Here is a 144,179-nt window from a genome sequence, read left to right as displayed (position 1 = left end):
GGATTGAACTCCGCAAAAGCAAGGAACTATGAATGTAAAGACAAATCAATAATACAGAGAAAAACAGTAAAAATAAACAATGAATCAATGAACTATAAGACTATTAAGCTGTGTTAACACAAGTGCCATTGGAGTCCCAGAGGGAGAAAAAGGCAGAATAGTATCTGAAGAAATAATAACCAAGTTTTTCCAAGTTTAAAAGAAAGAACCCACAAACTCAATAAGCTCATAAATCCCAGGCAAAATAGTTTTTTTTTTTAAATCTACTTCTTATGTGATAACAGAAAGAACAAGTACTTAAATGATCATCAAACTACTGAAAAATAAAGGTAAAAAAGAGTAATCTTAAAAGGCAAAAGAAAAAAATACATTATATAAACAGAAACATTGATAAGAATAGCAAGTAACTTCTAGTAAAATAATAATAATAACTGAAGCCAGAAGATAATGGAACAACATTTTTAAAGGTCTGAAATGGAGAAGAAAAACATAGCTGTCAATATAGGATTCTGTATCTGGTGAAATGTCTTTCAAAAAATAAACACAAAATAAAGTCTTTTTATATACATAAAATTTGACAAAGTTTGTTGCCAGCAGATCTAAGAAATGCTAAAAGAAGTTCCTCAGGCTAAACAGAAATGATGCCTAGTGGAAATTCAAGCAGTGAGTAAAAATGGTAAATATGTGGGTAAACATAAAAGGCAATTTTTTCTCTTCTTAATTTCTTAAAAGACAATATACTATTTAAATATTAAATATTCTGGGGAGCCTGGGTGGCTCAGTCAGTTAAGCATCTGCCTTTGGCTCAGGTCATGATCCCAGGGTCCAGGGATGGAGCCCCACATTGGGCTCCCGCTGCTTCTCCCTCTGCCTCTGCTGTTCCCCCTGCTTGTGCTCTCTCTCTGTCAAATAAATAAATAAAATCTTAAATGAATGAATAAATAATAAATAAATAATACTCTGCTTACAGTATAGAAAGCTGTGAGACAACATTACTCCCATACTAATAGAAGAAAAAAAAAAAACAGATAATCTACAAAAATTTTCTTGAACCCATCAGAGACCTCAGTAACAAGGCAACCAACTGAACTGAATTTCAAAGTGTGACAAGTCTCTTCAAAAGAGATGAACTATTTCATCTTTGGCAGAGCACAAAAGGAAGAGGCAGGTGCCAAAAAAGTAGGCAAGAATAAATCAGCTAACACTTTAACAAATTCCTACAGGCCAAATGTGGGCATGTAACAGTTTAGAATAATTTAGAGCCTTAGACAGAGGGTTGTTCATACTCACAAACTCTTTTTCATGGGCCTCTACTAGGTAGTCATAAGAGAGATTCTAGGCAGGGCAGGAGACCAGGGAGCATCACACCCATCAAAGGAGACATTCTGTGGGTGGTGGTCAGTCACCACTGAGGCACCAGCACAAAACACTGCTGCTTCCATCCTCCTGCATGAGCCAAAACCTGAAGACACTGGGTAAGAGGTAGCAAAAACTCTTGTCACCACAGCCCAGGCACAGATCATTGCTTCTAAGCAGTTGAGGAATTCTTATCTCCCACCCCAAAGAATGAAGCAAAAATTGAATTCTTCTAGAAGCATAGAAGCAAAAGCTATTTCTGTGGAAGGGGCAGAATATCTCCTGAGTCTAGTATCCTGTGCTGATACAAGGGTTTGCTTCCACTGGGAAAGAGGAGGAAAACTCTATCCTGCCCAAGACCCCTCCCCACAAAGATATAATACATAGTTTGGCTGCCAATGTAAGGAGGCAAAGCAATGCTCAGAAGTCCCCATTCTTAAGATCCAGAGACTTTCTGTCTAAGACTGCCTAAGACTGAAGCTGGACAAGAAGACCAAGTACAAGGACTGTTCAAATCCCAGGGTTGAGGAAGAACACTGAGATAAACTATGTGCTACCTCAGCTTCCATAATAAGCACAAGATAATGACAGGCCACCACTGAAGAATCTTAAGCCTAAGATGTAATAAGGATAATGATAACAACAACAACAAAACTTAAAACCAGGGCAACTACTAATTATATTGACTAAACTCCCACAATAATAAACTGGCAGAAAAAATATGCACATTCTAAAGCATCAATATTACTTCTCTCAGCCTCTACTGTTCTTCACACAATGGCTGCTATTCAGTGGAAAATTATAAGAGTTCATCAGTGTTCTCCAGAGAAATAGAAACAATAGGACATGTGTGTGTATTTATAGAAAGAGATTTGTTCTAAAGAATTAGTTCACATGATTATGGAGGTTGGTGTGTACAAAATCTGCAGGGCAGCCCAGCAGCCTGGAGACCATGAAGGAGCTGATGTTACAGTTCAAATCGGAAGGCCATCAGGCTGAAGACTCAAAGATGAGTCGATGTCACAGTTCAAGTCTGAAGGCTGTCTACTGGCAGAACTCCCTCTTGCTCAAGAAAGGTCAGTCTTTATTCTATTGAAGGCTTCAACTAATTGGACAAAGCCCACCACATTGTGGAGAGCAATCTGCTTACCCAAAGCCCACAGATTTATTTTTTTAAATTTAATTTCAAGTTAGTTAACCTACAGTGCAGCACTGGTTTCAGGAGCAGAATCCTGAATTCATCACCCACATACAATACCCTGTGCTCATCCCAACAAGTGCCTTCCTTAATGCTCATCACCCATTTGGCCCATTCCCTCATCCACCTCCCCTCCAGCAACCCTCAGTTTGTTCTCTATATTTAAGAGTTTCTTATGGTTTGTCTCCCTCTCAGTTTTTATCTTATTTTATTTTTCCTTCCCTTCCCCTATGTTCATCTATTTTGATTCTTAAATTCCACATGAGTGAAATCATATGATATTTGTCTTTCTCTGACTGACTTAGTTTAGCATAATATATTCTAGTTCCATCCACATTGCTGCAAATGGCAAGATTTCATTCTTTTTGATTGTCAAGTAATATTCCACATATATATGAGTACTATGATGTTAAGAATCAGAATTTGCTTTTTAGTAAAAGAAAAAAATAATAATAAGCACTAACAAGAGATAAAACAATCAACAGAACCAGAGGACAAAAAGCAAATTATTAACATCATAAATTTAAAAAATGACATCACTACAGATTCTGAAGACATCAAGATGATAAGGAAATATTATGAACTTTATGTCTATAATTTTGATAATAACATAGGGAGGTACTAAGTCACATAGCAATCACAAAGATGTATACTTCCCTTATGGTGATGGGGAGGAGGATGTTGTGTAATTGTTAACAATAGAATCTGGATATCCAGGAATCCCACTTCTGTTAAAAACACCATGACAAATGAATATGTATATATGAAGGTTACAACATTATTTTTAATTGTAAAAACATTAGAAACCACCTGAATATTCATAATAGAGGAATGGGTGAATATATTTTAGCACAACCTTACAATGCAATATTTTGCATATTAAAAAAAAATAGTTCTACAGCTATTTACCTGATATATTAAGTTAGAAAAATGTAAAAAAGAATAAACTGTTTTGTGTATGTACATGTTTTTATGAGCATGAAGAAAGATGTTAAAAAATACACTCTATTAATACCAATTACCTCAAGGGGTAATAATGATAGGAGTGCTTTGGTAGAAGATGATAATGAGTATGTTCCTTTTATGTGTTTAGATGTTTTATTTTTTAAAAGCACACATTACTTTTGTAATTAATTTCAAGATGAATTTTTAAAATAACACTGTATAAGTCTTCCAAGAAAAAGAAGTAAAATATATGAGCTTTTCAGAAAAATTAATTCTAAAAAAAAAGCTTGGGAAATAAAGATCTAAATATTCCACTATTGGAAAAGGGGTTAAATCATCAAATTGCAGCATGACTGGAAAAGAATGTTATATTTACACTGTATAAATGCAGTCCAAAGCTACAGTGAAAAACATACAAGGCCACCAAAAGTGGAGAAAAGGTAGAGAGGTGCTTGCATTTTTGAGACATTGAGTACAGACAAGGCTGAAGAGAAGATGGGCTTCAAGATATAACTGGAAAAAGTCATACCTTAACTGTCAAATCTCTGGCCAAGAGGAATCTAAAAAAGTCAAACTCACAGAAACATAGAGTAGAATGGTGGTTGCCAGAGGCTAGGGAGTGGGAGAAATGAGATGTTGGTCAAAGGTTACAAACTTCCAGTTATAAAATGAATAGTTCTGGGGATTGAATGTACAATATGGCAACTATAGTTAACAATACTGTATTAGATTCTCGAAAGTTGCTAAGAGAGATCATAAATGTTCTTACTCGCCCCCCAAAAAAGATAATTATGTAACATGATAGAGATGTTAACTAATCTTATTGTGGTAATCATTTCATAATAGACCCATGTATCAAATTATCATGTTGTACACCTTAAACTTATATGATGTTACATGTCAATTATATCTCAATAAAACTGGGGACAGGGAAGCAAAGAACAAATGAAGGCATTCTGAAGGGCCAGAGTTACTTTCAGTATGATCCAGCAAAAGTTAACACTGAAATTACTGAAGAGTAACGCTGCCAGAGACTTGTATAGACACCTAGAAAAGCAGAGATGAAAGAGAAATTCTCTGAATTCTTGATCTCCAATCCCACATTCTAGTTCATTCTTGAGTCCCAGCTTTCTGTTTTTGGGTAACAGAGGATACTATGTATCCTTTTAATAAATTCTCCTTTTTGCTTAAGCTATTTCCAGTGGTTTCCTATTTCTTGCAAACTGTATTATTTTGCATACTTTTTTCTCCTGAGAGTTGTGATTTTGCCTATCCATATTATAATCATCTTCTTAACCTACTGATACCTCAAGTTTGCACAAGAAACCTCTTAAGACATTTCCATCATCCTAGTCATGAATTCGTCACATACTCAAACCTAGCATTGAAAAAAGGTCCTTTAAATATGAAATAACAATAATAAGGAACAGAACAGTTGATATCATGACAATGTCAACTTTTAAACTTTATTTTCATATAAATCTTATCTCAGCTAATTTGAATTAGAAAGGCTTAATCTTCTGAAAACTATAACAATCTTAAATCTTTCAATTCCCAGTCCAACAACTGTTAATTATCAGTGTGACGGTCAAACAGCAAGGTGATTTAAAATAATATTTTCTTCTACAATACTATATACATAGTATGGTTGGCTATGTTTGGGAGCACTGTGACTACACATTTTCCAAAACAATTCAACTCAACAAAAAATACTTGGACACTTATCATGTGCCTAGTTTTGTACTAGATTAGGAATAATAACAAAATTTAGAAGATAGATACTTGCCTTTGAAGAACTTATATAAATTTAGTGAAATACAGAAAAACAGAAATATATACATTAGCTAATTCATTATTCCTTACTTAAAGGCAAATGAGCTTTGAAATGGTATATTAATTTCTCCCACTTTGTTCTCAGTCGGTGGCACTAAGGTCTCCTCTTCTATATATCTGTCAATCCATTATATTTTATAACACTATATTGAAATAATCCATGTGAAACTTTTCCTCATAAACTATAAACACTTCTACACCAATATATCTTCATCTTGCTTACATTATGAGTATGCAATAGACCCTGAATAAATGCTCGCTGAAGTGGAATAAAATTGATGCTGCTTATACTAACCCAAATTACGAAAAGAGGACTCCAGGAAGAGTAGTGAACAGTTGACATGTTTCTCTATTGCCCCTGCATGCTCGGAATACCCTTCCTATGTCTGAGGAATTTCCCACCATTTAAGCCCTGCCTTGCCATGGTAGAAAATCTCCCACATGGCTTTGGGCATTGTTCCTGGACATTTAGCCTTGAATCTGGTTCTTCAGATCTCCCATGGTCCTATGAGCTCCCATTACCCTATCAAACACCTTTTATATTTAATTCACTCAGACTCCCTTTCAGTTGCTTGCAGTTAAGAACATTAATTGATGTGGTTAGTTTAAACAAAAGAAAGCAATTCTAAGTGTCACTGATAGATTAAAAATTGATACTTTTCTGCATATGTGAGAAACGGGTAATCCTAGTTAACAGAAGGACAACACTGAGAAGAAACTCACTTCGTAGGGAATGGACCAGGATAAGTTAGAACCAACACTCAAAGCTCCATTCCCTGAAATTCTGAGTCCTGGGAAGATCAGACAAATCAATGTGAAGAAATCAGCCTTCCAATCACTCCAGGCTCATGCAGGGAAAAACTTTATGGCTTATTTTTCTCATTTCAACCACTATTCCCAAAATGTGCTTATACACAGGAACTCAATAGCAAAATTATGCAAGGACAGAAACAATAACATTTCTGAGGATCTATGAAGCCAAACATATCCTATGTGTGCTGGGTTTTTATTTAAATAATGTGGTGCACGTTTTGTTTTCTCAGCTGCAGTCTATTGTAATGGAGTAATTTGACTTTGTTTATAAGTGATTCTAAAGACCACTGGAGTGAATCCACCAGCCCTTGCCAATGATGAGGGACAATAATCTTCTGACCAGTGGTTTCTCAAGTCTAGTTGCACAGTGGTATATGCTGGGGGAGATTTTAAAAACACTCAAGCCTAAGTCTCAGTACCAAAGATTCCAACTTCACTGTTCAGGGGTGTGACCTGTGTATCAGGATTTTTCTATTTTCCCAGGTGTTTCTAATGTGAGCCAATGTTCAGAACCACAGTTCTAGACCCTGGCTACTCCACGGACCAACAGCTTGTGGCCCTATTTTTTAATTTGCTGCTTATAGTAAAATGTGAGAAGAGAGAGACAAATTGATGGAACAGTTAAACTGTAAGGAACCAGGACTTGCTGATTTGGGGAAGTCTCAGCCTGTCTTGATGATGAAATCTACTAAAATAAAGACCTTGTTTCTGAAAGTGTAGCACAGAAAAAGAGCTAAGTGTATGGCTGAGTATGTGGCCTTTGCTCAAATCTTAGAAAGATCAAAAAGTCAAGATATTAAGTGACATTACTTCATACACCTTCTCAATCAAATCAGAGAGCTTCTAGGAAGCTTAAAGGGTGCTATAACCCTCAGCCATTTCAAAAGAAGCCAAACATAGAGAAGGGATTATCTCAAAATAATTTGTGGACTTGAGATCTGTCTAATGGGATGAATTACTAACACCACAGGAGACCCACAAGATTCTTGAGAAATACTGCCAGCATAGACTGAAAGAGAAAAGAGATTACAAAATGAAAGAAGACTGTTAGAGCCCTGAAATTCTACTGGCAGAAAGTGGGTCAAGGGCCCAGAGAATGGAACTGAGAGCTCAGGGGAAGAGCTGAAAGCCACAGAGAATTATTCCCACACTTTGAAACCTAAAGGAGTCTGCCCAAATGAATTTCAAAACTTCTTTGAACAAGTGACTCCCTTTTGTTTTCTTTTTCTCCCCATTTTGAGCCATAATGTCTGTAACTCTTACCTTCTTGATGCCTCACCATTTTATTTAGATTAAATGTTTATTTAGTATTGCAGATCCACAGATGATAAGAATTATGCCCAGGAGCCTCATGTGTACTAATTTAGATGCTTTAAATGATATGACTTTGAATTTTGAGATGATGTTGTATTGGAATGAGACTTATGAGGAGCTTGAATTTGATTAATGTATTTTACACATGGAACAGTTACAAATCTTCATGGGGCCAGAGGGTGGACTGGGATAGATAGAACTATATGGTCTTCCAGAGACATCCTGCCCTAATCCCCAGAATGTGAGTAATGACGATATATCATTCCCACGATTACACAATCCTGTATAGAACAGTTGACCTTAAGATAGGAGATCACACAAGCCTGAAATGTAATCTAATCTAATCACAAAAGTGATTTCTAGCCAGTGGCAGAAGGGCAAGTCAAGAGAAGGATTCGACATGTCACTGTTGACTTTAAAGATGAAATGTTCATGAGCCAAGAAATGCAAATAACCTCTGGAAGCTGAGAACCACCTCCAGCCAGCAGCCAGCAAGATAACAGGGACCTCAGTCCTACTACCACAAGGAAAAGAATGTTAACACATTCTGTTAACAGCTTGATTGATCCTGGAAGCAGACTGCTTGCCCTTCAGAGCCACCAGATGAAAGCCTCGGCTAATTGCCCCCTTAATTTCAGTCTTGTGAGAGTAGAGTACCCAGCTGAGCTCACATTTTTGCCTTCAATAACTGTGAAATAATAAATGTTTTAAAGCTCTATGTTTGTGGTAAATTGCTACACAGCAACAGAAAATGAGTATGTTGGAAAAAACAAAAACCTTTGCAAAGACTTTGTCCTCTTTTAAAGTACCGTCAAAAATCATCTTGCTATAGGAATGCTATTATTTTAATGAAGTAACAGATGTATTTTCTGTGATTACAGAAATAATTTGTATTGGAATTGGAAATAATTTGTATGTGGTTTTAGAAACGAAGTGAGAAATGAATCTTAATGAATTCCTTTTCACATTGAAACTTTACGTATAAAAACACAAACTGAAAAGGAATGAACAGGGTTAATGAAAAAGATTTTGATTCTTAAAGCTTTCTTAATTAATTTAACAAATGTTTTTTGAGCATCTACCATGGACCTGACTTTTTATGTGCCTTAGCAATGTAAAATAGACCAGACATAACTGCTATCCTCAAGAAGCCCTTGAACGATAACCCTAATAATAATGACCAGCACTTACTGAATACAGTTTAGGTGCCAGGTGTACTAAGATTTCATCTGTATTCCCCTGTCAACAAACAAGTCCACGATAAAGGTCAAGTGAGAAGAACATATTAGGCAACACTTATAATACAAAAGAAATTAACAAACATTGCTCATGAAGAAGACTGAGAAGTTTAAGGTGTTAAAGACTAAAGACTCACAAGACAAATAAGGCAAAGATGAGCATTCAAAGCAGAGAAAATAGTGTATATTAAGTCTTGAGGGATTGAAACAATGAGGTTTATTTGGGAAAGTTATAGGCACACTAGTTGAGCTTGAGAAAAGAAGGCAACATTGGAGAGACAGGCGGAAGTCAGTTAATGGAAGAACCTGTATGTTTAGCTAAGAACAATAGACTTGTGCTAACTGTCCCAAAAATACTGTCACTTTGGTTGTAAGAATAGACTCTTTTCTCTTTGCCACCTACTTCCTCGTTCTTATATTCAAGAAGGCTGACCTTGAAGAAAATACATAACAAAAAAAATAGGTTATTTTTTAAACCCTAGTGAAAAACTACTCTGTGAGTTTCACCTGGTCTCACCCACTTATTTCAACCACTGGTAATAGTGAGAACCAGAGATGTTACACTATCTGCTTAAGTCCCATGACTAGAAAGATGCTTATTAAGAGTCTGTGCTCGACTATTCTGACTCACACTCCAGGAATCTTTCCACTATGCCTTAAGTTATTTTTGTAATTTTCACTTAACAATGTTTGAAAACTGAAGAAGTTTTTGTCTTTCAAAGATCTGGAATATTAGTTTAAAAATAAGTAAATCATGAGAGACTCTGGACTCCAGGAAATAAACTGAGGGTTACAGAGGAGAGGAGGGTGGGGAGGATGCGGTAGCCGGGTGATGGGTATTGAGGAGGGCATGTGTTGTGATGAGCACTGGATGTTATACACAACTAATGAATCATTGAACGCTATATCAAAAACTAATGATGTACTATATGTTGGCTAACTGAACATAATAAAAAAAGTAAATCTTTTGAGGCAAATGCTCAGAATGAGTTGTACAGTTTTATAAGTCTAATATAATGCATATAACTAAAGTAGTTGGCTCTCAATTACTCAAAAGATAGAAGAAATAAAACAGATGAGAAAGGAGAGTATGAAAAACACTAATCTCAGTCTTTGAAATGCAAGCCTTTTGGTTGGCAATAACCTAGCCATCCCAGAGTCCTCTAGACAGCCAGAGTACCTTAAGGTCCTGGACTGTGCAAAGATGACTGGCATTAATCTTCCTCACAAAAATCTTAGAAAATTTTATTCTCCTCATAATAAGAACATTATGCTCAGGAACACCATGGAAGCAGATTGGACTCTTCTTAAGCCTGACATAGCAGAAAACTGGCATTCAGATTTTCATAGATGAGTGACCACAATTATAATCTCTTCTGTAACTCTTTTTCATCTACACACACCCACCCTTTCCCATTATTATATTAATTCACATTCATAGTTATAATCTATATTCTTTGACAAATGGGTCTTCCAGTGCTTCCTTTTCGGTTTTCCTATCTTTTTTAAAAATATATCATTTACTAAAACAAATCAGTCATAGTCTTGAACCATTCCAGATTCCGTAGTACCCTCCCCAATAATAATGTCAACCTTAGAAGATAAAAATCCAATACCCAGTATCCTCACATCAAAATTCTCAGGGGCTCAGGTTTTGTATCAAGAAAAAAAGTATGCATTTTTTTCACTTTCCTGTATCTATCACAATAGTTATAACCAGACAGAAGAAAGAGAAGGCCAACAAGTTATCTTCATAAGAGAAGTTTTTCTCACCCCCAAAGCTATCTAAGTGAAGAAAGATATTGATTATTTAAACAAGACTTTTTTAAGACTAGGGAAGTTGGGGCACCTGGGTGGCTCAGATGGTTAAGCGTCTGCCTTCAGCTCAGGTCATGATCCCAGGGACCTGGGATCGAGCCCCACATCGGGCTCCTGGCTCAGCGGGGAGTCTACTTCTCCCTCTCCCTCTGCCTCTCCCCCTGCTCATGCTCTCTCTCTGTATCTCTGTGTCTCAAATGAATAAATAAAATCTTAAAAAAAAAAAAAAAAAAAGACTAGGGAAGTTTACTTCTTTATTCAGGTAATTCTTGGGTTTAGAAAAAGAGAAAGAGGGTGAAAAAAATAACTCCATGGCAATAAATTCAAAATTGTGAACAAAATGCTTTATAAAACTTAAACAGATGTAGCTATCAAAGAAGTTGAATATATCCAATGTGGGCAATTATATTAGTGTTCAAAATATTTGCAGCCTCTCTTTATGATACTCTATCCCTAAAGGAGGATTGTATATTCCCAGTCTGTTTAAATCAGGTATGGCCATTAGACTTCCTGTGGTCAAAGAAATGGAAGCAGATGTGTCCCCTCCTCCAGAAAGAAACTTTAGGAGCCATGACACTGTTCACCATGAACTCTTTCCTTCAGCCATGTAAATGGTAGTGTCATAGAGGCAGAGCCATGACTGACCCATAAGGGAAAAGAAGTATGAAGGTATGAGCCACATATAAACCTTTCTGTGAAAGCCACTGAAGTGTTAAGGTCATTTATTATTACAGCCTAACCTGGCCTATCTGAAAATAAGAGTAAATTTCCCGTTTGCCCAAAGCAAAAATATCACTAAATAGTCAACATTAGAAGTATGTTCCCTGGGATAAAGCTAAGAATGCCCACTCTCAACAATACGATATAATATTGTATCAGAGGTCCTAGCTAGCTCTGTAAGACAAGAGTAAAAAGATGAGAGAGAGAGAGAGAGATAAGTAGATACAGACAGATATGAAAGAATAAAATAAAAGTGCCATTTTCCCAAGAGAACTGACAGCCAAATAACAAGTAATCAGAGGCTTCAGCAATGTTGCTAGATGAATGGTTAGTGTAACAACCAATGCAGAAAATCAATTGCGTTTCCATATACAAACAGCCAAAAAAGTGAAATTTTTTTAAAGTTTCCATTTATAACAGCAATAAGATACCAGAGATAAATCTAACAAAAGATGTCACAAAGAAATGATAAAATCTTACTGGAAAACATTGAAGAAGACCTAAGTAAATGAAAATCTACACCCCAAATTAATCTATTAAATCATTCAGTTACATTCAAACTCACAGTTCACTTCATTGAAGTTAAGAAAACTTATGTATAAGAGTGAGCAAAGACCCAAGAATACTAAATATAATATTGGAGAAAAATAATAAGAGTCAAGATAAATAAATAGAATACTGACGAAAAATAATAAGGTATGGAGAATCACCCTACTGATATCTTGGCTAACTATAAAGTAAAAGCAATTGAGACAATGTGGTATTGGCAGAGGAATTTAAGAAAAACAGGTCAGAAAGACATCCTAGAAACAGGGCCATGCACATATGTGGACTGGACATGATGAAAATGAGATTATTATGTATAAGAAAATATGTTTAGATATTCACGATTAGAAGAATAAACTGCTGGGGGAAAAACTGATAAATTGACTATATTAAAATTTTAAACTAGTGTACATCAAAAGACACTATGAAAGAAAGTGAGAGGGAAGGAGAGAAGAAGAGAAGGAGGAAGCCATGGAAAGGATATTTGCACTGCAAATAACCAGCAGAAAATTAGTAGACAAAGTACATAATCATGTATAATCAATAAAAAAGTACAACTCAATAAAAATGAGCAAAGAATTTTAAAAAAGTAAGTTCCTAGAAAAGAAAAACAGAATGGCCAATAAACATATTAAATTATGATAAAGCAGGGCGCCTGGATGGCTCAGTTGGTTAAGCGACTGCCTTCGGCTCAGGTCATGATCCTGGAGTCCCAGGATCGAGTCCCGCATCGGGCTCCCTGCTCGGCAGGGAGTCTGCTTCTCCCTCTGACCTTCCCCCCTCTCATGTGCTCTCTCTCTCTCTCTCACTCTCTCAAATAAATGAATAAATAAAATCTTTAAAAAAAAAAAAAAAACTCTTAAAAAAATAAATAAATAAATAAATAAATAAATTATGATAAAGCATTAGTAATTAGAATTAAATAAGATACAATTTCATACCCCACAAATTGGCGGAAGTTTAAAAACCTGACAGTATGAAGTAATGGGAGATCTCAGGTATGGCTCAGAGGGTAAAACGGTACAATCACTCTGGAGAACAATTTGATCTCATCTAGTGAGGTGAAGATGTGCATTCCCTGTGACCTGGAAATTCCACTCCTAAGTATGTACCTCAGAAAAACTTTCCCACAGACAACTGTGAGACATGCATAAGAGAGGTCACTGCACTAATGCTAATGTTGATGAATTATCTATAACATGGGGATAAAATTTAATACTTACCTCATGGGGTGCTTGTAAGAAATAAATGAGTTAGAACTTATAAATTCTTAGACCAGTACCTGCAATAACGTAAGCGCTTAGTAAGTGTTATCTGTTGTTAATCCATTTCTGGGGCTCCCCTTACATTATTTTAATTCTCAGCACCTACTACACTATACTCAAAACTTGAGATATTTTCCTTGCAAGCTTTCTTCTCTCACAAAGCTGACCTCATTTAATGGGTTGTTCCCAAGTCCCAGACAAGTTGGCTTGCCATTTAATAAGTCTGCAGCCAGGCCTGCTGTGATCTGGGTGGGACTTGCTCATCCTCTCAGGTCATGTTTATGCTAAACTTCTTCTCCGGAGGTGAGCTGGGCAACTATCCCATCTTACATTTTCTAGGGTGAGGTCTGCCAAAGTTCTTAAAAACAATTTTGATCTTTCAGATCAACAAATGATAAACTATGCCAGTGGACATTCAATTTTACCACTTAACAGGACTGTTAATTGTAAGGTTCTATTCTAAATAAATGTAAAAGGAAAAAGTAAGGGAAGGAAGGAAGGGAGGGAATAAGGGAGGAAAGGCAGGAGGGAAGGGAAATTGAAAGAGATTCCAAATATTTTTTAAAGAAGGAAAAACTATATATAATTAACAACACTGAGAAATGCTTTTGTCAACCGTACCCAAAATTTCAACCTGAGTAAATTTTGCATTCCACCCTCAACACTTTTATAATCTTTTCCCTCTTTGAGCAATTACTCCTACTCCCTCAGAATCATGTCTTTTGAAACTCTTAATCCTATAAACAAATCAGTATTAAGGATTAATGGGTACTAACATGAAATGTGTCATTCTTTCCAGATAGCATATTCACATTTCTTTTTTTTTTAATATTTTATTTATTTATTTATTTGAGAGAGACCGCGATAGTGAGAGAGAGCACTAGGGGGAAGAAGGGAGAGAAGCAGACTCCCCACTAAGCAGGGAGCCCGACGCGGGACTGGATCCCAGGGCCCTGGGATTATGACCTGAGCCGAAGGCAGACACTTAATCAACTGAGCCATCCAGGCACCCCATGCATATTCACATTTCTAAATACATACAATCCATTCACCAGAATTCTCTAAAAGCCAATTCCTCCAGTGTTACAAGTTTTAGTCATGATGGCCATTGAGTATGGGAGAAATGACTCATTTATAAGTAAGATTAGTTTGGCAAGACCCCTCTATCCCACCCCAGACCTGTTCCATGTTATAATCACCAGGGAAAGGGGGCATGAGCTAAATTTGAACATAACGAACATACATTCTTCTTAATGACCAATTTATTTATTTTAAAATATTTACAAAGCATTACAGTGTTTCACACAAGTATTAACCCACTTAGTTACAAATCATTACTTGATTTTTATTTTACCCCTTATTTAACTATACCTTTTTTCAATTCTCACAGCTAAGACCTATTTCTGTCCCTTAGTCTTTCCCCCATCCTCAAAACAGATGGAAAATAAAGGTCTGAGGGCAGGGTCCGTGTCCTGGGGGGAAGAAGCTGGCAAGAGGTAGGCTAATAGCAGTAAATTAGGAAACAATCTAAGATTCAGTGAGGTTATGACACAGATGTCCAAAATGAACCAAACCTCCCAACACAAAGATGCTTTCTCTGGAGTTCTTTTGCTAAAATATTGAAAGATTATATACCTTCCTTCTCTTGGAAGAAGCTGCTTGCTGAAAGAATCTGTGTGCATATTTTGTGATGGGTCTATACACGTATGGGGACAATCATTTGATACCAGTTCTATGATCTCAAGTGATATACTATCACAGTATGGCCATGAATGAGGAAGACTAAAAATCAACCCTTATTTAAGTTGTCAAACGGATGAAAGACCACATACAGAATTAATCAAATGCTATTTATTCAGAGCTTGGACTCATAAAAAAAAAAAAGTCAGCTACTGTCAGTTTAGTCTGGTAGACTGAAAGACCTTTGAAAGTAGAGTGGATTTTAGAGAGTGAAAGGAGAAAATCTTAAAGTCTTTGATTGGTCATTGTTCTTTTATGCAAGGATTTTTTATTACAGTGTGATCTAGGGAAGTGGGATGAGAAGACATTCTGATTGGCTTTTGGCAGCCTTAGATTGGTGTGCTATCTACTGGTACACAAAGCTTTCCAGGCTGGTTAGGGTCAAAATGAGTTTTCTTGTTTCAATAAAAAATTATCTGGTCCTCCACTTTAGGCTTCAAGTTTTGAATAAGCAATTCATAAATGTAAGCTATTTTTCCAGTAAATTCACTTTTACTGATTTTTCATCTACCTTTATTGTCTCATACACCCCAATTACATAAGCATTTACAAAAATAGTGGTTCTTTCCATTGTTCAGAAACTCCTTATTCAGCACTTTATAGAAAGTTTGTGTGTAAAGTGTCATTAAAAATAAATGCACAATAAAACAACAGGGCAATAGAATAACTTGATTTAATTATATTATGAAGTAATAAGACAACTAAAATGTTACGAAAAGCAGATATAGTTTTTTTTTTTCAGTCCAAATGCATGGAATTTGAAAAATAATAGTAAATTCAGAATCTGGATCTCTAATCTGATGAGCTCTATTCTTTATCAAGTCCTTAATTTTTTGTTTCTTTGCTCTTGGAAACAAAGTTCCCTAGGAGGGTTTTTTTTTTTCTTTTTTATTTATCAACAAAGGACAAGTAAACAGCTTCTTTTTCTCCTGGTGAAATGGTATATTTGTAATTTTTTAAATTAGTGTTTCTTCCAACATGCCAGGATGGCCAGTAATCCTCCCTGCTAGGTATTATGAAGACTGTTGCAATTCCCCTTTCCTTTCTCTAGTTGAATCAAATACTCTAATCACTTCATTCTGCATTTGGGTCTTTATGCCCTTCAGCTGTGTCTCTTCCCAGGACCACTTTAAATCTTTTAAATTTATAGTTGTAAATGCTGACTCATTCCTGCCTTTCATCGTTAAGTCAACTCCTCCTAGACTCCTCAATTATCCACAGACTCTTACTTTCAACATTTCCCAACTGGATTGCACAAAAGTAGTTAAGTTGGTCCAGATTTGCTTGTTAATACTAACAAAGACATCCACTTAGTGAGTTTGTACCCCAGATGAGGCACTTTGCTAAGGACTCTCCATACACCTTTCCATCCAACCTTCCCAGTAATTCTATAAAGTAGAAATTACTACGGAAACTAAGACTTGGTGATTTCAGGAACTAAGAGCTTTCATTTAATCACATAGATAGTAACTGGGGAACCAGTATGTGGTCAATTTGATCCCAAAGTCTGTGTCCTGCCTTAAACATTCATCAAGTCATGCCTGAGAAAATCATTGTCGGCACCACAATTACCTGGAATACATAGTAAAAATACAGGCTCCGGGCCCAGCCCAGCCCTTTTGAATTAGTATCTCTGAGGAAAGAACCAGAAATATACATTTTTAACAAGCCCCCACATGAGTCTTAGGCACACTGAAGTTTGAGAATCATTGAACTGCAAAGCTCACATCTTAGGTTTCGCTTTGTCTCCCTCACCAAGCACAGTATTTGGCTAATAAATGATACATGCTTGATGAACTAAAATCAGCTAAGCCTACCATAATGAAATGGTATTGATATAGTGCCTTTGGCTCTTTAGAAAAAGGTTCTATAAAAACACTAGGTGAGATTAGTATTTTTACATCAAAATGGAGTACTCCCAGCACTGGCATTGTGCCAGCTTAATGAGAGTCACTTTCATTTAGCACACACCATAGTAAGGCCTCATACCATAGGTTCTGTTATGGGGAAAGTTGGTGGAAGGCTGACAGAATACCTCAAGACTATCCATGATTTAAAATGATGTAAGCCTCAAATTTTAAAAATTCTCTTGCTCGAGATATTCTGCTCTAGTTAATGATAATGGTTGCTTAAAACTAACTTCCATCATCCTATGGTAGTACTGACCACCCCTTCTGTAGTCTAATAACGTGATTGTTAAGAACATTTACTACGAATCATTATCTCAAGCAACCATCTGCTAGTGACATAATTAGTTATGTGCATAAATAAAATCACAGCTAGTCAGCAAGAGCCTTTGGCTTAGAGTAATGGGAAAACTGATGGCCATAAAAGGTAAAATTTAAATATACATCTTTCTTATTGTGGGAAGGACATGAGAGTGTTGACTGTGGTATCAGGAGTCCGTGCCTCTGTTTCTCTTTAACCTTCTGCCTTATGGGAAACAGTACTAAGTCAATTGTTAAGATAATGGTAAAATCTTTTCTAGGTAATTAAGAATGCTACAAAAAATCAAACTAAATGAACTCTCAAAATTCCAGCTCTGTTTATTCACTCAGTATCCTGCTGGCTAGGTTTTGTAAGGGATGGGAAATTGGTAGATATACATATAGATAGAGGTAGAGATACACAGATACACACACACACTTCTCCACTGACCCTCTTTAGGATAGACAGGAAATGATAAAGAGAGCTACAGAAACCTTTGTATTCAGGATAGTGACCTCTGCGTAAAAAGCAGCCTGGGTATAAACAGGAATTACTCAATGACAACATGGAGTTCCCTTAGCCCCTCCTTTGGAGAAATCACAGTCTTAGTCCTCAAGTTAAGGCTCCTCCATTAGGCAGCCAAAAATTATCAGTATTACCCCTTCAAAGGAGTTTTTGCCTTTAGATGTTTTTCTGTGCCAATTAAGCTTCCAGTTCTGCTTGCGTGCACATGCAGGGATGGCAACGCATTAAGCCCTCTTTCTCCTTACCTCCTTTTCACAAGCGTAATGTGTGAGAGAATGCCCCGTGATGATCATTTCTCATTCCAAACTATTATCCAAAATGCAATTCTATCTGGAACTGAAACTATCTTACTTTTCATCTCACATCTAATTGAGCACAATAATCTATAACTTAGTAAACTATTCTTGGGTAGTTAATACTGAATTAAAGGTTTAGAGTACCCCAGCGCACCTGAAGCCCTCTTAATAAGTGAAGACAATTATATTTATTTTGTTTAACTTTCACAACAGTTTCATACTCACAGAACTCCCTTAAGATTACTGTGGATGTTTCCCTATTGTCCCTTTCCTTCCTAGTTGAGTCATAGACCAGATGTGGTTCTAAGAGTGCTTTTCCCCCATAACTTCCTCACAGAGGGCTCAGAGGCTGCAGGTAATTCTTGCCTACTCCTCTGGGCCTGTCCATGATTTCCTCTTCTTGTGCTATAATCACTAGCAGCTGCTTTGTGGATTCCTTTCCTTGTTTTAATAGCCAAGAGTCCTCTAGCTCCTAAGGTTTAACCAGAGTATTATTAGTCTATTGTCCTTCGATGAAACACAATGAAGGTGCATCCATGTACTGAGAAAGAAGCAGTGAAGAAGTGTCTTGGGCCCAAACATTCCCAAAAATTGAGAGCAAACCACTGGACAAAGTTTCTTAAAATCCAAGATTTCAGGGCAAGTCCCATCAGACACATGCAACATAGTAGATACATAACAAAAGATGTAATTAAGCAGTATAGTAAGAATAGAGAGATCAAAGGAATAGAAAAACCCCAAAACAAATCTCAGATACAACAGAAGAGACACCATAAATCATAGATAGGAGATAAGGCTGAGACACTTGAGTTTTGGAAAATATTCAATTTAGATATTCAATAAGTATAAATTATACATGGATTAGAGTTATATTTAGTCAAATATACATACATAATCTAGAAGAGTTTTCTAAAATAAAAGCAATAAAAGTAGTAAAAAGAAAAGTTTGAAAATTTTGAATAACCCAAAAAATGCAAAAACTGAACAAAATCTGAACAAAATTTTTTTAAATATTTTGCAAATACAACAAAGGCTCATACTTATAAATAAGAAAAACACTAACACTCATTGATAAGTGAACAAAGATAATGGGTGGACAATGTGTAAAATTGCAAATGTATAGCAAACATTTGAAAAAACTGTTCAATTGCATTAATAAAGAAAAATGCAAAGTAAGTAAAAATGGGATGCTACTTTAACCCACCAAATAAGAAAAAGAAAAGATGATATTTAATATTTATAAGAGCTTAATAATATGAGCATCCTCATACACTCCTGGTAAGACAACTGATAGAACTTATCTGAAGATATCTTGGCAATATATTTACATGTCTAATAATTTATCATAGGGGCGCCTGGGTAGCTCAGTCGTTAAGCATCTGCCTTCAGCTCAGGTCATGGTCTCAGGGTCCTGGGATCGAGCCCCGCATCGGGCTCCCTGCTCAGCGGGAAGCCTGCTTCTCCCTCTCCCACTCCCCTTGCTTTTGTTCCCTCTCTCGCTGTGTCTCTGTCAAATAAATAAATAAATCTTTTAAAAAAATAATAATTTATCATAAAAAAGTAAATAAAATATAAGACCAATATTTATGTACAAAAATGTTCAATACAATATTATTTATAAAAATTTTAAACAATGAAAGTCTAACATTTGAAAATAAGTTATGATACATCTATAAGTGAAATAGTATATAACCAGTAAAATTATGCTTAAAAGACTTAAATGCTTATGTGATAATGAACATGAAGGAAAAAAATCACAAAATTCCTTGTAAAAAAAATTCTTAACTCAAATTTTAAAAAAACATTTTAACTTTTTTTTTTTTTTTTTTAATTTTATTTATTTATTTGACAGATACACAGTGAGAGAGGGAACACAAGCAGGGGGATCGGGAGAGGGAGAAGCAGGCTTCCCGCGGAACAGGAAGCCCGATGCGGGGCTCGATCCCAGGACCCTGGGATCATGACCTGAGCCGAAGGCAGACGCTTAACGACTGAGCCACCCAGGCACCCCAACATTTTAACATTTTTAAAAGTTAAAAAGAAGTAAGCCAAAATGTGAACCAGCCACCCCTAGGCAGTGGGATCATGTGTGATTTATTTTTCCATTCTTTGTCCTGATTAGTACTTTCCACATTTTTCTTTTAAAAAAAAAATTAATACAGCATAAAAAGAAAAAAAAAAAAAAGAACAGCCACACACCAAATAAGGAAAAAGTTTGCTATGATTTTTTTCAGAAGGTCAAGAATAATATAACTGAGAAAAAGTAAGGTACAATTTTTAGTATAGTTCGGTTCTAGAAATCCACCTTAATAGTGAAAGTTGTATAAAATATTTCAAACATATATACTTTCATATATAAAATGTAAAGATACACATCAAAAACCCTAGAGTTATTGACTATGTGGGGATGGGAGAAGATTAAATAGAGATAAAAGGGAATAAATACAAAAATAAACTATTCTCATAAAAGCATAAAACAGCTTCCTTCAATCATTAGCAAATATGTCCCAGGCTCGATTAAGTCAAACTAAATTGTAATTTTAAGAGTCTATGTATGTTTAGGTTTCATTGTTTATTTTTGAAAGGTTAATATCTACTTTTTAAAGTTAAGTTTATAAACATTACATAATGAAACAACAGACAATGCCATACTCCATTTACAGCATGAAAGCCTCCAGACTAGTTTTCTGCCACAAAATGTTCTTCTCCCTTTATTCCTATTGTTAATTATGAACCACAGTGGATCTGCTTATAAAACTCAGGATAGTGGAGAAGCACCTCAAAAAAATAACCAAAAACTCGTCTAAAATACCGTCATTATTTTTATGTATATTTATAAGAGAATTTTAAAGTTCTACCAACTCTAAATGTGTATCTAATTGCCATTCCAGGTAAACCTGAAGGATATATGTACCTGAAGGATATGGCAGTGATTTCAGAATATTGCAGGTTAATTTGGTCTATATAGAGAGAATAGAAACAAAAATGAAGAAAAGTAAGCATCATTTCATTTTAAGAGAAGCAGTCGTTTTTTATTCCTTTCTTCTTAGGTATAAGTACCTCACAAATGGCCTCTACTCACAGAAGAATTAATAATGTCCATCTTGCAAGTTACAAAAGGTTCTTTCTAACAGTTTTGTTTGGCAATCAAATTTAATGTTACTCATTTGATGATAGGATAAATACATAATTACTAAAACATCCTCAAAATGGTTTAAAATTCATCAGACCTAAAAAAAAAATTATGTGTCCTAGAATTTATAATTCTCTATTTTTATTAATAATGCTTTTCACTCCCTAAGCCATCAAAACTCACTAGAAAAGATTTTCATGAGAAAACAGTCTCATAAAAATTATGCTATAAAGGGGCGCCTGGGTGGCTCAGTCGTTAAGCGTCTGCCTTCGGCTCAGTTCATGGTCTCAGGGTCCTGGGATCGAGCCCCGCATTGGGCTCCCTGCTCTGCGGGAAGCCTGCTTCTCCCTCTCCCCCTCCCCCTCCTTGTGTTCCCTCTCTCGCTGTGTCTCTCTCTGTCAAATAAATAAATAAAATCTTTAAAAAAAAAAAAAATTATGCTATGAAGAAGTACTAAGAGAAATTGGACATTCTGAATGCCATTCAGCCCACTGCCTGATTCTCATTCATTCCACACTTCATTTGGACTCTGGGTTTTTGTGCTAAACTTCCTAGTCTTTCCAAAAACATGTTTGACTATGTAAACTAAGAGTCTAAATCAGTGAATATTGAGCTACAGAGTTCGTAGGAATTTGTGTTATACACAAATTAGAAGAGTAGCTAATCATGTTTGACATTAGAACAATACAAAACAAAAGTTTAAAAATAAAGCAACAAACTATTTAGAAAGAGAATACCACTTATGGTAAGCATTAAATTTATCCAGAATAATTTATGCCAGGTAAGAAGTAAAGAATGTTGATTTTTTTCCCACAGGATAATGTGGTCTGGTTAATTTGCCGTACTTATGGAAAATACTAGCTTAGAGACTGTCTTAGATACTGGTTTTTGGTATCACATGATATTTTACTCTTATTTCCTCCATGAAAAAGACATATTCCTGGAACTTACATATATGTCCTTTTTTCCTTTGTACATTTAGCTTCAGCAAATCCCTTCTAAATGTAATCCCTTCTGAGTAAATCAGAAACTGAGAAAATATAATTTTTTAATCCTTTAGCTGCTCCTTGTCTATAGGATAAAATCCAAATTATTTTATTCTACCACCTAAGATCCTATACTCTACTTTCTTCTACTTTCCTACATATCTTTTCACTCATGTAAAAAGCTTCATTCATTAAACTGTCCATTCTACTGAAGAGATTGTAGCAGCAGTCCAAGTGTAAAGCTGGTGGAACGAATGGCCGGAATAAAACAGAACACACACTCGAAGGTTACTTTTAAGGCAGGGAACACTGAAATTTCTTCCTTGAGAAGTCCAAAGTTATAGAGACAAAGAATATGAAGGGAGAGGAGAAAGAAAACTAAAAAAATGATAATGCTATCTTGTACTAGTATTTGAATGCTTCAGTTTTATATATACTGTAGTCCCCTTAGAGTGAGAACACTTCTTATAGCTTTTCTTTATATGCTCACGTTTTTCATAGTGATAGCTACCCAGTAGGCATTCAATTAGTACTTGCTGAATGAATGAACATCAATTGTCCTGATTGCCATTTTATTACTATCTCCTTTTGTTTAAAAAATTATCTATGAATGTTCATATTTATAAGAAAATATTTTATTTGTGAAAACTTGAATGGAAAAAATTGACATTTTTCTGACATTATCAAGTGTTAGAAAGCATAAGGGTCAACTATAACACATAAAATATGAAGAGAGGGTAAATTGGAAAACACCTGGGGAAAGTCTGGTATTACCGTGTAAAGCAGAACATGCAGATATCCCATACCTTAGAATTTCCAATCCTAGAGAAATTCTTATGTATATACTAGAGAAATGCTTGTACATGTGCTCCAAAGGGCTCACAGTAGCAATGTTTGTAATAATAAAATAGGATTAGAAATAAACAAATGGTCATCTAAAAGAAAAGAGATTGTGATGTGTCACACGTGAAATAATAAAACAGTACAGATGAGCAAACTGTGACTGGCAACAACATAGGTGCCTCTTACACATATAATTAAGTGAACAAAGCAAGTATCAGAAGGCTACATACAGTATGACACAAATTTTATAGCTCAAGACAAGCAAAAATAATATTGTATTGTTTAGGCATACATACAATTTTTTTTTTTTTAATTTAAGGCAAGAGAATGATATATCTCTGTGTTGACTCTCAGGATAGAGGGGAGAATCAAGAGGATAGGAGAAAAAGCAAGCACCCAGTTTAAATGTAAAACATGGGTAACATTTTTTAATTCAATGACAGATTCCTTGGTGTGCATTATATCATTATACCTTAGAACTCATATACATATGTTACATATATTCTTGTAACATATCAGGTAACATATTTTTAACTGATAATAAAGAGAAAATGTTCCAAAAATGGCAACCTGAAAAAAACTTTGTTTTTAGAAAAAAAATTGGTATAGTTATAAATGAACATGACATGTAAGTCCTCCATAGAGAAAGGGCAATGGAAGAACTAATAGCAACATATGACAATGGGAGATTCAGAATTATAATGAATTTACTGGATTCATTACTTGTTTTTACTTCATTAACTTTTTTGCCCCATCAAAGTATTCTAAACAATAAACTTAGTTTGTCCAACATATGGGAAGAATTAGACAGAAAATCTTTTATTTCACATTGTCATGCCCAGAACAATCTCTTTGTTTAACCAGAACACTGGCTTTGTCCTCAAATTTACCAGGGACAAGTAGGAGGAGAAAAGTTATGACAAACATAAATTCAACTGTTTTTGTTTAGTTTTTCTAAGTATTTTTGCAGCAATTTTTTCACCAAGAACTCTTCCAAAACTTTATGTTGTCTGATTGTGGTACAAAACTTTTACTCTTTGATTTAATATGAAGGTGATTAGAGATTGCAATGTACCTAGAAAGCCTTGACCCCATTATTTCTCATCTCCTTTCAAGAGATTTTTGCCACTATTGCATACTTAGCATACTACCCTAGCATACTACCATTGTACTTGCCAGTCTCTCTGAATCCACATGTCTCTTTCAGGAAGTCATTCTGTTGCAGAGGTAATGTTTTAATTATCAAGTCACATCAAAAGTAAAGCATGTCCCTGAATAACAACAGAACACTTCTAATGACAGTGATCCTTATATCTATGAATTTAAAATATTTACTTTTCTATTACAAGGTTAAGTTTTCGGTCCCCATGTTTTAGGGGATATCTCTTAAATGTCTTTTATTCCTCAAAGTAAGAGATATGAGTGAATGACTGAACAACATTTTTTCCAATCATACAAATCTATTGTGATTACTAAAAATTAAAAGAAACCCAGAGAAATTCTGCTTAACTAGTGTCTCTAATTTTTTCATTTATTTACTGTAGGAGAGAAATTAATAAGAAGACAGCATAGAAATTTAGCAACTAGGAATTAACTAGAAATTCCTGGATCTCCTTAATGACTTGAAGAGTCCTATTCCTTCCAATTCTTTATGCTCTGATCCCTTTATCTTCTCTTACTTTGGTTCATTCAAATTTACAGAAGCAAACTAAGAGATATTAACTCCTTAAAACTAATAAATGCCAAGTCAATAAATATTTCCTGAATAGGTTAGTAGATTAAAAACAAAAATCTGCAGCCCATGCCCTAAAGAGCTTGAGAATCAGAAATCTTTTTAAGGAATCCTTCCATGCCATGAAAACTCCTTTATCCAGTCTATCTGACCAATGGTCATTTAGCCTCCAGTGATAGGAAATGCCTCACTGTCAAAGGAGGCCCATTCCATCGGTTGACAGCCTAGTTGGTTAGAAAATTCTTATATTAAACTACAATTTACAGCTTTGTAGCTTGCCTACATTTGCTCTTTACCAGCCTATTATAATAACAAGCCTGTCCTCATGTTTACATAGGATTTTAAAATAATGCCTATTTAAAATCTTCCCTTTTTCTTCTTTGTTCCACTAATAACGTTCCCCACAGGACACAGTTCTCATTTTTTCTTCAAGTTTCCAGTTTTTTCTCCTGCATAGTATTTTGTCACTCTGAGTCTAAAAACATGGTACTCAGAAGCATATGTAATATGTTAGGAATGAATCACCTTATACTATAGACTCTATAGACTTCTATTACTGTAACCGGACAAAATGCTAGCTTTTCTATAATTCAATAATTATGCATTCAGCAAACATTTACCAAGTACCTACTAAGTGCTTGGTTTAGGCTAGGCCTTGGGGATTCAAAATCAAGCAGTCCCTGCCCTCATTTGACTGCATTAAACTATTAGCTCATGGGAAGCATATAATCAGTTAAAATCCCAGCTCTCCTGCATTTGTGTTTCTCCAAGCAGATCACTAACTCTTGTCTACTGATGTGTAGAGAAACTGACCTTCAACACTGATGAAGTTCACTGTGACTTTAATCACAGCATTCCCTTTAGGAATGATAGTTTTAATTCTGGTTATCAAAACTGTATACTCTATCTGCTATTCCTTTAAAGGAGAGATTGGGGGAGGGGGAAACTTGGATCTCTCATCTTCCTAGGTGGCTTTTATAAAAATGAGTAACACAGTAAAGGACAGATACCTATGGTGAGCCTTCTACCTCTCTGCTCTCTGTAAATCATCATGCAACACACCTTAGATACAATGTTTTTAACCAGATAAGATTTTATCACTTCTTTTTTTTTAAGATTTCATTTATTTATGAGAGAGAGAAAGCACAGGGGGAGGAGCAGAAGGAGAAGGACAAGCAGACTCTGCGCTGAGCATGGAGCCCAACTCAGGGCTCAATCTCATGACCTTGAGATCATGACCTGAGCTGAAACCAAGAGACAGATGCTTAACCAACTGAGCCACCCGGGCACCCCAGAATTTATCAATTCTATCATTCACCTTACATTTGACCAATTGATTCACAAACAAAAATTAAGATATGTTGTGCACATATTCTCCTGATTTGCCATATTAGCAACTCTACTACAAAAGGACATAAAATTTTTTATGCCATGTTCTTGGTGAACTCATTTTGAAGCCTTGTGATGTCACAATTCTCCAAAATTCTCCAAAGTACTCACAATTTTTTTACTACTCCATTCTATACTTTTGCTAGGGACTGAGATTATCGTTTGACGTCTATTCTTCTCAATACCCTTCTTTTCATCTTCTGAAAATTAAACAATCTACATTTTCTGTCACTTTTCATCTCCCACTCTTCCCCCTCCAAAGAAAATTCTGATTCTTATGGAAGCAGGAAGTCAATAACGGACTTAAGAGTAAGAGCAGCAATGACTGAGAGGAGGATCCTTTGCCTCCCAAACAGCAGTGACTTTCAAACTCTTTTCAGTTCCCTTTCAAATTCTTCAAGTGAAAACTTAGCAGTAGTCCATAACTGAAGCAGATACAACCGAAGCTTTTCAAGTTGAAGGAAGGAAATAGAGTCCCTCTCCTAGAACCTTGCTTCTCACAGATTAATATGCATATGAATCTCACCTGAGGATCTTGCTAAACTCTAAGTCCGGGATCAGTAGGTCTGTGGTAGGGCCCAAGAGTCTGCTCTCTACCAAGCTCCAGGTGATGCCCATGCGCTGCCCCATGGAGCAGACTTTGTAGAGCAGGACCCTGGGCCATCTTCACTGTATTTCTAGGGTTCCCCCAAAGAATTATACTTTGTGGCTCTAGCATTTCCACCTGTTTTCTCATAGCTACATATCATCATCTCCCATTATGGTAAAAACAATTATGTATGCCCCCTCCCCAAAGATGTCTGTGTCCTAATCCCCGGAGCCTGTGAAATGTTACATTATATGGCAAAGGCGAATTAAGTTTGCAGATGGATTAAGTTTGCTCATCAGTTGACCTTAAAATAGGGAGATTATCCAGGTGGATCTAATGTAATCACAAGATTTCTTAAAAATAGAAGCATAACTCAGAGTCAAAGATGTGACTCTTAAAGACTTGTTATGGAGATACCGTGTTGTTGGCTCTGAAGATGGGGAGGATGGAAGCCAGTATCTAAGGAATGTGAACAGTCTCTAGAAACTAAAAAAAGACAAGGAAACAGATTTTGCCCTAGAGCCTCCAGAAAGGAACGTAGCCCAGCTAACAACTTGATTTTAGCCCTGTGACTTGTGCCAGACTTCTACCCTATAGAACTGCAAGATAATAATTTGTGTTGTTTTAAGCCCCCAAATTTGTGGTAATTTGTTACAGCAGCAATAGAAAATATACCCTCCTCACCATGTTTTTCACTGGATAACTGAAGAGCCACTCTAATGGCCTATATAATGACTTTCTCTTAAAAAAAAAAAAAAAAAAAAAAGAAAGAAAGATAATATTTGAGTGAAGCTTTCTCCCTGAGCTGCTACTTCATTTTCACGCTATGAGTTGTACAACTGCTCCAATGGGTCTCTTTATGTAGAAGTCCATGATTTCTGCATATGACAATATAGTATACATTACTAACTCTGCATCTGGATTTAAAAAGAAAACAAATTGTTAAAAAAAATATATAACTAGGGGCGCCTGGGTGGCTCAGTCGTTAAGCGTCTGCCTTCGGCTCAGGTCATGATCCCAGGGTCCTGGGATCGAGCCCCGCATCGGTCTCCCTGCTCGGCGGGAAGCCTGCTTCTCTCTCTCTCACTTACCCTGCTTGTGTTCTCTCTCTGGCTGTCTCTCCCTGTCAAATAAATAAATAAAAATCTTTAAAATATATATATATATATAACTAAATAAATAAAAAGAAAGCAATTGTTTTTGCTGGTGTTAGAACAAGATTTACTACTCAAACTAACTGCCTAGGGTCCAACTTTGAAGGTGACATTCTGTTTTTCAGTGTTCAAAAATGTGTCACCATTACTGCTTTAGAAAAAAATAACTGAAAACCCATAAAATGATTTTTGTTACTACTTTTCTTCCTCATGGTATTTAAAGAGAGCTTTACCACATTTACCACCAAATGAGTTTAAATGTCAGCATAATAACTTTTCCATAATTCCAAATTAGCTAGAATTTTGGTTGGAACAAACCAGTACATGTACTGAAATTGAAAGCATCAGGAGTTAGGCCTCTTACATTAACAATCTTTAATTTCCCAGAAATTTTCGGGCAAGGGTGGGGGGGAAATGTCAATAAAATTAAGGCATTCTAGGACTGCATGTCTCTAAACAATTGAAGCTGAACCATGAAACAGTTCAACAAAGGAAATGACCTAAAAATAGATGCACGACATTTGCATGGCAAAATCTCCCCATAGCAAGTAATGAAATTGTCACAGAATGTAAATGAAACATCATCACAAAACCTGTGGATAAGCTTTATCTATTCAGATATAGTGGCTTCTGCTTCACACATCATTCAATGACCTAGATGCAAGAAACGGTCACATCCAGGTGAGAGCAGGGCTAGTTCTCAAGGTAAAATGTGTGACAGCAAGGCTTATCACACTGTCTGCTCCCATCTCCCACTAGGAGGGGAGATCAGAGAAGAGGACAAAGGAAAGTCAGGATAAGAGGGGCATCAAAGGAGGCCTTAAAGGGAAAGAAAATCAGGGAAGGGCTCCAGCATAAGAACAAAGTAGAATAAACAGAGGGGTATGGAACACTCTTCAATCAGGGTTTATAATTTCAAACAACATAAACTGACGATTATTTTAGAAAAAAGAGAATTTCTTGGAAAGTGGAAAGGTTACTCACAGTTCTGTGAGTTAAAGAACAGGTGCAAATGAGGGCAAAGAACCATGGCCAAGCCATTCCACAAAACCAATCCAGAGAAGTTACTGCTGCTTCCTACTACTTATGCTGAATGTCAAGAGCCGCTCTGCCACTGCTTCTCGCACTGGCTCTAAAAACTTGGTATTACTGCCGCTACTGCTGCCACCAGCCATCACCAAAATGGATTTTCTCCAGTGTCTGCTCTTTGGAATCAATAACTTCTGGGATGCCTGGGTGGCTCAGTCGGTTAAGCATCTGCCCTCAGCTCGGGTCATGATTCCAGGGTCCTGGGATCGAGCCCCGCATCAGACTCCCTGCTCGGTGGGGAGTCTGTTTCTCCCTCCCCCTCTGCCCCTCCACCTGCTTGTGCTCTCTCTCTCTCTCAAATAAATAAAATCTTAAAAAAAAATAACTTTTATTCAAAGCTGGAGGAGGACACATTTGTCTGATTGGTGGAATATAGGTTATGTGCTCAGATCCTAGATGAAAGGAACCCTGGGAAAGCAAACATCAAGCTTTCTCAGCCTCTATCTTATGCAAGATGGGCTCTGCCTCTCTCCCAGATTAATTATAGGGAAATTCCAAGAATATAAGAAGAGACATCAGATGTTGGTCAGCCCTCCAGCCCCTCAAAAAAATGAGGCAAATATCCATTACAAGAAGCCTGAATTGAATGAGAGAGTGGAATTCATGTAGTGTTGATTTCATTCAAATAAGCCTAAAATATTTTAGAAGAGCAGCAGACAGAAAACCTCTTTCTACTTTCCCACTATCTCTGAATCACTGAATTATCCCTCATGCTGCCCGTAGATACTGGCTTCCAATGATTCCAAAGGTTGCTAATCTTCTTCTCAAACTGTAAGTGCACAAGACAACCACAAATACAGTCTTATCCAGAGTATGTGGGAAATGTAAACAACAATTAATATACTGGTCATGTTAAATTTAGTAGTCAGAATGTTATAGTATGAATGTAGAACAACACATCTTAAAATAATGCAATAATGTTGACCACACTCCTACCTTCTGCACACTGCCCTAGGATAGGCATAGGATCCATGGGCAAAGTAAGAATGGTTCCACTTACACAAGGAATGTGCATCCCTTAACTTGCATGGCTCCTTGAGAACGGCCTGACACATGACAAGAAAACTGCAAAGGAGTTAAGGTGGGCACCCTGGGTACCAGCAACAGGGAGGGGGAGGCGCCAGAGGATAGGATGCATGCAATCCCACTCTACACAAGCTTTGGGGTGTACTATATGCAACATGTTTGGTTTTGTAAATGTTTTGGTTTTTGTTGCCTCTTTATTTCATTATCTCTGGCTTAAAATAAATTATCTAAAGAGAATTACAAGTGTAAGAAATTTTTGAAGTCAAAAATTCTCTATAAATAATCTACCCCAATCCTAGTGAATTTGAGGACATCATGTTACCATTTTTCACCAGTTCTCTTGATTCCCAGTTTAAATATCCTGCTCTTTCTGTTACATTATATATAAAATTAGTAATTGGTTAATATATTGCAATGGTTCATATTTTGACAAATGCCTGTATGATGCTGCCTCAAGAGCAAATTATTAAACAAACAAATGGATCAAATACAAAAAAATCAAGAAATACAATCTACTAAATATTTGCTGAGTAATCTTGCCTTTGGCTGAACAAATATATATGCTAGCTGACATCTGTTTGAATCTATCCTCCCTAGATATAAATTCATAGTTTTGATCTTGTATTTTTGTGTTGCTAATAACTGTGATCAAAGCACTCTTTGACAAAGCACCCTATGTACAAGGATCACTGACATCTGCTGGAGACAAGTTAGATCAAATCATGGGGGGATAAGTATAAAGTATACTTAGTATAAAATTAGTATAAAAGTATAAAATTAGCAATGTTGAAAGGTTTTTGTGTTTCTGAGCTTGTATCTATGGTGAAAATAATGTGTTTAGCACAATATACAGAATTTTGTTATTTTCTGTTATTTTATGTTGCCTTTTTTCTACAGAACAATGTAGTTAATGTTTTATCAGAAGTTTATCATTAATCTTTTTCAATGTGTGATTTTATTTTTTTCTTAAACAGAATTCTAACTAGCCAAGTGTCATCTCTAATTCAATAATGAAAATAACAAAAAATACATGTAACAGAATTCTCTTAACAAAGATTTAGATAGCAAAGTTTTCTATTCCATTAAAGGAAGGGTGGGCAACGGGCTATGTGTAGCTCATACTGTGAGATACCTTCTCTAGTTCAAATAAATGCTTATTTTTGACACCATCTACAGAAAACTGAAACATATGAAGAAAGAATCAAAAGCACTCCCAACAGAAATTCCTTTAATTTTTGATACAGGCCAAGCTCTTCATCCTTGAGAAAGAGTTTGTATAGAGAAGTGTCCTAAATTCTTCCAACAGTGCACTCTCAGCTGCTCCAAGTAATACATTTTGTCCTTGTACGTGAGAAAGTGTTTAGTAAAACCAGATGGCCAACTGTTTTCCTGTCCTGAAGCACTTAAAACTGGCAAGAAGATATTTGAGGTCAAAAACCTTACAGATCCTAATGACATGAACAGACACTTGAAAACTCTGGTTCTTCTATAATTAGATTATTTCGATTATTCTCCTCCACCCAATTCTTATTAAGTCACAGTTTCTTATCTGAGAAATATTATTCTAATACACACAGAGCTCAAATCTCCTTCATTCCCACCTTTGTGAAAGTCTGTACAGACTACATTGTCATCTGAAGCCCTAAGAAACCAACAGGAAAATAAATTAGATTTCAAACCAGCACTTACTCTACCCATCTTTATTACTGGATATCCTGAGTGTTACCCCTCAATATTCAACTCAGGGAGATCCACTCATGCACCAGAACACAGCCACATAATAAAATCTGTGTGCAAAGACAAGTGGATGTTGCAGGCCAGTGCTTCTCAAAGGAATCTCCTAGGGAGCTCGTTAATATGAAGTTTCTGACTCAGCCTACTGTCTAGAGTGGGGCCTATGATCTACATTTCTAATAAGCTCCTGGACTGTGGGCCATTTTGAACACCAAATTTCCAAGTCTAGACAATATTCAGAATTCTACTGCTGCCATGCCTCCCAACTTCTCCCATGATGTTCCCAACCTCTCTCTCTCTCTTTTCCATGACCCACCTTTCATGACGCCCCACTCCAACCCCTTCTATTAGCTACTGGTGCATGCGTGAACTTTGTAGTTTTGTCTACCTCTCCAGCCTCCGTATTTCTCATCTCACGTAAAGATTCTTTCTTCAGTCTCTGGCCTTTAGAATCCCTTCCTTCATTTTGACATCACCTCCAGAGCTCCTTGGAGGGTAACCAGTGTCTAGTTAATAACAGTGGGAAGAAAGGGCAAAAGAAGACCGTGAAGTACCAAAAGGAAGTATAAGATAGGAAAGGTGCCTTTGGGCAATCTGAATTCCATTTGAAAGATATCAGATAATTAAACCTAAAAATCTCTTATCAGTGTAAGACTGCATGAATGGGCCAAGTGACCGACCAGTACTTAAGAGTTCAGAGAGAAGAGTAGTTAATCACAATAACTAAAGTAGGGGAGCTTCATGGGAAACTGGAGAGATAAACTGTACTTTAAAAGCTGTGTAGGGATTAAACAGGTGAAGTGGTGAGGGAATGACATTCCAGGAAGAGGGTAACATAAGCAAAGGTGCAAGGGTGAAAAGTTTAAGCAAAGAATGTGACAGGATCAGTGAATTCACCCATCAGAAAGACATAAGGAGTTAATATGAAGTTCCTGAATGCCAAGTTAAAAAAGATTTAGTTCTATTCATAGGTGGTGGAAGACGCTGAGGTTATAGAAGGGAGCAACATGACTAGAATGATCTTACTTCCCATTTTGCCTGGGACGGTCCTAGTTTACACCACTGTCTAAGCTTAATTATAATTACTGATACCCCTGCCTTTCACTGTCCAAAATGCTCCAGTTTGAACAATATATTATGTGGTATCCCTAGACATAATGGAGTTTTAGTATTTCACTCAAAAGGATTAGAACAGGGGTATGCAGCCTGAAGCCCCAAGATGCCTGGTTCACAAATGGAGGACTGTACAGGATGCTAAAAGAGCGTATTTGCTTGGTGTGGTTATGCTGATTATCACATGTGGACCAAACTTTTATTGTAGTTACATATTATGTATCTTAAACTTATAAAATATAAATTAACTAAGTACCATGCCCACTTACAAATGCAGTTTATCATTAGAACTTTTCAAAACATAAAATTCAGAATGAGAAAATAAAGGGACGTATGGAAGTTGCAAGTGAATTAGAATACAGTAAGAATAAGTTAAGAAGGCAGTGGCAGGGGTACCTGAGTGAGTGGCTCATTCAGGTAAGTGTCTGAGGTTAAGTGTCTGTCTTCGGCTCAGATCATGATCTCAGGGTCCTGGGATCAAGCCCCATGTCAGTCTCCCTGCTCAGTGGCGGGGGAGGGGGGTGCCTGCTTTTCCCTCTCCCTCTGCCCCTCCCTCTGCTTATCTCTCTGTCTCTCTCTCTCTGTCTCTCTCTCTCTCTCTCTGTCTCATATAAATAAATAAATAAATCTTAAAAAAAAAAAAAGAAGGCAATGGCAGCTTGGGGAGTGTGGGTAGGGAGCTGATTAGGAAGGCAACAGGAGTGGGAAAAAAGTTAGATGTTAGATACATTTTAGACCGTGAATCAACTGGGCTTAGAACCTGCCTGGTTACAAAAGACCAGAGAGAGAAAAAGAGAAAGGATGATTTTTTTGTTTGTTTGTTTGTTTTGTTTAGTTTTAAGGTCGATGCCTGAAATACATAAGAAATAAAAAAGAGGCTACAGAGTGGGAGAGAGGGGAGTTCAGAAGATGGGATGATGGCATGATCTTTAAGTGGACGTATCTAATAAGTATTTCAATATCTTTTTGCTTAGGAACTGGATCCTTTGCTTTCACTTTTTATTTATAAAATCATATCTATATTTCCTGTTATCTCTTGCATACCTATAGATCCTGAGAAAAGAAAACTCAGTGGGAATGAATCCTTCCATTTTTGTGAAGATGTCAAATTTCTGGTTTATGTTCCTAGTTTCAGAGATGTGGAGGTTCAAAACATTTATGTCATTCAATCAACAGTGCTTTTTAAAACTTAAGTGATCCTCACAGGAAAATTAATGAAGTTAAGTATGGTTCACACTATGTGACCTTAGATATCAAGTCATGCCTAAATTCAATGACATATAAGAAAGTGTCTTATATGTCAGAGAAAACTGATTTGATTTACATATGTAAGGATTATTCTGCCTTCTTCTTTACCTAGATTCAGTTTACATCATCAATATATTCCTGCTGTCCTTTCTCTTTCTTCAGTTTCTAAACCAGACATAATTGGATTTGAATATTGCCCGAACAGGGAGTATAGAAGGGATTGGGAGGCAAACCCTGAAGTTTTCTTGTAGCTACTGCCTTAAATCTAGTCTTCTATTCACTTGCCCTACACTTACGGCTCTTGTGAGTCCCATAGGTTCAAACTTCTCAGACTTTGAAACCTCTGGCTTACCTTGTCCTTGGTCATATGTTCCCTCCTGAGTCCTATCAGGGTATCTGACTTCCACATGCAAGTATACCTTGACTCTTGTTTTCTATCCTAGTTTCTAGTAGCATTTCAAACTAAATCTTTTGTAGCCAGGGATGTTTCTGGGCTTATTTCCACCAGGTAGTTTGATGATACTAGTATCAAACCCAGATCATAATGTTAAAGTGGGGGAAAAAGTCTTGTGGAACACACAGTAATTTTACAGATAAGGAAAACTGAACCCAGAGAGGTAAGTACTCAGAATCATATAGCAAATTGGTGGCAGATTTAAGATGAGAAGCCAAATGTTACATCTTCTAGCTCAAGGTTTCATTTACCACAAGTTTCTTTATTCCTTAGCTGTGGTCCCAGTGCTGAGATCAAATTTAATTTTGTATTTGTATTGTATACAATAATTTGTGTTTTGATCTTTAACATACATATATATATCATCCTATCATCCGTGCCTTCTTCCTACCTTCTTACTAAGCTTCATTTACAAGATACAGATAATTCACTTTCACCTGAAAAATGGAGATACTCCTAGGGTGAAATATAATAGCCACTGAAGCAATTCACTAAAAAAAATTATATTCAAACAACAGAGAAATAACATTACCAGTTTGAAGGACATAAGGAATCTAAATGATGCTGAGTAACTATCAAAATGACAAAATAGATACAGCTCAAATACACTGTCACCTTAGTAATGTTCTTGGGGAACTCATCATCAAGGAGAAGTTTCATGCTGTTCTTGTAAGAAGTTAGAACTTTAAGATTTCCCAGGAGCACAGAACTAATTAGATTGTAAAGCACTGATTTATTACTATTTCAAAAGAATAATTCTATATTCTAGGTCGCCAACATTGATGCTCTAACAAGCTACAAACTCATTTTGTGTACAAATTTCAATTCCTTTTAAAGATAAACAGACAGCACAAGTGCAATATCCCAACTCTGATAGTTGTTACAAAAAAGAAAAAAAAAAGATAAAAATCACTGTGGAATTCCCGAGTCTCAAATGCACATCTTGTTCCAGCAACAACCCACATGAATTTTATCCTTCCCCACTAAAAACCAAAACACTAATTTAAGCACTTCAAAGCTAGCATGGTTTTTGTGCAAAGCACTTATTGGATGCTTGACATGGAAATAAATCAAGAGATGGTGAAAAAAATGTTTTGCAGGAGAGAATGAGGATTCAGAATCCAGGTCAATGTATTCTTGTCCTCTCTCTTTGCTATTTTCTATAGCAATCCCAAAGAAGACGAGGCATAATGAGACAGGAAGAAGAAAAATTTAAATATCTAAACTCCCAAGCCCTTAACAGAAATATATCAATAAAGATAAAGCTGGGGCTTGCTTGGGTTTCTCAGTTACACTGAGTGGGTACTCTTTTTTGTTTAAAATCCTTTTGTGTATGCATCTTTAAATAAAATAAATAGAGATAAAAATAACAAGGTTTTTAATAAAATTAACAAAATGAAAAGTTGTTCCCTTTGCTTTGCTTTGAGGAAAATGGATATAGACTTCTGAGCTAATGAAAGTAAGAAGATATTTCACATTTATATCCAACATTAGAAATTACTGTCTCTGTTAGATGTTTTCTCCATCAGTAAGTTACAGAAGCATAGATGATTTTATTTCTTACAGCTTTAATCTCATAAATATTCATGGTAATAGCAAAAAGCCCAGGCATAGGTCAATCCCCCTTGCTACCCTTCTGAAAATCTCAGGAGGAAAAGTAACCTAACTTATTGAACAACTACTATGTTCCCATTTTGATGCTGAGGGCATTAAATACAATATTTACAGCAATCTTAGGAAGTATATATTATTGACTTTCTATTAGTAAAAGACTATCATGGCTCAGACAGTGGGCAAATGGGGAAATGAGAATTCAAACCCAAATTTTTCTAACTCCAAAACCCATTCTCTCTCCATAGCACTGCGCTACTGCTAGTAACTGCCCATGATCAACCGAATATGTGAATTAGACAGTGATGTACTGCATTACTAAAAAGATTTTATAAGCTCATTTAGTTGCATTTACTGATAGCTAGAGAGAAAATACTTATATAATTATTTTAACGGGCTATCTTGTGAAATCATTGTGATTTTTTTTATTAAAATATTACTGATGCACATACAACAAACAAACTCTTCTAAGCAATGTCGAAAACTCCCCAAACTATTCAGTGCTTCAATGAATAGGTACTTACTTGCACTCTTATTTTCTACCACATTTCCTACTAGAAGGGATAGTTTAGTGATAAGATGATTTCACAGATGAAATTCCAAAGAACTATCATAAGAAGCAAATTCAAGTTGATTTCCATTAATAAATGTATTTACTCCAATCTTCAATTTTTGACAAGTATATAAGGAACAGCTAACCAGAGACCTGAATAAAGCCTGTGGCCAAGGAACAGTATGTGTTTCTGTGTGAAGCTAACTAGCACATGGAGAGAGGTAATATTGACCTTATTGAAATCAATTTGTCATCAGGTGAACTATCTAGCTTGAATAATCTTCGTGGTCCCTCCAAAAACCCAAAAGTTAGCTATATGCATTAGTTCCAAATATATAGTCATATATTTGGTTACCAAAAACCTCAGTCACACATGACAATTTTAGAAAAAGTCTTCTACTTTCAATCTAAAAATCACTTTCTGATTATAGTAAGAATAAAAGTGTTGGTTGCTCCTTTATCATACAGAGACAGCAATAATCCACATAACATTCAATAATCAGAAGCCTCTTAAAGTGAGATGTCTACTCCTTTAAGACTCTGAACTTTGCTTTAGTTTAGAAAAGAGTGTTTGGCACTGGATTAATATCCCTCAAAGCTACATTACTGCTGAGTAAAATAACAAAACTAGATTATTTAAGCATGGCAGCCTGCTAGGCAGCACATTTCTGAGTGGTTATCATAGACCATACCTCAGGTAGCTGTTGTAGGGCTCCAGACCAAAAGCAAAGTGATTCATAAGAACTGCATAAATCAACAGAAATTATTTTGTTTGGCATTCATATTGCTATTATGCAGTGAAATTAATATAGACGAATAAAGAAAAGTCTGCAACATGCTAACCTCTTCCTGTTCCTTCTCCTCATGTTCACAACACCCTTTGGTTTGAATGTACCACAGGATAGAAACCACATATAAAATTCTCTGGCTTAAAACAGAAATTTTGCCGCTTGTACCCAGTGGCTACTCTACCAAGTACATTACCTACAGAAACCAGAAACACTGTCAAAGGTGACAAATGAGGCAAAAAGACCATGCATACATTGAGGTAAAGAGAGGGAAATGTGTTTTTCATACATTCAGAAGAAAAATGTCATCCTCAAAGAACTTTTTAAAAAGGCTAATCAATTTTCAACAGGTGATTTTGAGTCTCCTGCTTGGGAAGCTCAAGAAAGTAACTAATGAGGGACGCCTGGGTGGCTCAGATGGTTAAGCATCTGCCTTCAGCTCAGGTTATGATCTCCAGGTCCTGGGAAAGGCCTGTGTCGGGCTCCCTGCTCAGAGGGGAGTCTGTTTTTCCCTCTCCCTTTGCTTCTCCCCTCCACTTGTACTCTCTTTCTCTCTTTCAAATGAATAATGAATAAATAAAATCTTTATAAAAAAAATAAGCAACTAATGAGCAGCATACAACTATATATGTTACCAAGGAACTTCAGACTGCTGGCCACTCTACCTGGAATTTAGCAAATTTCAAAAAAAAAAAAAAAAAAACGCAAAAGCTTACAGACCAAAAAGAATATAATGATAATAATAATAGGTAACATTTCATGAGTACATATTATGTGCCAGGAACTTAACATTCATTACCTCATTAAGTAACAATACCCTGATTTTAGGAAAGTTCCATTTTAGAAATGAGGAAACCTGAGTTCAGAGATCAAATAATATCTTCATTCACTTGAATATTATCTCAATCAGGGCAGACCATATAATTCACTAATGTACCCTCAGCTCCAAAACAGTGCCAAGCACACAGTAGGTGTTCAATAAATAATTGCTGATGGGAAGTCAGAACAATTCCAAAGTTGAAGGCACTTTTCCCTATGCCCCCCTATGCATAGAGAGATGTGGGAAGACAAGAAAGAAGGAAAGAGCAAAAGAGAGAAAAAAAGGAAAGAAGAAAGGGAAAAGAAAAAGAGTATTATTAGTGGGAAGAGAAATCTTTTATATTTTCATCAGTTTAAAACCAATGTACGTCGCCTGGGGCGCCTGGGTGGCTCAGTCGTTAAACGTCTGCCTTCGGCTCAGGTCATGATCCCAGGGTCCTGGGATCGAACCCCGCATCGGGCTCCCTGTTCGGCAGGAAGCCTGCTTCTCCCTCTCCCACTCCCCCTGCTTGTGTTCCCTCTCTCGCTGTGTCTCTCTCAGTCAAATAAATAAATAAAATCTTTAAAAAAAAAAAAAAAATGTACAATTATTTTTATACACACATCTGTCTGGCTAATGAACAACTTTATGCTCATAAATTCAACAAATTAGATGAAATGGATAAATTCCTTAAAAAATAGAAACTACCAAAGCTCACTTAAGAAGAAATTGATAACCTGAACAGCCTATTAAAGAAATAAAAATTAACTTTTCCACAAAGAAAACTGTTTCCACTGTCACTTTCTCCCCTTGTATATAATCAATAATCCATGCTTATCAATTTTTCTTTAAAATTTCAGTCCCTGTCTTGTACCACCACCTGGCCAAAGCCTTTTTCAACTTTTGCATGAATTAGTATAACAGTTTCCAAGCTGTTACTCTGCTTTAATTCTTTCCTGGTAAAAATTTCTGTATTTTTTAAAGCACTTCCTTTATTTACCTGCTTAAAACAATTTTAGGATTCCCCTTTGTCTACAGAAACAGTCTCAACTCTTTTGGGAGTCAATTTCCCATAGGCCTATCACATTTTGCTCATGGTGTGAAACAAAGCACTGACTCCCTTTGTTTTAGATTATTATTTTCAAGGATGTTTGTATAGAAGATAGATACACAGTGTCTCTCCCTCTGGAGCAAAAGGGAGGCATGCTACTTTCCAGTATAGAATATTCTGGTCCCCTAAATTCATTAATCCTCTCCCATAATGAAACCTACTATGTGTACAGATGTCATTTGTATCACCCTATAGGAATTAGAACTCAAGGAACCAGCAAAAAAAAATGCTGATACTCTGGCTTCTGATATTCTCTGAGTCATAAACTGTCCTCTATCTCTGACAAAGGAATCTCAGGTTTTATACCAGCATCCTTGAAACTAACTTTTTAGCTATCAGAGTAAAATTTCAAACCCTTCACAGTCCTTGAGAATTAGAATTTAAAAACACCCATGTCCAGTCTCCATCATATCAATTAACTCAGAATCTCTGACAGGGTGCCCTAAACGTTGTTGTGTTGTTTTGTTTTGTTCTGTTTTACTGGCTGCTTGGAGTTTATTTTCCACTTGGTATAAGGCACATGGTTACAGGGTGTCAGGAAGGCTTGCGTGTGGCTTGGATAGTAAAGAGTGGAGTTCTCTCAACTTCCTTGTTGGTGTTTTGCTGTTTTGATATAAAAGAACCCAACTGCTTCTGCTTGCTGCAGCCTGCCTGGTCTACAGGGAGGGCGGGGGTGGCGGAGGGGAGGAGCTCAGGCAAGCTAGCACTTACTGAAGCCACGTAGTGGCCACTTAGGATTGGGGCCTGGTGCTGGCTTTGCCAGGCAGGTCACCAGGCTGCTTCCTCATAACTTCCAGAGCCAAGTCACAGGTGACCGACCGTGCCTCTGGTGGCCTGGGAAGATTCCAAGAGTTCTGGGGACTCCCAACACTGTAGCCATGATGGGACAGTAGACTTCCCCAAAAAGAAGCGTGCCCACCCATGACCCCAGGGCCTTGGGGAGACAGGGTGGTGAGGGATTGCTTCCCCAGGGTACTCTGCACTTCCGCAGGAACTGTTACTGGGAGTGGAACCCAGGCAGTGCTAGAGTGAACCTCTGGAGGGGATGGCTGCTGTGCTGTCACTTGTGGCCTGGTGGCAACCTCGCCGGTGACACCCCCCCCCCCCGCAGGCCTCGGGGCATGATCACAGGTGGCAGGAACAGGGACACTAGGCCACAGAGCCCATTGGCAGAGGAGACCGCCAAAGGCTGCTCCATGACTGAGGTGCCCACAGGGTCTGAATATTGGATTTTTTAAAGTTCCCCAGGTAGGGGCGCCTGGGTGGCTCAGTCGTTAAGCGTCTGCCTTTGTTTCAGGTCATGGTCCCGGGGTCCTGGGATCGAGCCCCACGTCGGACTCCCTGCTCAGTGGGAAGCCTGCTTCTCCCTCTCCCACTTCCCCTGCTTGTGTTCCCTTCTCTCGCTGTGTCTCTCTCTGTCAAATAAATAAATAAAATCTTTAAAAAAAATAAAAAAATAAAAATAAAGTTCCCCAGGTAATTCTAATATGCAGCCACATTAATCTATAGAATAGGATTTATATTCAAGGCCTTCTAAAATCTGACTCAAATTTGCCCATTCAAACTCATTTTTCTGGTAGAAAATTGGACACAAATAAAAGAAGAGACAATCTAAGCTAGAGGAAGAGAGACATCTTCACCAGCGAAAACTGAAATACAGAAAAAAAGGATAGACAAATATAATGGAGAAAACAAGATTCTGAAGGCCACAACAGAAACATAAAAAGGGAAAAAAAAAAAAACACACATCCAGTATCCAGGATTGTTTGTTGTTAAAGAACGCATTAAGAAAAAATAAAAGAGGAGAAATAGAGAGAGAGATCTAATGGCTACTAGGGCCTAACAACATCTGAGAGAGGAAGACAGAGGTAAAATCTCAAAAAACAAAAGAAATGATTCCCCTACGGAGACCAGGATCCTGGAAACCATCAACAGGTGGCTTCTCAAACTGCAAATATATAGTCCATTGTCAAAGTAGTTGGGAAACAACCCTAAACAACTTCCTAAGCTTAGGAAAGCAATACTAAGTTGTTAAAATAAAAATCTGCATAGATTTGAGGGGAGAAAGTCAGGATCATCATAAAAGTACAACAAGAATTATTAAGTGAGTTTCAGAGTGATACTTGCTCTGAAAGTAGAGTATCTCCCAGATGGGATTATCCAACTCACAATGTATAAATTGGGGGGCGCCTGGGTGGCTCAGTCATTAAGCGTCTGCCTTCAGCTCAGGTCATGATCCCAGGGTCCTGGGATCGAGCCCTGCATCGGGCTCCCTGCTCTGCGGGAAGCCTGCTTCCCCCTCCCACTCCCCTGCTTTTGTTCCCTCTCTCACTGTGTCTCTATGTGTCAAATAAATAAATAAAATATTTTTTAAAAAAATGTATAAATTGGACAAGATATATTTGACAAGCAACGGTTTTAATAGTCCCAGAATCCCATTATCCCACTATCAGCATCTACACATAATCTGGAGGAATAGGGTAGAAATACAAAGAATAAATTAAAGGGGGAAAAAGCATTTAGAGCAAGCAAACGGTGCTAAAAGAAGGAAAGGAAACAATTTAAAAAGCTGATTAAAAATTCAGTTGAGCTTCTCTAAAGATTTAACAGGACAGTAGAGAAAAGTGAAGGTAGAGACAAATATCCTACAGCTACAGAAAATGATGTGGGAGAAAATAATGCTACTCAAGACCTGGAACATTTAAAAACCAAGAACAGCGCCTTAAAGAGCAGGCCCCTAGGGACACAGTTTTCAGAATTACCAAAGGGAACTTTGGTTCAGAAATCTATTAGAGCGACTCTCAGGTAGGTGCTAAGGAGTAACTTCCTTACAGCAAGTTCCTGGTATTAGGCACTTCATATTAAAAGAAAAGAACAGGTACAGGGTTAAAAATGCCTGCTCACAAGATACTGGATGGCTATGTCTCTAGACAGAGTCCACACTCATTAAGCTCTGGAGTGCCAGAAGCAAAAGATTCAAAGAGAAAAATTGAATTGGAAATTGAAAGGGTATAAATATGCAAAAGGAAAAGGAAAACACCTCAGATGAGACCCATGGGCCACCACCATAATTTCTAAGCTTACAGGAAATAAATACAGAGTACACGGATAGCTTCCCCTCCCCGATTCTGGTCATCGGATAATGCCAAAATTAACTCTTGCTAGGAGAGCTCTCAGGCTCTCAAATTTCCTGATCATAGATCTGAAACTGTAATCATGGATGGAAATCACAGCAAGTCTGAACTGAGAAAAATACCTCCACCTAACTTCTTTCTCTCAAATACTACTGGGACTTTAGCAACACTAAATACAGGGTCCTGAGAACACACTTTCATTGGGATTTCTGCTCTGCGAGATTGGAATTGGCCTATTTTCTAAATTAGGTGGGTGTGGGGTTGGTGTTCAGATCATCTTTTGTTCTATTAAATCTTTGGACACTTTTTTTAAAAGCAATGGTAAGTAACACAACTGAAGGAACTACCTGCATTTTAGTGAAAAACTGACCACAGAAGCTAAAAGAACCTGACTCTACCCAGGCACCAGAGAGAGAGAATCTGAAATTTGGGAAGACTTAAAGTCCTTTGATTTTAATTAAATTTTAGCAATACAATTTGATTTGAGATTTCAAGTCTTTGGAATCTCCCTGAAATATTATAATTGGAAGACATTTATATTCAAGTTTGGGACATCTTTGTGCTGATGGCAGTTTATTACCAAAGTGTCTTAATGTTTGCATTCAATCTTATTGCAAAACTGACAAGTGATTTTGGACATTATGGTCAGCCTTGGTTACAAAATGTTACTTTAATTATTGCACTGGTCCAATTTATTTCAGGTGCTAAATCTACACCAATAACTAGTATGGTAGAGGAGGCACAGCAATTGGTAGGAAGGGAGTGGCCTCATAAAAAGGGAAGCTGTCTCAAAAGCTTATCTGTTCCCCTAGAAAGGAGAGCCACAATCCTGACTGACCATAGAAGGCTTAATGGTTAAACCCAAGGGTTAAAAGCAACAAAAACAATAACTCCATGGAATTTGGCAAGTAGAGGTAACAGGAAACTCCATGTATTCATTGATGAATTTGGGAACAGGAACCAGAAAAGCAGAGCTGAAATCAAGCAGAGCTGAGATCCTTCCCTGCCCCTCCTCCTTTATGGGAACAATTTGCCTGCAGGGAGTACACATTATCCTCTATCCTTAACACAACTGAAATGTTACAACTCTGCCCCAGGGGAAGAGGCCTGCCAGAATCCAGACAGGCCTGTGGGTGGGAAAGTCTGTGTATTTATGGGATTCGGTATTGATGGGAGTTCAGTAACTCTGCCACATTACCCAAGTGTCCTAACAATTCTGGCAATAATAAAACTAACATTTAGATCCTCCTCAGCTAGACTTCTTTGTCTATCTCAATTGAATCGGAATTCAAAGGAAAAGATTCAGATTGATGTTACGTACTGCTCTTCTCCAAACCCCAAACTCTGGCTCTAAAAGCCCAACCAACACCCTATTGCCTCACACCAGACAGCTCTGTTACCCTCCTAACCCAAGCAGAGATTTGAGTGTGACCCCTGGAAAAGCATTAACATAGCTGGATTAAAGAAGAGTTTACTGAATAAGTGTGGATAGGATTGGGTGATGATTGGTACCAGGTTGGTAAAAGGAAGAAAACTTCACAGATGACACCAAACATTTTATTTTGGGGGGCAGGAGAGGAATCTGAAAAATGATGGTGTTGCTGTTAAAAAAAAAAAAAAAAAACAGTGTGCAAGCAGAGCTCAGCGTGATGTCACTACTTGTTCAGCTTTACAAGCACTTACTTGGTATATCCTATGTGCCAGGAGCTATGTCCTGAGTTAACATACACAAAGAAAGGGCACAGAGGAAGGTCTCTGCCAATTACCCTACTATCTCCTGCCTGGCAGCACTAACAGTAACATCAGTGGGACACAGTGTACAACAGAATGTAAGTTTCTGGCTTAAATATTTTACTTTAATCCATCAAAGAACATGAAAAGAAGATCCAAATGCATATATACAATAATAAAGTAGAATCCCTTTCTTCTTCTCAATTTCACTGCTCCCACCAGATTTCCAGAAACTCTCAGTCCCCAAACCCCCAGTTTCTTAACCCAAGATTTTTTTTTTTTCTGCCTCCTCTCACTCTTGGTTCTCTTTTCATTTTCCTTTGCACCTGATGTTCCAAACCTTCCCCCACAGACTGCGACTTCCTGAGGGATGTCATCTGGAACATCCATGACTTTTTTCCCTATGGATCAGCCCACTGGCTTTTTCCTTTCCATATCTGTACCTACTGTCCTCACTTGACATTACAAAAATGTAATATCCTTTCTGGAAATGTCCGAATTCCTCTGAAAGGTGGTAAAGGCAAGGAAGCTAAGTGAACACAACCAAAATCCTCTTCAGGGGATATTAGAGGGGTAGGACTGAAAACACTTATACAATTTTGTCCAATCATAATTATAATAATAAACATAATAATTAAAATATTGAGTGTTTACTACATGCAAGAACCGATGCTGAGCACTCTTACACAGACTATTTCATTTGATATACCAGTTCTTTGAGATAATTACTATCACTGTTATTACAGTTGACCCTTGAACAACACAGGGGTTAGGGGCACCCACCACATGCAGACAAAAATCCATGCATAACTTTTGATTCCCCAAAAATTGCTAATAGGCTACTGTTGATGGGAAGCCTTACCAATAACATAAAGAATCGATTAACACGTTTTATATGTTATATGTATTATATACTGTTATTCTTAAGCTAGAAAAAGAAGATGTTACTAAGGAAATCATAAGGAAAATTCATTTACAGTACTGTATTGTAAAAAATCCACAGAAAGGCAGTGCAACCCGTGGGCCCACAGATCTGTCTCTTGCTTTAACAGTGTTTGGACGGAACAAACCCGAGGCCACCCCTTCTTCCAGCCTCGGACCACCCTCCAGCCTCTTCCAGGCCCAACCTTCAAAGCCATCCTCGCAGCCATCCCCCGCCTCCAGGACCAGCCAACACTGTTTTTTTCGTTTTTGGTTTTGTTTTGTTTTTGTGCGCTTAGCTCCTCATTGCCATCAACCATGCGCCCCAGATTCATGGGAATTATTCCAGCGACAACATGCATCTGCAGGGCTCCTACACCTACCTCTCTCTGGGCCTCTGTTTGCAGCGTGATCATGTGGCTCTGGAGGTCGCCGGCGGCTTCCTCCGGAGTTGACTGAGGAGATGGGAGGCCTCCCAGCTCTCCCGAAATGCAAAACCAGCTGGGAAACCGCGCCCTCTTCCCGGGCGTGCAGAAGCCGCCCCAAGACGGGTGGGTAAAACCCAGGACGCCCGGCAGCCGCCACGGTCCTGGACAAGAACCCGTCCCGGGCGCTTGGCATCTGCACGCCCTGGGTTCTGCCGAGGCAGCCAGACCCCACGCCGGACGTCCTGAAGAGCCACTTCCGGGTGAGAGGTGGAAAGCGTCAGGAAGATGGCGGCCGCCCCAGTCTCCCCTGAGGCTGGCCTGGGCCAGTCTCTCTCCGAAGGCTCACGGTCGAGCAGGAATTAGGAGCCTCCAGAGCCCCGCGGGCCTTGAGGGGCGCCCCTGGCATTCCCCTGGTGTTAGGGCTTCTGCCTGAGCCTCTCCCTTCAGCCACTGAGCAGCTTTTTAACCACCTTGGAGCCTTCTTTCAGGCCGTGGACCAAATGGAAATAAAGCTTTTTACAGCAAAACAACAACAACAACAACAACAAAAACGTATTTCAAAAGCCACGTGTAAATGGACATGTGCAGTTCAAAGGGTCAATTGTATGTCTGTTTTAGAGGGAAGACTTCTAAAGCTTAGGAGTTAAACGTTGCTTGAGATCACAAAACTAAAAAGATGTCAAGTCGGAACTGAAACCTAGGCCTGCCTGACTTGGGAACCCTTAACTTTCTCATATCTTATTTAATCCATGACAACCATATCTTACCCTTTTTTTTCCCATCACCCTCTCCAAAATTCCAATTATTTTAGACATAGTACAAAATACCAGTAATCTTAAAGTACTTATAGCATCACCATATATAAACGCATGTTTGTGGTGCTAGCACATTATGAGCACTACAAGTAATATTTGCTTATTTCACTTATAATGTCTAATATAAAATACCTCCACCCAGTCCTTAGCATCTAAATTTTCTTTCTTCTATAAAGTGTATCATTTTACACATACACACTAGATCACAACATCAATCTGGAGTTCACTCTCTCGCAGAATCTGTTCAGTGAGTATCTCCTGTTTTTTCTTCCTTGAAAATGTCCCTCTCATCAATCTTTTCAGGACTACTATCATGCCTAGCATAGGCCCTCATCATTTTAGACTTTGAAGTACCACAGTAATACCTTAAATGAATTCCCATTTCTAGTTACCCAATTTTGACGCGCTACATACTGACTTTTCACAAACTCTTCAATGATTCATCAGTCTTTAGACTAAATTCCACATTTTTATGTCACAATCTGACCCCTACATCTCTAATCCCCAAAGACTCAACTCCAGACAAACTGCTTGCTCATCACTCCCTGAATATACGTTCACATTTTTTTCTTGTATGTGAAATACAAACAACCAATAGTATTTTAAAAATGGGCTTATCTTTACTCACAATTAAAGGTATATTAATTTAAACAGTGAAATACAATTTTTAATCCAGCAGATAAGCAAAGACAAAATTTTAAGGTGTTAATAAAAACATGGGAAAATAGGTGCTCTAATTCCTTAACAACAAAAAGTACTTCAGTGTTTGGAGGGCTATTTCTATCAAAAAATGTAAAAGGCAGGGTGCCTGGGTGGGGTGCAGTTGGTTGAACGCCACTCCTGATTTTGGCTCAGGTCATGATCTCAGGGTCATGAGATCGAGCCCATTGAGCCCCGGGGTCGGGCTCCGCACTCAGCACAGAGTCTGCTTAAGACTGTCATTCCCTCTCTCTCTCTGCCTCTCCTGCCCCTAAAATAAATAAATAAATCTTTAAAAAAATATATAAAAGTCATCCCTTGTAACTCTAAGCACTTGTGTTATAGATACTCTAACACAAGTAAGCAAATATATATATACATACAAATTTATTTATTAAACATTGTTGTGCTATTAAAAATAATACCTAAGAAACAACCCAAATGTCAAATAAGAAATAAGTAACCAGCTAAATAAATTATGATGCATCTATACAATGGCATACTGTGCTTTTGTAAATATATGTATTGTGTACATATGTGTGTAAATATATATGATTCATCTGTATGTATTAACATAGATGTTTCTGATATAATGTTAAGTGCAAAAATCAATTGTTGCGCTAACTTCAATGAATCTCAAGGGAATTATGCTGAGTTTTTAAAAAGACAATCTTAAAAGGTTACATACTATTTAATTCTATTTATATAACATTATGAAAAAATAAAATTATAGAGTTGAAGAGCAGATTAGTGATTGCCAGGAGTTAGGGATTGGGGTTGTAGCTGTAAAGAGAGTAGAATGAGGGAGTCTTGTGGTAATGGAACAGTTCTAATCTTATTGTGGTAGGAACTACAGGCAGATACACATGGTCAAATTGCACAAAGTACACATGCATACTCACACATCTGAGTGCATATGTAACTGTTAAAATCGGAATTAGTTCTGTGGATTGTACCAATGCAATTTCCTGGTTTGATACTGTACTTTAGATGTTAACTTTGGGGAAGGGTGGGTGAAGGATGCAGGGAACATCCCTGTACATATCTTTACCATTTCTCATGAATATGTAATTATTTCAAAATAAAAAGATTTTTTAAAACATAAGTATTCTCTCTTCATTCACAGAAAAAGCAATATCGAATATAAAGATTATGCAGCTCTTACTAGAAGATTGAATGATGTTAGAAGTTTAAGAAGGCTATAGATGTTGTATAAAGAGGAGTAGAATTGTTATAACATGCTAACGTAACCCTATAGTCTCATTTTTTTTCCTTACTTAGGAGATGGGTTATTGCAGATATAATTAAGGATCTCAAGAGATCCTCCTGGACTGTCCAGGTGGGCCCTAAATCCAGTAACAGGTCTCCTTATAGGAAACAGAAGCACAGAAGACACAGGGGGAAGAGGAGAAGACCACAGGAAGACACAGCCAGAGATTGGCATGAAGCAGCCCCAAGAAACTCCAGGAGACACCAGAATCTGGAAGAGGCAAGGAAGGATCCTCTCCCAGAACCCCTAAAGCCTTAATAAATCTTTTTGTAAATAGCAAAAATAAAAAAGGACAATTTGCAGAATAGACATGTGGTTAAATCTCATTGATGTAAAATATATAAATATTTATGGATTAAAATATCCATATGTCCACACCTAACTGTTAATAATGACTGCCTCTAGAGAATGTGTTAGAGAGATCTGGGGACAAGGAGGGGGAATTTTCTTTTTTACACTACACATTTTTGAATTTTTGACTTTCTTTTGTATTGGTATGCATTTCTTTTTGTAATTTAAAATTGATTCAGAAGATAATGAAGAGGAAGAAACTGAAGGGGAAAAGAGGAATTTCTTCCTCTGAGCCTTTGTTCATCCCGTTTTTCAAGGCCCATGTTAAGACCTTCCTTCTTACCTGAGGTCTCAACAAAACTCTGAACTCCAGAGGTATTTTACTTACTGTCTACACTACATATTTGGGATTTAGAAAAGCCTTTCTTGAAATACTAGATCCTGAAATTGCAGGGTTCCCAAGAAATGTTTATCATACTAATACTGATACCTTATATTTGCTAAAAATGCACTGCATTATCTACCGTTATGAAGAGAAGAAGAAAGAAGATAATAGTTTGAGAAACATGGGCTTTAATTATAGTCTTAAACTTCTAAGTCAATTACCGATTTAGAAGAAAAAAATACAACCTTAAATAATTACTCAGATGTAATAAAGGAAGACTTCAGGGTTATTTGAACATGACTACTTATTTTAGAAAAGCAATCTAAGTTTTAAAGACTATTAAAACTCATATGAACCCCTAGAAAATGATACTGTCCAGCTATACCAGACCAGTGCTTATCAATCCACTGCCATACGATTTCCTACAAAAAGCCTGCCCTGCACTCTTGTGGTGACTTCTGTCCTATGCAACAAACAAGGGGAAAGATAATCCAAAATGTATTATGCCACTGCATTCAGACTTCCTATTCCTTTCATTGATGTTAGGGAAGAAATGGGAATTGTTTGATGTATATGAAGGCATGGCAGCAGTACATAACCTCCAATAGCTAATCTGAAGTACTTGGATGTAGACCTATTTTTCATTCTACGTTGCTAGTTGTATGGTTGATGATGGTTTTGATATTTGGATATTTATCCTTCACTTGAAATAACTGAAAGAAATAGATATGATATATCAAAATTTTTTTCATTAAAGGCTAAAAAATAATTTTATTCCAATACCAAGAAAAAAAATCACACCTGAGTTTTATTGTACTTCAAGCAATTATTGTATACATGTCAATATCTCAAAAATATGAAACAGTATCATCTCAATTATTAAATTATAGTAGGTAGACAAAAGAGATTTGATTTTATTCAAATGCAGAAGAAAATAGAAAGGCTTTAGGTAGTTCCTATTGATTTTTCAACATAACTGTGCCTTGTGCACCACCTAGAGGAAATATGTAAAATTTATCCTGAACATAAACACTTACTCCCATTGAACAGTCTCACCATGAATTATAAAATAGAAACTATTTCCACCTGCCTGAGATGATTTTCAGTAGTCGCGACTTCCAATGATGAAGTCAGATGCCAGTTGGAATCTAGCATGGATATTTATACTTGCAATTACTCAAAATTTTTTCTTGAATATAATTTAAACTCCAATTTCTCTTAGTAAATTAGAGAGCCTAAAGCTAGATCTTCTTTAACATTAAACCAAGCCTATTTATTTAAAATTAAATGTAACACAATAAATAAATAAAATCTTTTTAAAAAGGGAGGGGGACCTGGGTGGCTCAGTTGGTTAAGCATCTGCCTTCGGCTCAGGTCATGATCCCAGTGTCCTGGGATCGAGTCCCACATCAGGCTCCTTGCTCAGCAGGAAGCCTGCTTCTCCCTCTCCCGCTCCCCCTGCTTGTGTTCCCTCTCTCGCTGTCTCTCTCTCTCTGTCAAATAAGTAAATAAAATCTTTAAAAAATAAAAAATTTTAAAAAATTAAATTAAATGTAACACTGTTACCAACGAATAGCTTAAACAACAAGGAAAAACCTCTCTCTTTAGTTCTCAATTAAAAAAAAAAAAAATCTGTATTCCTAAAAGGGAAACTGAAAGGTAGATTATAAAAACTTTCAAACCTAAATGTTTTATTACCAAAAGAGAAGGGGAAAGAATTGAACCTCATCACCAAAATGTTTACCAAATATCTTTCTGGGTCTCATAGCATTATTGTAGCTGAGTAAGCTGAATTAATAGTTACACTACCTTCTATGAATAAGTATTTTTAATATACAACTCTATATAGCAGATATTCTACTTATTTTCTAAAAATAATTGTTTCTATGACTTACAAATACATTTTTTTAAATGGGAATAGGCTCCTTACTCTTAAAATATATATTGAAAGCACTTAATCAGAACTAAAACTCTATGCCTTCGTTTCTTCTCCCTATATGATCTTTCTTCCTAATTAGTCTCATTCAATAATAAAGTCTTAGTTAATAGTTAAATGCCATTGACTCCAAGGTAATACCTATAATACAGCTCTCACATCTATATATTCAAAAGCCAAATCAGAATTTCTATTTGTCCGTCTCAAGGACATTTCAACTCAGCATGTTCAGAGCCATCATATTCTCTACCCCCAAACTTGCTTCTCCTGCAGTTCTCCTTGGTTTGGGCTAAGGCACCATGAAATTTGAAAGTTATCCTTGAAAACTGCCTCTCCCTCTCTTTCCAAATCTAATCCATTGTCCAGACCATTGATTTAGCCTCTAAATGACTCTCAAATCTGTTTACTCCTGTCCATCTCCACTCCTGCAATTCTATCTTCAAACAGCCAACACTTCTGGCTTGGGCAATTATCATAATTTCCAAGCTCATCTCCCTTCATCACTAATGCCTATACTCAGTTCAACACACAAGAGCCAGACCGCTTTTTTTTCACATTGTTCCCACCCCCTCCCCCAAACCCTCTTAAAACCTTCATTGCCTTCCCAGTGCTCCTAGGGATGGAGGCTCCAGCTCTGAGGCTACCTAAGCAGGCCCCGATTCTTCCACCTCATCTGGCCAGTACCTGCTTACCCCTCTCACATAACCTGGCTCTTCCATGCTCTTTGTCCTCCATGCTGTAGCCACCCGATTTCTCTCAGTTCTTCTAAGCACCATTCTCTTTTCCAACCCTGGAACTTTGTATAAAAGATGCTTTCTTCCAAGAACATTATTCCTCCCACTCTATTGCAATATATCTCATTCTCAGTTACCCCTTACATCTCAATTCAAACTCACTTTCTCAAGGAAACTGCCCCCTGAGATTAGGCCAGGCCCCCTCTTATCCGCCCCCTTTGGCATCCCCATGAGCACAGAAAAACTCTCTGGTCTTGCTTATCATTCTATTTTCAGTGCATGGCATAGAATTAATAAGGACTTAATAAATATTTATTGGATGAGCAAATGAAGTCATGAATGACAATGGCCCTTTCTATCTTCATTACAAGAAAAAAAGATCAGATGAAAGACAATGTTTATCTCCTCTCTTGCTCAAGACTCAGTGAAAATAATAGTAGAGGTATATACAGAAATGGTATAAAGAAACAATGAAAAAGAGAATGAAAGCAGGACAATCCACAAATGATTTCAACAAATTTGGGGAAGACTGAAAGCAGATAATGAACCAGTGACTGATAAAGTAAAGAAAGATGCTATAAAGTATACACACTGAAAGGGCTACATAGGAAGTTAATCTGCCCAGTGGAATCCAGAGAACTAACTCTGAAGCGCCAACTACAAGGAAGAGTAGAAGTGAGGCACAGGTTAAAAATGGAGAGATTCATTGAAAGAGTTCAGACAAAACATGTTTTCTCCATCCATACCTTTCTCTGTCACCCAACATCTTTCTCAGAAGGTCCCACACCTAGCATTTTCCTTCATCACAGCTCTGGGTGAAAGAAAGAAAGGAAAAAAGAAAGAAAGAATGGGGAGGGAAGGAGTGAGGGAGGAAGGAAAGGAGGAAAGAAAGAAGGAAGGAAGGAAGGGAGGGAGGGAGGAAGGGAGGAGTAAAAGCAGCCATTCTTCTCTATAATAATTGAAAACACTGCTTGGGAAGAGGTAGGGCAGCTTGTGTGGGAGTTGGAACTCTGACATTTAAGAGTCCCAAATTACAATGTTCAGTTCCCCACCCACACACCTTAAAACAAAGCTTGCCCGTGCAGTCACTGCCTCTGGCAGTCACTCACTCAGCTTTTCTATTACCTCAGAAAAGTAAATGGACAGGCAAGGACCACCGAAAATCTGAGGAAAAACCTGCAATACGAATAAGAAAGATCAAAATAAGCAAAAATGACTCCAGGAAAAATATAGGTAACTCATCAACAGAGGGATCTTTAAACAATACTACTTAGTGTATCTTCAGATATTCAAGAAGATATTCAGAGACATTCAAGAAGATACTATATAATATAAGGGGCGCCTGGGTGGCTCAGTGGGTTGACTGTCCGGACTCTTGATTTTGGTTCAGGTCGTCATCTCAGGGTCATGATCTTAGGGTCGTAGGATTGAACCCTGCATCATGGGGCTCCTCACTCAGCAGGGAGTCTGCTTGAGATTCTTTCCCTCTGCCGCGCCTCCCACCCCCACTAAAATAAGTAAATAAATCTTTAAAAAAACAAACAAACGGGGCACCTGGGTGGCTCAGTCGTTAAGCGTCTGCCTTCGGCTCAGGTCATGATCGCAGTGTCCTGGGATCAAGCCCCGCATCGGGCTCTCTGCTCGGCGGGATCCTGCTTCTTCCTCTCCCCCTCCCTCTGCTTGTGTTCCCTCTCTTGCTGTGTCTCTCTCTGTCAAATAAATAAAATCTTTAAAAAAAAATAAAATAAAATAAAAAAATAAAAAAACAAACAAACAAGAACAGGATGGCATTAAAAATTAAAAACCAGAAATCAAATGTGTTAAATTAAAATATGTGCCAAATTAAAATATGAATACTAAAAATTTTATGGAATAACAACTACAAGATAAGAAGTGGAAAATATCAGAGATGATGACTCTAAGATGTCTGACATTAGAGGGAACAGAGATTATGGAAGGGAGGGGATAATAGTAATAAATAATAATCATCATCATAGAAAAAATCTTCTACAGCTGAAATATTTCAGTGAAAGTCAAATTGAAAGAGCCCATGATGTGTCTGGCTCAATAAATAAAAGAAAGATATACGCTGAGCCATATCATTGTATAACAAAACAATAAATAAAAACAATATATTTAAATTTTCCAGTGTGAAAATAAAAGCAATTTCCTTAAAAAGGAACAAAATACAAACTACCATCAAAATTATCACAGTACTAGATGATAGAAAACAATAGAAGAATGCTTTCAAAATTCTGACGGAAAATGATTTTCCACCTAAAAATCTGTGCATGGTAAAACCAGTCATCAAATGTGAGGGCAGAAAAAAGAAATATTTTCAGACATATAAGCCACCAGAAAGTTTAGCTACCATGGACCTTTCTGATGAAATTCCTTTAGGATATACTCCCAAGAAAAGAAAGGAAGGAAAAGCCAAGAAAGAAGAAAATGCTAGGAAGCAGTGAATCCTACTCAGAAGAGCAGTGAAGGTGAGTTCCAGGATGACCAGAACAGCAAGTCATACAGGAAGAAGAACTCCAAGCAGAAGAACTCGGTGGTAAAAAGGTCCACAATATCATAGGCTGTATGATAGGAAGTTTGAACAAAATTTAATATGTAATAATGACAAATGATGCAAGGAAAAAAAGACACCAATTAGAAATTCCACAAGAAAGAAACTACTTGGGGGTGCCTGGGTGGCTCAGTCGTTAAGCGTCTGCCTTTGGCTCAGGTCATGATCCCAGAGTCCTGGGATCGAGCCCTGCATTGGGCTACCTGCTCAGCAGGAAGCCTGCTTCTCTCTCTCCCACTCCCCTTGCTTGTGTTCCCTCTCTCGCTGTCTCTCTCTCACTGTCAAATAAATAAAATCTTTAGGAAGGAAGGAAGGAAGGAAGGAAGGAAGGAAGGAAGGAAGGAAGGAAGGAAGGAAGGAAGGAAGGAAGAAACCACTTAAAAGAAATATAAATGTAATGCTTAATTTGACTTTCCAGGGATCAGTATTTACACAATCACAATAGCATTTTCAGTGTCTATTGAATTTCATATTGTAGAATCAACTTACGGACAATGTATGAAAGTATTATGGTTTTAGGGTAGAATGTAAGAGGTGTGAACTTCAATAAAGGCAAAAGTACAGTGACAAAGGGTGAAGATGGAAGGGAAAATAGAATTGAAGGAATGAAGAGGGCTACTGCCTGTGTTTTACAGAATGGAGACAAAAGATACTCTCTATAGTTGGAGAAACAAGAAATAAAGATAGTAAAAAAAAGTTATACTACCTCAACTAAACTAAAGCTATGGCATAGAAGATCAAATTCTTGATAAAAATACATTTGGAGACAGGCAGATGTTGGAAAGTTTGGTAAAAATAAGCTAAATTCTCAGCTATCATTGCAAGAAGTCGATAAAGAATATCTAAAACTGACACATTTAGGAATAAAGCACACTTTGGAGATATCTTAGAGATTTACTAGCTGTGAGAGAGCTAAGTTACTTAACCCCACAGTGCCTATTTCCTCATCTGTAAAATGAGAATGATAATGGTATTTCATGGTGTTTGTGGTGAGGATTATGTGAGCTAATATATGTAAATCCCTTATAATACCTTGTGAGTGCCACACACAAGTGAATAAATACATATTTGATGCTTTTGATGACTAATACTGTTGGAGATGGGGACAGGAACCACAGGGCTCTTAATTTTCATATTTATCCTTTATTTTATTTCTTTTAACAAGGATATTTACTGCTTCGATAACAAAAAATTACTTGTTCAAATAACTTTAAAAATCATGTTTTACCATTAAATAAATCCAATTCCAAAGCTTGGAGATGCCAAATTTAAACTTACACAATGAATTTTTAAGCTTTGCTATAAACTAGTAAAAACCTAGATAAGGTCAAATTGAATTAAAGGATTAATGTGAGTGCTATCAAGCCAAATTCTCATCCTTCTGTGATTTTTTGGGCAAGAGTGTTTGGGTGCTCTACTCCTCTTTGCTCCAGTACATGATTGTTCCTTTCTTTTTCTCCTTCACTTTCTTTCATTCCCGCCCCTCCCCCATCTCTTTTTCTCTTTTATTTTCTTCTCTCCCTTTGTACTAGTTGCCCTGCCTAAGCTTTAGTATGCTATGGCCCTACAGTGCTTGCTTATCCCTGTTGGAGGTATTTCATACTCAGTGGCTTGGTGACCATGAACATAGATATTTCAGAAATTAAAATTTGTTGATCTCTATAACAGTCATTATTGTAATACATGTCATAAATACAATTTATTCATTATATAAATATAATGCTGAAATGGTTTCCTAAGAACTCAGAAATGACCACACTTTTTAAATTTAAGAAAATAACTTTTTAGAAATATTTAAATAAATATGAACCATACTATAAGAGTATTCCAAAATTCTATTGTCCCAATGAGTCATTGAAATAACTCAGAGAAATCATATGCCTTTAACATCATCTAGACACTTCAAAAAAAAAAAATCATACTGCCAATAAAATCATTTACTGTGCATTCATGTCTTATCATTAATTTAAAGAAAACTGACATCATATGTTAACTATCCTTCATTTTTATTTTAAAAAGAAAGAAAAGAAAAGAAAACTTATATTAACCAAGGGGAAAAAATCTGATCCTCGGGAATACAACTCTGAATTATATTCAGTGATGTAGTTTTGCTAAGAATAAGAAATTCTAGTGCTGGGAGAGTGGAACTTAAGAAATTAATCATATTAAACACCATTTGGGGGCTTCTTAAGATGAGATTCAAATTTCTCTAGTAGATGTATTTTTTTATAAGTGCGGTCTCTTTCTGGGGTCTTTGTTTTTAGCTCAGCGTCCAAAAATAGTGCATCCATCTACAAGTCCAGCAGTAACGCAGCGTGAACAGCAGAGGGAGCTGAAGGGGCAGGCCAGAAGGTTAACGTCAGAGAGTCTAGCTAATTTCACCACAGCCTAACCCCGCTTGAACTTCTCAGAAGCATGCATATGCAAAAACTCTGCACCATGACGGTGTGCAAAGCATATTCATTCGAAATAATTGGGAGATTTCTTAAAAGTAGTATAAAAAGGTCAACTGTCTTTAATGGTGCCTATTGTTGCCAAATATCATTTCTGAGACAAATGTAATGAAGGAAAGATCTTATTGTCAATTTATTTTTTAAATACTCTGGAAACACCATTTTCAAATATTTCAGCACCTCTATAATTCCTGGTATGAGTACCATCAATTAGTGCAAAGATTCACGGCTCTTTACCTGAAGATTTTCTGTCTGGGGTAGGGAGTTAAGCCAAAACAAATCTGACTTCTACAAAGAGCTTTTAGGGTGGCCCAGTTACAGACTTACTCCCACAAATGAAGCCATGTTTAAATTCCTTTTCACTATCTCTTTCCTACTGTCTCATGTTTTTCTCGCTTATTTTTTTCATATATTTTCTTTTCTTTGAATTTTACTTCCATTTTTCTTTCATTTCTACAACTCCTTCTCTCCAAATGTCTCCCAATTATTCTTCCCTAGTTTTACTCTATCTCTTGCTCCAATCACATTTTATTTCAACTTCTGTTTTTATTGCTCTTTCATTTCTTTTTAATAATTTTTTCTCACCCATCTGGTTTTTTTCCATCCGTAAAATTCCCTTATTCTATAATCTTAGCCATCTTCTCAAGAAATTTTTTTTCTCTCTTTTTTCACATTTATTACAAAGCTACTTCTTTTCCACTTCTGTGTTGCAGGAAGAACAGTATCTGTGACTTTTTTCACTAGTTTACTTATTTTATAAATGCTTGACAGATGCCCACACTATGTAAGACACTTACAAGGCACCAGGGGTGGGGGGGTGTAGCAAGGAGGAATGAATAAGGAAGATGAAAATGAAAAAAAAAAAAAAACAAACATGATTCCTCTCTTCTGTCGCCCATGACATAATAATAGACACAAATAAATATGAAAGCAGGGGGGAAATCGGAGGGGGACATGAACCATGAGAGACGATGGATTCTGAAAAACAAACTGAGGGTTCTAGAGGGGAGGGGGTGGGGGACGGGTTAACCCGGTGATGGGTATTAAGGAGGGCACATATTGAATGGAGCACTGGGTGTTGTACGCAAACAATGAATCATGGAACACTCCATCAAAAACTAATGATGTAATGTATGGTGATTAACATAACATAATAATAAAAAAAAGAAAGCAGTGTAATATCAGTACCATCAGAAAAATATAATATTTTTCTCTGGGGATACAGGATTAATGTGAAACTCTTTATAAGGAGACAGCCTCTGTGAGGAGTCTTGAGGAATGGAAGGGTATCAATGAGTGTAACTGAGGAGTGTAATAATTCATATTGTTATGAACAATAACATGAGGTGAAAGAGGGAATGATTTAATCGTGGGGGGGTATGTAAAAGAATAGCTGGGAATTTTGTACGTTATTTGTCAGACAATAAAGTGGTCTCTCTGCAATATTCATAATAGGCTCTGCCTTTTTTTTTTTTCAAAGATTTTATTTATTTATTTGAGAGAGAGAATGAGATAGAGAGAGAGAGCATGAGAGGGTCAGAGGGAGATGTAGACTCCCTGCTGAGCAGGGACCCCAACGCGGGACTCGATCCAGGGACTCCAGGATCATGACCTGAGCCGAAGGCAGTCGCTTAAACAACTGAGCCACCCAGGCGCCCCTAGGCTCTGCCTTTTGGTAAACCTCTCCCACCTTTCTGTAATCTCGATGGGAAAGATTGAATATCGCAATTACCAATTCTCATCCTTTTTTATCTTTTTTCTGTTGTAAAATGGGTAAAAAGAGTACTTAATTCATTGGGGTTTGTGAGAAGTAAATGAGTTAATAAATGTAAAGTACTTATAACTGTTCCTGAAACATATTAAGTGCTGTAAAAGTGTTTCTTCTTGTTGGTGTTTTTGTTATATTAAGGGTTAATTGAGGACAACTCAAATGTCCTGTACTCTTTCCATGAAGTTTTTTCTAATCTCTCCAACCCTCTCTGATCTTTTACTTCACTGTACTCCTTGTTCGTGTTACCTAGTTAATATTTAATTACTCTGTAATTACTTTGTGTATTTTCATTTCGTGTGATCATAAGTTCCTTTGGCAGGTACCACAAAGCTTTGTATACTTGCTTGATTTACGAAACTAATATGATTGAGGACACCTAATAAGACTCAAAGAAACATTAGCTAAACTAATCAATGCATTCCATATCTTACAAGTGAATAAGTAACTAGTATGAAATATAAGCCTGCTCATTTGTTAGTGGAAATTGAAAATTATAAATAAGCATGGGAGATATCTAAGAACTGCTCAAAAAAACAAACTGTATTTTACTCTTTGGGAGTTATTTGACAGTATCAGGGGACATTTCTTGGACATTTACTATTACATACGAATTTATCCACAATGAATTCATTATTTAACTAACTTCTCACAACAACCTTATGAGATCTTTTAAATGATTGAGGCTCAAAGAGATCCATGGTCACATTGTCAATAATAATGACAGAGCTAGGGTCCAAATCCGTGTCTACAAAATTCCAAGTACAATTGACCCTTAACATGGATTTGAACTACACGGCCCCACTTACAAGCAAATTTTTTTCAGTCCACTACAGTACTGTACATATATTTTCTCTCCCTTTGATTTTCTTTTTTTTTTTTTAAGATTTTTTTATTTATTTATTTGACAGAGACAGCGAGAGAGGGAACACAAGCCGGGGGGGAGCTGGAGAGGGAGAAGCAGGCTCCCCGCTGAGCAGGGACCTGGAGGACGGAGGACGCAGGACTCAATGCCCCGCTTGCTGGGATCATGACCTGAGCCAAAGGCAGACGCTTAACGACTGAGCCACCCAGGCACCCCATCCTTTTGATTTTCTTAATAACATTTTCTTTTCTCTAGCTTACTTTACTGTAAGAATACAGTATATAATACATATAACATACAAAATATGTATTAATCGACTGTTTCCATTATTGGTAAGGCTTTCAGTCAACAGTAGGCTAGTAGTAGTTAAGCTTTGTGGAGTCAAAGTTATACATGGATTTTCGACTACACAGGGGGTCAGTCCCCCAACCCTCACATTGTTCAAGAATCTTTCTTCTATAACATCTTTAGTTATAGAAGTAAGATAAATGGAGAAAAAATGTTATTTTTCGATTAAACAATTATGGAGATACAAATAAAGTAAGAATAAAAAATCAAAAGGCATATTTCTAGAGTTATCCAAGGAAAGCTAGCAAGAACTATATAATGTCGAAATTTAATTGATTTGGGATGCCTGGGTGGTTCAGTCGTTAAGCGTCTGCCTTCGGCTCAGGTCATGATCCCGGGGTCCTGGGATCCAGCCCTGCATCGGGCTCCCTGCTCGGCGGGAAGCCTGCTTCTCCCTCTCCCACTCCCCCTGCTTGTGTTCCCTCTCTCGCTGTGTCTCTCTTTGTCAAATAAATAAATAATAATAAAAAAATTTAATTGATATAAAAGTTTTGATTCCTGCAAGTTTATTGCAAAGTCTCAAAACATACTAATATTCTAAGTCTTCAATGATGAGACAAATACTTTTATTTTACAGATGGTATGGAAAATGTTGGACACATATTTATTGAGGGAACAAAGTTCATGAGAACAATAAGGTACTTTGATTTTTATTTCCTGTTTTTAAGGATCAGCTTATATTTTTTCTTGACCCCATGAGTGAGCCATTTCTTTAATAACTTGGAGTAGGGTTAAGGCATCATTAAACAGAGTTTGCCTTTATGTCAAGTCCTTTAGCCAGCTCTGGTTATTAACTTAGTTGATAGAGTGTTATCTAAAAATTTGTTCCTCTCATGCATTCATTTATTCATTTTTCATAAATTTTTATTGAGTACCTATAATGTGCCAGGCATTCCTCTAGGATCTTGGGATACATCAGTGAGAAAGCAAAGATCCTTGCCCTTGCAAATAAGGAAAGAATAGGAAAAAAAGATCGTTGCCCTAATAAAAGGGATTAAGGATGCATGAAAGGGTGGTGGTAAGAAATTGTTGCAATTTTAAATAGGCTGGTCAGGATGGTCCTCATAGAAAAGACGGCCTTTGAGCAAATACTTGAGAGTAGGGAGGTAGCTCTGAGATACTGAGGAAAATGCATTCCAGGCAAAGAAGCTGTTTGTGCAAAGACCCTGAAGCAAAGTGTTCCTGATGTGTTTGAAGAGCAGTAAGGAGTCCAGCACATCTGGAAAGAAATGAGAGTAGTAAGAGATGAGCTTGTTGGCTTTTTTTTTTTTTTTAGATTTGTTTATTTATTTGAGAGTGAGAGAGAGAGAGAGAGAGAAAGAGAGAGCAGGGGGAAGGGCAGAGGGAGAGAGAGACAAGCAGGCTCCCTGCTGGATCCCAGGACCCTAAGATCATGACCTAAGCCAAAATCAAGTGTCAGATGCTTAGCCGATTAAGCCACCCAGGTGCCCTGAGCTTGTTGGCTTTTACTTAAAGGGAGAGAGGAAGCCTTTGCAGAATTTTGAGCAGAGTAGTAACATGTTTTGATGTATATTTGCAGTTAAAAATAAATAGCATAAAGCCATATAAAAACTATTTAAAAATAATTTAAAAGTAAGGAGGCTAGCAAAGGGGAAAAATAATTTGACTACTTTTAAAATACTGATGGTTAATTTTTTTCTTCTTAGATATTAAAAATGGCGTATTCCTTAAAACTTTTCTAGTTAATGATAAATATCATGGACTAAACTATAATTCTAAAAGAGAGAAATAATTATCTATTCACCTAGGCTTAGAGTAATACCTTTATTATATCATCAGAGAGTTTTGATATTAAGATAAAAATATTAATAGCCTTTAAAATGTATGTATCAGTGTATCCAGTAATAAATCAACTAGGTTAGTAAATATTTTGATTAACATTGCTTTAATATGCAGAATGGTTGGATTTTTTGGATGACCTGAGTTTTCGGTGCAGCTAAAGGTTACAAACCTCAGGCAGAGAGCACATTAGCATCTCAGTTGCAAGACTTCCAACAATGCCAGTGTGCAAGGGAGGAGGGGTGGATAGGTAGAATCATGGCAGGACAGGGAGCCTGGCTGAGGCCCAGATGGGAGTGGCTAGTCAGCAGATCTTATCACAGTATTCAATGGGTACGGTGAATTTCTTCCCTACATAGGCCGGCACTGATGCCCAAAAAAGGGAAGCCAAGGAATAGCTGGGCTGCTGCAATGTTCACCTAGATATTAGTTTGCTAAGGCTGCCATAAGAAAATGTCACAGACTAAAGATCTTAAGCAACAGAAATTAATTTTCTCACAGTTCTGGAGGCAAGAAATGCAAGAGCAATGCTGTGGGGTTTGGTTTCTTCTGAGACCTCTCTCCTAGAGTTGCAGATGGCCACCTTCTCACTATGTCCTCAAATGCTTGCTCCTCTCCCTATGTGTTGTCTGTGTCCTAATCCCTTGTTATAAGGACACCAGTCATACTGGATTAGGAACCATCCACATGACTTCATTAGTTACCTCTTTAAGGGCCCAATCTCCAAACGGTCACATTCTGAAGTACTGGGAGTTAAGATTTCAACATACAAATTGTGTGGCCTGAGGTAGGGGAGGGAGGGAGGACACAATCCAGACCATAATACCTAGCATCAAGATCTAAACGATCTATCTGGTTGAAGCAAGACTTGGGACCAGAGCACCCAATGATGTAACTAAGCACTAGGCAAAGTAGGAGAACCAAACATGTTTTTGCTTGTGCTTGTTTTATTTATTGCAGATTTTTGTATTTTCAAAAAGAATCAAAGCAGTCATCATGAGAAATGCAGACCTTGATTGCACTTTCTTTACTTATTATCATAGAGTCTTACTTTGAGGACTAACGGAGCAGCCCAGCCTACAGGGTGGGCATTCAAGGCAGGGCCCTGGACCTAGCATCAGAACTGGAGTGCAAATCAGGAAACTATGACTGAATCCCAGTTATAGGGTCTAGAGGAGTACAGAGAGTCTAAAGGGAAGACTGTCACTATTGATTGGAAAAGCCAAGTACTCACTCCAGGCACACCAGGTAGGAGACTTGGGATACCGCATTTGGTTTGAATTCCTTTAGGGTCCTCGAAGGGTAAATCCTAAACAAGGTGGTGGAAAGACATATGCTGTAAAGTAAACAAAGTTCCAAATCAAACAGCTGAATATGTATCATACCAATTGTGAATGTATGAAAATGTGATCAAACCTCTCTAGGTCTCCATTTCAGTAAATACCTTCATGACACTAGTTCCTTTCCTTTACTCTTTCCGCATAGCTGACAAGGACTAGAGATCATTACTGACAATGATGAGTTTAATCCAGTGCAAAGTAAACTAGAACTAAACAAGCCCAGAAGCAGCGTATCTTCAGCCACCAGTGCCTGTAAAATCATGTGTAATAAAATGTAGAGTTTTCTGGCTTTGCATTAATTTATTGTGAAAATACCAAAGAATAAAGGTACTCCTTTAACTTCCATCTAATAGTCAAAACTCCCGGTAGCACCAAATATTAGATCCTTCTCTATAAAGCTTAAACGTTTTCTATTGCCATAGAAGCATGATGTTTACATTTCTGGTTGCTAGGAAGCGTCATAGTGTTGGATACATACACAATAGCATTCTGTTAGCTCAAACGCGGGGCTTTTTAATCAGCAGGACTTTCTTTTTATATACCAGTACAATAATAGGAAGTGTAGATTTACCATGCAAATTATACAGGAAAATCTGTATTCACTAATCTGGAAAATAAAAGCATGAGTATTTAAAGACATGTTTAAGGACTTTTTTTTTTTTTTTTTTGCAGCATCTTTCAGAGTGAAATAAATAAATAAATGAAGGGCTTGAAACAAAGCGGATGCCCACCAGTAAGTAGCAGAATGGCTGAATATATTGTGCTTCACACACACCATGGAATACTATGGAGTCACTAAAAGAAGTAAATTATAGCTACCTCAGTAGACTTGAAAGAATTTCCAGTGTGCATTGTCAAGCCAGAAAAGCAAAATGCATAAAATTATGTATGTGCAGCAATGTTCACAGCAGTGTTACAATAGCCAAAAGGGGGAACCATTTAAAATTTAAAATGTATTAATTTTAGCTTATATTTAATTTTAAATTTTATTATATAATTCTTAGTATTTTATAACCTAAACATATTAATATAACTTTAATTTTTCAATTTTTACACTTATTTTAAATAATATTTTATGAAATATATTCAAATTTGGATTTTAGCTATAATTGTTCTTTGAAAATGATTATATTTTTAATACTTTGATCATTACCATCAATAGAACACTGATCATGTGGAAGTCTTGATAGCAACCTAACTAATGATTTTGCTGAAATAAAGGCAAGAAAACACAATTTTATAGAATAAGCATATGATAATTTTGAATTATCTATGTATTTATTTTATTGGTCATCTAAGACACCACTTCCCAACCAACAGAATGCCAGACAATAATAATTAAATTTGGTCTTTTTGGATATTTTGTCAACTTAGTGTCTTATAAAACTATACCTTTATACATATCTTTCAAATTTGTTATTATGAAGACATTTATTGGGGTAGGAAGAGAGAACATATTTTATTTAACAGTTTGTTAACTTGATATGTGATCTTTAAGTGTTCTAGAATATGTGTGTGGTCCTCCATTTTTACTTTGACCCAGGCTACCCAAATCTCCAGGACTGACCAGGAAAGCCCTCTGAATACAGGACCTATGAGAATCCTAAGATTAGGGTACTTACAGAAGGGCACAGGCTCTGGCTCAAGATATCTCCAAGCCTAGGTTAGTCAAGAGTGGAGAAAGCCAATACACTGTATCTAGCCAATACACATATCCTGAACTTCATTTTACCAAGGAAAAATCATTTCCACATCCGTTAGCCTAATTAACAAAATGTGTGGTGTTGAAGAAAAAAATAAAATTAAGACAAAGCCTTCAGGGAGTAGGCTTTTGATTGGTCTTTCAAGTGCTAACTAACCACCCTTGGAGTATGCATTCCTAATTAGGGTATTTCAAATGCTAACTAACTGCCCCTAGGGTTAGATTACAATGAATCATCACACTATAGACCCCTTTTTAAACAGCAGTATTTTAAAGTAAATTATAGCAAATGTGATAATCCTCATATATAAGATCTTTATAAGTAAAAGTCCTGCCATTAATTAGCAGTTCTTTAATGTGTTCTTGCAAGTCCTTGATTCAAACAACGCCAGATTTTTCTCTTGAAGGTCAGAAGTCATTCCAATTCTATCTATTCTAACCACACTGTGAGCACATACACTAGAAAAGAATTCTCCCTTTTCAACTGGTCCCTGGATGCTGCTCATAGTACTCGGCTAAACGTTAAAGAGGTTAGAAGTGTTCCAGTCATTGCCACCTCTCCCTACACACCTCTCAGATCATGGCACATATCCATGACAGTGGTTACCTCCTAACTGAAGCCTAGGTATGAGTAGATTTCCATACTCAAGCCTTATAACCCAGCTCATCGAATTGTTGAAGGGGCTCGGGATCTCTACCATCAAATGATCTGAATGCAATGATCATTTAAACTCCGTTGTCTAGAAAGATGAAGTCCAAACACCCATCTGAGCCACTACTTCTACTTGGAGCAAGACCAGTCCCAGGGGAATGGAAATGGAGCCCTGGCATGACGCTATTAGAAATAATGGAAGGCTTCTTCTATCACAGACCATGTTGCTAATCTACTACATTTTTCTATTGCTTCTAGTCTTTTTAAGTTTTCTGGCCTTAAGTTTTCTTTCCTATCAATGTCTCTCTTCAGGGTGTGGGCCTCCATTGGGATATTGATTTGCGGAATACATGAGTCCTTCTATTTATCACCTAGCTGTTGGGATACCTGTGAAATAGTACTGTCACCCTGCTTCCAGAAAGGCTAAGTAAGAACTGCATTCAAATTTGGGATCATTCATCTGCACTGGCTGCTATATAAGTTATTTGGCTTAGCTTGATGAGTCAGTCCCTGCTTCCTGTCCAACGTCAATAACTGGAAGAGGCTAGAGTTAGTGTGACCAACAATCCTGGTTTGCCTGGGCCTGAGGGAGTACCTGTGGCTTAGGACTTTCAGTACTAAAGTGGAAAGTCCTGTGCAAACCTGGACTTACCACCTTTGTTGGGTGATGGGTCAGATTTTAGCAAATATGGCATACAGTGGAAGTTCCATGTAGAGCAGTCCTAGCCCCAGTCTGCTACAAGTGGTACTAACACACGTCCTACTTAAAAGGCTTACTCAGTCAGGGTCTGGGCACCTAAGTTGTAGCCTTCGAAAAAAGAAGTTTCTTCTTTGATCTACTTAAAAATTTTAAGAAATTAACTTTCACAAATTTTTTTTTAGCTCTCTACTTATTCAAAAGCCTACTATATGGTCTTTAAGCATTTTGCCATTGTTACCAAAGTGTTGTTTGTTTCAAAGACAAATGACCTCAAGCCTGGGACTATAACATTCCATTAATGTCTGGCATTTTCAGGATTCTGATATTTGCTCCACTAATAGCTCCTCAATCACATGCCTCTCAGTTGAGCTATCCTTAAGTTGTCCTTCTCTTCATTTTCTTCTCTTAACAACTAAAAAGTTCACATGGACTGAGACCTAGTAAGTTTTAAGGAGTTTCCTTACTATTAGGTAGAGTACATTCTATCCAAAGGGTTTCAAAAGCTAAAATTATTCACTTAGCAAATATTTATTGAACAGTTCCTATATTATTAGCACTATGTTTGCTGCTAAGGATACAACAGTGAACATTGTAAGCACAATCTTCCAGGCCAGTGAGAGCTGCTCAGAAGTAAATGAGCAACAGCAGTGTGGTATAACCATGAGGGCCAAGTTCCATATGCTTTGGAAGCATATGAGAGGAGCAACTAATCCCAAATTTGGGAACCATGGAAAACTAAATGGTCTTAACACTCATCTGTTCATGTATTCATTGATTAATTCAACAAATATTTATTGAGAGTTGAACATGTACAAGACACTGTGATAGCCATTGCAGATGAAAATAAATATAAATAGGACATAGTCTTTATGTTGAAGTTTCATTGTCTAGTGTGAAAAAATACATGTAAATAATTACAATATGATGTAATAAGTGCTATAATAAAGGTCTCCAGGAAGTTTCATAAAAGAGATGACTTCTGTATGGAATTGTACTTGACCTTGAAGGTTAAGGAGAAATGTGAGGTATAACGGGGTAGAAGAAGTTGCTTCCACACAGAAGCGACAGCTTGTGGAAATATGTAGAAGTGTGAAAGAACATGACCAGTAGGGTATCAAGCAGTTGGGTGTGGCGAAGGGTAGGAGTAAGGTGAAGAGTGGTAGCCAATGACTGGAATGATAGGTGGCATCACAGCATAAAAGGTCTTTTATGCCATCTTAAGGAGTTTGAATTTATTTTGAAATTTATGGGAAGCTACTGACTGTTTTTAAGTCAGGAAGTAACCTTTTCAGATTTTTGCTTCAGAAATACATCTCAAGATTATGAGGCGGGCTGGAGGAAGAAGTAATTTATCTGATCCTCAAAACCACTCTGTGAAGGTGTATAACAGGTATTTTCACTCACATTTTATGTATAAGCCTCTAGGACTTGGAGGTGTCTAGTGATTTTGCCTAAGGACGCCTGGGTCATTCCAAAATTGAAGAAACTCAACACTTTGTCCAGATAGGACGTGGATTAAAACCTCTGTGCAGTTCACCTTTGGTTTCTATCAGGCTGTTCTGAAAATAATCTTTAAAAAGTTAGTGTTCTGCTTGTACTGCTGATTCCAACTAGTTTTGCATAATTGATCAGATAGAATTTGTACAATCTGAATCAGAGGCTTTGAAGCATCAAAGTGTTCCACAATATGCTTTTCTGTTTCCTAAGTAAAAGCCTAGGTCACTCATATTTTCTAATGTTATTCTAGATCTTCTAAATCTTACACTCAGGCTGGAAATGAGCCATGGAAATGTTTTAACTTTTAAAATTTGGAGTCAACAGGAGGCAATTCACTTTAAGAAAGTGACATTTTTATCCTCTAATATTGTAAACATTTCAAAATTGTGGGCACTGGGTCAAATCTGTTTCTTCCTATATTTATGGGATTTGTAGGTGGCAAATAACTGTGAATTAGTTTGATTTGGTTTTCCTCCCTTCTCAGTTTTATAACTGAGCGCAATACAAGTGCAAATGGGTCAATAATAATTTTCTCTTCTCCCCAAAATGTCTCTAGTCAGTACTTAAAGTTTTCAAAAAGTTTAGTAATTACAATAAATATTAAGAATTAAGTTCATGCAAAAGAAAACACAGTAGTTTAAATTATTTCTGGAACATCTGGATTTTGTTGAGAGGTGAAGGGTGAGTAACAAGTCTGTACACGTTAGCAAAGGAAGGTCAGTTTACTAATTTTTTCTCTAGAACGGTGGTTCTCAGGGTCAGCAGTATCTGCATCATCTGGGAACTTGTGAGAAATACATATTCTTAGCCTGAACCCCAGACCTACTGAGTGCAGTGGGAAGAAAAGCAGAAATCTGTTTTTTCAGAAGCCCTCCCGGCAATTCTGACAAAGGCTAAAGTTTGAGGCACACTGGTATAAGGGAAAAAAATGTATGTTTCAGAGTACAAAAAACATGGTTTCAATTCCAAAGCCATGTGATTTTAGACACACCATCTATTTCCTCGTCACATCACCGGGTTTCCTGGTTAATAACTTATCCCCTTAGCTGGCTTCATGAGTGGATAAATACTATCTACATGATACTTGTTTATTTTTTATTACAGTGTCCCCCCTCCAAGTGACTTGGATGCATGTTTAAGTTTGAGAACCATTGGTCTATGAGATGCAATATATTGAAAGCAGACCAGCTACAGAACTTGTAGTGCTCAATGCAGAATTAAAATGCAGGGTGCCTTGTTAAAAAATGAAGAATTTCAAGACAGTGACAGAAGAGCAGTTAAACCAAGCATTTGAGGTACAGAGCCCCACTAACTCAAGAGCCTACAACTGCACAGGTCCAATGCCCAAAGAGTAGTTTCTCCTTGTATCTAAACACATCTTTTTTTTTTTTTTTTCAGATGGAATTAATACAATGCCATGAAAGTAGGCCATATTTTCCCCTCAGACACTACCAATCTTACCTTCTGAGCTGTTACCCTCCATAGACAGATCATGCTCATTAGCCTCCCATTTCTGCTCACTGTTGTCTTCCTTTCAGCTATCCCAGTGCAAATGTACTTCAAGACCCAACTTAAGGTCACCATCCTCCAAGATGTCTTCTCTTATTACCTTAATTTACTTAACCCTTTCTAAACTTTCCTAGTATTTTTAATGCGTCAATTTAGCTTTTTCTAAAACAATTAATAATTGCTGGTCATTGTGTTTATCTTGTTTCTCGAGTTAGAATATAAACATCTTAAACATTGAAGTGGTGTCATCATCACGCAATGGAAAGAGCGCAGGCTTTTGAGCTTAATAAACCCTGGGTGTATATTCCCTCTCTCATTTACTAGCTGCATTACAGGTAAATTAATTCACTTTTGGGCCTCAGAATCTTCATTGGAAAAATGGGATGATAAGATCAGCTTTGTTGGGTTGTTGTGAGAATTAGGAGAGATAATATATATAAAACCCTAGACATATATAAGTGCTCTCAAATATTAGTTCTTCAGTGCAGATATATTGGATGTATCCTGCCATATATCTGATTTTGCTTCAGCAAGCAGACGAGGGCTGAACACGAAGTCACTATTCAATAAATATTTGCTCACTGGAAATTGCCTGTATTTAATTTTTTTATGTATTATTTTACATGCACCCAGGAAATAAACCAATCCTGTGGTGAATTTTGTATAAAATGTTATCTCTGACTTCTTTGTAAATTCTTGTATTCACATGCTGACTTTTGCAAAAAATAAAAGTTTAATTTTGTACAATATTTTATATTGCTACACCTATTAATATTATCTTACATGGGTAAAAAGAGGGATAGTCTTATTCCCAATGAGGAAATAGGGAAGGGATTACACAGACAGAATACGGGATTACTCTAAATTACACAGAACCAGTGTAATTTAATATCCACTGAAGTGTCCTTGAAGCTGGGTTTAAATTCAGATATGCTGACTCCTTGTCCAATTTTTTCCCCCCACTATATCAGACAATCTCTGGGAAACAAGAATATACTTGTTAAGTATATGCACAAATAATTTTTTTAATTTATTAAAAGAGTGCAAGTGAAACTATGTCTTTTTATGCTAGGCATACAGTTGGCGTTCACTGTTGAATTAAAAACAGCGTGTAAGGTGCCTATTGCCGTTCCTGGTTCACTGTAGTACATACTTAATTAAGAGTGAGTTAATATTTAAATTCCTCTTTTTGATAAACGTATTTTAATGGAACCATTTTCTCCTAATGAAAATTTAAGGGCAGGGTTTACTATTTTTAAGACAGTTTCAAATTGGGGCCTAGCATCATGTTTGAAAGCTGCTTCCCTACCCTCCTCCCACCCTCCATGTGAATTATTATACTTCCGCCTGACTGGCCCAAACCACACTTTGCCTGCCAAACTGATGGCTGAAATACCCCTGAGGACTTTCTGTAGCCTCCCAGCCACAGCTCAGAAACCCAAACCCGTTCCCACGTGAAACAACCAAACACAGTCCACTAAGCCTAAGGTCCGCTACAGTGACGGCTCCTGTATAAAAGGCGAATGAGAAGGCAGCGCCCCCTTTGCTCCCACCCCCACCTCGTCGCAGCATCCTATCGCTTCTCTTTGTCGTGCAGTCCGCGCCTGGGATTGGTCGGAAACGGGACCAGCGCGGGACGAGCGCGCACGGGCCGAACGCCGAGACTTGTCCATCACGTGCGGCCGCCGGTCCACCCCGCCTCGCTGCGCGCTCGGCGAGGCTGGGGGGGCGGGGCCCGATTGCTGCTGCGCCTGCGTTGTGGGCGTTCTCCCGGAGCAGCAGCTGCCGCCGCCGCCGCCGCCACCGCCGCCGCTACCGCCGCCGCCGTGTTCGGGTGTAGAATTTGGAATCCCTGCGTCTCGTTAACAATGAAGCAGAGTTCGAACGTGCCGGCTTTCCTCAGCAAGCTGTGGACGCTTGTGGAGGAAACCCACACTAACGAGTTCATCACCTGGAGCCAGGTACGGGTGAGGGCACGGCGGCCTCCGAACCCCCTGACTAACCGCCTTCTCTCTCCCTCCCGTGGGGTTGTCTCTCGCGGCCTGCGATTCAGTGCCTTCTGCGAGGCCCGCGGCGCGGGGTGGCGGGGTGGCGCGGGCCCCGGCGTTCAGGCTCGCTAGGGACTCCTTGTATTGTTCGCGCGGGGAGCCGCGGGGGTCCCGGCCAGCGCCGCTAGCTCAGGCCGCGGTGGGGGAGGGGCGGTCCGCACCGGGCCCCGCGGCCCGGGAGGCCCCGTAACGGTCCGGCCCCATCGGCGTTCGGAACCGGCCCGGCAGGACGAAGGCGGCCGACGAGCCGAGGGCACGGGGAGCCACGTTACTGCACACTCATTCTTCGTCCTCCCTCCGGGCTCGCGGCTTACGAATCGCTGAGTGCATAGGCAGCCCTGGGCGCGGGGGTTTGTCTGGGAAACCTTTACCTCAGCGACCTGATTCTCTCTAAAAAATACACTCCGCTTTGCACCTGAATCTTTATGAGGAGAACAGTCAGGAATATAGGCAAATGTTCAAACGCAGTAAACGCAGGTTACTGGTTATCAATAGGTTTCGAAATTTTATGTAGAATATGGTACATCATTCTTTGGAAATGCTGAGCCATTTGTAGAAACGAATTTTTATGATTATTTTAATAAAAGTGCTCTAATAGGTGTTCAGTAACTTAGAAGCTAAAATGAATCACTAAATTTCACTAAACAGTTGCTGGGAGAGTGGTATATGTTGCCTTGATTATTGGTTTGATCCCAACTCTGCCACTAAACAGGGATGACCTCAGTCAAGCTCCTTATCTTGTCTCCCCTGAGTTTCATCGTCCTTAGGATGAATGGGTTGCCTGGGTGATCCAAGACTCCTCTAGTTCCAAATACTAAGATTCTAAGCAGAATGATTATTACATAAACAGTGCATTTGCATTCAAATGCACTCTCAGGCTGTTGGAATCATTTTGTGAATTGGGGTGGATTTTTCTTACTGTAGATGATCATCTGTTCGGGATATTTTCTTGTTTACAGGGCTGGAGAAGAGTAAGTGAAAACTACCCTCACAGTGCCTGGCACCTGTTAAGTGCTGAGTAAATGTTACCTCCTCTCTTTCTCCCTTTCTTTTCGTTTCCTTTCCTATTGTAGGAGCTCTCAGTTTTACTTACTTTTATCTTAAAGAGGGAGCACTGTATTGAGTACATGAAGTTTCGGCAACTGTAACACCATATTCTTTCTCATATTACTGTCATTTGTTCATTTTTTTATACCCCTCCTAGGACTTAATTTTCTTGAAGGTCAGTATCATCAGCTGGATGGTGTGTATTAAGCGTTTGATGAATTCTGTACAGTTGTACAAAGAAAAGTGAAAATAAGGAAGCCAGCCGCCAGCATACACTTAAAAATAAACAGATGTCTCATGCTTTTCATCAGTCAGAAGGCTTAAAAGTTGACAGGGATGGATCAGCACAGTCTGCTGTTACTCAGCCTTGTATTCATATTAGAGATTGGACTGAGAGTCTCTCCCCCACCCAAGCTGATTTTATCATACCTTTTTGGCTTGTATGGCCATTTAAAAATAATTCTTATTTATCCTATTATTAAGTCTAAGCTTATGTTTTACTCATTTTCTACTACATAATGGGACAGTTGAAATATAACTTCATTGAGGGCAGATACCATGCCTGTGCCAAGGACACAGTAGGTATTTAATAAATGTCTGATGAATCAATGAAATTCTTAGAATATGTAATGGAAATGGTGGGAATGATAAAGAATTATGCCTGAAAAGAATCTTAGAGATAATCCACTTCAGCCTCATCATTGTACAGATGAGGATTTGAGGCTTAGGTTAGATTTCTTATCCATAATTAAAAGCTAGCCTTTATTGGAGGTGGGACTCATGTTAACGTAAATTTCAGACCTCCCAGATCAGTCTTCCCTCATCAGCACTTCACTTAATATAGGATGGTACAATATTTAGTGTTATATCAAAATGTTACCCTTTTGCAAGTCTGTGAACAATTCTGGATTAATGTTGTCTAGGGCTTAGCTTGGTTGCTTAGGAAGTCTTTATTACTTTCCCACAGATTTTTCCAAAAGCAGTGTTAACAATGAAATGAAAGGTAAAACTCTAAATAAACAATGATGTTAAATGGAAAAAACAAAGCAAGTTACTGTCATCTTTTAGAAGTTGCTATTTATGGTTGTTTCTGGTTTCCTTCAAATAGATTTTGCTGAATTTCTGTCGAGGTAATTTAGCATTTATACTATCTGAGTGAAAATCATATTAAGACCTTTTAGAAGCAGCAGATGTTTTGGAAACCAGGCAATCTTTATGCAATTTTTTTTTTTCACTTGTGGAAAATAATTTACTCCTCTAGCTTGAGTGTAGGGTAAGGGGAAAAAACCAACTGCAGTTTGAAAAGCTTGGCTTAATATTCCTGAAGACTTACTTATATGACTAGTTTTTCTTGAAACTTGTAGTATGACAAAAATGAAGAAAAATGAAATAACACCCCCATTCTCATGATTATAGAAATGTAATATTCTGAGCAATCAAAATTATACTAAATATGTTATTGATTCAAACAACAGAAATGTCTTTAGATCCAGAGTGTCTTTAAAACATTTGTACATATTTTATTTTTTTCCCATATTCTCCCCTGAAAAGTTTCTTTTTCTTTCTTTTTTGTTTTTACATTTCCTATAGCTACTTTGGCTCTGGTAGGCAGTCAATTGCCAGAATCAGGGACAGAGATAATACTGTTGGACTACCTAAAGCTGTTTTAAGTGTAACCGAGTCCTAAACAGAAGGTACCGGTTTAACTTGGAAGCAACTGCAGAAACCTGATATTCAGGGACAAGAGGTTGTGGAAGTTGGAAGTTCTTGCCATTGATAGTGAGGAACAGCCTTTACTGTTAACTGAAATTTGATAGTGTATGTTGAAGTTAAGTAGTTACAAAAGCAGGAAAGAACTGGAGGTCATTGTTTTGTTAGTGTTATTACCTTTGTCTCTGTTCTTCAGATTGTTTGAGAAGACCAAGAAATGATTTCCACTAAAGACCTCATACCCTGGCTGCCTGGGTGGCTCAGTCGGTTAAGCGTCCAACTCTTGATCTCAGTTCAGGTCTTCATCTTAGGGTTGTGAGTTCAAGCTGCACACTGAACTCCATCCTGGGCGTGGGGCCTACTTAAAAAAAAAAGGGGGATGCCTGGGTGGTTCAGTCGGTTAAGCAGCTGCCTTTGGCTCAGGTCATGATCCCAGGGTCCTGGGATTGAGTCCCACATCAGGCTCCTTGCTCAGCGGGGAGCCTGCTTCTCCCTCTGCTGCCCGCTCCCCCTGCCCATGTTCTCTCTCTCTGGGACAAATAAATATATAAAATCTTAAAAAAAAAAAAAAGACCTTATACCTATCTGGTCCACCTTTTTATGCCCTTTGACATTTTCTATTTCTCCATCCCTCTGAAATCAGCAGAGACAAATCAGGAAATAGGAAGGAAATGGAGCAAAACCAGTATTGGTCTAGTGCTTTCTAGCTATTTTGGATGAATTTGAGCATCCAGAACTTGGTATTTGGGTATCATTTTGAACTTTCCAGCAACCATTGCATTATTACACTATTCTCAAGTAAAAACAAGCCACAGCTGTGGCAGAATAGGAGTAAAATCCACCTTAGATGAGCCTACAGAAATGTTGAAAGATCATTGACGACTAGTATTTTTTATTTGTATACATAAGAGAGAATGAGAGACTCAGAAGGAATGATTGGTGAACATGAAGAAGTTATGGACTGTTTTAAAAAAAGTTACAAATTTCTATTATGAAAAATATTTTAAAGTAATGGGACTGAAAAATTATTAGTAAGATTATTTTGGATGTTTTTAACTTACTACCAGTTCAAGCAGTAACAACTGTTATTATTTGGAAGCTTGCCAACCTTTATGGGTAAAACCTAAAAAGAAGCTACCCATCTCTCCCACCTCACTCAGTAGTGGCTTTCTGCTCCTTGTGGAATGTGTTGGGAGAGTTCTGTATTGTATTGCTTGAGCCTCACAGGTTTAAATGGCAGTAAGGTGGAATTTTTGCACTCAGAGGTTATCTACTAATTTTAGAGTGGAGACTGAAGGAATACTATAAGCAGAGACACAGAATATGAGCGAATGGGGGTTGTATGAGAGGGAGAGCACGTGCAGATATAAGCAAGGGGCATTCATCATTTCATTTGATATAATTCAAGAGTTGAACTTCTAAAAAGATATTTTGGTCCACTGTGGCCAACAGTTCATTTATTTGATCACTCACAGGTATTTATCATGAATATGTTGTGTCCTAGGTACTAGGAATTCATTCAGTAGTGAACAGAGTGGCTTCATAGAGCTTATATTCTAGAGGAGGACACTGGTAATTAAAAAGTAAGCAAACACAGATAATATAATTTCAGTTAGTGGTTAGTACCATAAAGAAAATAAAGCAGGGTAAAGAGAGAGATCAGGGTCCAATTAGGAGACAGATGTCACATAGTGTAAAAGAAGGAAAGAACTGTTTTTAAACATTTAAACAAGGAAAGTTTAGTAGAATTACTATATCGGGGATTGGAGTAAAAACTCTAAAGAATATAGATACGACTGGCAGTTATAAAAAGTATGATCACATCTCACTTAATGGCAAAGAAGGCACTGGTGCCACACTGGTGGAACTTACGGAAGTTCATCCTTCAGAGCTTGTGGAGAAATATACCTTCTAAGGCAGGGATTGGCAAACCATGGCCCATGGGCCAGTCATCTGTTCTGTAAATGAAGTTTAATTGGAACATAACTATGCGCAATCTATTTACATATTGTTTATAACTGCTTTCTTGCTACAATGGCAGTATTATGACCTTATGATCTGCAAGCCCGAAGTATTTACTATCTAATGCCTTAAGAAAAGGTTTATCAGCCCTTGTTCTAGAGCACCCTTGATAGTTGTTCATGGGGACATGTCTTGTCAGATATACTCTGATTTGAAACCACTCTGATTTGAAACCTCCAAAGGGAGAGAGAATGTTGGCCTTGCGCTGCTGACCTTCTGTACTGCAAGAGCTAGGTGCGTGCTGGAGAACCTGCCTGCACTGCAGGAACCTGGCCATTGTTAAAGAACCAGGAAATAGGAAGGAGAACCCCCTTCTCTTGTAATATCTCTCTAGTGTCTTCTGTTGACAAAGCTTATCACCATGCCATCTAGAAAAAGATATTTAAGGGACCCAGCTCTATATTTGCAAAGCAGACAATGAGGAATGAATTTGGAGCAATAAATTGATAAACTAGCACATAAAATGACTGGGATTTGTGGGTATTTTAGGTAGAGTGAAAGGAAAGCCTCTCTGAGGAGATGTTTGAGCAGAGATCTGAACAATTTGAAAGGATGGGCCAGGCAAAGGGGAATGGCAAATGTAAAGGCCTTGAACATGGCATGTTCATGTGATTGGGGAAGGCCCATGTGGTTAGAGTATCTGGAGAATGTAAGATTGAGGTCAGAGTAGGCAGGAGCAGATGGTGTAGGGCCTTAGGGCTGTGGTAAGGAGACTGGAAATCTAGGGAACTAGTTTGTAGATTGTCCCAGTTTTCCACTATGTTATTGAAAATAATGTGGCTGAGACTAGTGTATTTGCAGTGGAGATGATGAAAAGTTGTTGGATTTGATATTTACTTTAAAGGTAAAGCAGTAGAACTTACTAATAAATTGTCTAGAGTTGCAGGAAAGACAGAGAAGAATTAAGAATGACTCAGATTTGGCCTGAACAACAAAATAAATGATGACACCATTTGCTCAGATGGGGGGAGTATTCAGAGAAAGGCAGGTGGAGATTGTTTGGCCTATATTAACTTTGAGATTACAGTGGACACTAGTGTTACTTGAAAATTGTTTTGTTTAGCTTACATTTCATTGACCACACTTGGTCAAATGACCATGCCTAATTTCAGAGGAAGTGGGGAAGTTCAGTGCTAGGAAGGAGAACAGGAATATTTTTGAACAGCCTGAATGACTTCTACACTCCCAAGACATCCAAGTGGAAATGTTGAACAGGATGTTTGCATATAAGACACTGGCATTCAGGGTGGAGTTTGGAGCTTATGAGTGGTAAAGCCATGGGACTGGATGAGATCATCTAGGGAGACAAATGAAGATAGAAGAAGCTGAAAGACAGGCCAGTCTGATTTTTAGAGGGCATATGAGAATAAGAAAAAGCTAGCAAAGGAGACTGAGAAGAAACAATGCAACAGGAGGAAAAAGAGGGGAGTGAGGTCATAGAAGTTAATGGAAAAAAATGGTTCAAAAAATAGAAGATGATAAACTGTGTCAGCTGCTGTTACGAATATTCTTATATACTTCTCCTGATGTATATAAGGAGGAATTTAAGGTCTGTATACTTACATTGAAGATTGGACTTGCTGGAAAATAGGGTATGAACTGTTCAGCCTGAAGATGGTTCAAATTGTTTTCCAAAGAGATTAAATGATTTTATACTCCTGTTAGCCAAGCATGAGATTTTCCATTAATCCACATCTTCAAAACTTGATATTATCATTCTTCTTAATTTTTTTACCAATCTAGTAGTATTATCTCAATGAGGTGTTAATTTATATTTCCCTGATTAGTAATGTGTTCAAACACCTTTTCGTATTTATTCGCCATATGTGTTTCCTATTCTATGAAATATTTGGCCATTTTTCTATTGGGTGGCTTTGTCTTTTAATATTTGTAGGAATTCCTTTTATATTCTGTATATCCGTTCTTTGGGTCTGTGTATTGCTTATGTCTTCTCCCAGTTTGAGACTTACCTTTTCCTTTTGATTAATACAAGTTTTTAATTTTAGTATAATATATTCATCTTTTTTGTTCATGCTTTTTGTTTCTTCAGGGTGTTTTTTCTTACCTCTTCCCCAGGGAGAGAAAAATACTTTTCTATTTCTCTTCTTTTTTCTGAAAGTTTTAAAAGTTTGCATTTTATGTGTAAGTCTTTAATTCATCTGGAATTGATTTTTGTGTGTGGTGTGAGGAATCCAGTTGCATTGTTTTCCATATAAATATTCAGTTGTCCTAGCTCCTTCATTGAATGCTTCCTTCTTTACGTGGTGATGTGTATTGCTCCGTCTTATAGCAAAATTACAGGTAGATATTTCGATTTTTGTTTCTAGGTTCTCTATTGCATTCCACTGAACAGTTTTGTTTTTGTTTTTTTTTGCCCTTATCATATGTCCTAATTACTGCAGCTTTATAATGTCTTGCTTTTGGGAGGACAGCTTATCCTTCAGGAGTACCTTGACTATTGTTGGTCTTTGCTCTTCTGTATATGTTTTAAAATCAAGTTCCATTAAAAAACTTACTGGGATTTTAATTGGAATTGCATTGAAATTATAAATCAGATTAGGGAGAATGGATGTCTTTATGATGTTGAATATTCCCATAAACGAGGCATGTTTTTAAATTCATTTTGTTTAACAAAGTTTTATATTTTTTTGGTAATTAGGTCTTGCACGTTTGTTAGATTTTCTTCCTAGGTATCTTAAGATGTTGTAAGTGGTGTCCGTTAGTTAAAATTACATTTCTGGCTATAGCTGGTAGTTAGAAATACAAATAACATTTGTATGTTGATGATAAAGTAGTGAACCAATCATTTTACTGATTTGGGGTGTCTAAGTGTACATCCGTGCATTTGTGAATGATAGTTTTGTTCTTTCAGAACTTTATACCTTTTTTTTTTTTTTTTTCTGCAGTGGCTAAGTCCTCAGGGTGTCAAATTGAAGTAGTGAGCATGGGATCCCTTTTTCTTTTTTTTTTTTTTTAAAGATTTTATTTATTTATTTGAGAGAGAGAGACTGAGAGAGAGAGCACATGAGAGGGGGAAGGGTCGGGAGGGTCAGAGGGAGAAGCAGACTCCCTGCTGAGCAGGGAGCCCGATGCGGGACTCGATCCAGGGACTCCAGGATCATGACCTGAGCCGAAGGCAGTCACTTAACCAACTGAGCCACCCAGGCGCCCGGGATCCCTTTTTCTTATTTTTAAAAGGAATTTTTTCATATTTCCCCCTTAAGTTATCAGCTGTTAAAATTGAGAGTTTTTTAAATTTATCTTTTTCTTGTTGGTGTCATAGTTAGAGGGGAGACGGGCATGCCAGGAGAGAGGATACAGGAAAAAAGTTGACTTTGGTGAGTAGGAAGGTGGATTTGAAATAGACAATAGTTGAGAACATAGTGAATTAAATAACATTATGTAAAAATGTTAACAATTGAAAAATTTAAATGTGAAATTTGCGATGGTCAGGGCAGAGATGTAGATGTGATCATAGATAATAAATCATCATACGTAATACAGTCAGTAGTTAGATACACTGGTGTGGATGAGATTGCCTAAGGAAAGAGTGTATAAGGTGTCATGATCAAGGATAGAAATCTAAAAAACACTACCTCTTAATAGATGAATACAATTGGAAGAAAATATGAGAAAGAGACCCAATAGTATATAGTTTCAGAGCCAGAACAGTAGAGTATTTAAGGAGGGGATTGTCAGTAGTGCCAAATGAAATGCCACAGAGAGGTGTGGGAAGATCAGGACTGAAAAGAAGGCATTGAATTTGGCATTTGACATTTTAGAGAAAAACGGTTTGAGTAGACTGAGGGAGAACGAAACCCAATTTTTAGCAAGAATATGTAGATGGTACTAAATTAGAGAAGGGGGCTTTGAAATATTTGTTAAATTTTGCAGCGAAGGAAAAGACAAATGGGGTGGGTAGATTGAGAGGGAAGTAAGGTAAAGGGAAGGTTTTTTTTAAGATAGGAAAAACATGCATTTTAAATTTTAATAGTTATTATCTACTAACCAACTCTGATTATCATCAGACTTTTAAAATTTTGCCAGCCTAAATAAGTGAAAATCGTTACTTGTTTTTGTTTTTTTCTGTACATTCAATTATAATGAGATTGGGCCTCTTCTAAATTTTACATTGGGTTTTTCATCTTACTGATTTGTTAAAAATTTTTAATTAATGCAGTTGTCATAAATATTTAAAATATTTTTATGTTAATTGACTTAATTGAATTTTTGTAATAACTCTGAGTTAGGTTTAGTTTCAGACACAAATAATAGAATTCCAAACAATAGGGGCACCTGCATGACTCAGTTGGTTAATCATCTGCCTTTGGCTCAGGTTATGATCTGGGGACCCTGGGATCAGGCCATGTATTGCATCGGGCTCCCTGCTCAGCAGGGAGTCTGCTTCTCCTTCTGCCTGCTGCTCCCCCTGCTTGTTCTCTCTCTTTCTCTCTGTCAAATAATAAAATCTAAAAAAAAAAAAAAAAAAAATCCAAACAATGGTTTAAATAGAATAGAGATGTATTTTCTTTTTAAGTCTGAAGATATGTTTTGGTCTTTTCAGCCATACTTAGTTTCTCCACATTAGTGGTGGTTGAAGTTCTACTCATTAGCTTCAAGTTCCAAGTAGGGATATGGGGTATAGGGGTTTGAAATTTGGATCTTTACCCTTTTAGAAGCTTTTCTGGAAGCCCTACTCAGTCCATTCTATTTATATCTTAATTGCCAGGTGTGTATTCGGCTGCCTCTGTTAGGGGGACTGAGAAATGTAGTTGCAGCATCAAACAGAAATGTGGTTCTGTTAGTAAGAAAGTTTTTGCAAATGGATCTCTGTTTTTAAGGCTAAATGATGTTCCATTGTGTGTGTGTATCACAGTTTCTTTATTCTTCCACTGAGGGACACTTAGGTTGTTTTCATATCTTGGCTATTGTGAATCATGCTGCAATGAACATGGGAGCATAGATAACTCTGTGAAATACTGATTTCATTTCCTTTGGATGTATACCCAAGAAAGGGGTAGCTGGATTATGTGGTAATTCTATTTTTTATTTTTTTGAGGAACCTTCATGTTATTTTCTGTAATGGCTATACTGATTTACATTACCACAAACAGTATATGAAAGTTCCCTTTTCCCTACATCCTCGCCAACACTTGTTATTTTTTATTTTTTTAATAATTGCCATCCTAACAGATACGAAGTGGGTACCTCATTGTGGTTTTGATTTGCATTTCCCTGATGATTAGTGATGTTGAGCACCTTTTCATATACCTGTTGGCCATTTCTGTATCTTTGGAAAAATGTCTATTTGGGTTCTTTTTTAATCGGTGTCTTTTTTTTTTTTTTTCTGGCAGTTGAGTTGTATGTGTTCCTACATATTTGGATTATTAATCCCTTATTCGATATATTGCTTGCAAATACTCTTATTCTGTTAGGTTTTCTTTTTATTTTGTTGTTTTCTTTGCTCTACAGAAGCTTTTTAGCTTGATGGAGATGGAATGTTAATTAGCTTGACTGTAGTAGTCCTTTATGTAAATATATTAAATCGTGCTGTACACCTTTAAAATATGCTATTTTAGTTTTAAAATAACAAAAATAAAAAAGTTAAGTAGAGGAATTTGGAAATAGGGTAGGCAGCTAGCAGCTTCCATGAATAAATATAAATTCTTACCACTTACCAGTATGACTTCTAGGTTTACATCATACTTCCAAAAGCTCGGTTGTAAAGAGTGATTGAGCAGTGAGTTAGCATTGAGCTTTTGCTTTTTGCTTTCCAAGTGGAGAGTTCATGAACTAATAATCTTTTTTCTCCTCATTTTCCCCCCTGATTTGAATGTTACATGTACTTATTACCTGTTAAAAATTCTCAAATAGATTTGCTGCTGCTTCTGTCTCTCTAATCTATTTATTTTTTACTATCTCTTCTTTAGTACGAAACTTTGTAAACACTATAATTTTACCACTTTTATAGGATAGGGTTAACACCTCTTTTTTCATTGTTTTTAGTATTTTCTTGCCTATTGTTACATAATTATTTTACAAGTGAACTTTAAACTGATAAGAACAGATACTACACTTTACACTTGATCCCTAATATTTGGTTGTGTTAGCATCTCTTCACCTCCTGTCCCAAAATTTTTTTGATTGGGAATTTATTGCGAATATATTGGTTAATTAGAATTGACAGCTTTACAGTACTATATTTGTCCCTCTATAGTTTAATATTCTCTTAAATGTCCTGTATATTTTTAAGATTTATCTTTAGATATGTGATATTTTTTCTATTATTGGAATCTTTTATTCTACTTTAGTTTTAAATTGTTATGGTAAAATATGCCTAACATAAAATTAACCATTTTACCCAGTTTTAAGTATACAGTTCAGTGGCATTAGGTACATTTACATTATTACGCAGCCATCGCTACCATCTCTCTCCAGAATGTTTTTCACGTTTCCATACTGAAACCTCATACTCATTAGACAATAGCTTCCAAGTCCTCCTTCCTCCTAGCCCCTAATAACCATTCTGTTTCTGTCTCTGTGAATTGGACTATTCTAAATACCTTATATAAGTACAATAGTGCAGTATTTGTCCTTTTGTGGCTAGTATATTTCACCTAGCATAATGTCTTTAAAGTTCATCCATGTTGTAGCACCTGACAGAATTTCCTTTCTTTTTAAGGTTGAGTACTCATTGTGTGTATATTCCAGATTTTGTTTATCTGTTCATCTGTCAGTGGACATTTGTGTTGCTTCCACTTTTTGACTATTGCAGATAATGCTACTATGAACATAGGTATACAAATATCTTTTTGAGTACCTGCCCAGTTCTCTGGGATTATACATAGAAATAGAATTGCAGGATTATATAGTAATTCCGTGTTTAGTTTTTTGAGGAACCACCATACTGTTTTCCATAGCAGCTGCACTATTTTTTACATTTCCACCAGCAATGTTCTAATTTCTCCAATTCCTCCAACACTTATTTTCAATTTATTTGGTGTTTTTTAAAAATAATTCCCATCCTAAAGGGTATGAAGTGGTGATTGTGGTTTTGGTTTTCATTTCCCTAATGGTTAGTGATATGTTAGGCATTTTTAATGTGTTTATTAGCCATTTGTATATGTTCTTTGGAAAAATGTTTAAGTCCTTTGCGCATTTCTTATTGGGTTGTTTCTTTTTTGTTGTTGAGTTGTAGAAGTTCTTTATTATGGATATTAACCCCTTATCAGTTAAACAGTTTGCAAATATTTTCTCTGATTCTGTGGGTTGCCTTTTCACTCTATTGATAGTGTTCTTTGCACAAGTTTTTAAGTTTGAGGTAGCATCAGTGGTCTGTTTTTGCTTTTGTTGCCTGTGCCTTTTATGTTAACGAAGAAATCATTGCCAAATCCAGTGTCATGAAGCTTTTCCTCCTTATGTTTTCTTCTACTATTTTTATAGTTTTAGCATTTACGTTTAGGTCTTTGATCCATTTTGAGTTAATTTTTATATATGGTGTAAGGTAAATTTTGTTCTTTTGCATGTGAGAATCCGTTTTTCCCAGCATTGTTTGTTGAAAACTCTCCTTTCCCCTTTGAATGTTCTTGGTACTCTTGTCAAAAATCTTTGGACCTTCTATGTAAGGGTGTATTTGGCGGTTCTTTATTCTGTTCCATTGGTCTGTCTCTCTGTGTTTGTGCCAGTACCATGCTGTTTTGATACTGTATTAGAGTAAGTTTCAAATTTTTTTTATAGGAAAAACGCTAGTGACTTTAAATATTAATTATTAACCTGATATTTTATTGAAACTTTTTTTTACAGTTTTTCAGTTGATTGTGCAAAGATACGTCTGTTGCAGATAATGATAAATATAACTTCCTCTTAAATTTTGTCTATTTTTGTCTAATTGCATTGGTTTTAAAACAGTGTTAAATAATTATGTTGCTTACTTACAGTATTTCTTTTCTTGTTTCTGATTTAATGGAAATTCTAATATTTCACCATAGTGTATGATGCAGCTTTTGGTTTTAGACATACATTTGAACTTCTGAGGTTGACATCAAAAAACTTAATTACAGTTTGGCAGTTAATTATAGTTTGTTTCTTGTTGCTGTTAATAGGAATAAAATGTGGATCTAAAAGTATCATGGAAAGACTGCCCAGTTTTGGGGTTCATATTGTATCACCTAAGAGGACTTCAGTTAATTGACTTTTTCTCTCTTTTTCAGAATGGCCAGAGTTTTCTGGTTTTGGATGAACAAAGATTTGCAAAAGAAATTCTTCCCAAATATTTCAAGCACAATAATATGGCAAGCTTTGTGAGGCAACTGAATATGTGTGAGTACGGGCAATAGTTTATTTGGAGTACGGTCATCAGCCACTGATTAAACCATTTTTCCCATTAGGTTGATAAAGAAAAGGGAAACTTTTTTGCTTTTTGTCTGTTTTAGTCATCTAAATTTTTAATCTTTTTCAGATGGTTTCCGTAAGGTTGTGCATATTGACTCTGGAATTGTAAAGCAGGAACGAGATGGTCCTGTTGAATTTCAGCATCCTTACTTCAAACAAGGCCAGGATGACTTGTTGGAGAACATTAAAAGGAAGGTGAGCTATTATTAATGTGATTTATTTAAGGCATTACCATATAGCATACTTGGCCAACACAATATTTCACCTGTTGAAATTAAGAATGTACAGAAATACACAGGTATTCCCTGTTGGGATGACTTAGACTAATAAAGCTTTAATTATTTCCTTCTGTTTTATATTTTTTCTTTCCTAGAAGGAAGGAAAATGTTTACATTCTGACTGAGGGTGAGGAATCATCCATATTGGGATGGCTCACTCCTTCCAATTTAGCTTAAAAAATATCAGCTCCTGTTAGAATGTTGACTCCCTTGGAGGGCTTTTTCTGTAGTTCACTGCTGAATATCCGATACTGAGAATAAGTCCCTTGCATATAGTAAGCATTTAATAATACATTTTTTAATGAATGGTATCTGTTGCTGAAATAAAATATTTTTACTAAATCCACAAAAAGGGGGTAAAAGAGTAATGGGCCATGAAAGAAAACGGCCTAGTGTGCAGCTGTTACTGCATAAATTTAATTAAACGTGGAATGTGATAATAAAGAGGCTTGGGGAAATTACAGTGAGTTTGGTGAAAGGGAATGAAAAAAAGTCCCTAAGTTGTTCCTGCTCGTGGAAACTTTTCCACATTAAAAAAAAAAAAAAGATGATTTCTTACTCTCTGTCTTGAAGTTTATTCTTTTTATAGAATCCTGTCCTACGCTTTTTGGAACTAAATCTGAGTTCCTGAATGGGCTACAAAACACAATAGGGAAATTTTGAATTAAAAACTTGGTGTTTAGTATTTGATTTCCTAAATTTGCTTTCAAAAGGTTTCATCTTCAAAACCAGAAGAAAATAAGATTCGTCAGGAAGATTTAACAAAAATTATAAGTAGTGCTCAGAAGGTTCAAATAAAACAAGAAACTATTGAGTCCAGGCTTTCTGAATTAAAAAGGTAAAGTATTATTTCCAAATATAATCTTAATATAGGGGTTGGTATGTGTGTGTTGGGGGTTGAAGGTTAGTGCTTTAAGTACTTAGATTACATTGTTGAAGCCAAGGTAAAAGGTCATTTTTCTCTCAGTATTGGTTCCCTTTAGTTTTGATTTGTAGCCCTTGACTTTAGCTCAGTATTATATTTTCTTGACAGTATTCAAAAGAATTTATAAATCTGGGCAGTTAAAACAGTTTGATGCACAAGTCCCACTGATGAAACAATAGATCTTTAAATCAATGTAGAAAATACGATTCTACTTAGGTTAGCTTTCATACGATGTTCACACACGAGGGCATACAAGCCATTAAAAAACACTACATATGTTACTCATATATTCTTTATGGTGGTTTCATAAAACTTTTCTATGTGGTCTATCTCTTAGGAAAAAATAGGGAAAAAGGATGCAAGAGACTTGCCTTACTTGGTATTTATCTTACCTAGATGTGGTAAAGTGTTATTCAAAACTTTTATTATAGAAACATGCTTTTGCTTTATTGCAGTTCTTGGCACCATTAGTTGAGACAGTAACAACTTGTATACAGAGTAGATGTGTAGTTTTCTTAGTAAGTAGTTGGGATTTTCTTTTATCCTAATAGGGGCTGAGGTCTTGAGAGTAGTTATTTTATGGATTCTCTCTCCCATTTCAAATGTGGGACATTAGTTTAGCTGTCTTAAGTGTCTTCATTAAAAGAGTAACCTTGAACTTTGATTCCCTTTTTGAATAAGGCTTAATTTTAAGCTGTCCCATTTTGCATATTTTATGTAATCACTTATGCCAGTTTATTGTATGTATCTTGTGTCTCCTGAGGTGCCCTTTGACCCAATTCCTTGAATCTCAGGTTTAGCCCTTAAGGAATGGGATCCCAGATTCATCCTGTAAGTTTTAGAGGTAACCATTCTACTTAACGTTTAGTAGGTAGATGATAGTATTATCTTTCAATATCTGAGTCAGAGAAAATACCCTAGTTATTCAGTAAGTATTAAAGTTTTATTTTCAAGATCTTCTATATGTAAGATACAGAAGTCCCTTTTGTAAGAGTTTGGCTTGAGGAAGATGGATATTATGGAAATTAACAAGAGCAAAAATTAAAGTATTTAATAGGTGAATTATCTTTCATGCCTTCTCAGTGTTATCGTTGCTGCTAACATTTAATAACAGAACAGTGCAATTTCAATAAAAGTTAATGAAGGAAAAGAAACTTATTACTAGGCAAGTTATTGGTTTGTCATATATTTAGACATGCTTTAAAAAAACTTTTTTTAGTGTTTTCGTATGTTTGAAACAGATTTTAAGATAGACGGTTTTAGACCTGATCGACTTTTAGATCGACTTCAACACTTACTACAAATAATCCGTGTGATCTTAGGCAAGTCCTCTCAATTCTTGGGTCTCATTGTCCTCCTCTATAAAATAAATAATTCCTTTCTTGACTGATTTTATAGAAGTTTAAATAAGAAATACACATAAAATGCTTAGCATAATCCCTGGAGCATAGGTAGTGCTGGGTAAATGTCACTTCCTTTAAGAATTCTTTTCTAAGCGCAAGTCCTAAATTCACTTGGTAGCCATAGTTGAAAGGTGTTTATTTTTTAAACAAGAAGTAATGAACCACATTGTCAGAGAAGTAAATTGCCTGCTACTATATGGATATAGGCATGAGTCTTACATTTTTGTGTTTATATTGCCATGAGTAGAAAGTACTGTAGTTATGAAGGGATAATTCTGGAGTTGTATCAAGATAATTGCCATTTTATGTAATTGAACCAGAGTTCTTCCAATTTCATGAAAATATATAGCAAAGTTCCCTGGTATTCTTAATTAAAGATATTGAGGTCTGGCTTTCTGACTAAATTTTGTTTTGTTTTTTAAAAAATGATAACATAGTGAGAATGAGTCTCTATGGAAGGAGGTGTCAGAATTACGAGCAAAACACGCACAACAGCAACAAGTTATTCGAAAGGTAAGCTTTTTTCCCCCATGACCATAATCTGCCTTTGTTTAATTTGTGTACCATTTATGACCCAAAAAAGCCTCTATTGAATAGTGATTGAGCTATTATATATTAGATATTATATATTAGGTTCACATATAGTAGTGAAACTATGAAATCAAACAAATTAGGTCAACCGTTGTATTTTCTTTTTAATAAGAAACATTTGTCATTAGCTAAATATTGTTATTCCATACTCTCAGCTTGAGTCTCATTAGCTTTTAGTAAGTGACCTTTAGCCTGATACAACAACTTTAAAGATACTTTATTTTTAGGAACATAATAGAAAGAAAACTACCAGTTTCTTTACATTTTTTACTATGAATGACAGCCTTACTGTGTGGGTTTGTTGTTATTGTTTTTACTATTTTTTTTTTTTTACTTGAAAAGGCATAGATATGGTCTTGGAAGACAAATGACTAAAATTTTCAAATCAGTTGACCAAATTATGAGTTCAAAAAAATTAGTTATCAGTGTATGCCATTATTAGTCTCTATGGAAAAGCAGTTAAAGTAGTGTGTTGTAAAATAAATTGTAGATTTTAGTATCTGAGCTGAAAATTACTGGGGGAACTGAAAATCTCTCAGTTGCCTTGTGTCCTTGTGATTTAGTCTTTTCATATCAGCTTTCATATGTTAATAAGACTTGAAACATAAAAGTAATTAAGGCAGCTATTTTTTGCTCATGAGTAAACTAGACTCTTAAGTTTAAGCAACAGGTTTTTGTGGGGGGAGGAAGGGTGGGAGTACTTCACTTGGTTTGTGCTGAGATGCCTTTAGCTAAAAATAGGGTTATGACAGGATCTGGGTCTAGTGGAGCAGGCTTAGAACAGAGATGAATGGTTGCAGTCTTTGGCCTGTAGTCAAAATAGATATACTGTTTTTTTTTTTTTTCTCCTTTTCAAATCAGTATGCAAGTGAAGGTTGAATGTAGAATTCAGTTCTAAGTGTTTAGTCCAAGTGCATATATTTTCACAACTTCCAGAGCTGATTCCAGCATGCAACCCTGTTAAGAATACCTGATTTAAAATGATAGGTGTACTTTATTAAACCTGTACTTTATTTTAAAAAAATCTTCTCAACTTTTCCAGAAAACAATGTTTTATAGTTAAATATTGACTTATAATACTATATAATTTTTTTCCTAAAAGCAAAGAAAGTTGGTAAAATACTTATATAACATTTCAGTTTTTCATGAAAGCTAACATTCTGTCTGTTCAAATTTGAGTTTGAATGTATGTGGTTTGGTGGAGCTCTAGGGATTTTTCATAATGCATAGTGATAGCTGATAATCTTTTCTCTATTCCTGGAATTGCTTCATACGTCTGTCATTTTACTCCTTGGCCTTGGATTAGTTGGAATAGTGTATGTGAGTTACCTGGTATAGGTACTTGTTACAGGATAGGATAATAGTACCTGTTAATAGAACTTGTCAGGTCCAGAAGTTAGATGCCGTAAATCTTTTCCTTCAGGAAGGAAGCTTTGTACAGCGTGATGCAGAATTGTCATAAGAGAACTAATATGTAGGACAAATTTCAGGAGAAATTTAGCCAGTGCTTCATGTTCTTATAAATTCAACCACTAATGTTTTTAGAATTTTTCTATAACATTTATAAATTAACAAAAGTAACTGAAGCCAAATTATTTCATAGATACCTTTAAGCTTAAATTTGTCTTTTCATCAGCCGTCAGTCAACGTTTTCTTTTGAATAAACAGTTTAGTGGCTAATTTCCTTTTCATGACTCTAATGCTGTTTGACTTTTCTGCAAAGAGCCTAAATAGTCCTCCAGTCCCTTTTGGTCTTTATTTATAGCCTCTCAGTGATATACTGCTTTTCATAGTTCACCATATGATCCTCACCTTTTTAGCTTCTTCAGAAAGATGACAATAAATTTCAAGGCATACCCTAAGCCAGTGATTCTCACATTCACATCAGTATCACCTGGAGGACTTGCTAAACATACATTGCTGGACCCTGTCCTCAGAATTTCAGATTCAGCAATTCCAGAGTGGGGTTGAGAATTTGTGTGTCTAGTAGGTTCCTGGGCTAATACTGCTGGTCCATGGACCACACTTTAAGAAACACTGAATATGAAACACATAAAATATGAAAGATTGTTTGCATGTCTTGATCGGCTTAGTAGTTCTTTCCTTTTAAATTTAATCCAGCTCTGAAGATTAAACCAGCTTCTCTTGATTGGCCGTATGGGTATCTTGGATGTTTAAGAGCAAAACCATCCAAAACAAAATCTGTTCATTGTTTATTTGAAAAAAATATATGTATTCTAACTTTAAAATTGTGAATTTATTTTTGGATAACCTCTAGTTACTATATTTTGGGGTTTATTTCTGTTGCTGTATAATTAAATATTTCATGACAATATTCTTTTTTAAAACTTTTATTTATTTGTCAGAGAGAGAGGGAGAGAGAGTGAGCCGGGGGGAGGGGCAGAGGCAGACTCTCTGCTGAGCAAGGAGCCCAGTGTGGGACTCGATCCCAGGATCCTGGGATCATGACCTGAGCTGAAGGCAGATGCTTAACCAACTGAGCCACCCATGACAGTATTTTTTATTAAGCAATAATTTTTCTAGAATAAGCCAAGAAGCTTTTCCTACCTTGAAAATTTTATGCTCTCTTCTGAAAGAGCTGGCAGTCTCTTTTGCCTCAAATTGTATTACCTGGGTTAAGAAAAATGTTGCCTGTCACTTTTTTTTTTTTCTTTTTGGTACATACTTGGGATCTGTATCCGGGCATGCTTGGTTCTTAGCATCAAAACAAGTAACTGAGCTGAGTATTGGGTAGATATATGGATGGGTGGGTGGATGGATAGATGAATGTCTTAGGCATCTTGGTATCCTAGGTAGCTGCAACTTTTATTTTATGACAGGTTATTCTTCTGCCTGGAAACTGATTATTTCTTTATATAACAATTGTAAGATGCACCGAGATTGCAAATTTGTTAACATGTGAGAAATTATGTGACTTAGAATAGAAAATATGTAGTATTTGAATTAATTTTATAAGACTTGTAATATGGACTAAAGAATTAGAGGAGTCTATGATGGAAAATTTTTTGTTTATATTTTCCTTTTAGATTGTCCAGTTTATTGTTACATTGGTTCAGAATAACCAACTTGTGAGTTTAAAACGTAAAAGGTAAGTTTTTGTTGTAAAACTCTTCGTTTGACCTATTCATGGACAACTAAACATTTTAGTGTTTAACCATGCATGGCCTACATTTGCTTAGTATGTCTGTTGTCCCAGATGAACAGTCCTTCCTTGTTAAATTATACTCTCAGCATTTCAAAAGTAGTGTTATTTCTTCCTGCTGTCATGCTGCTAATGTTTTTCAGAGACAAGGATAGCCTAAATGGTCACTTTACAGACACATACATAGTTAATAAGGAATCCATTTTTATTCACATTAGCAGTTTAATGTAACATTAGAAGGCTTGACTGAGGGAAACTCTTAAAAGAAGGTCATATATTGAAAAAAAATCAAAAACTTTTTACTTGATCTCTCATGTTTAATCCACTAATAAGGAATTTAAAAACCTATATATTGACTATGGCTTGTGATACCAGAAAGTGTTAGTAACTGCCGTTGTCACAACTAAAGCTTAAGACGGATAGTGGACAAAGGAATAGTTGGAAGGAGAAAAAACTTATCTTGTAAGACTAAAGTTTTAGCAAAGCTTGGTTATGGTTACACCTTATGCTATGGCCTTAAGTCAGCTTCCACAAACTAGTTCTTATATCATCTACTTACTTTTTACTATGTAAGTACAGTTCATAAAGAGTGATACAGTTCAGTCAGCAATGAAGTATATCCAGAGAGAGTAGTTTATTGTATTTATTTTAACAAAAATAGTACAAAAGAATGGTGAAATCAAAGCCCTAGACACAGTCATCTCCTAGTTTCTGTTCCTAAGATGTGACCATTTTTAAGAGTTCATTGTGTATCACTAACTGAAATCTTTTATTATTAAAGTGTGTATGTTCGTGGGAGGGTAAAATATTAGAAGCAGTTGAAATTTCTTATATGTTTGCTTCACTGAATTTCATGAATATATTCTGATTTTCAGGCCTCTACTTCTAAACACTAATGGAGCCCAAAAGAAGAATCTGTTTCAGCATATAGTCAAAGAACCAGCTGATAATCACCATCATAAAGTAATTTTTTGTTTAAATTCTATTTTATATTTGTTATCTCAAACCAATTTTTATTACAGTATGCAGTATTTCATGCATTCAAAATTTGCATTCAAAGTTCAGTGAATAATAATCTAAGTGCTCATGCTCCAGTTTTATCTAATCATGACATTTTTTTATTATTTGCTTTAGATTATTTTAAGAAATAAACTATTACAAATATAATTGTTTTAGTTGCCTGTTCCCAAGTTTGTTTTTTGCCTCCTCTTCAGTCTCTCCTAGATAATCATTATCTTGAATTAGTATTTATCATCCCCATGGTCATTTTATATGTGTGAATTCATGAACAGTATTTGGTATTGTTTTCTGTGTATCTCAAACTTGATATAAGTGATATCATTTTGCATTGTGGCTTTTTCATTTGGTTTTGCTTTTGAGATTTAAACAGATTTAGATCATCTGAACTCTACTACCTGATATCAATTGAATATTATGATAATGTAATTATGCATTTATCCGTTGGTTATTTTAAGTTGTTTCCAACTTTTATTATAAACTGCGTAGGCTTAGACTTTTTAGCAGTTGCAAAACTTTTTTGTTTACCTTTATTTTTGTTGTGGACTCTCTGGATCATTTGTCAAACTTACACAGTTGGCAAATCAGTTCAGTCCAGAGTCTACACTTCTTTTAATAGATGATTGTCATTGCTACATTCAAATCTTAGAATTCTAAATACTGCTTCAGATTTGTTATTAAAGTACCAAGATTCTTTTTCTTGAGCAAATCAGAGTTAACATCAGGTTTTTCTTCCCACTACTGTTTCTAAGTAAGCTTACCTAACTATTGTGTTTTTAGGATTGAAGACTCAATGTAAATGGGTGAAGATTTCTTAATTTAACTGGATTTATATATTTTTAAGTCCTTTACATATTTTACCTCAGATTTATCTACTGTTGAGATTTATGGATTTTTGCATTATAATAGTTTAATTTGCTTTAGCGAATTGAATGTTTTTTTATTTAGGTACCTATGATCTGAATATATCTGTAGCAGAATAAAAAAAAATTATTGCTAAAAATTCAGGCTGACTTTTAACTGTGGAATACTTGTAATGGTTTTTTTTCTATTAATGAAAGCATTTCCTATTAATGAAAGCATTTAATAAGAAAGAATAAACCATATGTCAAATAGAGTAGCTTCACTATTTGACATATGGTTTATTCTCATCAGCACAGTGGCCATCTGGTTATGCTTGAAATTCCTGGTGAAGTTTTAAGACTTTTTTTTTAACCCTTTGGATATAAAAAATACTTTAAAATGTGAAGATCTTTCCATGGAATCATTCTGAGGCATGCCACCTTCAAGATTCCTTACAGTAAAAGAAATAGTTAAGTAGAATAAAGTAACACACCTCTTACCTTTGTGAATTGATACGAATACCAATTACTGTGAGTCCTGTTAGGGCAGAGCACATAGCTAAATTGTTTCCTTAACATTTAGTAAACAATGAGTCTCCAATTAGCACTTTTTAAATGGTATATTGTTTGGTAGTCAATATAATTTCAATTTTTGATATATTTTTTCCCTGATTTTTTTTAGGTTCCACACAGTAGGACTGAAGGTTTAAAGGCAAGGGAGCGGATTTCAGATGACATCATTATTTATGATGTAACTGATGATAACGCAGATGAAGAAAATATCCCAGTTATTCCAGAAACTAATGAGGATGTTATATCTGATCCCTCCAAGTAAGGAAATTATGAAGTAAAATTTGTGAAAATATTGGTTACTTTTGTTATCAAAGAGCTAAATTCAAAACCACTTTACTGTATGATAAACTACTCTGTAACTCATATTTGGATTATTAAACTGAAAAAGCCAAATTATTTAACCAGATGTTCTCCCCTCAGCAAAAAGACTTCCAACAAAAAGTAATGAGAATTCTGATTTTTTAATTTTGGAGTTAAACATCTTTAATTCATCCTTTGTGGTCTCGTATCACAGGATGAATCAATATTTGTGGTTAAGCTACTCACCCAAGGAAATTTAAGCCTTTTAATATGTGTTTTGGGGAGAAAGCTTCCATGGAGGATGTATGGACAGAATGAATTTATTGAATGCATTTGAAAATGTAATTGGTTCTTTCTCATATTGCTGATTTAGCTGTAGCCAATACCCTGATATTGTCATTGTTGAAGATGACAATGAAGATGAGTATGCACCTGTCATTCAGAGTGGAGATCAGAATGAACCAGCCAGAGAATCCCTAAGTTCAGGCAGTGATGGAACCAGTCCTCTTATGTCTAGTGCTGTCCAGCTAAATGGCTCATCTAGTCTGACCACAGAAGATCCTGTGACCATGATGGATTCCATTTTAAATGATAACATCAATCTTCTGGGAAAGTGAGTGCTCATGTAGATGTTATCTGAGTTTATTTGCTTTCTTTGTTTACTTCACTTGTTCTCTTCTCTTTGAATGATCTTCCTTTCAGGTTATGAACCCATGTAATCTATCTTTCTTTCTTTTGGTCAGGGCTGAGCTCTGCAAATGTTTTTTTGAGAAGGATTTAATCATCCCAGGAGCAGTCTTGAGATTTTCTTGGCAATTCCTTAGATTTCTTTAATGAGATACTTGTTTTAAATGTCCATAAAGCGTGTGTGTATGTGTATTTTGTGTTTTTATCAGGACTGTGGAATAACATAATCTCCATTAAGGGACTTACTTTATAGGATAAGGAAACCAGAAATTAGTAGCATTAATCAGTAATAAGAAGTTAAACATTTTATAATTTATAGTGTAGAGGAAAAAAGATAAATCAGACTGTGTTGCAGAATCTATTTTCTATAAATACTAAAATTTTGTATAAAGGCTGTGAGTTCTCAGTTAACCACATTTTCAGGAATCTCAAATACTGAATAGGATCTCTTAAGGTTAAGAATTTTGTAATGTGATTTTAAATGTAAAAACAAGGAAACCTAATATTTGATATATTTTTTTAATCTTTTTTTGCTTAGGGTTGAGCTGTTGGATTATCTTGACAGTATTGATTGCAGCTTAGAGGACTTCCAAGCCATGCTGTCAGGAAGACAATTTAGCATAGACCCAGATCTCCTGGTTGATGTAGGTACTTTGAATAATCTTTGCTGTACTGGCAGTTTGTGTATTTACGTATATTGTTTATAAATCAGTACATCATTTTTTTGTATTCTCATGTTTTTGCATTTTCTTTTTTTAAATGAATGATTTTGTTTATCAGAAACAATGAGCAGATGGGTTCAGGACAGTGATTACTACCCATTTCTGAATAGCAATTCAGTTAATCCTCCTATAGCAACATATCAATTCTGTTCAACAGTACTACTAAATCCAGGTCTTCTCTGGACTTGTTGCCGTATTTGTTTTGCTCTAGAATAAATTGTCACTGAATAGAAATAGGTGGAAATTAAGTAATAGAGTTACTTGGGCAGGAAACAGCATGGAGACACTTTTTAATACTTTGGGAATTAATGTTTTCCACTCAAATGAATTATATTTTATTATATTTGCTATATTTTTAAAAGTTTTATGTCCTGAGTCCTAAGGTTATTCTCTTCCAGTCCCCACCACCACCTACATGAACATGACTCCAGTGTTATCTGCACTGTGAATCCTTATCTGCCATTTCTGGCACTATCTTTCTTGCTCTCTCCCCTCTTGCTCCTACCACTCCTCTCTCCCTTATGTGGCTTAGTCCCATCCAGATGAATGGTCCCGTCCAGATGAATATTGTTCTCTCCATGATTTCCATTTTCTGTTGTAAATATGTTTCTCTATCCTGAAAAGTTTTGTTGCTCCTTTTTTTTTTTTTTTTTGCATTTTCTGCCTTAAAATGCAGCTCTCTCACATCAAAATATTCTGTAGTCTTGTCCTTTTAAGAGCTTTTCAGTGAGGCTAAAAGGAATTAGTCCTTTCCTACTCTTCAGTCTTATTAATTTGCCACCTTACCCATCTGCCTCTCAGTCTTTGTCAATATCCATGATTTGATTATCCTTTCCAAATCATCAGTATATTACAGGATGTATTTCACTTTCTTTGAAGATTTCCTTTCTGTACTGGCCTATGTTACCATCCTAAGTGAATTCAACATCCATGTTAATGACCTACTTTAATTTGTTAATAGTAATTCGTCAGCCCTTCTTGATTCTGTCAGTCTTTGTCCCCACCCTGAATCGAGGGACCTTTTTAGAATAGCTGTCCCTTAGGTCATAAGAAGGAAATAAAATTCTGTAATTCTGACCCTCTACAAATCCTTTCAGTCTTCAATTAGATTATTTTAATTTAACCTTGGAACATTTATACTTGTCTGTCCTCAAGACCTGATCTAGCCCACTCTTCCCTATTCACAGAGGATAATCACCATGCCCTGCTTCTCTCATAAGCTGTGGAATCTCATCTTCTTTTTTCTTAGAGGAAGTGCTTACTTTCTCTTCTTAAGCTTATTTGTACACCTGCCCTCTGCCTCTCTGTTTTTCTGTCTCTGTCCTTGATCTTTCCCATCTCGCTTCAGTGAATACAGATCTCCATCTTAAACATTTTGATGTGTTGCTCTGATCATTTACCATTTTGCTTCTCTAATTCTTTTTACTACAAAACTTTAGAAATGAGTGGCTTTATTTGTTACTTTTTTTTTTACTCTATATTTCTTTTGAAACCCTGCATTGTCTGGCTTATTTACTGTAAGCCTGTGCTGCCTTGGTTTATCCATAGTGAGTAGGCTACAGTTTCTTTAAAAATCAAGCCGTTGGGCTAGTAGGTTTGTTTTGAATTGACAGATTTGGGTTTCATTTGGCTCATGTCACTTACTAGCTATTTAACCTTGGGAAAGTTCACTTCTCTTGCCTAGTTTCCTCATTTGTTAAATGTGGCTAATACCTAATATGAAGGGCTCTTGTGGGGATTATAAATAATTAGTGCTATTATTTTTAATACTGGTTATTTTTGACAGTGGAACTTCTGTTGATTTTAGAGGCACTGAACTTCTTTGTTTTTTTTCCTGTCTTCCTAACTATTCTCTGTTTACTCTAAGAGCTTTTCTTTTTCCTGTTTTCTATCTGTGAGTATTCCCCAAGGTACCCATTCTTTTATCTTTTTATTCTATGTCTCTTCTTTTTCTATCCTTCCTCTATGAAGGGATTTTGGCTTATAGGATTGCTCTCAAATTTATATCTCCAGCTCTTAATAGTTTTATAAAGCAAACTTTGCTTGAATTCTAATTCCATGCCTTTGGGATCATCAGTTAAGATCTTGCCTTAGATTATTTGTGTTTAACCCCAAACTTCTCTTTGTTCTCTAAATGAGCTACACTTCTCAGCTTTCTTATTTTCTGTAGTGGTATCAGACTTCCAGGAGGGTAATCACTGAGTCATTTTGGTTTCCTTATCTTTAGCTCATTGTTCATCAAGTCCTGTGTATTTTCAAAAATAGCACTCACAGATCATCCCTTTCTGTTGCCTCCGTCATCTAAGACCTTCATTATTTCATCCTTGAATTATGCTGATTGTAAAAATCACCCATAGGTTGCCTTGTTCTCTGAGATGGCAAAGATGGTAAGGACATGAATAGGTATGCTGAGTTCAGGGGTTCTCTGCAGAGTTCAGTTCTGAGTGACTGTGTAGAGTCAGCAGGAGAGGCCTGGCTTTAGGATTCAACCAACTGTGTCAGCTCCTCATGTATGGTCTACTTTTTTCTGCTTCACACTGTGCATCTGCTGGGAATACGTGAAGGTATCCCTGATTTATTATTACTGTTTTTTAAAGATTTTATTTATTTATTTGACAGAGAGAGACCCAGCGAGAGAGGGAACACAAGCAGGGGGAGTGGGAGAAGGAGAAGCAGGCCTCCCGCCGAGCAGGGAGCCTGATGCAAGGCTCGATCCCAGAACTCTGGGATCATGACCTGAGCCAAAGGCAGACGCTTAACGACTGAGCCACCCAGGCACCCCATTATCCCTGATTTAGTGGGTGACATTGGATGGGGCAAAGAAGGAGTGAGGCGCTTATACTCTACAGATGCCACTTTCAGTAGGGACAAAATCTGGTCAGGTCTCAGAGGCAGTGACAAGCTGAACTTGGCAGAGATTAGATTGGCGGTCATGTAAACTATCTACTCTAAAGGACCTGAGTCTCTTCCTTTTCATGGATTAGTAGATAGTATGAAAGGGGGGAAATTAAAAGAAAAGAGCTGGGGATATTTTTAGGGCTATCATGAAAGTGGAACTTTTTTTTTTTTTTTTCTTTTGGAAAATGGAACTTTAAGGAGAGGAATCAAATGTCTAGAGACTGTGGAGGAGTGATCTATCTGCATTTCGTTCTAGCCTGTGAACCATTTGGTGTGTTCATTCTAAAATGCTTTCATCACTGTATTTCCTTGCTCAGGCCTTTTCCAAGGCTCTTACTGCTGACAGAATGTGGCCTTATGCTCTGACCGGCCTTGGCTTTACTTCTTGAACTTTACACACATAACTTACTATTCAACTCAGAACTTTTATGTTATTTGGACTGATCATCTTGTCTACTGCTAGAACTTACCTCCCGCTCCCCCCAATCATTCCTTCTCTGTTATTGCTAATGTTATAATTTATTCTTCCCTCCATTCTCTCCAAGTCCTAACCATTCTTCAGTGACTGATACGTGTTGGACAGCTTCATCAAGACTTTTTGTTTCATCTTTGTATGTGTGTGTGTGCACGTGCATGCGTGTGCATCCATGCACACACACAATTTTCTCCTTTTTCTTCTTAGTACTTTTGATCCCCACCATCCATTAGTATTACAATAATGGATTGTATCTGATATGCTGCTATTTGATATTGTTCTTTTCTTTTAGATTGTAAGCTCCTAGAGAGCGGGAATAGTGTCTTCATCTTGTATTCTTCATGATATCAGTTATTTCTTAGATGCTCAATAAATCCTTATGGAATGAATGAAGCTTATGACTTAAAAGTTATGTCTGTAAACTGGCTGGACTGAGGCATGCAGTAAGCAGTGGTCTTAGCATTTACGTCTTCTGTTGCTAGGTGAGGTGAAAACCAACAAGGAGGTATGCCGTTTGGTCACAGGGCTCTGTTTGAGGTGTAATTTAGGAGCCACTGTCATAGAGCAGATTCTATAAATTTCTCACATAATTAGCAGTGAAGGCTTACTGTCAGGGCTAGGAACTCGGTCCTGGGTGCCACTTAAAGCCAAAGGCATTTAGATAGAAAATAATAAGGAAATGAAGGAGAGGAGAAGTTGGGCAAACCACTCTTTGTCTTAAGTGATTTGCCTCAGTGTTTTATAGAGAAATTCTTACAGCAGCTGATGCATGGGCTAGCTTGCTCTGCTTTTGTATGTTTTTCTTTCTGCTTTCCTGCTTTTCTCTTTCAAACTGTTTTACTGTATGAAAACTTCCTAGTGCAGGAGCTACATCTCTTCACCCAACATGGCTGTATAAAAATTTTGAACACACAGTTAATTCTTTTTTAATATTTTTTAAACTTATCATCTTTCTTGTTTGGTCTTTCAGCTTTTCACTAGTTCTGTGCAGATGAATCCCACAGATTACATCAATAATACAAAAGTAAGTTTTAATTCATGTTGCTCAGGACCCATAGCTGTAAGAATCTGAAAAAAAGTCCTAGTAAGTAGAGAGCAGTATCACTCCCAGTTACAAAAAGCATTTTGTATTCTTACCTTTTATGTGTGATCAAGAGAGTAAAATTCTAGATGAAAAAATAGCTTTTGGTTATGGGGTGAGTCATTGCCCAGTTCTACAGGCACCTGTTTGATTAACTATCAGTATGAAATGAGCCCTCAAAGTGCTGGGAGATCAGCTGACTTAAACTTGGCATGTTCAGGTGTATCACTGAAATAAATTATTAAAATATTTCTTCATGTTTTATGTGCTTCAGTTTACATTCTTATTCCTTCTATAAACAGTTCAGCATTTTTTACTGAAAATTCACTGGTACCCATATTCTTAAATAAGTTCCTTCATTTTATTAGCATGCCATAAAAGCTCAGGGATTTGAACTAATTTGTACTAATTGTAGGTAAGGCAAGTTGAAACGATGAAGTATGGATTTTGGACATTTTTTTTTTTAAAGTAATGGTTTTGTTATTTTCCTAGTTCCAGTTGGGATTAGCAAATGTTGACAGGAAATTCTTTAGAACTGGTTTTTAATGAGTAATAAGGACAATTTGACATTGTTAAGAGCAAGTGATTAGAATCATTCTGTTACTTTGTATATAGCTTATACGATAGGTGTTTTTACAATAGGTGTATACTCTGTTTATCTTGCATTTATACCAAACTGTTCAATCCTGTTTTTTTATTGAATACAAAGGTGTAAATCAAGTCCTCTGAAATTTGTACAAATTCTAGATTAGTGAATTTAAAATTTTATTTTGGTTTTTATTCTTTGTCATCTAAAAATGAACACTTAGATATAAGTGATTAGAATGAGGGGGTAGAATTTTTCTAATGTCATGTGTGAGGATAGCCTGACCAGATTTTCTACATATTCAAAGTTATAGCCTGGGTAACTTAGAGTTGAAAGAATTTGTGAGTTTTTGAATTAAAAAGTTGATTATACATTGAATATTTGGATTTTTTTTTTTTAAGTAAATAGCACCTGAAATTTTTTTTTTTTTAAGATTTTATTTATTTATTTGACAGAGACACAGCGAGAGAGGGAACACAAGCGGGGGAGTGGGAGAGGGAGAAGTAGGCCTCCTGCAGAGCGGGGAGCCCGATGCGGGGCTCGATCCCAGGACCCTGGGATCATGACCTGAGCCGAAAGCAGACGCTTAACGACTGAGCCACCCAGGCGCCCCGAATATTTTGGATAATTTTTATCGGGTTAGCATACTTTTTATAAAAGGCCAGTTGGTAAACACTTTGAGTTTTGCAGGCCATATGTTCTCTGTCACAGCTACTTAACACTGTAATTGTAGTGCAACAGCAGCCGTAGACAATACGTAAAAGAGCGAGTGTGGCTGTGCTTCAGTAAAACTTTATTTACAAAAACAGGCAGCATGCTGAATTTGGCGTGTGGACCACAGTTTGCCTGGATTTATATTGTAAGTTTCTATGGATCACCTCAACACACTGGGTTTCAGTAAATATGGTATTATTAAATGTTAGGTCTTAAGGTGAATGAACCCATATCATGCATTCATTTAGTGAATATGCTACACTGTTTATTTATTGCTGCACATTGAATCATTCTTTATTCTTGGATTATCCTCTTTATTCCAAAACCAATAGCTTAATTACAGTTCTCAGGAATAACAGTTAAACAGCAAATTGCATATTGTTCTATAGTGCTATAAAAAGAAAATGACTTTTCATTATAGTTCTAAAATCTAGATTAATGTTTTCAAATAATTGGCACATCAACTGTCATTCCCTTGCTCATGACAAGTATTGTATTAACATAGATTACAACACTTTTTTTCTAATAAATCAGGATACTTGTACTCTTTAGTAGTAGAGCCATCTAAGTGGTCACTACTAATGAATAAGAATTTGTACGGGAGATGAATCCCCTTTGTCATCCTGGTTCTCATATGTTTTAGAATAACAGTGGCATCCTTGAAAACTGCCTATTTTAAAAAGTAAAAAATAATGATGGTATTATTGCATTAATGTTTATTGCGATTGCTAAATCAGAAATGTTTTTATGTACATTTTTGGAAAGGTTTAGTTTATTATATCTTGGGGCCATTATTTCTGAATCTGGAAACTTGCACTGCTTCATTTTATGATGAATATCAGGGGAATCATAGGAATTAGTATGTTTTTTACACCGTATATACTTAACGAGCATGCAAGTGTCTGGGACTTAAAGCTATTTAGGGAAAATTGTGAACCTCAGCACCTCAGTTTGAACATCTTTGAAAAGAGCACTGAAGAACTAAACAGCATTAAAGGTTTAATCCCCTTTACAGTCAGATGTGAGGAGAGAAGACTGGTTCAAAGAAGCAATTTAAATGACAGAAAAGAACTTGAAAGAGTCTCAAAAAGGAATTGAAGAAACTTCACCTCAACTTTGAGGCTTCCAAATACAGAAATAATAGTTTTAAGGATATCACCATGTCATCCTGAGCTACTCTAAATATGTTCACTTATGCTAAGTATTCTGTTTGTGAGTGAAATGAGTAATACACACTTTTAATCAAAACTGTTTGAGTTTAATTGATTAAAGAATTATCTCTTAGTTTGAAACCAGCCATCTTTGATTCATTCCCATCTTTTACCTGTAACAAATTCTGTCTGTTCTTTTGAAATGCCCCCTCTTTTCATATTTAACTGTCATCCTAGTTTAGGTTCTTTGTTTCAGCCACTGATGATAGCAATAGTTTTCTTAACCGGTCTTAACCAGTCTTACCTATTCAAATCTCTTTCTCTCTCTAGTTCATCTTTCCTGGTGCTCCCCTTTCCCCTTTATTTCAGATAATATACCAATATTCACATACTGTACCAGTTTTTTTTTTTAATTTTTTGCTATTTTTAGGAATATATAAAATGTGAAACAAGTATTTTTTATATTATTTTTTCTCTTTTAGTCTGAGAATAAAGGATTAGAAACTACCAAGAACAATGTAGTTCAGCCAGTTTCAGAAGAGGGAAGAAAATCTAAACCCAAAACAGGTAGGTATAAATGTAGTATTAGCTTTTACAGATTTTTAAAATTAAGAGTACTACATAGAAACTAATGTGAGCCAAGGAAAGTCTTTGCCATACTTAACAATTGAACACGGAATGTACTGTTCTCAGTTCTATGCATAATGTATCAAGGTTTCAGCTTATAGAAAAAATTAAATTGGTGAGGTACTAGTTCTTTAAGTCTTTTTTTTTTTTAATTTAACTTTAGGAGAACGGAAAGAACTCTCTTAATTGTTGAATAAAAGACTTAACTCTTCTGACTAGTGCATTTTAAAATTTACTGACACAAAGTATCATATTTCTTGTTTGGGTGTATAAGGGTAGTGATTGCATATATGCACAGCTGTTTCCATTTTTTCCACCTTCAGCTTGAACTCTGTAAAAGCTGGTGATAAAAGAGCATTTTTCTAATCTTTATTATAGATAAGCAGCTTATCCAGTACACTGCCTTTCCACTTCTTGCATTCCTCGATGGGAACCCTGCTTCTACTGTTGAACAGGGGAGTACAGCATCATCAGAAGTTATGTCCTCTGTAGATAAACCCATAGAAGTTGATGAGCTTCTGGATAGCAGCCTAGATCCAGAGCCAACCCAGAGTAAGCTTGTTCGCCTGGAGCCATTGACTGAAGCCGAAGCTAGTGAAGCCACACTGTTTTATTTATGTGAACTTGCTCCTGCACCTCTGGATAGCGATATGCCACTTTTAGATAGCTAAATCCCCAAGAAGTGGACTCTACATGTATATATTCATCAAAATGATGAACTATTTATTTTAAAGTATCATTTGGTACTTTTTTTTGTAAATTGCTTTGTTTTGTTTAATCAGATACTGTGGAATCAAAAGCACCTTTTGCTTTTCTCACTTACACACTCTTGCAAAGCTTTCAGATGTTACTCAGCTACGTAGGTACACAAAATTTAATGCACATTGTTGGCATTATCTTTAAGTTGGGTTCAAATGGCCATTTTTCTCCAGTTGTAGTAACTTGGATTTCTTTTTACATATATGCCCATTAACCCCAGTTAAACTTTTGTTTGTTTTACTTGTTTGATGCTGTCTGTTTGCATTGAGTGTAAGTCACTAGAACTAATGGTAAAACTCTTAAACCTTTGTCTGTTCCAGTTACTTCTATCAAATATTTTTCACTTGGCTTATTTTTAAAACTGGGAACATAAAGTGCCTGTATCTTGTAAAACTTCATTTGTCTCTCTTGTTCAGAGAAGTTCATTCATGTTCAAAGGAAAGGCAAAGTATACATGAGTGCTTGCTGTCAGATAGGGCTCCAGCTCCATACACATAAAAAGAAGGGGGATGGGATGGCGTCAACCCCATCCATCTCGTTGGACTAGTTTTAAGTAAAAGTTTTCTGATTTGTTTGTGTTTTTTTTTTGAACCATACTATTTAGTAAAATAAATATAATGAATGTTGCGTACTAGTGTCTGTTATGTGTCTTCTTTAGAGGTGACACCCACATGTAAAAATTTTTCCTTTTTATAGGAAGTAGACTTTAATTGTAAACTGTCTGTTGTCCATTATTGAGTCACATCAAGATCTTTGTGCCTCATCTCGAGATAGACTGTGTATTATAAGAAGGAAGGAACATAGAGGTCTCTAAACTTCATGCGTTTTAAAGTTCTTCTGTGTTAAAAATTATATTGGCTTGCTTTCTATATTTCTAATAAAGGACTAAGAGAAGTATGCCTCTCATTGTCCCAAATGAGATAACATTATCACTGGATGCCACCCAAAGACCTGTAATTTTTGCCCCTAGAGAAGATGAAACAGTAACACTTTCTCCCTTTGGAATAGTTGCTCAGTAGGCTTATAGAGGCTTAATGCAAGGCAGGCCCCTCTTTTATCAAGTTGAATTCTACCTTCAGGCAGAAGGCTGGAAGCAGAGCAGTTTATATCTGAATATTTTATAGGGCCATTTAATGAGTAATTACAAATTTGGCCTTTCTCTTGGCCATATTCTGTCTCTCTATATCCTGGAATTTCTCTTACTATGATGTAAATATTCAAAGTAAAGCCTAGCAGAGAGAGAGAGAGAGAGGAAACCTTTCCTTCGCAGATCTTAAAACATTTGGCTCTGACAGTGGCATCTTGGTGAACTAATTCAAGTCCCCAGAAGTTAGTTTCTACATAAGCTATAGAGGTCACTTTCCTAGAGATTGTTAAAGTGAGAACAAGAATTTAGAGCCTGAGAGAGAGAACTTTAGAGATTATTCCCTTCTCTTCTTCAGTGTGGAATATGATTAAGTTTCTTCTCCTGGGGGACATTTTGGGGCTTTAGAAGTCTTGTAAAAATCTTGAAAAACTTAATACCTTCTAGTACTTTTTTAAGTTGAATTTAAAAATTTTCATCTTTAATTGGAAGGAATTTAGGGTATTGTTAATACTACCACTTAAAAATAAAATTGTTACTGTTTAAAAATAGTTATATGCTTTTTAAAATGTATCTAAAGGAATCTAAATACCATATTGATTTGATATCCGTCATCATCCATTCCACTTCTCCCAAGAATTTTGTCCTACTTTTATTATGTGTGAAAGTTATACATCGAAGATACTGTCACACTTCTCTGCAACTAAATTTGAAATTGTTTCCTATAACCTTAAGATTCTAAGCATTAAAGAAGTTTGTGGCCAATTACACACAGTTCATCAAAACAGTATAATTATCCAAACCATTTTCTCTATCATGCAGTTAGATTATTTCTACTCGTAAACAGGGTGGCTGTGTAACTGAATTCTGATAAATAAATCGGAAGTGATGTACAGAACTTCCAGGTCTGGTCTGTGAAAACCTCCCCTCTGCAATCCTCCTTGCTCTTTTACCCCTCCACTAGCCTGATGCAGAGGAGTATGTGGCTTCTGAGTATACATTCAAGAAGGAAGAAATTTGGCTTCCTGAATCACTGCTTAGAAGAGAGCCACCATCAATCTTGGACACCTATTGTAGACTTCAGGTGAGTGGAGAATAAACTATGTTCTGCCTTTGGATTTTTTTTTTTTTTTTTTTTTTGGGTTGATCTTAGTGTTCGCTAATACTCAAATTTTAGCAGACATTAAACAGTAAAATTTTATCAGAAATAACATTTTTAGTGAACAGGTCTCGATGAGGGGGGAAAGAGTACTTCTCCAATTTTTTTGTATCTGAGGGTGAAGGTTATCACTGTAAGAGCATCAGTTTCATTCCTTTTTGTTTTCATAAGTGTACAACTCTTAAAAACTTTGTAATACAAAAAAATATATGATGGAATTTTGTTATAGCACTATCACTCAGTCCTTTGAACTCCTTCAGAATTATATACTAGAACTATTTTATTTTTTAATGACTTACCAGCTGGTGACTTAATTAGATCATCTTTTGATTCCTTGAAAGTGAAAAAATAGAAACTACCTGAATTGCAACAGGATTTTTTTCCCCCTAGTGTCATTCTTTCTCACCAGTATTTAAAATTTTATCTTTATTGGGTGTTCGAGATTTTATCCGAAGTGCCTTGGTAAGATTCAGAATGTGTAAGAGGTACGTATTTGTTAAATGTGGAAAGTAATTGTTAAGAGGGACGATGCCTTGATGTCCTTAAGGCATCTTTTCAGGCAGATCCAAGTTCAGGAAGGAGTAATAAGGAAATTGAAGATCTGGAAACTGATTTCTCTAAAAACTCTTGTTTACCAGAGGAAGTCTCTGTACTGTCTGGAAAACAAGTACCACAGTATGAAGACCATTAATTTTGAGACTGCTCCCCCATCTTCATCCCCTTTATAACTTTCTTTCACTTAAGGGGGGGGCGGTTATAAGTATTGCCATCAGAAATCACGTATGACAGCTGTATGTTCCCTTAGGGTGTGTCACCTTGTTTTTCATAGGGATGGTATACTCAAGTGATAAAAGGCTTAAATGTGAAAACAGTCTTCAGACTGGGAAGATGACAAAATGATATTCATTGTGATGAACATACACAGAATGTTACGTTTAAGAATTAGAGCCTAGGGCGCCTGGGTGGCTGTCGGTTAAGCGACTGCCTTCAGCTCAGGTCATGATTCTGGAGTTCCAGGATCGAGTCCCACGTCGAGCTCCGTGCTCAGCGGGGAGTCTGCTTCTCCCTCTGACCCTCCCCCATCTCATGCTCTCTCTCTCAAATAAATAAAAATCTTTAAAATAAAAAAAAATTAAGAGCCTAAATATTCATTTCAAGCACATATGAAATATTTTTTGAGAATTGGTTGTATATTAGGCCATAAAACGAACAAATTTCATGGAATTGGTATCAAACAGACTAACTACAATACAAACAAACCAGACCTTTACAGTTTTGAGTACTGGCATCGTATTTTGTAGAGTAACCTCATTTGGGTTTCCTGTTTTTCCCATGATTAGACAGGAGTTCATGGGTTTGGGGTAAGAAAGACCACAGGGGTGAAGTGCCATTTTCACCATTTATTTATCCTACTGGTTTTTTCTCTGGAGAATCCTAATAAGGAACAAAAAGTTCTCTTTGTTTTACATCTTAGAACACAGAAAATCAAGGGTGTAAGAATGGAGCATCTGCCCAGTAAATGGGGATGCTTTCAGAGCTGTTACAGGGCAGTACTAAAAAGAAGTGTGTTGAGCTGGCCAAGTAGTGACAAGTTTAATATAAAGGAACTACAACACAGAAAAAACGTTAGGTCTTTTAAAAATTGATAAATTGAAGCTCATCAAAATTAAGCACTTTTGCTCTGCAAAAGACCCTGTTCAGATGGAAAGACAAAGATAGACTAGAAGAAAATATCTGCAAACCATTTATCTGATAAAAGATGTGTATCTAGAATATATTAACTCAAAACTCAACAAATTACAATAAAAAACCATCCAGTTACAAAATTGCCAAAAGGCACGAATAGACATTTTACTGAGGACCTATAGATGGCAAAAAAGCAAATGAAGAGATATTCAACATCATTAGCCATTTGGGAAAGGCAAATTAAAACCACAATGAGGGGGGGTCTGCCTTCAGCTCAGGTCATGATCTCAGGGTCCTGGGATCGATCCCTGCATCGGGCTCCTTCCTCAGCGGGGAGCCTGCTTCTCCCTCTCCTTGCTGCTGTGCCTACTTGTGTTCTGTCAAATAGATAAAATCTTTAAAAAAAAAAAAAACAAAAAACCACAATGAGGGGCGCCTGCGTGGCTCAGTCGTTAAGCGTCTGCCTTTGGCTCAGGTCATGATCCCAGGGTCCTGGGATCGAGCCCCACGTCGGGCTCCCTGCTCAGTGGGAAGCCTGCTTCTCCCTCTCCCTCTCCCTCTCCCCTACTTGTGTTCCTGCTGTGTCAAATAAATAAAATCTTAAAAAAAAAATAAAACCAGAATGAGGTAACACAATATTCCTATCAGAATTGCTAAAATTAGTGACCCCAAATGCTGGCAAGGATGCAAAGAAACTGAATGGTTCATACATTGATAGTGTGAACACTCTGGAAGATGGCAGTTTCTTGCAGAACTAATCATTTAACCCACCCACAAGGATTCTCCTCCTAATCCCTGGTTCCAAAGAACCACTGATTCTTTATTTTCATCACTGAAAGCGTATTATAATAAATGAAATGATACTCTATGTGACCTTTTGGGATTGGCTTTTTAATACAGTTGCATACTTCCTTGGAGATCCAGTCAAGTTGTTTGTGTACCAAAAGTTCATTCTTCTTTTATTGTTTAGTAGTCCATGGTATAGATGTACCACTGTGTGTTTAAACATTCACCAGTTGAAGGACTTTTGGGATGTTTCCAGCTTGGGCCATTGCAAATAAAGCAATGAATGTTCGTGTACAGATTGTGTCAACATAAGATTTTTCTGAGTAAATGCCCATAGCCATTGTCTTGCCTGTAATATTGGAGAAATCATACCATTTTAAATTATTGAATAAAGTACACTAACCCTTGTTAACTCATATGAAATAGAGTACTTCATTTCTACTTTTTGTTGTTAAGGGACTTTTTTATGTCATCTTGTGTCAGAAAGCATCCATTTGCAACTTAGGAAAAATGCCTACAGGACACAGATATAGAATATTTATCAAATGAATTAAAAATATTCTCCAAACTAAACTGGCCCATCTACTAAAGGCTCTTTAGGAGAACGTCACTTTACCTGAGATCCAATTTCAGGGGTTACTTATAGAGGACAAAAAGGGTGTAACTGCCACCTTTAAAACAATTCAGGTTTTCAGCACACAAATGGACAGTTAACCCTGTTTCAGGTTCTTTCATATACAGAGAAAAAAAGTAGGTCTGAGTATTACAGCCACCTAAATTTGAGTTGCTAAAGAATTAATACACCACACACTTTCTCTCAATTCATTTATTTAGAGATAGAACACAGCCATTCAAAATGATGGAACACAGTATCAACACACAGAATAAAGTTGGGGAATTAAGTTTAAGTTGAATTGTTCTCTCTCATTTTACATTAATAAATACCTTAAAAGAAGCAAATGTAGATTTTTAAGATTAAGACACTAATAACATGTACAAGTAACTAAGTTTCTAAGTTAACTGTCATACTGCTTGATTTTCAGGTTGGAACAATTGTAATTATAATAAACTATATTTCAATTAGATGGCAGCAGATACAAAAGCATTTTAAACATCTTCTGAACTGTATAGTGTACTATAAGCAGTTTATATTCTATAGCATTCCATCATTCTCCTGGCCTCAGTTTATGGGTAGAAGGCAAGCTGGACACCAGCAAATCACATAACAAATTATCCACCACTAATGAGGTGTATAACCTATTATGCATGTATTTTGAATATAAGTTATTTTTGAATGCCAAAAGAATGCCAGCTATTTTGGGGAAACTTGGGATTTCCCAGGTTGGTCACTGATTAGCTACAGTTTTCTTCATTTTTAAAATGAAGGATTGGACTAGATTTTACCTAAGTATCTCCTGAGGCTTAGTATATTACAGTTTCATCCTGTCAAGTTTACCACCTTTGATTTTCAAAATGAACTTTCAAAGTGCCCCTTCTAACCCACGATTATCTTTTTCAAAAGCTCTGTCTAAATCCTTCAGAGTTCCTAACATCTCCATTGAACCTATACTTTTGCAAGTGTTTGTAACGACTAAAACAAAGTTGGTATGTTGGTATGAAAGGCCATCCCTACCCAGGGAAGATTACAACCTAACTGGGTATTCAAATTAGTAACCCACCACCACCAATCTTTCTATGAAGCCTCTGTCTCTTAATCTCCATCATAATTTACACTGTTGTCCATCAAACACTCCCTACCTGTATATATTCCTTATCTTCACATCAAGGGAAAAACCTGAAAAGATTTTTCAGACAACTTGTTTATACAATTTTACAACAGCCACGTTCTTTGCAGTCTCTTGTAGGGCAAGGCATCAAATATTTCAAAAGGCAGCCATACATTTCCTTTTATACTTTCTAAAACAGGGACTAGCACAATTTAAAAATCAAACTGTCAGTTCTGTTTTTACTCTTAATTTCACAGGCACAGAGCTAAGGATAAACCTAACAATGTCCACTTTTCCTAACTCACCACCAGACTCCTAAATCTCTCCCTTTGTAATTCATTCTAACACATGTATCAATGTGTATGGCAAGAATACAATGAATAAAATGGCAAGCGATAAAATCTAATTCATGCCAGAACACTGGAGAAGTTACATGGGAAGCACACACATACACAACTTTACAAAAGTTGGGAATACTGTTAATCTCAAGCAATGATCAAAGTGGGACTTTCATGCCAGAAGTCCCGTTCAATCAAAATCACGATTTGTAAGAACAAGTGGTGCCACTAGTGTCCAAACATACAACACGATGCCAATCCAGCTAGAAGAGATTTTCACCCACACCGCTGTCCACTGACTCTTCATCTCACGAGAAGGCTCGTACCTAAAATTTAAGAAAAAAATGAAAGGGAAAGGGTTGGATTATCAGCTATCATGCTACTTATTTAGCTTTACTTCAAAGGTGTTCTTTGTATACAGTTTGTGATAACAGATACACAATTGCTGAGCTAATAATCTGTTGCCCTACTTGCCATACTACTTTAATAGCTAATGTGAAGGTAAAAATCAACTTCCTTTAAAAGAGTAAAGGACATTGGCCTCTGAAGTAGCCCTTTTACTAATACTCAGAGGCTCTTTATGTACAGGTCCTCACTTTCTGAAAGTTTGTTAGGCCACTCTGCTTTTACAAAATACCTACGTGAGTAAGGTAAATGGCTTTTTTCTTAAAAGCAAAATTTCTCTTTGGGTTTCTTTCAGTTAACAAAAACAGGTACTAATATAAGTTTCATAAAAATGAAGTAGCGTAATACAAACTAAAACAAAGTCGGGGGGAACCTGTATTTTTGGCTTAGTAGTCAGAGATAGCAGAGAAATGGAGTGTGATGCCTGGATAAGTAAGATACTGTTATAAAAAACTTATCAATCCTAGGGGCGCCTGGGTGGCTCAGTCGGTTAAACGTCTGCCTTCGGCTCAGGTCATGATCCCAAGGTCCTGGGATCGAGTCCCGCATCAGGCTCCTTCCTCAGCAGGGAGCCTGCTTCTCCCCCCGGGGAAAAGGGATTGAAAAAGACTTCTCAATCCTATCCTGTATAGAAAGTATAATCTGTTCAAAGTGTATATATATGGGAACCGCTCTCCCACCTTCAGCCTTTTCAGATTTAAGAGATTCAGAATACATCCCAAATTTACCTACTTTTTGTGCAAATGAAACATACCAAAAATATTTTTCATCTAAAGTTTTGGGTTTTTTTTTTTTTTAAGGTTTTTAAGTAATCTTTATACCCACCATGGGGCTCAAACTCACAACCCTGAGATCAAGAGTCACATGCTCCTCTGAGCCAGCCAGGTACCCCAATCTGAAGTCTTAACGTTTAATATTATCTGACAGCCAAAGCTGTGAATTACTGAACACTACATGGATTCTTATCACTTAATATGCTGCAGTGTAGGAATTTTAAAAAATACTTATTTTTCAATAGTAAATGCCAGTAAAGTCTGCTCTTAAAATGAAAAATAATCTTTTTTCTACATCTTTTTCTGATATTCAAAGTCCTCTTACAAGTTGTGAAGGGTATTCTGCTTAAAAATTATTAAAAACAGAACTTTCCAAACCATATAGTTCAACTTGAATCTTAAATTGGATCTCTCAGTAACCACTTTGACAAAATTAGAAATTTTTTGAAAACAAAATAACTACCTTCCTATTACCAGAAAAAGATTTATAAATTGTAAAGTAATAAAAAAGCATAAATTACAGCTACGGAGAGTTCTAAGGATCCAATTTTAGAGTAGCCATATTCTTTATATTAATCTACATTAATGTATTTCTCAATTCTGAAAACTTAAGTGCTTTTAACAATAGTTTGAACAAAACAGAGACAAAGATTTATCTTACACCATGCCAGGGATTGATTACAGTGTCAAAAAAATAAAGCATTGTGTTGAATCAACTATTAACATGGTATTTCTGTAAAAAATGTGTTAATTTCATGAAGCCTCCGATTTTAATTTCTTCAAGATTTGGAAGTATTTCAATATTAATGCCAAAGCAAGGAAGGAAAGTCTGCATTTCTCATACTGATCTCATTATTCATTTAGATGTAAATTTTGGAATACATTGGAGGATAAAAAGTACTTCATACCACATGCTTTGCAATGCAATCATGAAAAGCATCAAAATTTCCACATGCACATGAAATATAATTACCTGTACCAGTTGGTAAGGGTCATCATGATATAGAGTGAAGCCAAGAAAAGCATGAAGTGGAAGAAGGAATAACTATAAGTAACACCATCCCTTTCATTATCTACAGCTCGATGAGCATCATCTCCATCCTCCAGTGATCCATCACTTCTGGCTCCACCATCTTCTATTAATGTTGATTCATCACTTGTTAGAGTCAATTTATTAACCTGACTGTTGTTTGAAGTACGGATGCTGCATAAAAGACAGTTAAGAAAGAAGGAAAAAGGGTATTTAAAAAAAATGATTTTTAAATGAATGGCTAGATTTCTTGTTAAAAAAAAATCCACAATTTTTCTTACCTTGAATAAAACACACACAATAAAAAGAGGATCAGTCCTATAATTCCTTGAGCATGCCACCACTGGACAGACTGCCCCTCCTTTGGAACAGTGCTTGTTGTATTGTACCCAATTATGCTTAGTAGACTTGGGTTGCAGTTTGTTTCTGTAATGTAAATTAAGGTCAAATTAAAATGTCAGAACTAGTATAAAAAATAATTTATTTTGGGGGGCCTAGTTACAGTTTTTTTTTTTTTTTTAACTCTTTATGGCCTTGCATATTCAAAAAATTTTCCAGGAAAAAGGTACAAATATAAGAAAAAAATACTTTGAAACAACCTGTATTTATTGATAATGAGACCTTTTAAATATCATACTGCTAATTTTATAGAAGTGTCCAGAAAAATCAAGTAATTTCATTTTAAACCTCGAGAACTGAGATATTAAGCTTTCTATTGATCAAGAAATAGGTGAAATTTAGATGAGCTCTCCTAAGTATAATAAAACTCTAGTACACTTAAGAATAAAATTCAGGTGTTCTAAACGAAAATACAGTGGCTTTTCCTAATATACGTTGTAAGAGAACAACAGTGACTTTATGAAATTTATAAACTTGTCAAAGTATGTTGCTATGTAAGCAAGGTAGCTTACACATAAAATTACCAGTTACTAGAATTTTAACAAATGCTTTGTGGAAATGTCCAAATAACTCTTAATGACCTAATCCGTATTTAACTTTTGTAAGAAAAAGTAAGGTTTGTATTCACTGAAGTACCCAAATGTTTTTCTCTCCCACAAAGCCAGATATATCAACTACCATCTTATTAATGAAACGATCCTTAATTAGGGGAAAAAACAAACAAGAAAAAAAAATGATTCTTATCTTAGAGCCATTCAGATTAAGAGTAAGCTCTAAAGCAAATTAATAAAATTTTTTTTCTAACCACTTAACACCTTAACAAAAATAATCTTTCTTTAATACTAAAAACAGCTTTCCTCCAACTACTGATAAAGTACCTACTGAGTTTATAAACTTGAAATCAGATTCAGATGACATTTCATAATTTTCTTAAGTAAAAGTGAACATTTTCTTTTCAAAATCAGTAACTAATTTCTCGCTAATTTGTTTCACCCCAAATGATATATATTGGCTTCTAATCTCATGGAATGCAGTTTAACTGGCCTACAGATTCATTAGAAAGCCCAATTACATTCACTTGCAAGGTACTCACAGACAAAAATATCTTAATTAGTAAAAAAAAAAAAAATAAAAACAAACTATACTGCTTAACAATGAATCAATGAGCATTTTAACAGCTTTTCTTTCTATATATACTATCATAAATACGACTGTACAAATTAGGTATATTTGTTATAATTTTCACATTAATTTCTTATAATTTATTAGTGAAAGAAACAAAGTGAAAAAATACATAGCAGTACATCAAACATGAAAATGGTATTATTTCCATACTGTTTATTCCTCTAGAGGCTTATTTTTCTTTTTTAAAGATTTACTTTAGAAAGAGAGAAAGCAAGAGCAAGAGAGCGTTGCGTGGGAGGTGGGGGGTGGGGGGGGAGAGGATCCGAGGAAGAGAAAGGATCTTAAGCAGACTCTCTGCTGAGTGACCAGGGATGATCTCAGGATCCATGAGATCAATGACCTGAGCCATAATCAAGAGTCAGATGCTTAACCCACTAAGCCACCCAGGCACCCCTAGAGGCTTATTTTTTAAATAGCTTAATTTCTCAAAATGACCATCTTTGAAAAAAAAAAAAGTTGTAGAATTCATTAAAAAGAACCCAAGCAAACAAAACATACCCGGTTCATTGGTCATGGCAGACCATGTCAAATACATTGTGTAGACTGTGATTACTGAAGACTGTAACAAACCAGATCTTGGTTGTGATTCCTACAAAGAAAAATTAAGCAAGACAAATAAATATTCTGACATCATTCAAGATTTAGGGAAAACTTAGAAAAATGGAAGTTTCATAAAAACTAATGATATAAAGATCATACTTGGATTTTTGGCAGTATAGACATTACAGAGGCACCAAGGCAGAGGAGCATGTTGACACTGATGAATGCTTTATTTTCTGAACAACTGGCTGGATGAGTATAATAAACAAAGAATAGGACGATAGCAACTAAAGACAGCAGATAATTCAGAGCTGTAGCTGATAACAATGCTGTGAAAGAAATATAATTGGACAATTAGAATTTATCACGAATATTAGGAATTAGGCATAGGGCTCATTTTAAAAACAATCATTTTATTCAAAATGTATTTTAAGCAACTACCATTGTCAGCATTATGCAGGCTATAAAAGCAGAGAACAATATTTCTGAACTTTATCACAGTGATTTTATGGTCTTCACACATAGCTCATAGTATTTTCAAGGACAGTAAGTTAGGTGACATATTAAATATTTTATTAATAGTAATAGCTCCATTACAAACACATTCACATACATTAGCCATAATTTTCAAAATACGGACAAATAAAAGGAAACTTACTTAATGCTAAGCCCACTAAACAATGCTTTTCTGTATTAACTAATTATATTTTTTATTTAAAAATATTTTTTTTAAGTAGTCTCCATGCCTAGTGTGGAGCCCAACACAGGGCTTGAACTCACAACCACGAGATCAAGACCTGAGATGAGATCAAGAGTCCCAACGCACAGCTGAATGAGCCACCCAGGCACCCCTTAACTAATTATCTTTTAAAAATATTTTATTATGTAACAGTAAATCATTATTATTTAATAAGACAACCCAAGTTTCTTCTATGTATATTAAAACACATACAATGTGTTTGTTTTTGTGCTAATATGTGCTCAGTATACAGGTGTTTATGCAGATGTGCCTGACGGGATCCACCCAACAAATATTTATTAAATGCCTACAAAGTTCTAAGCACTGGTGATACAGCAGGGAACAAAACAGAAACTCTTGCATTAGATTTGCATTAAAGAATGAGGTGTTCTATAAAAGTGAATTTCCCAAATGACTAAAGCTTATTTCTTTGAATACTAAACTCTATTTTAACCACCGAGATCAAATACCACAAACTAGTTGTGAGAGAAATACCAGACTAGCAGATACAATGGATATAACTTTCAATCTGATTGAAAATATTTAGCTGAAACTCAGATCATTTCACATAAAAATTTAGATTTATGGCTTCTTTTGAAAGAAATCAGAAAAAAATTTAAGCAATACTGAGCCCACATTTCCACAAGGCAACTACTATATGAAACTGAGCAGCAGCTATGTGCACCTTAAATAGAGTCTTCATCACAGTTCTGTTTGCACAAGCACTGACTATGCACTTAACCCAAGTCTCTTCCCTCCTTTTCATCATCTGCGGCAAGCCAATGAATTCTGATCCCTGCCCTGCAGTATAACCACTGGACTCAAGCTCATCTTTACAAATAAAACAGTCACACTACTACAAGAATCCCCTTATGTGTTACTGACACAAAAAGGCATCTTTCTACTTATATAAAATGAAATGTTCTAGAGTTGCTTTTCATATTTTTTCTGCATGCTGTTTATAAATGATGCCACTGTTTATTTCTAGCAGTCCTAGTCCCTTTAATATTTTTAACCTGCTCTAGAATAGGAAATTAGGCTGTAAAAAGTACATACTGTCAGCAGTAGCCTTTGCAACATCTATTTTAGCCATTCAAGGTATTTTGGATTATTTCCTGGCTCTTGGGTATGTTCTAATTGATTCCCTAAAAGCTATCTCAACAAGTAAAGTTGTTGACACAATGTGATAAGATGCCACTCACAAACTTTTGAAGTAAACACCTCTTCACAAAAACTTACATCATAAAAATCTTGATTTCCCTATAGTCTACATATATGCTCTCACCTTCAGAGTTCATCTATCTTGAAGATGCTTTGTAAGACAAAAGCTTACCTGCATACCAACATCTTGAGTTCCCTTCTTCCATTTTTTCAACCCATGATTCATTCCATGAATGGGCAAAATCAATAAGTAAGACTAGCTGTATGAGGATGAAGCAAAAGGCACCTGCCATGCCTACATAAAACCACACTGAAAGAAAGAAAAAACACATACAAATGTTTTTTTGTGGCTGGTTCACTTTTTATTACTTCATCTTCATACAATACATGAAAGGGAAAATATTTTACACAAATGCCATGATTTTGCCAACTGCGGTTAAAAAACAAAACAAAACAAGTAATGTTACAGTCCCAGGTAACAGTTATGTCGGTTTCTTTACAAAACATCATCACACAATTAAGAAAAGATTTATTACCAGTTGTAAAAGTTCCTTCTGGAATGAAGAAAGCCCCAATAATAATAGCAATCGCTGCAGCAAATTTAAAGAACCAAAATCTAAAAGAAATAGAAATATAGTTTACTAATAAATATTCACTCAACAAATAGTTTCATATATGAAATCATTTAAGAGCATCTGAAAAAACAGTTTATGTGACTGTTTAGGACAGTTTTAGGAAAAGACAGATTTATAACTAATTCACTATGAGAAAATGAGAATATCAGTTCTCTATTCACAGGTTGATTTTAAATAATGAATGGGTATAATGCTAAGTGAAATAAGTCAGAGAAACACAAATACCATATGATTTCACTCATATGTGGAATTTAAGGAAGAAAACAAATGAACAAAGAAAAGACAAACAAAAAAAACCCCCAGACTTTAAATACAGAGAACAAACTAGTGGATGCCAGAGGGGAGGTGGGTGAAATAGATAAAAGGGATTAAGAGTACACTTCTCTTGATGAATGCTGAGAAATATAAAGAATTGTTGTATCATTATATTGTACACCTGAAACTAATGTTAACACACTGTATGTTAATTTTACATGAATAAGAAGAAATTAAAAATAAGAATGGGGTAATATGTGACAATATATGGTGCACTGTACAAATGAATAGTTTTACAAACACATGATAAATGCTCCATCCAAAACTGTGATGATAACAAAAAACCCAGCTTTTAGGACATCAGCATCTTGATGGCGAAAGTCCCTATTTTTTGGTTCCCCTGTTTTTAACAACTAATTAGGCATCCATCAACAGAAGTGCCTCTGTGGAAGATGTGAGATCCAGAAACATTTGCCAAGAGACCCAGGAAAAGTCTTCCGCACCTGTGTATTTGGTAATAGGCAGACAGACTTTGGTATGGGCTGCAGAACCAATAAACTTCCCTAACCCCTCCCAGCCTCTCCCAGTTGGGGAAAACCTAGAGTGCCGACGTGGGCAAATACCCATGAATTGGAGACGCTTTATAAAAGTCTAGCCCTTCTGAGGTAAGATTCCTGCATGGCGTGTGTGTGTATCGGGGGCTGGGGTGGGGAGATGAGTTTCAGTCAGCAGAGAGAAGAGGAACTCTGTCAGCACCGCCCCTACACCATGGCAATACAGTATGGACACAATCTGGCAGCAACCTCTCCCATGGGGGAAAATGAGAGCTGTGAGTGACAGCTACCCCAACTCTGTGGGACAATTCTGGAGAAACCCATTTCTTTCCAGAAGTACCCAGATTACTGAGGCAGGACCTCCATGACTAAGGGGAGACAGGAGATGGGGAAAGCAGCAGATAAGAATGTCAAAAAGCATTAAAGGAACACAGTTTCTGCCAACTACATTCAGGACTTAAGCAGGAAGTATGTTCACAAGTCTCTGGGAGATCCTCAGCCAAGGATATCTCCGCTGGCTATGTGGGACCCCAAACACCTGGAGTACTAAACCCACACCTCCCACTGGGCTGCCAGTTCTTTGTGCTCCCAAGTGTGGCAGAAAGAGCCAATCCAGTAATGAGAGTGCTCCATGATCTGTAGATAAGGGAGAAACCACAAACTGGAGCTGTACTGCCGCCACCTGGAAACAAAGAGTTCCAGTAGCCAGTAAGGTGAGTTTTAAGAACCAGAGAAGTCATAAAAGCTTAAGATTCCTTCCACAAAAGGGAGCAAGAAGTGTGCAGCAAGTGTATAAATATAAGGTCAAAGAGAACCCCAGACACATATAATAGGATCAAGAAGAGTATACCCCATCTGAGGGCAACCAGTACAGACCTGAGATATCTGCTACCTCAAGCAACAACACAAAACTACAGGGAACATGAAAACAAGAAAACATTCCAACACCAAAAGATGATAATCCAACAACTGAGCTCAAAAGCACGGAATCTTGCAATCTAGTGAATAAAGAAAACAGCTGCTTTAAGGAAACTCAATGAGCTACCAGAAAACACAAAAAGACAAAATCGGGAAAAAAAAATACGTGAACAAAACAAGAAATTTAGCAAAGCCAGAAACCATAAAAAATGAACCAACATCTGGAGCTGAAGGATTTGATGAAAGAAATGAAAAATGCAAACAAGCACTTGCAGCAGGGTAGATCAAATGTAGGACAGAATCAGCAACCTAGAGAACACAAATTTTGAAATAACCCGATAGTAGTGAACAGAGGAAAAAAGAATGAAAAAGAGTGAAGAAAGCCCATTTGATCTATGGTATCTGAACATTAGAATAATTAGCGTTCCAGAGGAGAGGAGAGAAAGAAGGGGGCAAGTTTATTTAAAGAAATAACGGAGAACTTCCCAAGCTTGGGAAGTATTATAACCTGAGTTCACAACTCTAAATAGATTATGCTATTATCTCCATGCAAAAGACCTTCTCTAAAACACAAACTGTCAAAGATGGAAGAAAAAGAGAGAATCTTAAAAGCAGCCAGAGAAAAAAGGATCTTAATCTACAAATGATCTCCCACTAAGCTATCAGTGGATTTCTCAGCAGAAATTCTACAGGCCAGGAGAGAGGGGAATGACACATTCCAAGTTGTGAAAGAAAAAAACTGCCAGCCAAGAATACTCTATCTACCAGTCATCCTTCAGATATGAAAGAGAAATAAAGACTTTCCCAGATAAATAAAAGCTAAGTTCACCACTAATAGACCTACCTTGCAAAAAATGGTCAAAGTTCAAGCTTAAATGAAAAGATGCTAATTAGTAACATGAAAACGTATGAAAGTATGTAACAGACTGGTGAAAATATACAGTAAGATCTAGGAAACTAATTCTATAATATGATGACATGTTAATATTTAACTATAAAGGTTAATAAGAAGTATTAAAAAACTATACTAGGTTAATACATAATATAAAAAGTGGTAAATTGTGACATCAAAACTACAAAAGGGAAGGAGTAAATGGATAAGAGCTTTTGTATACAATTGGAGTTAAGTTGCTATCAGCTTAAAATGGACTGTTTTATCTAAAAGATGTTTTATGTAAGCCTCACAGTAACCACAAAGTAAAAACCTACAGTAGATTCACAAAAGAAAAAAGGGAAACAAAAGAACCAGAGAACACCAATTTACAAAAGCAGGCAGAAATGGAGGAAAAAAGAAACAATGGAAATACAGAACCACCAGAAAGCAATGAATAAGAACATTACTAAGGCCTTACATATCAATAATTACCCTAAATGTGTATATACTAAATTTACCAATCAAAAGGCATGGTGTGGCTAGATGGATAAAAAACCAAGACCCAACTATATGCTGCATACAAGACTCACTTCAGATTTAAGGACACTCATAGGCTCCAAATGAAGGGATAATAAAGGATATTCCATGCAATTGGAAAGCAAAAGAAAGTGGGGTTAGCATACCTATATCAAACAAAAAAAACTTTTAAGACAAAAAAGGTAACAATGGGATGCCTGGGTGGCTCAGCCGGTTAAGTGTCTACCTTTGGCTCAGGTCATGATCCCAGCGTCCTGGGATCCAGCCCTGCATCAGGCTCCCTGCTCAGCGGGAAGCCTGCTTCTCCCTCTGCCTGCTCTGCCTGCTTGTGCTCTGACAAATAAATAAAATCTTAAAAAAAAAAAAAAAGGTAACAGACAAAGAAGGCTGTTATATAATGATAAAGGGGCCAACTCAATTCTCCACAAAGATACAACAATCGTAAATACATAAATCGTAAATATAACCCAACATCGGAACACTTAAGTATATTAAGCAAATACTAACAGATGTTAAACAGTAGTAGACTTCAATACCCCACACTTTCAGCAATGGATAAATCCTCCAGACAGAAAATCAACAAGGAAATGCTGGATTTGAACCATATGTTAGGCCAAATGGACCTAACACATATATAGAACATTCCATCCAACAACAGAATATACATTCTTCTTAAGTGCACTCTCCAGTATGAACAGATTATATGATAGGACCCAAAAAAGTCTTTTCAAATTTAAGAAGACTGAAATCATACCAAGTATTTTTTCCAACTACAACAGAATGAAACTAGAATCAACAAAAGGAAACCTGGAAAATTTCCAAGCATGTGGAAACTAAACAACCCATTCCTGCAAAACCAAGAGATCAAAGAAATCAAAAGAGAAATTATCTCTTAAACAAATGAAAATAGAAACACAACGTAATAAATAAAACATACAGGACGCTGCAAAAGCAGTTCTTAGAGGAAGTATATAGTAATAAATGCATATATTAAGAAAACAGAAAGATCTCTAATAACCTTAACTGTATACCTCAAAGACCAGAAAAAAGAGGGCCAAAGTTAGCAGAAGCAGGGAAATAACAAAGATCAGAGTGGAAATAAACATGATTCAGAACAGAAAAAACATAGATCAACGAAACTAAGAGCTGGTATTTCAAAAAAAGAAACAAAACTGACAAACCTGTGGCTAGACTAAAAAAAAAAAAGAATACTCAAAATCAGAAACAAAAGAGAAGACATTACAACTGATACTATGAAAATACATACATTCATAAGAAACTGCTTGAAGGATTGTATGTCAACAAATTGGATAAATTCTTAAAAACGTACTACCTATCAAGACTAAATCAAGAAGAAACAGAAAATCCAATTAAAAGATGGGCAAAGGAACTTAGATATTTTTCCAGAGAAGACATACGAATGGCCAACAGGTATATGAAAAGGTGCTCAATATCACTAATCATCTGGGAAATGTAAATCAAAGCCATTATGAGGTATCATCTCACACCTGTTAAAATGAAATGGCTATCATTAAGAAGACAAGAAGTAACAAGGGTTGACAAGGATGCGTGAAAAGGAAACCCTTGTGCAGGGTTGGTGGGAATGGAAACTAGTTCAGCCACTATGAAAAACAGTATAAAGGTTCCTCAAAAAATTAAAAATAGAAACTATCATATGATCTAGCAGTTCCACTTCTAGTTTTATATCCAAAGGAAACGGAAACAGGACACCAGAAAGATGCCTGCTCTCCCATGTTTACTACAGCATTATTCACAATACACAAGATATGAAAACCACCTAAGTGTGTGTCAATGAATGAAAAAACTGTGGTATAGATACACAATGGAATGTTATACAGCCACGAGAAAGAAGCAAACCCTGCCATTTGCAAGGACATATATGAACTGCAAAGGCATTGCGCTAAGTGAGGTAAGCCAGACAAAGAAAAACAAATACCGTATGGTATCACTCATACGTGCAATCTAAAAAAGCCAAGCTTGTAAAAATTGAGAATAAAATGGTTACCAGAGTATGGGGTACATGGGGCGGCGGGGAGGGGGGCGGAATTGGGAGATGTCATTAAGAGGAACAAACTTGCAACCAGTAAATAAGTCCTGGAGATCTAATGCACAGCAGAGTGATTATAAGCAGCAAAACTGTACTACAGACTTCAAACTTGCTAACTATTCTCATCACAAGAAAGAAATAATAACTATGTGACATGACTGGGGTGTTGGCTGCCCCTACAATGGCAATCACACTGCAATATACAAATGTATGAAATCAACACTTTGTATATGCTAAATCTACAATGTTATATGTTAATTTTATCTCAATTAAAAAGAAAACACATGTAACAAAGATGGTTGTTAAGAGTGCTACATGCATGCTACTTTGACTAGAGTGTTATCTCAGGGAATAGTTGTCACAGCCATTCTGTGATGCATTTTGAGAAGTGTTTAAAAATACATTTAATAAATATATTTGTAAAAGTGCAAATAAACAAATACCAATGACTACAAGGACAAAATAAATCAACCTGTCACAGCATATTTTTCACTAATATTTGTATTTGACTTGTTCATCCTTCCTGTCTTCGGTAGCATAATAATAAATAAGCAATAGCAGATACTCAAAAAAAATTTTATTTAATTATGAGGAGAAAAGAACAGATAAAATTCAAAACATTCAAATTAAGTACCAGAAGTGATGCTCTACATTAAGGGATATTAATAAAAGGGACCCTGAAGTTTCTTTCTAGATTGTCTAGTACAACCAACCATTTAGACAATCAATCACCCTGCTGAGGATTAGTTATTCATTTTGGTTGCACTGTAGGTCTAAGTAACCAAGTTCAGTTTCATGTAGTAAGAATGATCTACCAAGAGCTAAGAGGAGGAGGAATGAGTTCCTCGTTATTAGTAACAGATATGGACCCTTTTTTTTTTAATTAATTAATTAATTTAGAGAGAATGCACAAGCAGGATGGACAGAGCAAGAGGGAGAGAGAATCTCAAGCAGACTCCACACTGAGTGTGGAGCCCGAGGTGGGGCTAAATCTCACCCTGAGATCATGACCTGTGCCAAAACCAAGAGTTGGATGCTCAACTGACTGTGGCACCCAGGTGCCCTGGTTGATCCTCTTTTTATGATGAACTATAAAACATCATGCATCAGAGATTATACCAATAAGTAACCCAAGGCTACTATTTAATATTTATATTTCTAAAATCTGATATTCTCAGTAGAGACAAGAAGATATTTTTACCTGGTCATTCATGAATAACAAAATAAACCTGCAAATTGCATAACTATTTTAGTTTCTTTAGACAGACTCAAAATAACTGAGAAAAGGCTACCCAGACTTTTGTATTATTCAAAGACGTACCCATTATGCACTGCAGCTCTTGGATCACTGCTGCTCTTCACTTTGATCATTAGGAGAGAGAGGAGAAGATAGAACATAGCCAAGCCAAAGCACAGACGGTACACAGCTTTATAGCCAACCAAAATATTACAAGGAACGATGCCTTTTTCATTTTCACAAAATCCAGGAATCTAGAAAAACAAAGAGTTTATGATGTAGAATTTTTTCAAGTAAAAATGAAAGTTCTAGGTAATCAAATAGTTTAAGGTTTAGAAAACAGAAATTTGCTTTACAGTTTATGCTGAATATGTAAGCAAGGTCAGTCTGGAACATTTTCCTCAGATAGACATTTAACTCTCTTTTTACTTTGAGCCCATGATAAACTACAAATGCTGATCCAAAACTGGATGTTTATTCTGACCTGCAGACTTATTCTAAATTTTCTAAAACTTGCATTCTCCTGTGATATGCTGAATTACCTGTATAAGAGAGAAATACAATCAAAGAAGCTTAAGAAATTACATAGTAAGTCAGCTTCTAAATACTGAAGAGGACAATGATGGCTTCTCAAAGCCAATGTGACCTAAATATATTTTGAGTTTTGATGTCTTATTCTACAAGTGTTATTTATTTTTTTTAAGAATTTATGTATGTCAGAGAGAGAGAGAATGAGCAGAGGAAGAGGCAGATGGAGAGGGAGAAGCAGGTTCCCCGCTGAGCAAGGAGCCGGATGTGGGACTCCATCCCAGGACCCTGGGATCATGACCTGAGCTGAAGGCAGATGCTTAACCGACTGAGCCACCCAGGCATCCCTACAAGTGTTATTTCTGATAATGAATGGATTTGGATTAACAAATAGCTGGCACTGATTTTATTTTTAACTTAGAAATCTGAAAAAGACTGATGGCCATTACAGAAAGTCACACTGGAATCAGAACACAAAAAACAAAACAAAACAAAACAAAAAACCTTTAGCGAAATAAATGGGAGTAGTCCTCAGAACTACATACACTACTCCTACATATGAGGATGAATTATTTCCTCTAGAAAATGTTAAAGCAAACAGATATGCCAAAATATGACAATTTGTGCCTTTAAAACCAAGAACTTACAATTGTATTTAAGCTAATGGGGAGGCACTACTTCCTTCTGCTAGTTCCTACATGGTCTGTAACCCTTTCCTGGTCTCACTTAAATCTCACCTTTCCAACCCAGTTTAAGCCCTATGGCAGTATGTACTTACCTATACTCACTTGCAACATGTACTCAACTAGGCATCCTTAATTATCCCACTCCCTTGTATGAGAGCAGGACACACTTGGAGAATTCCCATCATTAAGTTAATTCGACCACCTAGTTTAGTCAGGTTAAGCTAGTTCAGTAACAACCCCCAAATATCAGTGGCTTAAAACAGCAAAGGCATAGTTCTGCCTCTTGTACCTGTACAGAACTGATTCTGATAGTCATTTCAGGAGTCCAGGCTGTTGGGGAAGCCACCATTTCAAATGATGTACATGTTGTAACAGATAAAAAAGGAAATCTTGTATCAGTAAGTAGAGGCTGATGTGTATTTCTTCAACTCACAACTCACTGATCAGTAAGTACTAGAGACATGGCCCTACATCTCACAAGCACTCTAGGAAATGCAAACCATTGATGACCTTCAGAAAGCAGAGAAGCAGAAATATTTGGTGTTGAGAATTAATATCCACCAACTAAACTATTTATAACCATGGTCAACTGGATCCATGACAAAACCATACAAATATGTCTTTTGCTTATACCCAAGAACTTGAGTAACATTAACTGGTCATCCACAACTATCATGTGCAATGCTAGTTACTTTCACAATCATAATAATCTCATTTTCCTTACCCCAAAGCCAACATCGAGCAGATACTGTGCTTTAAAATGGAGGTCAACTGCCATATTCTTTCTCAATCTCAAATTTTCTGTTGTCATTTGTTTTGTCTTGGTGGAAAGCCAACTTCTATACCTTCTCTTGATCACCTTCTCCCTCATACAGATTAAAGCCCATATCTTTAACCCCTCTCAAAATATAAATGATTAAATCTCATCCTAAAAAATCCTTTCCTTAACTCAGCTGCCCTCTGAGACTACCATCTTTGTTACATAAATTCTCAAATCAGCAGTTTATACCTACTGGATACATTTCCTCACGGCTGTTTGATTCTCCTACTTCTGATCCCAGCACTCTAAAGAAATCGCTTTTTCAAGACACTAATGATGTACTGGCTGTCAAATACTTTCTTTCTAAGGTCTGCACAATAGGGCATTCACTTGTTTCACCCTTTTTCATTGTTCCTTCTGAGGTTCCCTTTTCTCTAGCAACCCCTTTCAATAACAGCTTTTGTCAAAGTTACAGTCTTCACACTTTGAATGGTCTTCTTCAGCATATGCTGCCATGGTTTCAACTTTCATCTCCATTCCCAAAACACCTCTAGCTAGGATTTCTTTTTTGTTACATACCGTGTTTTCTACTTCCTGTTAGATACACAAACACACTTTCTCACACATGTATGTAGTGCAGTATCCCTAAGTCAACGTTTTATAAACTAAATGAATCATATTTTCCTCATCTCCTTTTACAACCTGACTCCCTGAAAATTTTTTTTTAAAAAATAAAACACCTCCCCTCCCCGGTTAACAGTAACAGTTTCCTGCTAATTGTCTAAAATCAGAACCTGGGTATTATGTATGATTCTATCACTGCCAATATTTAAATCCAGATTCAGTTAATTCTATGTTCAGAAAAGTTATTGCAGGCCCCCTATACAGTTCTTGATTGCACGATTAAAAGAGCCTCCACATTTAACTGCTTGACTTCTAATTATCAGATCAGTCTTCCTAAAGCATACGTATTCCGCTCAACAAGCTCTTTATCCTCATTTTGCTTCCTATTTTTCAATCTCTGCATACAAAAATTCTACTCATTCTTAGAATGTTGCTTTTTCCATGGGACCTACTGAGTTCTGACATTTAACTGGTTAGAATTACTTATTTCTCATTACCACAGCATATTATCTGTACCACCATCAGAAAAGTTAAGCTTATGTAAGTCTTATATTCTTTCTTTCCTAAAAGATTATGAGGATTACTAAAACTGGAATTACATGTTATCTTACTTTGTACATTACAATTTCCAAAACCCAACAATCGGTTTTAAGCATACTCATAGGTTCAGTTGATCAATTAAAAAAAAAAAAAAAAAACTAACCTTATTCAGTTGTTCTTCCATTCCCGGTATCAACATTACACAAGCTACACACACTCCAACAAGCAGGAAAAGTGCATAGATCAATCTAGTTACAGTAGAGTTGTTTCCACTAGGACAGCATCGACACAGCAAACATGGGGCACTGCCACATAAACATGGAATCTGGGAAAAAGAGTATTAAAAATCAGTATAGTTTAAAATGATACAGTGAAAATTTGTTTCATCCACTCAAAAAAACAAAACAAAACAAAACAAACAAACAACCCAGGACTGAAGTTAAAGTAATTACCAAGGAACAAAATCTATCTGGTTCACACATAATTATTCACAAATAAAACTTAGTACTTTCTGTGTAAAGATGGACCAAAGTCAAACATAAAAGCGCTTGACCTCTAAATCAGTTAAAATAAATCAAATCAGTTAAAATAACAAAGTAAAAAAAAAAAAAAATCACCATCAGCAAAGAGTTCAGCAAAAACAAACAAACAAAAAACCTTGGAATAATAACAAGCCCATCTCTGGCTCCTGTCCTTTAGCCCCCAAATATGATACTGGTGAATTCACAAAATTCTGAGAATCCTCAAACACCCCAGAAGAGAAAAAGAAGGGAACTGGCATCCTTATCTTTTCCTCTTCTGAGATGGTGGTAGTGAAAAAAGTGAAAAACTCAGGCTAGCTAACTTTCTCCAGTGGAACTCCACAGTAAACTACACTAGGGGAACAAGATAATTCCCTCACCAGGAGAGATGAACGTTGATAAAGCAATCTGCCAATAGTTCAGAAAGGTTAAGCGTTAAGGTTCTCCCAAGGACTCACCATAACCTAGGCTGAGCTCCCTCATACTGTCAGACTTCAGAAAGCTGGACAGACTAGGATATTCCAGTCTTACAGTGATAGCTCTGGGGGAAAAGTCTCAGAAACTAAGGGAAGGGAGTATGGTAGCAGTCATACACACTATAGTAACCAATATACTGCAGGAACAAAGCTGTTTATACTAAGCTTAAGAAAGAAAAAAAAAGTCATGGCAACTATGCAAACATAACTCTAGCATGCATAATAAATAAATAATAAATAGATAAATAAATAAATAAGCGAGCACAACCCTCAGAGGGAAGGAGAAAAAAAAGGATGAGGGAGAGACATTTGAAGAATCCAGTCTGAAACAAAACATAACTCAGTAAGAAAAGGAAATTCTGTACAAGTGCTTCACCTGAACTACAGAAATATAACAAAAAGCAAATGAAAAAGTTAAAAAATGAAATGGGAAAAGAATAAAATAAGATAATGAAAAGAGAAAGTCAAACTTAATAATTAATTATCAAGGAACAAAACAGACATGGCTGAAAATAAAACTACTAACAGAAAAAAGCTTGAGATAATTATTATAAACTTAGGTCAAGATGCAGTTAATAGTGACCAGACATATCCTACTGCCTTAATCAATGGAAAAAATTAAATAAAACAATGGTTTTTCAGACAATTAACAACAGGCAATGCAGGACAGTAATTTCTGAGAGAGGAAATGATGTGAGCTCCATGACTGACCCATCTTTCTGCCTGGGGAGAGCTTCCAATATAGGGAGAGGATCTAAGCAAAGGCCAGCAGTCCACCCGAATTAAGGAGATAGTTGGGAGCTGGAACAGAGTTGGTCACTGAGAGAAGTAAAGGCAGCTAGAGTTTACAGGGCAGAATCCTGGAGAGAAGAAAGCTACAAAGTGAGCTCTGGAAATCTGCAGAGGCTTCAACTTGAATCTTCAGCAAAGCACTCATCATGGCAAGCATTTGAATAAAATACCCAAGGAGTGGGAAGAGTTGGTATTGCCACCAGCCAGAGTGGAAAAACCTTGTAATCCAGGAGGCAGTGAGTTATAGGCTATTGCTTAGAAAAAAAATCAGCCATAAGATTAAAGGCTGCTCCAGCCTCACTTAACAAAACATAAAGGAAACATCAAAAAGGTCAAATTTTCTTCAAGTAACTCACCTTTGCCCAAGAATATCATCTTTTTAAAATACATCCATCAAGGTAAAATTTACAATGTCTGACATCTAATAAAAATTTGATAGTTATGCAAGAAAGTAGAAAAATACAACCTTTAATGGAAAAATAAATCAAAATCAACCCAATAACACAGATGACTTAATTATAGATAATGGCATAAAAGTGTTATTTTAACTATATTTCATACTCTCAAGATTAAAAAAAACCATCAGCATGTTAAGGAGAGCCATGGAAGATTAACATAAAAGATCTATACCAAACCTGTAGAAATGAAAAATAAAGTAACTAAACCAAAAAATACTAAGACACCGCAAAAAAGATTAATGAGCCCAAAAACACAGCAAAAGAAATGCGACAAAAATGCTAGGACAAAAATGAACAGAAGATCAGTGTAGACAATTTGAAGCAGCCTAATGTAAATGAAATTGGAACTCTCAAAAGGGGAGATGACCAGAAGAGTCCTACTGAGGAAGTAATTGTCAAAATGTTCCCATATTTAATCAAGATTATAAATTCCCAGATTCAAGAAGCTCAGTGAAATTCTAGCAAAAACAACATGATGGAAACCACACCAACTCACATCACAAACTGCTTAAAAACAACCATAAGCATAAAAATCTTTAAAAAGCAGGCAGAAATATTAAGACATATTATATAAGGAGAAACAAGGAAAGGTATCAATTTTAATTAAAAAACTGCAAGCCAAAAGTAAGCACTTAAAAAAAAAACCAAATGATAAAATTTTATGCTCAGTGAAAGTCTCTTTCAAAAACTAATGTAAAATAAAACCATTTTCAGACATAAAAAGAACACAAGAATCCCAAACTAGCAGACCTAAACTACCAGAAATGTTGAAGGAAATCCTTCAAACAGAAGGAAGATTATACCAGACAGCTATCTATACAAACGGAATGAAGAACAATGGAAATGGCAAAATATAAGGAAATCCTTTGAAGGATAATTATCCTTTTTTTATTATGTTCACTTAGCCACTGTATAGTAAATCATTAGTTTTTGATGTAGTGTTCAATGATTCATTAGTTGCGTATAACACCCAGTGCTCATCACAACACGTGCCCTTCTGATAATTATCCTTTTGAAGCAAAAATAATACCAATGTATTGTGGGCCTATGTTATAACGAAGGTGGAAAAAAAATATGGTGATTGCAAATAGTATGCAAGAGGAGACATTGAAGACATTCAACTATACAACTACTGCGAGGTTCTAATATTGTAAATAAGTGGTATGACTGGACATGAAGACAGACTGTAGTAAGTTAAAAATGAATACTATACACCCTAAAGTGACCTCTGAGAAACTCAAGACAAAGAAGTATAGCTAGTAAGCCAATGGAAATAAAAGAATACTAAAAATGGCCAATTAATGCAAAATAAGGGGGGAAAAAAAAACTACACAAAAGGGATAATAGGACAAACAGAAAATAGAAAGATGGTTGATTTAAGCCCAAACGTAATAATCACACTAAATGTAAATGGCATAAACACTTCCAATGAAAAGGCAGAGACTGTTAGATAAAACATTGAGATCCAATTCTTATCTCTTCTACAAGAATCCTACTTAAATATAAAAATGCAAATAGGTTAAAAGTGAAAGAAAGAAAAAACAAATACCATGCTATAGCAGTACCAGACAAAATAGATTTCAGAGCAAAGAATCCTACTAGGGTTAAGGAGGAACACTTCATAATGAAAAGGGGACGTACATGGAGATATTCATGGAGGAGACCTATAATCCTAAATGTTTCTACGTTTAGTAAGAGAACTTCAAAATGCATTAGGGGAAAATAATAAAACTGAATATAACAAATTCACATTTATATTCTCTCATTAAGTAGCAAAACAAAAATCAGTAAGGATATAGAAAATTTGTACATTATCAATTAATTGTGCCTAAGTGACATTTAGGGAATACTCAATCTAAACAGAGCAGAGCACAAACTGTTTTCCAGAATGCACAGAACACTTAACCAAAACAGACCATATTCTTGGCCATAAAACGAATCTCAAATTGCAATAAACATACAAAATGTCTCAAATCAAACGACCACCATGTATTCTTGGCCCACAATGGAATTTAGACATCAGTAACAGAAAAAACATCTGGAAACTAAATTTTAACAGACTTCTAATTAATCTACAGGGAAAAGATATCAAAAGGAAATTATACGAAATGAAAATAACATCACATTTGTGAAATTTACAGTATCAAATGATTACATTAGACAAAAACAAAGATTTCAAATCAACAATCTGAGCTTCTACCTTAAAAAAATCAAATAAGCAAATTAAACAAAAAATAAAGAAAATAACAAAGAAGAGAAATCAAGGCAGTAAAAAGCAGAACAAGAAAATCAGTGAAACCAGTTTTAGAAGACCATTACAACTGAGAAAGAGACTGATCAGGATATAAAAGTGCAAAAGAGCAAGAGTAAACACACACAAATCATGAATTATGGAAATGTGAAGAGACACCAATACAGATCCTAGAAGCATTAAAAAACTGTAAGGGATAAGTATGAACAATTTTATTTAATACCTTAGGTAAAATCGACAAACTCTATGAAAAACCCACACTGCCAGAAATCATTCAATAAAAAATATATATAATGTTGGAGCCTGGTTGGCTCAGTCGGTAGAGCATGTGACTCTTGATCTCAGGGTTGTGAGTTCAAGCTCCATGTTGGGTGTAAAGATTACTTAAAAATAAAATCTTAAAAAAAAAAAATATATATATATATACACACTGAGTAGCCCTATAACTATTTTAAAAAATTAAATTTGTAGTTACAAACCTTCCCAGGCATAGATGGTTTCACTGGGTGAGTTCTATTAAGCACTTAAAACTGAAGAGGCAAAACACTTCACAACTCTCTTCTAGTGGGCCAGAATTACTTTGACGCTACAGCCAAAAACATTATAAAAGAACAGACCAATATCCTTCATGAACATAATTTTTTAATATCTTGTCAATTCAAAATCAATAACGTAAAAAAATACATGAAGACTTCTAGTACATGTTTCCCCATGCAAGAAGCATGGCAGTCACCACTCTGTCCTCACCCGTAAAAAGCTGAACAGAGTAAAATATCAAAAACTCTTTTAGGATCCATAGGAGAGATTAGGATACGGGGTAAATCACTGCCCCCAGACTGGAGACAGATAGGCAAATACAGGGAGCCGTGCCTTACCAGAGCAGAGAATCACAAGTGGAAGTCAACTTAGGAACCAACGCCCAGGTAGGAGAACCTAAACTTTAACTGAAGAATTGCTGGAACTTACTGTGGAAATTCCTTCATGCTTCTTGCAGCAGAGGGGAAAAGGAACCATTTAAAAATATACCCAGAACACTCTGTTCTTTACAAGAACAGAGTTCTTTACGAGAGACACTTGTGAGTTCACAGTCCAGAGACATAGGCTCACTAAATGACTAAGACCTAATCATAGGGCTGTGGAACACTTCTCCTTTCTCAATACCTCACCACAACGTTATTATCAAAAGGATAATAAAAGAATATTGTCAACAGTCCACAGATTTGAAAACCTAGATAAAACGAATCAATTCCTTGAGAGACACAAGTTGCCAAAACTCACACAACAAGAAATAGGCAATGTGAATAAGCCAGTATCTGTTGAAGAAATTGAGTCAATAATTAATAATCTTCCAAAACAGAAAGCACCAGACCCAGATGAGTTCACTGGTGAACTCTACTAAACATTTAAAGAAACAAAATACCGGTGCTCTGAAATCTCTTTCAGAGGACAGAAGCAGAGAAGACTGCCTAACTCATTTTATGAGACCAGCATTACTTTTAACAATATAACTAGACCAAAGACATTATAAAAAATGAAAACTACAAATCAACAGCTCTCATAAACAGATGCATAAATCCTCAACGATATGCTAGCATATCAAATCCAACAATATATGAAAAGAATTATATACCATGACCAAGTAGGTTTTATCCCTAATATACAAGAATGGTTCAACATTCAAAAAATCAGTTAATGTCCACAAAGATGATCATATCAGTAGATGCCCAGAAAACATATTTGACAAAATCCAACCTCATTCATGATAAAAACTCTCAATAAACTAGGAATAGAGGGGAACTCCCTCAACTTGATTAATAAAACCAACAAAACACCTACAGTTATCACATTTAATGGTGAGAAACTTGAAGCCTTCCCAATTAATATCAGGTACAAAGCAAGGATCTTTCCTCTCATCATTCCTTTTCAACACTGTACTGGAAGTTCTAGCTAGTGCACTAAGACAAGAAAAGGAAATAAAAAGTATATGCATTGGGAAGGAAGAAATAAAATTATCTTCATTCACAGATGGCATTATCATCTACATAGAAATTTCAAAAGAAGTGACCAAAACAACCCCCACAAAATCTTAGAACTAATAAATAATTATAGCAGGGTTGCAGGATACAAGGTTAACAGACAGAAGTCAACTGCTTTCCTATACATCAGCAATGAAAAAGTAAAACTTGAAATTAAAAATACATTACCATTTATGTTAGCATCCAAAAACAAAAACCCCAAAATACTTATCAATTTAACAGAGTACATACAAGATCAATATGAGAAAAAACACAAAATTCTGATAAGCAAAATAAAAGAACTAAACAGGGATGCCTGGGTGGCTCAGTCAGTTAAGTGTTTGTCTTCAGCCCAGGTCATGATCCCAGGTCCTGGGATCGAGTTCTGCATCGATCTCTTGGCTCATCAGAGAGCCTGCTTCTCCCTCTGTCTACCACTCCTCCTGCTTGAGCTCTGACAAATATAAATAAAATCTTAAAAAAAAAATTAAAAAAAGAAAGAACTAAGTAAATGAACAGATATTCCACATTCATGGATTAGGAAGACTCAATGTTGTTAAGATGTCAATCCCTCAAGCTTGACCTATAGATTCAATGCAATCCCAATCAAAACCCCAGCAAGTTATTGTGTAGATATTGACAAACTGATTCTAAAATTCATATGGAGAGACAAAAGACCCAGAATAGCCAATATGATATTGAAGAAGAACAAAGTTGAAGGACTGACACTATCAGACTTAAGACTTTTTTTTTTTTTTAAAGATTTTATTTATTTGCGAGAGAGAGAGAGAGACAGAGAGAGCATGTGAGTGCACAAGCAGGGGGAGCAGCAGGCAGAGAGAGAAGCAGGCTTCCCACTGAGCTAGGAACCCGATGTGGGACTCAATCTCAGGACGCTGGGATCATGACCTGAGCCGAAGGCAGATGCTTAACTACCTGAGCCACCCAGGTGTCCCTGGACTTCAGACTTATAAAGCAACAATAACAGGTCACTATGGTACTGTCAAAAAGAAAAGACAAATCAAAGAACAGAATAGTGAGCCCACAAATAGACCCCACATAAATGCAATCAACTAATCTTTGACAAAGGTGCGAAGGCAATTCAATGAAACAAAGATGGTCTTTTGAACAAATGGTACTGTTAACAACTGAGCATTCATATGCAGAAAAATGAATCTAGACATATAGACACAGATCTCACACCCTTTCCCAAAATTAATTCGAAATGGATTTTAAACCTAAATGTAAATCCTAAAACCATAAACCAGTACAAGATAACACAGGAAAAAATCTAAATGACCTTGGGTGTGGCATGACTTTTCAGATACAACATCAAAAGCATGATTCACAAAAATATAACTGATAAACTGATATTCATTAAAATTTTAAAAATTCTGCTCTGCAAAGGTCAACATCAAAAGAATGAAAAGAAAGGCCAACTGTGTGAAAATATTTGCAAAAAACACACCTGATCATAAAGGACTGTTATCCAAAACACACAGAGAACTCTTAAAACACAATAAGAAACAATCAGATTAAAAAATGGGTCAACAGACACCTCACCAAATTCGATATATAGACGGCAAATAAGCATATGAAAAACTGTTCCACATATTTCATATGCATATGGGAAATGCATATTAAAACTCATATACACAAAAAAGCCTGCACATGGATGTTTATAGCAGCTTTATTCCTAACTGCCCAAACTTGGAAGCAACCAAGATGTCCCTTAGTAGGTGAATGAACAAATAAACTGTGGTACATCTAAATAATGGTACATTAGTGCTGAAAACAAAGGAGTTCTCAGGCCATGAAAAGACATGGAGAAACCTTAAATGGGTATTACTAACTGAAAGAAGGCAACGTGAAAAGACTACATCTTGTATGATTTCGACTATGAAATTCTGGAAAAGGCAAAACCGTGGAGACAGTAAGATCAGTGGCTGGAGTGGGTACAGGAATGAATAGGCAAGGCACAGAGTAAAAAGGGTAGTGAAAATATTCTGTATGCTACTATAATGGTGGCTACATGTCATTACACATTTGCCCAAACGCATAGAATGTCCAACACCAAGAGTGAACCATAATGTAACCTACAGACTTTGGATGATTATGATGTGTCAACACAGGTTCATTAATTGTAACAAATGTACCACTCTAGTGGGGGATGTTGATAAGGAAGGAGGCTTTCCATGTGTAGATTCAGGGGATATATGGGAAATCTTTGTTATCTTTCAATTTTCTATGAACCTAAAACTACTCTAAAGAAGGCCCCCCCCCCTTTTTTAAGTGAGAGAGCATGAGTGTTCAATTGGGGGGTGGGGGACAGAGAGAGAGGGACAGAATCTTAAGCAGACTCCATGCTTAGTGCAGAGCCCCACATGGGGCTCAATCTCATGACCCTGAGATCATGACCTGAGCAGAAATCAAGAGTCAGACCGCTGAACCACCCAGGTCCCCTAAAAAAAAGCCTTTAAAAATAAAGGCTATATGGGATGCCTGGATGGCTCAGTTGGTTAAGCGTCTGCTTTTGGCTCAGCTCAAGGTCCCAGGGTCCGCGATGGAGTCCCCCATTGGGCTCCTTGCTCAGCAGGAAGCCTGCTTCTCCCTCTGCCTGCAGCTCCCCCTGCTTGTGCGCTTGCTCTCTTAAAGATAAATAAAATCTTTAAAAAATAAAATAAAATAAAATAAAAGGATATAAAACACTGTGACCAAGTAGGGTTTAGTCAGGGAAAGTAAGGCTGATTGAACTTTTGAAAATCAACCAATGCAATTCACCATATTCACAGACTAAAGAAAAATCATTTACGGTCATCTCAACGGATGCAGGAAAATCACTTGACAAATCGATAGCCATTCATGATAAATCGAACAAAACTTTCTGCAAAGAAAGAACACAATTATCCTCAACTTGATAAAGTGCATTTACAAGAAATCTATAGCTGCCGTCCATACTTCACGGTTAAGGTCTATTTCCCCTAAGATTCAGAACAAGGCAAAGATATCTGCTCTCATCACAGATACTTACCTTCACACTAGAGATTCTAGTCAATACAACAAGACAAGAAAAAGAAAAGAAATATACACAGCAAAGGGAAAAGTAACTTTTCCATTCACAAATAATTGTTTACATGGAAAATGCCAAAAAACTTACAAAATGCTACTAGATTTACAAGGGAGTTTAACAAGGTCCCAGGATACAAAGTCATTATACACATATTAATCATAATCCTGCATACCAACAAAAAAGAAATTAAACCAACAAAAATACTAAAGTATAAATCTAACAAAATATGTACTAGATCCCAAATGATGAAAATTAGAAAACAATGATGAAACAAATCAGACTTAAATGGCAAGGAAAACTGAGCTCATAAACTGAATACTCAATATTTTAAGATGTCAATTCTTTCCAAACTTATCTATAGAGTCAACCACATTCCAATCACAATCCCAGTAGGAGGCTGGAAGAAATAAACCAGTTGCTTTAAAAATTTATATGGAAAGGTGAGGGAACTAGAATAGCCCAAAGAATTTTGAAAAACAACAATACTGGAAGACAACACTACCTAACTTCAAGATTAACTTTAAAGCCACAGTAATCAAAATAGGGTGGGTTTAGGCAACAGTATAGGCACAAATAGATGAAAGAGAATAAAGTTCAGAATAGACTTACATAAATATGGTAAAAGGGTTTTTGATTAAAGTGCCAAAGCAAATCAACATAGGAAGGACAATCTCTTTAATAAACAGTACTGAAATAACTGGAAGAACCCTAAGGGGCGCCTGGGTGGCTCAGTAGGTTAAGCGTCTACCTTTGGCTTAGGTCATGATCCCAGGGTCCTGGGATCGAGCCCCAGGTCAGGCTCCCTGTTCAGCATCTCCCTCTCTTCCATACACTTGCTATCTAATAAAATAAATAAAATCTTAAAAAAAAAAAACAAAAAAACCTTAAGCCACAATCAAACCATATATCAAAATTAACTGAGGATTTCTTAGATACAATATGAAAAGCATGACCCACAGAAGAAAGAAAATTGATAAACTAGGTCCCATCAAAATTAAGAACTTCTGCTATTTGAAAGACACCCTGGAGAGAATTAAGACAAGCCACAGATTTGAAAAAAATATATGGGAATCAGGTAGCTGATAAATGATTTGTACTGAGAATATATAAGGAATTTTTAATACTTAAGAAAACCAACCAACCAAAATAAAAACTGGGCAAATTATTCAAACATTTTAAGAAAGAAAATATATGGATGGCAAATAAGTGCATGAAAAAGTGCTCAATATCATCAGTTACTAAGGAAATGCACACTAAAAGCATAATGAGATACCACCACACACACGTTAGAATGGCTAAAATCAAATAAACTCATAATACCAAGTACTAACAACTCTCTTTGTTGGGATCGAAAACTGGTACAGCTATCTTGGAAACCAGCTTGGTAGTTTCTTACAAGTCAAATGTATGCTTGTCATATTACTCAGCAATTCCACTGCTAGATATTTTACCTAAGCAAAAGAGAACTTAAGAGTCACACAAAAAACCTTTGTGGTACCTTTATGGAAATGCTTATAGCTATTTTATCACCAAAATCTGGAAATGCCCTTCACCTGATACATGGATAGTAAGTTGTGGTTTATCCAAGCAATGGAATACTATACAAAAATAAAAAGGAACAAACCACTAATACACACAACATGAATAAATCTCAATGAATTATACTCAGTAAAAAAAGCCCAACTCAAAAGGCCATATTTTGTATGATTTATTCATATGCCTTTCTGGAAAGAACGAACTCTGGAGACAGAAAAAACAGGGGTTGCCAAGAATTAGGATGACATAATTTAAGGTGCTAACTGTTCTGTAGCTGTTACGTAACTAAAGGATTTCTCAAAATTCACAGACCTGTATATTACAAAGTGTGATTTCAGGTAAATTATATCAACTAAAAAAATGACAAAAATATGGAAAAATAATATGTAAGGAAAACAAAGACAATGTAATATGAAGGTTAACTGGTGTCCTTAAAATAGAGAATCCTCTAAATAAACAAAAAGGACATTCAAAGATAGAATCCAAGAAAAACTTCCTTAGAGGAAGAAGTGAATCTGTATTTCTAAAAGAACACTATTTTCTTTCTTTCTTTTTTGTTTTTTAAAGATTTTATTTATTTATTTGAGAGAGAGTAAGTGAGAGAGGCACAAGCCAGGGGAGAGGCAGAGGGAGAAGCAGACTCCCCACCGAGCAGGGAGCCTGATGCCGGGCCCAATCCCAGGACCCTGGGCTCATGACCTGAGCCAAAGGCAGATGCTTAACCCAGGTGCCCCAAAAGAACGCTATTTTTTAGATGAAAAATGTGATAAAAGATTTAAAGTCAGACATATTTGGTTAATTTCAAAGAGAAGTAAAAACTCTTCAGATATCCAGGCAGAGGAAACAAGTCAATAGAACATGTGAGATGTGTTGGGAGGGAGTGGATACCACAGTGTTGTTAGATAAAACAGGATTCACAGAAAAGACTATTAAGTTCTGAAGGAAATGGGTATATTATTAAACTGGTAAACAATGCCTCTCAGAAATGTAAAAGATAGTTTTATATATAAAAGAATTTATAAAGATTTCAGCATCCATGAATTCTTCAAAAATCTATCAGGATTATAGAATTTAGTCAATTAGGAGAGGACATTAAGTTAAAAAAAAACAAAAACTGGGAGAAGCCATGGTTAAAAAGTGCTTTGAGGTTTGAAACCACTTAAAGTGTAGAGCAGTGGTTCTCAAAATGTAGCAGGTATCAGAATCACTTGGAGGGCTTATTTTTTTTTTTTTTTCAAGAGTTTATTTATTTGACAGAGTGAGAGACAGCGAGAGCAGGAACACAAGCAGGGGGAGTGGGAGAGGGAGAAGCAGTCTTCCCACGGAGCAGGAAGCCCGAAGCAGGACTCGATCCCAGGACCCTGGGATCATGACCTGAGCTGAAGGCAGATGCTTAACGACTGAGCCACCCAGGCGCCCCTGGAGGGCTTATTAAAACAGAGTGCTGGGCCTTAGTCAGTGTTTCCAGTAAGTCTCCTGGTGTGCTGACGCTACAGGGTCCACGAAACACACTTCAAGAATGACTTGTTTAGTTCTAAGACTAAACAACTAGGATAATTATGGTTATAAAACACAATGGTCACATATAAAAAATAATACATATACAAAGAGATTCTGGTTAAAGATGGCAGACTTAATATGTGAATTTACCCACGCTCCCAATAAAATAAAAAAAATAAAGGGCTTAGGAGTATACTTAAAATGAACAAACTTAGGAATAAACTTAAAAGGTCAGACTTGTGGATTTTTTCTCCTGTTCTTTTTGACCTTTTAAGGCCTAAAAAGTTGAATTATAAGCCATCAAAGGAAAAAGTTAAGCAATACAATTTGTAGAATTCCCAAACAGATCAGGAATTGGTGGCACCAGGTAGCCTCCTTGAGGCAGAAGGTAGAGATAAAGATAGGATTCGTTAAAAGCTTTTTTAAAGAGCAGTTAAGACTGCTATTTATAGCAGTCTATTATATATTATATATATAACAGTCTACTCTATTATATATAAGACTATTTCATTCATTTTTTGCTCTGGCCAATTGAAGAGGATGAAGCAGAATTTCTCAAGCGTGCCACTACTGACATCTTGGATCAAAAAATTCTTTGTTGCTGGGGGCCATCCTGTGCAGTGTAAAATGTTTAGTAGTATCTCTGGCTTTTACTTACTAGATGCTATTAGCACCTCTTACCCCAAACTGGACAGCAAAAAATGCCAAAAAATTTGGCAGACATTGCCAAATGTGCCCAGTTGAGAACCACTGCTATAGAAACATCTCCTTAGATGAATCTTTTTAGGAAACTCTCCTGATGAAGAAATGTTTATTTAACATTCAACAACTCCTTTATTTTTATTTTCCTTTTGTTAAACTCAGGAAAAAATAGATTTAATGCTTTGTTTAAAAATACATGTTTAGCATGCTACCATTCCTAAAATATATTTTTGTCCATTCATCCATGCATGTATATATACATTGAGAGAAGGAATGTTATTGGTGGTGGCATTTTTTTTGTGACATTTTAACTTTGTACTCTGCTATGCTTGACTGTTCAGTGACTATGAATCATTTCTGCAAAGACAAGTCATTGTACTAAAAAATAAAAATCTAGCAGAGGCTGACACAAAATAGGTAGGCAGTAATCACTAGCTCTTTCTTCTTAAGTATATTAAGTATCTTGGACAAAAAAAAGGGGATAGTTATTGTATATAAAGTCCAATAATTCAAAAAAATCAATTCTAGTAATTAATATCATTGTTGAGATTGGGGTGAAAGCACTGAAGCAGGCATAAATTTCTGGTAATGTAGTTACAGGATTAGGTGGGAGATCCAGATATTTAAGTGGTTAATGTAATCACTGATCAAAGAGACAGCCGCATGAACCAAGATTTATGATCAATCTAATTCTAGGCCACTTAGCAAAGAAACTCAAAATTAAAACTCCAATCAATGCACAACAGTATTACATGTATTTTTTCTTTTATGTGTTTTCATAGTTCAGAAATTTTCTATAGCTGTTTTATAAATCAGAAAAAAAACTTTACAGACATAGATTAAGCCTCAAAAAACCTGAGTAAAAAATAAGATTTGTTTAAATGTGGTTTAACAGTTCTAATTTAATGACTTGAATACTTTTGAAAATTTGAGTAAGTTTTGAATTTGTCAAAACCTTTAAGTAAATAAGCATACTGACTATAAAGACTGTTGAAAAAACGGACATATATTACAAGGCAACGTCCCCTTCAGCTGCTAACAAACTACACCAAAATCAAACAGTTCACAGAGACAGAAGCACCAAGAAGGAAAGGGGAAAATATGACTAGAACTGCATACTACAGAGTCAATTCCTAGACCGGCCACAATAATCTAGCACACAAGATCAACCTTGGACACCTAGTCTATCTGCCAGAGATCTAATTATTGGAGGATAAGAAAATTGCCTCCTTGTTACTACCTTTCCAATATACCTTGTTATTAACAGTGACTAAAATGCAGTGTCAATTTTATCAGTTTTCTAGTCAATAAAGGTGAAGAACTAAGTTGTAAGAACTTTAATAGGAATATAATTTTCCATATTGTTCACTAAAGCGATTTTCTGATTTAAAACACATAAATATAGGGATGCCTGGGTGGCTCAGTTAAGTGTCTGCCTTCGGCTCAGGTCATGATCCCAGGGTCCTGGGATCCTGTCCTGCATCGGGCTCCTAGCTCAGCGGGGAGCCTGCTTCTCCCTCTGCCTGCTCTGCCTGCCGCTCCCCCTGCTTGCGCTCGCTCTCTGACAAATAAATAAAATCTTTAAAAAATAATAATAAATAAACAAACACATAAATATATAGAAAAAAAATCCCTAACACCCTCTCCCCCCAACCATAATTATTCTTGTGGCAAAAAAGGTGTTCACCATGGTTCTGGAGAGAACAAAACTGGAAACATGAATCCCTCCTTTTAAGTCTTTACTATATACAAAGAACATGCCTATTGATAAATGGACAAAATCTGACTTCACAAATCACACATTCCCCCCCCCAAAAAACAAAAGCAATGTTTTAACATTTATTATTTTGTAATACATTTATTACACTGTGCCTCTTTTGTATTAAACAGACTCAAGTGGATTCTCCACTTTCTTACTGAGATTAAAAATACTTGGTTTCCATGCCCATCTACAAGAAGAGATATAATCAAGAGAATGATCTCTGTTGAAGTAACAACCTCCAGGTATTATTTTATTAAAATTTAACACTTACAGTTCAAGCAATATCAGAACTTTCTAAAAAAAGTGAGGTATGTAAAATAATAAAAATTCTGACTCGTGTATATAATGGAGTCATCTGGGATATCAGACAAGCGTTAGAAGTGGAATTTAGAAATCACGGATTAAAGAAATATGATTTTAACCCAAATACCTCGCCCAAAATTACAAATAACTTTATTAACTGTAGTGTTAACATGTTGTCTATTTTGGGGGGGTTATCTTAAACTGAAGTTTATTTGCACCACCTGAATAAAGAAATTGTACCACTATAATGAAAAATGGTATCACTCTAAAGATGCTATCTAATTAAAATGCAACCTACCCCTAATTAAACATGAAATTTCAGATTACAGAAGCATACTTTTGTCAAGATACAAGATTTGTAATACCATTGAACTGACCAGCTTTTACAGATACATATATTATTACTTGAGAAATACAGTAATTTCTTCATAGCATGAAGGTCGAGGACCCAGCCACAGAGCTAATATTTACTAATATTAGTAAATATTACCGCCAAGCTGTCCCAAATAGCGGGCGTTTAATTGCAGTCAGCCCGACAGAACAAAGAGGCCAACATGCCTCCCGGGATGACAGTGCTGCAGACTCTGAGGTCGCTGGCAACAAGACGAGAAGAGATGGGGTACTCCACGGAATGGGCTTAAAACCTCTGTAGAGACGGCCTACGCAGACACAGGAAAAAAAACAACAAAAAGGGACTTGGAAGAATGTGGAATAGCTTTCACGAAAGCTACTCACGAAACACGGTTGGGGGAGGGAAACTACAGCTGTCCTGTCTTTCTTTGCTTCTCCCATCAGGGTTATCTTTCCATCTCCACTGCTCCTCACGGCCACGGCTGTCAGCTCTTAGCAAGACTCAGGGCCCTAAAGCTGAGTTGGCGTGACCACGGGAGACAGGGAGAAAATGGGGACGGCAGGCACTCCCTGTTGGGTGGGGTACCAAGTTACCGACGCACTGCATCCAGCCCGGCTCGGGTTCCCTTCTCCCTCGCCTCCTATGCTTAGCACCCTGAAGGTCACTAAAAACCTCCTTACCCAGCTCGCCATGGAGCACAGTCCCAAGACGTTCCCCATCTCGGCAACGTCGCAGGAGCAGCCGCTGGCGACAAGATGGAGACAGTACCTCTCCACCCTTTCGGGCCTTATTTACTATCTGCGAGCCACTTCCGGCGCATAGCCCACCCCGCCCCTCAGCTTTGCGTCACTTCCTTTGAGGCCCATGTTGGGTGGGGTGGGGGAGGGTGTCGTGTTGAGATTGCGCGTGCGCGTTCTTGCAACTTGAGGCTGGTTTCGGAGCAGAGCTCTCTAACACCCGGGCGGAAATTTCTGGCTAATGCAGTCTGGCCGTAGTTTGCCACATTAAGGAAACGATGTGAGGAAAACTCACCATTACTTAATGTTTATTAGAATTTGGGTTTAGTAGAGGCTGAGGTGGTGGTTGATGATTTTGTCCTCGTCTATTAGAAGAATTTCTGACAGCTTTTGGAGGATTGCCTTCTTTTTCTCAATGTTCATCCGTTCATCCACTTATTTCTCGTTTTTACACTTTTGCGTCCTTTCCCCCCCCCCCCCCCACTTACATTCCCAGGTATTCCTGTAGGCCACTGCCTGGGACAAGTTTATTGGGGTATTTCCATTCGTTTGGGTACTTACAGTTCTTTGTATCACTTCTTTGTTGTTGACACGCATTTTCATTTCTTGTCCAATTAAGATGTTACAGGAAGTTTGCACGTTAAAAAATTTTAATTAGGTAAAAAAGACATACTGATTGTAAAAACTTAAACATAGCATTGGTTTTATTGAACGTTATGAGCTGTTTAGGAGACATTTGGAATCCTTGCAAATTAAGTGATAATGATCATCTCCAGGGAATGTACACAAAGTTCTAGTTCTTTTATAAAAGATTCTGGGGGAACAGTTTGGTGCACAGAAATAACTTAGAAATAGTCATTGTCATTAATAATTAAAGTTTTATAAAGTTTACAAAAATTAGATGGGTGAAGGTGAGGTAACACCTAGGAATCTAGAACTGTGACCATTAAATGATAAGTAGGAAAAATGAAGGAATGGAATTCAGTAAAAGACAGTGGGTTTAGTTTGGACATGTTGAACTTGAAGTCTCAGAAATGTTACCCCTCAGCACGTGAACATGCAAGCTTAAAAACCAAGAGTAATGAGATGCAAAAAAGAAACCAGTTCAAGAAGCAAAGCGTTTAACTGGAATCAAAGAATTGCAATTCAGGTACACAGTTTTAAGTAGAATCCCAAATAGTGTCCGGATTTCAGGAGGTTGACAGGATTTTCATGGGAAAAAAAAGAGGAAAATTGGGTAAATAGTTTTAAAGAAGAGTTCATTGGTGCTGACGAGTAGGGCTGGATTTGCACTCATTGATTGGTCAGGTGAAGTGATCACCAGGCATAAGTTCACTTTTTCTAAACAGAATATTCTCCTGCTTGCTGACTTCTTGAATGTTGATGGTTTGGCCAAGTTCAAAGTTTCAAGAAACTGGATGTGAAAACCCATTTCCCCTGAAATGGCTGCTCTGGCTCCATTTTAAAATGGTTCTACTTAAGTCATTTTAACAAAGATATACGACTGAGGTAGATATCCAAAGAGAAATGTTGTAGAATTACAAGTCCTTAATATGGATCTAAAAAACTTAACACTGGAAAAATTACCAAGTGGGGAGAAGCTATTGACTTAGTTTTTAACTTCTCACTTCGATTGTTAATGTCATAGACACACCCGTCCTTTCAAGTTCTGCATTTTAAATTCTGCTTTCAATATAAGTTGTGAAAATACCTTTAGTAAGGTACTTGACTTCTCAGAATCTCAGAATC

At 36.5% G+C, this 144,179-nt stretch overlaps 2 protein-coding genes across 6 annotated transcripts; one reads left to right on the top strand and one right to left on the bottom strand.

Annotated features, from left to right (window-relative positions):
* Nucleotides 1-70,484: 70,484 nt before the first annotated feature.
* Nucleotides 70,485-108,143, top strand: HSF2 (heat shock transcription factor 2). Of its 5 annotated transcripts, none has more exons than XM_036088582.2 (13): nucleotides 70,485-70,678; nucleotides 83,755-83,863; nucleotides 84,003-84,130; nucleotides 84,927-85,051; nucleotides 86,979-87,054; nucleotides 90,180-90,241; nucleotides 91,171-91,258; nucleotides 92,837-92,985; nucleotides 93,401-93,640; nucleotides 94,253-94,358; nucleotides 98,780-98,833; nucleotides 101,824-101,908; nucleotides 104,776-108,142. In XM_036088582.2, the coding sequence occupies exons 1-13, from the start codon at nucleotides 70,586-70,588 to the stop codon at nucleotides 104,778-104,780; spliced, it is 1,320 nt and encodes a 439-aa protein (XP_035944475.1). In that variant the 5' UTR covers nucleotides 70,485-70,585; the 3' UTR covers nucleotides 104,781-108,142. The 5 variants fall into 5 exon arrangements, with proteins under 5 accessions (XP_035944475.1, XP_035944483.1, XP_077910917.1 ...); XM_036088567.2 differs by lacking the exon at nucleotides 104,776-108,142 and adding an exon at nucleotides 102,347-103,358 and having other exon boundaries at nucleotides 70,486-70,678; XM_036088590.2 differs by lacking the exon at nucleotides 98,780-98,833 and having other exon boundaries at nucleotides 104,776-108,143.
* Nucleotides 108,144-108,253: 110 nt separating this feature from the next.
* On the bottom strand, nucleotides 108,254-142,522 carry SERINC1 (serine incorporator 1). Its single transcript, XM_036088603.2, has 10 exons — nucleotides 142,374-142,522; nucleotides 126,119-126,280; nucleotides 122,902-123,071; nucleotides 116,276-116,355; nucleotides 115,912-116,049; nucleotides 113,999-114,168; nucleotides 113,798-113,888; nucleotides 111,997-112,141; nucleotides 111,659-111,889; nucleotides 108,254-109,833 (listed from the first exon to the last, which is right to left on the bottom strand). The coding sequence occupies exons 1-10, from the start codon at nucleotides 142,410-142,412 to the stop codon at nucleotides 109,698-109,700; spliced, it is 1,362 nt and encodes a 453-aa protein (XP_035944496.1). The 5' UTR covers nucleotides 142,413-142,522; the 3' UTR covers nucleotides 108,254-109,697.
* Nucleotides 142,523-144,179: the final 1,657 nt, after the last annotated feature.

This window comes from Halichoerus grypus, chromosome 9 (genome assembly GCF_964656455.1).
Source record: "Halichoerus grypus chromosome 9, mHalGry1.hap1.1, whole genome shotgun sequence".
In the NCBI taxonomy this organism is placed as follows: domain Eukaryota; kingdom Metazoa; phylum Chordata; class Mammalia; order Carnivora; family Phocidae; genus Halichoerus; species Halichoerus grypus.
Note: the sequence above shows the minus strand (reverse complement) of the source record. Positions and strands in the feature narration are given on the sequence as shown.

Excerpts from the sequence above, each read along its gene's own strand:
- HSF2 (XM_036088567.2), top strand. The coding sequence starts at position 70,586 with ATGAAGCAGAGTTCGAACGTGCCGGCTTTCCTCAGCAAGCTGTGGACG. Across the intron at positions 90,242-91,170 it reads GTGAGTTTAAAACGTAAAAG|GCCTCTACTTCTAAACACTA; the intron begins GTAAGTTTTTGT and ends TCTGATTTTCAG. Across the intron at positions 91,259-92,836 it reads CTGATAATCACCATCATAAA|GTTCCACACAGTAGGACTGA; the intron begins GTAATTTTTTGT and ends GATTTTTTTTAG.
- SERINC1 (XM_036088603.2), bottom strand. The coding sequence starts at position 142,412 with ATGGGGAACGTCTTGGGACTGTGCTCCATGGCGAGCTGG. Across the intron at positions 116,356-122,901 it reads AGAGCTGCAGTGCATAATGG|ATTTTGGTTCTTTAAATTTG; the intron begins GTACGTCTTTGA and ends TATTTCTTTTAG. Across the intron at positions 114,169-115,911 it reads CTCAAGATGTTGGTATGCAG|CATTGTTATCAGCTACAGCT; the intron begins GTAAGCTTTTGT and ends TTTCTTTCACAG.